The sequence below is a fragment of the Perognathus longimembris genome, chromosome 5 (genome assembly GCF_023159225.1).
Source record: "Perognathus longimembris pacificus isolate PPM17 chromosome 5, ASM2315922v1, whole genome shotgun sequence".
Taxonomy (NCBI): Eukaryota; Metazoa; Chordata; class Mammalia; order Rodentia; family Heteromyidae; genus Perognathus; species Perognathus longimembris.
The window spans coordinates 1,274,889-1,412,176 of NC_063165.1; the positions used below are offsets into that span (position 1 = coordinate 1,274,889).

At 59.3% G+C, this 137,288-nt stretch overlaps 4 protein-coding genes and 2 long non-coding RNA genes across 9 annotated transcripts; 4 read left to right on the top strand and 2 right to left on the bottom strand.

Annotated features, from left to right (window-relative positions):
• The first annotated feature begins 10,755 nt into the window (after nt 1-10,755).
• Nucleotides 10,756-39,374, top strand: Itgb2 (integrin subunit beta 2). Of its 2 annotated transcripts, XM_048346095.1 has the most exons (17): nt 10,756-10,921; nt 18,087-18,147; nt 18,508-18,596; nt 18,985-19,165; nt 21,277-21,447; nt 22,386-22,627; nt 25,037-25,192; nt 26,460-26,555; nt 30,307-30,396; nt 30,954-31,094; nt 32,123-32,310; nt 33,407-33,651; nt 34,051-34,270; nt 35,893-36,084; nt 36,421-36,431; nt 38,796-38,962; nt 39,241-39,374. In XM_048346095.1, exons 1-17 carry the CDS (start codon nt 10,910-10,912, stop codon nt 39,301-39,303), a joined length of 2,325 nt encoding a protein of 774 aa, XP_048202052.1. In that variant the 5' UTR covers nt 10,756-10,909; the 3' UTR covers nt 39,304-39,374. The 2 variants fall into 2 exon arrangements, with proteins under 2 accessions (XP_048202052.1, XP_048202051.1); XM_048346094.1 differs by lacking the exon at nt 36,421-36,431 and having other exon boundaries at nt 35,893-36,095.
• On the top strand, nt 36,178-63,316 carry LOC125351391 (PTTG1 interacting protein). 2 transcript variants are annotated; one of them, XM_048346098.1, is made up of 7 exons: nt 36,178-36,182; nt 49,386-49,502; nt 53,696-53,748; nt 54,266-54,374; nt 56,766-56,937; nt 58,165-58,211; nt 61,596-63,316. In XM_048346098.1, the coding sequence occupies exons 2-7, from the start codon at nt 49,388-49,390 to the stop codon at nt 61,631-61,633; spliced, it is 534 nt and encodes a 177-aa protein (XP_048202055.1). In that variant the 5' UTR covers nt 36,178-36,182; nt 49,386-49,387; the 3' UTR covers nt 61,634-63,316. The 2 variants fall into 2 exon arrangements, with proteins under 2 accessions (XP_048202055.1, XP_048202053.1); XM_048346096.1 differs by lacking the exon at nt 36,178-36,182 and having other exon boundaries at nt 49,331-49,502.
• Nucleotides 39,497-39,897, bottom strand: LOC125351392. The gene is made up of 3 exons (XR_007210942.1): nt 39,824-39,897; nt 39,637-39,792; nt 39,497-39,570 (listed from the first exon to the last, which is right to left on the bottom strand). It is a non-coding gene; the product is annotated as an uncharacterized LOC125351392 (long non-coding RNA).
• A 16,097-nt stretch (nt 63,317-79,413) lies between the features above and the next one.
• Sumo3 (small ubiquitin like modifier 3) lies at nt 79,414-94,780 on the top strand. 2 transcript variants are annotated; one of them, XM_048346142.1, is made up of 5 exons: nt 79,414-79,568; nt 82,150-82,278; nt 85,730-85,801; nt 88,026-88,159; nt 94,754-94,780. In XM_048346142.1, coding segments are annotated over exons 1-5 (357 nt in total). In that variant the 5' UTR covers nt 79,414-79,547; the 3' UTR covers nt 94,755-94,780. The 2 variants fall into 2 exon arrangements, with proteins under 2 accessions (XP_048202099.1, XP_048202098.1); XM_048346141.1 differs by lacking the exon at nt 94,754-94,780 and having other exon boundaries at nt 88,026-88,428.
• Nucleotides 90,355-107,997, top strand: Ube2g2 (ubiquitin conjugating enzyme E2 G2). Its single transcript, XM_048346109.1, has 6 exons — nt 90,355-90,458; nt 97,279-97,314; nt 97,406-97,451; nt 103,154-103,272; nt 104,433-104,573; nt 106,044-107,997. The coding sequence occupies exons 1-6, from the start codon at nt 90,416-90,418 to the stop codon at nt 106,154-106,156; spliced, it is 498 nt and encodes a 165-aa protein (XP_048202066.1). The 5' UTR covers nt 90,355-90,415; the 3' UTR covers nt 106,157-107,997.
• LOC125351409 lies at nt 100,333-117,704 on the bottom strand. Its single transcript, XR_007210943.1, has 3 exons — nt 117,693-117,704; nt 105,996-105,999; nt 100,333-100,566 (listed from the first exon to the last, which is right to left on the bottom strand). It is a non-coding gene; the product is annotated as an uncharacterized LOC125351409 (long non-coding RNA).
• Nucleotides 117,705-137,288: the final 19,584 nt, after the last annotated feature.

Here is a 137,288-nt window from a genome sequence, read left to right on the forward strand (position 1 = left end):
TTTGGAGATCCAGGCTCCTCCTTGTAGCCAGAGCCCCCAGCCCGGGGGCACAGCCGGCCCCAGCCAGTGCCTGCGGATGGGGAGATGGGCAGGCCCTAAGTCCAGCCATCCCGGCTTTTGCACTCTGCCTGGTTCTGCTGGGCCACTGGGATGGCTTCCCAGTGCTCGCAAAGTCTGGTGCACCCAGCTGAGCCTTTGTCTGCACATGGGGACAGGCTTCCTGCCGAGTCCCCTGGGTCCCTGAAACCTGGACTGATGAGCATGGGGTCTTAGAGGGTTGGGGGGGGGGAATGACTGACTGACCGTCTTGGGGCCACCTTGGCCCCAGCGACCTGCAGGCTCTGGCTTGGCTCAGAGGAGCCTGGGGTTTAGGGCTGGGAGTGTGGCCTAGTGGTAGAGTGCTTGCCTCATATACATGAAGTTCTGGGTTTGATTCCTCAGCACTACCTAGCCTTGAGCAAAAAGAAGCCAGAGACAGTGCTCAGGCCCTGAGTTCAAGCCCCAGGACTGGCGAAAAAGAAGACTTGGGTTTCTTCTCTGCTGTTTAAGGTCTGTGCTTCTACAGTTGCGTGTCTGCACCTCACCTCACTCTGGATTCCTGAGTCTGCAGCTGTCCCTCCACACCCCAGAGCAGCAGCCCTGGAGTGTGGTCTGCTTGTCTGTCCTCACTTGGGGTGCCCTGGGAAGCTTAAACGCCAGTTAGGGGCAGGGAAGTTCCTATTTTTTAAGCCCATGGGTAAACATGATGTCTAACTCATGTAGGGTGACTCAGAGGAAATGAGGGGCCGTGGGAGGAAAGGAGTTGGGGAAGAGGTGGCCAGCTTGTAATTTTGACACAGATAGTGGCCCTGGTAGCTTTGCTTTCAGCTTTTCTTCTCTCCTTTGCAAAATCCTTCTGAATTAGACACTGGGCCTCGGGTCCTTTGGTGTATGTTTGGGGTCTTGTGACCTTCATTTATGATAGCATCCTTCTTTGGGGCGAAGGGGCAGTACTCGGGTTTGAACTCGGCTTTGGGCTTGCTAAGGTAGGTGCCCTACCACATGAGCCATTCCGCCAGCCCCCAATCACATCCTTACCTGTGAATGAGTGCATGACGGTCAGGGACAATTTAGAAAATACAGCCAAGTCGTCATCTCTCTGGTGCCATTGGCAGAACAGCAGCCAGTACAGTGAGAGCCCAGGGTCTCACTTGGAATGTCCCCCTGACCTGTCCCTGCAGGTAAAGGACATGACTGGAAGGAAGCCTATCTGTGTCGGGACAGTGCAGATGACTTGTTCTTTCAGGCTCAAAAGCTAAAAAGTAGAGGCAGAAAATTCAATGTGAAGAAACATCTTTGTAAGTCCAGAAAAGATCCTCTACTCAAGAAACAAAACAAAACACAGACATTTTATTAATTGATCGTGGCCGAACTGGGGAATGAACACAGGGCCTCAATGCGTGCCAAGCAGATGCCCCACTGCCTGAGCTGCTCCACCAGTGCGTGCCAAGCAGATGCTCCGCTGCCTGAGCTGCTCCACCAGACCCTTCTGTGTTCCTTTCAAGGTAGCGTCTCACTCTGTGTCTGTGCACACCCGGACTGTGATCCTCTGATTTGGGTTTCCATTTGTCACTGGAATGACTGGCATGTGCCACTGTGCCCCCCACCCCCCAACCTTGGGATGCTCAGCCACCCAACTGTTTGTTGAGATGGAGCCTCTTGAACTTCTATTCTGGGTGGGCCTCAAAGCACAATTCTCCAATCTTCACTTCTTTTTTTTTTTTTTTTTTTTGGCCAGTCCTGGGCCTTGGACTCAGGGCCTGAGCACTGTCCCTGGCTTCTTTTTGCTAAAGGCTAGCACTCTGCCACTTGAGCCACAGCGCCGCTTCTGGCCGTTCTCTGTATATGTGGTGCTGGGGAATCGAACCTAGGGCCTCGTGTATCCGAGGCAGGCACTCTTGCCACTAGGCTATATCCCCAGCCCCCAGTCTTCACTTCTCAGGTAGCCAGGACGACAGGCTTGAGCCACCATACCTGGCCTCAGGTGTTTGTAGTGGGAGTGCAACCCAGGGCCTCACACGTGCCAGGCAAGTGGTCTACCGCTGAGCTGTGTCCCTGCTCGTCTTCTGTCTACATCTTCTACGTCTTCTGTGCACTTTTGGTGCACCAGGGCTTTTGCAGGGCCCTGCTACCAGACCTTGTAACACTGGGTGGGGGAAGGTTAGGGGAAGGAGATGGTTTCACCTCTGCTTGAGGCCTACATCAGATCCCAAGAATATGCTGCTGCTGACTCTGCCTCCGTGCCCTTCACTGGGCAGAGAAGAACTTGAGAAGCACCTGTGGAAACTGAGTCACGGCAAGTCCAGGCTTCCAGTGAGCACTGAGTCCTGGCCATGCCGTGAAGTAGCTCTGTGAGGACATTGCTGGGAGCCACACCTTGAATAAGAAACAGTAGGAGAAATGACACCGGGCGCTGGTGGCTCATGCCTGTAATCCAAGCTACTCGGGGGCTGAGATCGTGGTTAGAAGCCATCCTTGGCAGAAAGGTCCCCTTGAATCTCATCTCCCATTAACCACCAAACACTGGGAGTGGCTCAAGTGGTAGAGTGCTAGCCTTGAGCACAAAGAGGCTCAAAGACGGCACCCAGACCCCGAGTTTAGGCCCCACAACTGACAAAGAACAAAAAGAAGTGATGTGTTTTGAGGGCAAGCAGCGGCCATGAGTCTTGGTGGGGCCTGGGTTGAGAGTTAGGAGCCTACGACATATCAGCATGGCCTTCATGATGGGGAGAAGTCAGATCTGAGGGGTGGGAGGGCATCTGATCTTCCGAGGAGGGTGCTCGCCCCCTTTCCCCTGAGTGCACAGCTACATTACAGTTTGGGTTTAATCCTTCCGTTAGTCTAAGTGTGAAAATGCCATTCAGCACTGAACAAAATGGACCGACCTTGACTATCCGCCCTCCCTTGTATGGCTTTCTGGTTTCCTTCCAGTTGATAGTTGCTCAGCCTTTCCCTGGCCCAATCTCTTAAGAGAGCCGAGCCTTCCCACGCTGGCGCAGTTCTATGAAAGGCTTCTTAGAACATTTCTCTACGTAGTCCAAGCTGCCCGTCCTCTGTCTTGAGGGGGCTGGAAAGTGAGTTTTACCTGGTAGCCCCTGTGAAGGCCAAGGTCCTGCACCTCTTGGGATTCCCGGACATGGGTCTCAGTAGTGCTTCAAGCAGACAGAATTCAGGCTCCTTGGTCACCCCTCCCCCCCACACACACCAGAGGGGGAAGCCACAAAGAGGAAGGCCGTGCAGAAAGGAGCTGGGGCTGGGAGAGGAGCTGGGCTGTGAGAGCACGGGCAGAGGCCAGGACTGCGAGGGCAGGGAACAGCCCCACCCTCCCCCTCTTCCCTTTAGCCTTTGCTGGACAGGCTGCCCTGAACCCCCGGGGACTGGAATCCGGTACCCTGTTTCTGTGGTTTGAGGGACCAAGTGAGAAAGGAACATGACACTTGCCCATTCGTTTCCTGTGCCGCCCTATCGGGCCTCCCTCCTCTCACTCCTCCCCGCCAGCTCCTCCTCCTGTCCTGCCATAACTCAGGGGCAGCGCCAAGTCCACTGCTGCACAAGGAAGTCACTGGGGGAAGAGTCAGAAAGAAAGGAGGGGTGAAGACGGGGCAGGGCAGGGCAGGGCAGCAGGCCCCCGAAGGGCGCCTACCTGAGCGGGAGGCGGCAGGGAGGCGGCAGGGAGGCGGCAGGGAGGTGGCAGGGAGAGCGGAGGTGCACGGCCAGAGTCCCAGGGCCGGGAAGCCCTACTGAGTCCTCCCCCAAGGAGGAGAGGAATGGCCCTTGCTGCCCTCCAGCCCCACCACAGAGGCCACAGACCACGCTGACCCGGCGCCCATCCCTCCCTGGCCCTCGGGTGCTCCAGCTTCCCCTGTGCCAGACCAAGTGCCACCACTGCCCTGCTCAAGTTCTCCATCACTGAAATCTCCCTTGACCTTCGAACCTTGCTCACATGGGGTCTCCTGCATGGAAGCTTCCAGAATCCCAAGGAGCACCTGCCTGTGCTGTCCCACTGTGTGTTAGGAGCGGGGGGGAGGGGGAAGTGGAGGTGGCACAGGCTGGCACATGGGTGCAAATATGAGGAGGACTCTCCCTTTCCTGCTCCCCTGCTGTGGCTCTGTCCACGAGGCCTGGGGGGATCTTTGGGGGATCCCCTCCCCTCTCGTTCTGCCTGCATCACTGCCCACTCCTGACCCCCTCCCTGTTCCAGAAAGCCAGCTGTGTGCCCTGCACAACAGAGGAGCCCCTCCGACAACCCAAGGTGTGACAAGAGGGGCTGCAAGTGAAAGCAGGAGATGTTTCTAGAACTCTGCTCCAGCCCTGCTCACTCACTCCTGGTTTAGATGCCGGCTCTGCCGGGGCGGCTGGGAAGTCCAGAGAGGAGGAGTCGTGGCCTCGCTCACAACACTGTGGGCAGAAAGCACCACTCTGCTATTAGATCACCTCCCCAGGCGTAGACCAACATGGCCCAAAACACTGGGCTGGCGGGGGCTGGGGGCGGCCCCCGTGCGGTCTTCTCTGACTACCACTTCCCTGTCATGAAGCAAGTGGCCAGGCAGCTCCCCGCCTCCTGCTCCCCCACACTTGGGCTTTCCGCTCTGTGGTCACACCGGTGTGTAGGTCAAGTCCTCCCTAACTATCACACAAAAGGCACACGCAACCTCAGCCTCACGGGGCAGGAGGCACATCAGACGCTGAGGTAAGACAAGTACTGGGGGTAGGCACGAGGGAGGGGGGCCATGCTGGAGCCACCCATCCTGGTGGCCAAGTCTTCAAGGGGAGCCCCAAGCCCTTAGTTGCACCCTGCACTTCCCAGCCACTCTTGATCTGCCACGGGACCCCGCCTGCGGGCCCCGCCCTTGCAACTCCCTCTGCCCACAGCCCAGGGCAGATCCATACTTCCTGAGTGGAGCAGCATTTCTAGTCCTGCTGCTGGATTCTGGCTTTGCCTCCCGCACAGCCCTGAACCACCTACCCGGTCTCCAGACGCAGGGGGTGCGCCCATCTGTCGATGAGCCATGGGATGCTTGCCACCCCGGGGCTGCCTACCCTTGGCAAGACTTTGCTTGGGCATCTGCACAGCCATATTCCTTTCTTCTTCATTTGTTTAGGGGACATATTCTGCCCTGTCCTTCCTGTATTATCACGTTTGAAGTAGGTGCATTTCAAACTCTTAAATACAGAAGGTCATTTCTCCTGCCCAGATCGACTTTGAAATCAGTGTACTAAGCCCCTCTGCCCCTCGTGCGTTAGCCGTGAAGGACTGGCGCTGGGACCACTGCTTAGATTCTGTCTCCCGCCTTCTTGCCGGGTTTCCTGTGTCCTGCTGTCTGGATGCTTGCAGTGTGGAATTTCAGCACACCCGGTGGCCCCACTCCAGGTCAGCGTGGCCCCTGGGTGGCTGCTCCTCAGATCCTGATGCACGTGCTAAGTTAGGTGCTCACTGTCTACTGAAATCCAGCAGTTTCCCACTTGGGGTGAAAGCAGAGAAACCATTTTTGTCCAAGACCAGCACTCAAACTCAGTATCTGATGCTTTCACTACTTGGCTGGTGCTGTACCACTGGAACCACACTTCCAACCCTGATTTTAAAACATTTTTAATGATCTCTAGTTGTACAAAGAGGTTACATCCAACTTTTCCTGATTTTTTCAATACTGGGAATTGAACCCAGGGCCTCACTAAGCAACAAGGCAACCACTGAACTACACAACCTCTGCGTCCCAGAGGCACCGTGTGACTCACCGGGCGCCTGCTGCCTCCCCTGGGTGGCGTTTCAGCCCCAGCAAGACCCTGGGAGCCCCACCAGGCAAGGCTGCTTTTCAGAGCTGCTTTCAGGGCTTTCTGTCTTTGGTTTTCAGTGGCTTAAGTATGGCAGGTATCAATAAGCTGCATCTCCTTGAGTCTATTCCTTTCCAGTTTCATCTGGTTTCCTTATCTGTGAATTTATAATTTTGTCATTCTTTTTTAGTGTACGTGCACACATGTGTGAACTTATGCCGGTACTGAGGCTTGAGGCTCAGGGCCTCGTGCTCTTAGCATTTTTACTCAAGGCTGGCACTGTACCACTTGAGCCACACCTCCACCTCCAGCTTTTTGCCAGTTCGTCAGAGATAAGAATCTCACGACTTTTCTGCCTGGGCTGGCTTTGAACCTCGATCTTCAGCTTCCAGCCCAGCTGCGATTGTTAAGTGTGAGCCACTGTGACCAACTTCCGTCATTAACTCAAATACTTGTTTTTCTGGCCCTACATCTTATTCTCTCCGGGACTCCAGGGACACACGTCCCACCCCACCCCCACCCCCACCCTCAGCCCCACCCCCACCCCGCGTAATACTGGCAGTAAGCAGTCCACTGTCCCTGAGGCTCTGCTCTTCACCTCTGTCACTTTTCCTGCCATTCCTGTTGAGTGATTGCCAGTGGTCATCAAACTCACTCTTTCCTGTCTTTGCCACTCTAGTTAGCCCATTCAGTGACAGTGTATCTCTCTCTCTCTGTCTCTATGTATATATATACATATATATATTAGCTGTTCAGTATTCTTTGTAGCTTTTCTGTCTCTGCTGTGAGTTTTTGCTTTTGTATCTGTCTTTGCTTCATAGGGTGTGTGCATAGTCACTGCTTGAGATAGCTATGATTCTTTCAGGGAGTTAGCTGCATTTTCTGAGTCCCTGGGAGTTTCTTAGTTGTTGTTGCTGGAGCACTTTTCAGTATTTTAGAAGAGTTTTTAGTAAGACTCTAGGTCCTAGTAAAGTCCTCTGTGTGACCTTGATGGTCCTGTTTCTGCCTATGATTAGGTTCCGAGTGGCCCTTCGGGGCTTTGGTTCTAGGCCACTTTTCGAATCTCTGCAAGGCACTTGAACACGCCTCACTTCTGTCCCTCAGGGCCCGAGTGTGATGCGGCCCACCCCAGGGCAGATGCTCTTGCAGTCATTTCCACCCACGCCTGGCCCAGGAGTGAGTCTTGAACATTTCACAAGCCTCCTTATTGGCTTAGCCTGGGCCCTCTGGCTTCTGGGGCCCTTCTCCTTTGTCCTCTGCCTACACAGCAGGGTCCAGCCTGATACTAGTTCTATTTTTGTGAAGTGTTCTCTAACACATAGGCATATTTCCTATTGCTTGTTTTCAGCCTTCAATGATGTTTTTAACAGTTTATCTTTCACACTTTTTCAGTGGTTTATCTTTCACACTTTGTCAGTGTTTTGGGTTTTTTTCCCCCCAGTGGTGATGAAATATGCATGATATAAAACCTGCTGTCTTGAGTTTAACTGCACAGACCAGGGGCATTAAGTTCAGGCTCAGTTACTGCAACCATGGCCACTGTCTACCTCCAAAACTTCATGTTGTAAACTGAAACCCTACCCCCACTGAACAAAGCTTCAGTTTGTTTTTTAATCTTTATTACAGAAAAGTTCACACGTATATTAAAGGAGAGAAGAGGTTTATGAACCCCCAGGGCCCGGCGCCATCTCTCACGGTCAGTCAGTCTTGCTTCAGCTGTATTTCTACCAGTCACCACCTGTCTAGCCTCACCTCTTGATATTTGGAAGAAAAGCTGAAATGTCCCATCATACCATCTGTAAGTATTTCAACATGGAACTCTAAAAGGTGGGGCTCTTGTTCATAACAAACAATATGATCACAGCTAAAAAGGGAAGTTTTTAATGTGCGGTTCATGCATTGTTACTCTTGATATCATTCATTTTTATTTACTTTTTTTGTTGGTCCTGGGGCTTGAACTCCGGGCCTGGATGCTGTCCCTGAGCTCTTCAGCTCAGGGCTAGTGCTCTACTACTTGACCCACAGGGCCACCTCTGGTTTTCTGGTGGTTAATTGGAGATGAGTCTTGTGGACTTTCCTTCCCCGGGTTGGCTTTGAACCACGATCCTCAGACCTCAGCCTCCCAAGTAGCTAGGATGACAGGCATGGGCCACCGGCACCCGGCCTTTTTATCTCTTAAATCTCTGGGCCCAGCTGGACATCTCGCCTTCACACCTCCCCCTTTCATTTGGTGACATGAGATCTTAGAACTCAGGGCCTCCCACTTGTTTAGCCTGCTTTCTCCACTGGTGCTCTACCACTTGAACCACACCTCCAACCCAGCTTCCTGCTGGTAAATTAGCAATAGAGTCTTGTGAACTTTTTTTTTTTTTTTTGCTCATGATCCTTCAAATCTCAGACCCCTGAGCAGCTGAGATCACAGCCTGAATCATGCCCTTTAAATCTGGAAATTTGTTATTTGAGTTGTGGGATTTTCTCCAACCCAGAGTTTACTTATTTGGTCATTTGGAATACTGCTCCCCAGTCCCTTGTTTTTCCTACACACTGACAGTTAATAACCACTATTTCTACAGTTAAGAATCATTATTTTTATTAGGCTGCCATCCTTTTATTTCATGGGGACCGCTTCACTAGAAACCTGTGCACAGACCTGGTGTGTTCCTGTGCTGTCAGTGTCCACGGGCGGCAGCAACACAGCCCAGCAGAGATCAAGAGCACTTTTTAGAGAGAATAAAGGAGTTCATTGCCAGTGACCCAAACCAGGCTAGGGCCAGAAAGAAGTTTGGATCTCAAGGTAGGGGAAACCCTGAGTTTTATTCAAGCTGGGTGACACACACGGACACACACACACACACGGGCCATTAATTAAAGAGGCAAAGGTCAGGTGGGGATGACATCAACTCCAGGTCAGGTGTGTCATTTCCAAGTTACCTTTTGGGCTTCCTGTGATGGGTTCAGACAGCCCCGCCTGGTCCGGGGAAGCCCACGTTCCAGTGGACAGCCTCACCTATCCACAGTCAGGAAAAATGGCCTTGCCCAAGGACGCAGTTCCTAGAGAGGGGTGGCTCTGTCTACTTCACCCGTCTGCAGCCCAGTGCGGGGGTGGGGTGGGGTGAGGGGGTAGAGGCCTTCTCACTCGGTCCTTCCCTCTTCCTTGCTTTCTACAAGGCCTCTTGACAGACACTTCGACTTGGAACTCGTTTTGCCCCTTTCCTGGGATGTTTGGCGTATTCCCCGAGGTCTTCTTCACGCCCGGCCAGCCCAGGCCCGCTCCCACCTTTTGCTTCAGATCGCTCCTATTTTGCCGTTGTTGGGAAAAGCCGGTCATTGTGGACTCGGCCTTCTGCCGTCTGCTCGCCGGCCGGGCCGCACCCTCGCCCGCACCATTTCGGAGCGCGCAGCCCTGCGCCTGCCCTCCCTCGGCCCCCACCCCGGGGCGGGCACGCGCGAGACTGGGCTGCTCCGCCAGCGCTCTGCCACCCGAGCCACGCCTCGGGCCTGGGTGTGGGGCTTCACCGGGGCCACCGCCCACCCTCTTCCCCACACCCGCCCCGCCTTCGGGCACCTGGGCTCCTCCTCGTCCTCAGCAGGTCCTTCCCTAGCGCGCTTCTGCCTCCCCTGTCCCCGCCGCGGGCTCCCAAGCCCGGCCTCCCAAGCCCGGCCTCCAGGTCAGCCTGGCTTCACAGCAACCAACCTGGCTGCTTCCAGTCCATGCGCTCGCTCCCGACGCTGTTCACCTGCCCACTTCCGGCGCTGCCCACGCGCTCGCTCCCGACGCTGTTCACCTGCCCACTTCCGGCGCTGCCCACGCGCTCGCTCCCGACGCTGTTCACCTGCCCACTTCCGGCGCTGCCCACGCGCTCGCTCCCGACGCTGTTCACCTGCCCACTTCCGGCGCTGCCCACGCGCTCGCTCCCGACGCTGTTCACCTGCCCACTTCCGGCGCTGCCCACGCGCTCGCTCCCGACGCTGTTCACCTGCCCACTTCCGGCGCTGCCCACGCGCTCGCTCCCGACGCTGTTCACCTGCCCACTTCCGGCGCTGCCCACGCGCTCGCTCCCGACGCTGTTCACCTGCCCACTTCCGGCGCTGCCCACGCGCTCGCTCCCGACGCTGTTCACCTGCCCACTTCCGGCGCTGCCCACGCGCTCGCTCCCGACGCTGTTCACCTGCCCACTTCCGGCGCTGCCCACGCGCTCGCTCCCGACGCTGTTCACCTGCCCACTTCCGGCGCTGCCCACGCGCTCGCTCCCGACGCTGTTCACCTGCCCACTTCCGGCGCTGCCCACGCGCTCGCTCCCGACGCTGTTCACCTGCCCACTTCCGGTGCTGCCCACGCGCTCGCTCCCGACGCTGTTCACCTGCCCACTTCCGGCGCTGCCCACGTGCTCGCTCCGACGCTCTTCACTTCCGGCGCTGTCCACACACTCGCTCCCGACGCTCTTCACCTGCCCACTTCCGGCGCTGCCCACGTGCTCGCTCCGACGCTCTTCACTTCCGGCGCTGTCCACACGCTCGCTCCCGACATGGTCACCTGCCCACTTCCGGCGCTGCCCACGTGCTCGCTCAGTGACGTCCACGTGCAGGCTCCCAGCGCCGCTCTGGCCTGCGGCTCTGCGATCAGCGCCCACCTGCAGCCTGGAGCCTCTGGAGAAGCATGGGCCCGCGGTCTGAGAGAGCTCCTGCAGCTGTGCGGCGCTCCCCGCAGCCCGCCCTGGGCGGGGAGAGCCGGTGTCACCGGACGGCCGTCTAGAAGTTGCCACTCCATCTCTCGCTCTCCTGCTTCACACGGTGGAAGCGGTCGCGGCGGCAGGCCCCACCCCTCGGCGGCAGGCCCCTCCCCTCGGCGGCAGCCCCCGCCCTCCTGCGGCAGGCCCCGCCCCCCGGCGGGGCTTCTCTACAACCTGCCTCCGGGGCCAGGAGCAGAGGGGTTGGGCGAGACTCGCCTATGGGGCAACCAGATGCTTGTCACCACTTCCTCTGAGGAGCTGACTGAACAGGAAGCATCCGGCTCATCTGTGTCTTCAAGAGGAGACCACAGAGCCTGCTGGGAGCAGGCACAGCCCCTGTCAGCCCGGCCTGACACCGAGGCTCCGAGATGCCGAGTCGGGTGAGTACAGGTCCCCACGTCCACGACGGCTCTCACCGGGGTCCCCTCAGCCCCGGGCGTCCCCCACGGAGTCGGCCCCGGAGTGGGCCTTGGTGGCCCCCCCCCCCCCCGTGTCCCCAGCAGCGCCCGTCCGTCAGAAAAGGTTCAGCCCAGACCCTCCCTCACCTACCGAGACTCCGTGAGGAGAGGCGCTGGAAGAGCCTCCCAGAGCCGGGCATCTGTGGAAAGGGGCCCGAGCCCCCCGCCTCCGTGGCGCTGCATGGGGCCCGGGGCGGGGAGGGGGCCGCTCTGGTCGGGGATGAGGGCGGTGGGGGCCCTGGGCACGCTGCCGGTGAAGGAAAGGTGCAGGGAGGCCTGCCTGCCGTGGAGGGCGGTTGGCCGTGAGCGGGGCGGCTGGTCCCGCTCGGGAGGGAAGAGGATGAGCAGGGCTGGGGGGGATGCAGAGGGGTGGATTGTGGCGTGGCTGCTTTGTAGTGGAGCCACTGGAGACCTTTGCACCTCCCGAAGGGACCGTCTCCCATGTGCCCCAGCCTCTGCTGGCTCCAGGACTTGTGCCACCCGGCCCCTGGGCCCAGCGTGGCCGCACATCCAGTCAAAGAGCTCCAAGGCCACAGGACGAATGGTTTCAGAGCCCAGGCCTCCGGAGGGTGCTGGGCACCCCTTGCTCAGCTCAGCAGGTGGAGTCCTGCTCCCAGCAGGGCGTGCCGAGGCCGATTGGTGGAGGTGCCCAGGACGAGCTTGCAGGGTCAGGCCACCGTGGCCTCTTCCCCAGTGGGAGGGCCACAGATGGGGATGGAAAAACCCAGCTTCCTGCCCCCACCCCCTCACCCCCAGTCTTGTTCAGCCAAGCATTCGGCAGCACCCTGCCTCTGGGCAGCCTAGCGCAGGAGCCCTGGGTGAGAACTCTCCCCCCCCCACCTCCCCAGGAGGCTGCACACTGCCTGCTGCTCACTGGGAGTACGAGGGAGACATATGCAAAAGGCCTCTGGCCTCTCGGGGACGCACCGCGCCCCCCCCCCCCATCCATGCAATGGGAGGGTGAGCTGGTCAGCCGTGGGAACTCCATTCGCCTCTGAAATCAAACATAGCTCTTACTCACTTCCTTTGAAGGGACAGTTGGAGACCCCACAGGGGACCACGCTTCCACTTGGGGGCGGGGGGGGCTCTGCAGGTGACAGGCTTAGGGGAGTGTTCGCCTGTGTTCTCAGAACGTCCTCATTGGACAGGGACGGCGTCCAGTCTCCCAGTGGTCAGTCAGAGCAGCCTCTTGGTGAAGAAGCAGGCCCCAGAGAGGTGAGGACGGAGGCCAGGCCAGACCCCAGAGATAACTTGGTGTGGCCCTCGCAGACCTCTGCCCTGCTCAGGCTTCCTCCTCCGAGGACCAGGGGGTCTGGGTTGCCCATCCACACAGTGGTCAAGGCAACAGGAACCAAGTCAGAGTTCCAAGAGACTTGGCTTCCGCATGAGCCCAGGCCTGAGAGAGGAACCACATGAGATCCAGGGAGGGGGCACCCACGGCTGCAGAAACACACAGCAGCTTGGGTGGAAGTCACGGCTCTCCCCCCATCTCTGTCCATAGTGCTGTTCTTTAGCCCTTAGCCTGCCCTCCGAAGCGGAGCCTCATCCCGGGTCTGTGTAGTCAAACCCGCTCGAGGCGTGCCCCTCACTGACAGGGGCAAGACAAGCTGTGTTGGTCAGAGCTACTGGCTTAGATGGTGATCTCTGGAAACACCTGCACAGTGACGCCCAACTTCAGGGATATTTGAGCCATTACCAGGACATTATGGCCCAGTCACACTGAAATGAAATTTACCATTACACGACAAGGGGAGAAACAGCGGTAGGAGTGACTGTCCAGACTCCCCAGACAGCAGGGCGGAAGTGTGAGCACCTTGGAGCTGACAGTGGCCTGACATGAGCCCCAGGGCCTGCTCTGTCCTGGCTGTGCACAATGGGCATTGGGCCGAGTATCTCAGGCCTGGCCCCTAGCAGAACAGGGCGCAAGAATGGCCCACAGAGAGGACCCAAGGCAAAGGGTGGCCACGATGCCCAGCCCTGCCTCTGCGGGACCCCTGCCCACTGCCAGGAACCACCTTGACCCCCGTGCTGTGTGGCCTGGGCCTTCGTCACAGCAGCTCATGACTAGAAGCTAGGTGGGGACAGGGCAGGGTTGGGGTCTGGGCTGCTCAGGCAGGCTAACCAGAGGTCTTCTGCTTTTGTGAATGATCTGTTCTGACAGTGGCCTTTTCTCAGTGACGGTTACCCTTTTTTTTTTTTTTTTTTTTTGGCAGTACTAGGGTTTGAACTCCAGACCTTGCACTTGACAGGCAGGTACTCTACCACTTAAGCAATGTCCTAGCCCTTTGGTTTTTGTTCTTTTTCTAATAACGTTTTTTGTCTAGGGCTGTTCTGGACTTCGGCCTCCCTGTCCATCCATGCCTTCTTTGTAGCTGGGTACATGCTACCGTACCCAGCTTGTTGGTGAAGATGAGGGTCTTGCCCTTTTTGCTCTAGCTGTCCTCAAGTGGGTACCTCCTGATCTCGGCCTCCTGAGTAACTGGGATGGCAGGGGTGAGCCGCTGCCCTTGGCTGGAACTTGTTCTTTTTAGCCTCCTTTCTTGGTGTTTTCCCCTTCGTTTTTACACTCAGATTTCCCTGCTCTGAGAAACATTGTCTCCTATTTCTTGGTTTTATGTGCTGAAATTACATTCATACAACTCATTGGTGCAGAGTGAAAGCCCTGCGGGCTGGGCTTTGAGGCTCCACCGGGAGGTCTTGCGGGGCCACCCCTGTGCCGCACGCCGGTGTGGAGGGTGTCACTTCCCCTTGGACGTGACAGTGGTTCTGGGAGTGTTTCCAAATTCACCTTGAAGGAAGCGTTTAGTTCCATCGGTCAGGCACTGTGACCCTTGAAACCTTCAGTGCCTCAAGGACACTTGGGAAAGTTCGCTCTTGTGCGGTCAAGCGTTTTCCTGAGTCACCTTGCTCCCCCTGGTTCTTTTCTGTATGTGTCAGGCTGAGATGGCTGCATCCGAGGCCGCTTTGACCCTCGTCACAGCCGTTTGCTTCCTCTTCTCCCCTCCTCCAGGCCTCTGTCACCCTCTCATAGCCGTTCGCTTTCCCTACCTGAGGCTCGCTTTGGAGGCGGGTTTGCTTCCTCTTCTCCCCCCCTCCAGTGCCGGTGCCATCGTCCCCTGCTCAATCTGAGCACCTGGCCCCGGGAGCCCAGCAGCCCCCGGGCAGCACCGAGGGGGCCTCGGGCCTCCGTGCTCCGCCCCGGGGCCAGGTGGGTCCGGGCTGTGACTCAGTGCTCTGAAGATAGACTGAGGTAGAGTTTTGCAACTCTAGCACCTCGGCAAAGCCTTTGTGACAGTTCTGACCGGACGTGACTCGGGCAACTGTTATCAAGACACCTGCGTTTTACCCCCTCCTGCCGTCTCTTCTTTTTGCTTCTCTTTGCGTGTTCCCTCTTTATCTCATCTGTTACCAAGGTGGGAGGCACCCCAGCGCCTGGCGGGGGGGGGGGTGTCTCCGAGGCACAGCCAAGGGACTTGGTGCCCTTCGCTGCTTCCTGAGGGGGCACCAGCACTCCTTGCGAGGAAGGTCGGCTCGAGGGTGGCTCTCGCGGAGCGTTCAGAGGGTCAGGCCAAGGGGGCTGGGGTGGCCATTGGGGCTGAGGTCTCTAGCATCTCTACCCAAGGTGTCCACCATACACATACACATGGGTGAGGGAACCCACCCTGTCTCCACAGAGCCCCCCTGAAGCCCAGGGCCTGGAGAAGACAATGCCCATGCCGCGGGGGACAGGGGCAGGGGGGCAGGAGGGCAGGGGCAGCCATCTCCCCTGCCCAGGTCAGAGCCCGCCAGGCCAGGCCCGGCTGGGCAGAGAAGTGGCAGTCTCCCCGCCCTCGCTCTGCCCACTCTGCCAGGGTAGCCTTGGGGGGGTGGGGGATGGTGGCAGCGAGGCGCCTCCGTGGTGGCCACCTGCCCCTGCCAGGCACTGAGCACCGACCGATGTCCTCCACTCACCCAGCAGAAGGGCTTTGCTCGCCGGGGCCTCCGTGCCCAGCTCTGGGTGAAGCCCTCACCTCTGAGAGCCAGCAGCCCCTGACTGGTGGGGTGGGCGGTCACCCTCCGCTTCCCCCGCGGAGGGTCACGCTGGCTGCCAAGACCCAGCCCTGTCACAGGCCGGGGCTCTGCCTCGCCTCCGGAGCTTGGCCGTCATCCACCTGCCCTAGCGGCTCCCCAGCTGCCACCGTCTGGGCTCAGCTACAGGAGACAGGAGACAGGGGCCAGGGCGAGACTCCCAGGACGAAGCAGAGTGGCAGCACGGAGGAGGAGACGGCTGCTTGCCTCCTGCTTCCTGTGGTCGGGGCCAGCCTCTGCGCTCTGTGGGGTGATCTCGTAACCAAGCCACGCTGCCCTCCCTCTGGGGTGCAGGCAAACAGGACAGCGGTTCTGTGTCTTGCTGTGGCCTGGGGCCTCAGTTTCCCCATGAGGGAGCCCCGGTGTGTGGCTGCAGGAGAGAGCACGCAGCACAGTTGACTTTCTCTACCACACACCTGCTGTGGTGTGGCTGCTCTGGGACTGCGGCCTCCTGCTCTCCGCTCAGAGCCGCTGCGGCCTTAGAAGGGGTCTAGACTTGGAAAACCAGTGTGTGAGTCCTGAGGACAGGGCCTCTGTGTCAAATGTGGGGTCAAGAGACCCACTTGTGGCCTCCAGCACTGCAGCAGAAAGTTCCGGCGCACCCTACCGTGGTAAAAGCATCTGGGACTCCCATCACCTGCAGCTGATTCCTTCTGGAAGACCGCTTTGGATCTGCTGAAGCTAAGATTTTGGGGGGGACCTTCTGTGGTAACTTTCCCGCTCCTCTGAGTTGACTGGAGTTGACCAGCTCTATTAAGGAAATTGGAAAGCATGGGTGGCAGGCTAGAGGGTCACTCCCAGGCGATGCCTGGGGTGGAAGGTGTGTCCAAGTGTATTGGAGTGTGTGCAGGTGGATTAGGGTGTGACCTCAGAGAAGGGAGGGAGGCAATGCCTCCAGGTGTGCCGGTTACCTAGGGAACTGGATGGCGACTTAAACAGGTGAGAACACCTGCAGCCCTCCTGGGGGTGGACCTCACAGATAACCTGTTTCTTCCTGGGTGCAAGCTTAAGAGCAGCAGACCCATCAGACTGGCTCTGGTCTCATCCTTGCTCTCCCCAGCAGCCTGTGGGTGGAGTCACTTTACAGTCCAGGCAAGACTAAGCTCTCCAGAAGAGAAATCAATGATTTGATTTTCATGTACAAGAAAAAAATTAAAAAGGAGGGACTGTAATATGGAGGTGAGGTCTGGCCAGCGCCATCATTGGCTGTTGAGGGGTGTCAGATTGACTCCGTCTCAGAGTACTTAAAGAAAGCAGAAGCTGGGTCCATCTCCACTATCTCTCCTGCCCCTGAGCTTCAGAGCTGAGGGCCCTGCCCTGTCCAGGGAAGGTTCCCTTAGCTGTGATAAGATATGTAAACCGCTTGACCACCTGAGCTGCGAACGTTCAAGGATAAACCTGTGCCCTCCCATCAAGGAGCAGCCTTCCCCCGGCCCCCATGAGTAGCCGTATCCACCTGCATATGGGGACCCACCAAATCCACGGCAGTTCTAACTAGAATGATAGGTTGGTTCAAACAGATAAGATGTGGCAGGTTGTAACTCCATTGGCCACCTGTGTGTGACCTGGGATGCTCTGTGTGGGGCAGGCTTGACCGTGTGGTATTTGCCTTTATAACCTCACCCCAAGCGTGGCCTGGCTTGTGACGTCCCAGACCCCAGGTCTGGGCTGCCAGCCTGCTTTTTACCATCACAGTTTCAGCTCCCGAGTCTGAGCTGCGACCCTGGCCGGTCAGTTCGCTTTTTACTTCCCCAATAAATCCATCTTTTTACTTGAAAATAAAACAAAATAAAAAAAAGAAAAGAAAAAAGAAAGTTCCAATGCAACTTGAGTCCCTGGGATCAGGAGATGAGGCCTCAGCAGTGGTGGATTGTGGGACATGGAGTTGAGGGCTTCAGCAGTGGTGGATTATGGGATGTGGAGATGAGGCCTCAGCAATGGTGGATCATGGGACGTGGAGATAGATGGCTTCAGCAGTGGTGGATTGTGGGATGTGGAGATGAGGGCTTCAGCAGTGGTGGATCATGGGACGTGGAGATGAGAGCTTCAGCAGTGGTGGATTGTGGGATGTGGAGATGAGGGCTTCAGCAGTGGTGGATTGTGGGATATGGAGATGAGGACTTCAGCAGTGGTGGATCATGGGACGTGGAGATGAGAGCTTCAGCAGTGGTGGATTGTGGGATGTGGAGATAAGGGCTTCAGCAGTGGTGGATTGTGGGACATGGAGATGAGGACTTCAGCAGTGGTGGATTGTGGGACGTGGAGATAGATGGCTTCAGCAGTGGTGGATTATGGGATGTGGAGATGGATGGCTTCAGCAGTGGTGGATTGTGGGATATGGAGATGAGGGCTTCAGCAGTGGTGGATTATGGGTTATGGAGATGAGGGCTTCAGCAGTGGTGGATCCTGGGATATGGAGATAGATGGCTTCAGCAGTGGTGGATCCTGGGATATGGAGGTGAGGGCTTTAGCAGTGGTGGATTGTGGGACATGGAGATGAGGACTTCAGCAACATTTTTGGTGCTGGTAAACCAAAACCACCTGCCTCTTTGAACCAGAAGCCTGGAGAGTTCTCCTTCTGCCCAAACAGGAAGGACTGAGGGCTGTTTTGACAGCTCCTGGCCGTGACTGTAATCTTTCGGAGGAAGGAACAAGACACCTGAAGTGGGCAGGGTCAGGGGCCCCGTGGAGCCTCTGCGGTCTTGAATCCCGGGGAGGCCCCCACTACAGAGCCAGGGCACATGTGCCGATTTGGGGAGCAAGGACAGGACTCATAGACTCTATGCACCCAAGCTTCTCTGCGCGGCCTGGGTCCAGCACTGTGCTCAGGATGGACAGGGCCGGGCTGGGGGCTGCCGGACCCCTCAGGAACCCCCTGCCTGCTATTCCTGGCCCTGCTCCCCTCTCTCTCTGGACGGCCCCCAACACAGGGACTCGGAGTGGCAGGCCTGTGCGGGCTCCACCCAGTTCTCACACCTGCGCAGTGCAGGGCCCAGAGCGCTCTCCTTTCCCTCCGCAGGACACAGCCCGCTGCCGCCTCTTCCTGCTCCCCCTGCTGTGGCAGCTTCTGATAGGATCTGGTGAGTTCTGTGGAGCCAGCTCCGTGGGTGGGGTCCCCAGTCAGCATCCCAGAGCATCTCCATCCTTCCATACAAGTCCTGGCGGCTGAGGAAAGACCATTCCTGCAGGGGCAGATCCCACGTGTGGCCCAGTCCCTCACTTAACAGGGGGTACTTACCCCTGGGGTGTCCACTCAGCTATGTGGCGTGGCTTGAAGTCCCCTCCCAGGCCTCCTCCCCTCCCCTCTCCTTTCCTCTTCCTCCTCCTGCTGCTCTTGCCTCTCCTCCTCCTCCTTCTCCTCCCCTTCCTCTACCTGCCCTTGAGGGTGGCGAGGGTGGGGCAACCGCCCCCCTCCCTGCTCACCCTGCCCGTCTCTTCAGCCCTGTCCCAGGAATGCACCAAGTACAAGGTCAGCTCCTGCCGGGATTGTATTCAGTTGGGGCCTGGCTGTGCCTGGTGTCAGATGCTGGTAAGACGCCGGGCCCCGAGTTCAGGTCCCGCCCCGGGGCTCCTGGGGTTCCCCGGGGGCCACACGGCTGGAGAGGGTTTGCACGTGTCCCCCGGGTGGGATCAGCTCCGAGGACACAGGCCCTGCCATGGGACCCTCAAAGGCCCGGGGTGGTGCTGGTGACGTGGCTGCCCCTCGTGGACCACCCTCGGGCTGCAGACGGTGGGCTCTGAGCCCCTCCTGCTGCTGGGCAGAGGCCGTGGGGGGTGGGGGGGGGAGGGCGGGGGGAGGGGGGAGGAGGGCCGTGGTCAAGAAGGCTGCCGTCCCACCCCCCAGGGGGTTGGGTGCCGACGAGGAGGGCACAGCTGGGCCCTGCGGCCTCCTCCTGAACCCCGGCCCGCTCCCCCAGAACTTCACAGGTCGAGGGGAGCCTGACTCCATCCGCTGTGACACCCGGGCACATCTGCAGAAGAAGGGCTGCGTGGCCGATGACATCCTGGACCCCAAGAGCTTCGCCGAGTCCCAGGACACGGGGCAGCGGGGCGGCAAACAGCTGTCCCCGCCGCAAGTGACCCTGCACCTGCGGCCAGGTAGGCTTGGCGGCCCGGGGGGGGGGGGTCGGGTGGGCTCACCCCGGGATCGGGGCCGACCCCCTGGGCCCGTGTCCGGGAGAGCCAGGTAAGGCCCGAGGGCTGTGGGGACCCCGTGGCTCAAGCTGACTCCAGCAGCACCCCCTTCCTCTCCCTGTTCTTCCTGGGAAATCCCCCCTCTGTGCTGTCTGTGGCCGAGTGCCTGGCCTGTCATTTAGGCCTGTGTTTTGAGGCATGGCATTGGGAAAACACCATTCTAGTCTGCCCTCAGAAGGCCCTGTCCTCTTGACAGAAGTCCCCACACGAGCTGTGACAACTCCTGCAGCCCAGAACCTGGGGACCTTGAAACCAGGAGTGTCCAGCAGCCCTGAGACTCAGTATCTGTTTCAGAGAGCCACCCTCCCCAGTGCCGCTTGTGGGCTGGGCTGCAGGAGGGGAGAGCAGGGGGGAGGAGGAGCAGCGGGGAGGAGGAGCCGCGGTGGGGGGGGGGACAGCAGGGAGGGGGAGCAGAAGGCTCTGCTCTTGGCACCCAGTGGCTGCGGTGGTGGGGCCTCCTAGGCCACTTGAGGTCAGTGTGGCCCAGCCACATCCGGGCACATTACCATGTGGGAAGGCCGGGGGCGGCTTCAGGGAGGGGCTCAGAGGAGTCAGCTAGGAAACGGCCGTGTCAGAGCGGCTCTGGGACGCTGCCCCTTGGAGAGCCCGGGTCAGGGTTTGCTCGTTCGATGTAGGTCAGAGTAAACAAGCAAGGACATTCAAAGAGCCAACAGCAGGCAGGCGGTGCTGGGCCCGGGGGCAGCTTCGTGGGGGGGCAGAGCCTGCCCCTCCTGCCTGAGCTAGCTGGCACAGGCCCCTCTGCCCCTGACCTCACAGGGCAGACGCCATTTCTCAGCAAGGAAACGGAGTCAGCACAGTGCGGCCACACTCGGTAGGAAAGGGAGGCGGCGCTCTCTCCATGCCTCAGTTCTTTGGGGACACTTCCTCGTGACCCGAGGCCCCCCAGAGGACCCACGTCCAAGGCTCCTCCCTCAGGGTAAACGTGGGGAGATGAGGAGTGCCAACGGTCCACCACAAGGGGGCCTTTTGTCCACGGACTGAGCTGATTGCCAGTCTGCCTCGCCATCCCGTGTCCTACCCGGCCCTCTGACCATCGGGAACAGAGGGGTCAGGGAGAGTTTGGAGGCTGTAACAGGTGGGGAGCGTGCCCCAAGGCGCCTAGAACATGGCTTGGGGAGCGCTCACTCCACCTACCCCAGGAGTGCTCACTCCACCCACCACCCACCCCAGGAGAGCTCACTCCACCCACCCACCCTGGGAGTGCTCACTCCACCCACCACCCACCCTGGGAGTGCTCACTCCACCCAACCCACCCCGGGAGTGCTCTCTCCACCCACCACCCACCCCGGGAGCGCTCACTCCACCCACCCCACCCCAGGAGTGCTCACTCCACCCACCCACCCCGGGAGAGCTCACTCCACCCAACCCACCCCGGGAGTGCTCTCTCCACCCACCACCCACCCCGGGAGCGCTCACTCCACCCACCCCACCCCGGGAGTGCTCACTCCACCCACCCCACCCCGGGAGTGCTCACTCCACCCACCCACCCTGGGCAGTGCTCACTCCACCCACCCCACCCCGGGAGCGCTCACTCCACCCCACCCCACCCCGGGAGCGCTCACTCCACCCACCCCACCCCGGGAGCGCTCACTCCACCCACCCCACCCCGGGAGTGCTCACTCCACCCACCCACCCCGGGAGAGCTCACTCCACCCCACCCCGGGAGTGCTCACTCCACCCACCACCCACCCCGGGAGTGCTCACTCCACCCACCCCACCCCGGGAGAGCTCACTCCACCCACCACCCACCCCCGGGAGTGCTCACTCCACCCACCCACCCTGGGCAGTGCTCACTCCACCCACCCCACCCCGGGAGCGCTCACTCCACCCACCCCACCCTGGGAGTGCTCACTCCACCCAACCCACCCCGGGAGTGCTCTCTCCACCCACCCCACCCCGGGAGAGCTCACTCTACCCACCCCCAGGAGAGCTCACTCCACCCCCCCACGCCGCCCCCCCCCCCCCGAGTACTCACTCCACCCACCCCGCCACAGGCCAAGCGGCCGTGTTCAACGTGACCTTCCGGCGGGCCAAGGGCTACCCCATTGACCTGTACTACCTCATGGACCTCTCCTACTCCATGCTGGACGACCTCATGAACGTCAAGAAGCTGGGGGGTGACCTGCTGCGCGCCCTCAACGAGATCACGGAGTCCGGCCGCATCGGTGAGGCCCTCGGCTGCCGGTGGTTGGTTCCGCCCCGGGCCCCGCCCACCACCCTGGGCAGCCTCCTGTGCACCTCTAAACGTGTGGACCCCCACAAGTGGGCGAGGAAGGCGGGGAGTCCAGGCATGGTCACCCACCCTGAGCTGTGAGCATCACTTCGCCCCGTTTCTCTTTCCGTTTCTGATGTGCTCAAAGGAAACACTGCACACGCTGGGCTGCCCCGGAATGGGCTCTGGGGAGTGGCCGTAGCCACCTCTGCAGGCTGGGGGCCGCGGTCGGGGCCAGCAACGCGTTCACAGAGTGCAGGCTCCGGGTACGCCAGCATGGCAGGGAGGCGAGAACGAGGGAACCCCAGCTGGTGCTGCTCTCCAAACGGTGCTCTGCCTCCTTCTCTGTGTGCAGGGTCGCAGGCACACATACACATGTAATTCGCAGTCGCACATGTGTGTGCAATGCTCTCCCAGTCACATGGGTAGCTGGTTCCACCCTGGGCACACGTGTGTGCATGTGTGGCTATGATCACATGTTCAAGGCCACGTGTGTGCATGCACAGGCGGTACGCAGTCATGTCCACACGGAAGCATGGTCACGCTCAGTCCCTTGCACATGACATACGTAGGTGTAGGTGTGTGCACAGTTCACACACGCCCACATGTACAAGACCATGCATGTCCACACTGTCATGTCTACACGTGTAGACTGCATCTGTGGATACCCATGTGTGATTGATATGCCACACATACACTCCTGCTACATGCACACACGGGGGCTCAGACCTGTGCGTGATCCCATGCATGACTCGCACACGTGCACACATGCGCACTCACACGCGCCCGAGGACCCGGGCTGGCTCTCTCCCTTGTGCTCTGATGGTAAGGTCACCTGCCCCGTGTCCCTGCCGCCCCCGTCCTCCTCAGCCTTGTGCCGTGTGTCCTCAGGCTTTGGGTCCTTCGTGGATAAGACGGTGCTGCCATTTGTCAACACGCACCCCGAGAAGCTGAGGAACCCCTGTCCCAACAAGGAGAAGCAGTGCCAGGCCCCGTTCGCCTTCCGGCACGTGCTCAAGCTGACCGACAACTCCAACCAGTTCCAGACGGAGGTTGGGAAGCAGTTCATTTCTGGGAACCTGGACGCCCCTGAAGGCGGGCTGGACGCCATGATGCAAGTGGCCGCTTGCTCGGTGAGTGAGGGCTGCCCGGGTGCTCTGGCGTCCCCACACTGCTGCGCACCGGGGTGGGGGGAGGGGGGCTGCCGGCCTTGGGCCTTGCAACCACGGCAGGCGGGCACAGGGACTCCCCCCGCCTGCTCTGTCGTGGCCGCGCCTGCCAGTGTGGCCTCGAGGGCAGCACCTGCCTGCCGGCTGAAGCCCTCTGCCAGCCTCCAGGCCGAGGAGCCGGGGAGACGGGGAATAGGGACCCCTAGTCGCAGGTCTCATTGTTAACTAGTGATTCCTAGGACTCTTCTGAAGTCTAATGTCTTCTGCAAAAGGTCCATGGGAGCCAGGCCACCAGAGAGCAGGGCCTGTGGTTCCAAAGCCTTTCATCCTTCCTTGCTCCCCAGCCAGGGGTGTGGGGGCTCTGCCAAGCTTCTCCTCACCACGTCCCAAGTCCTCACCATGTCCCAAGTGAAAGCCTAGGTCCCGGCCATCCCAGAGGACCCTGCGGAGATCATCACAGGCAGGAGAAGAAGGTCCATAAGGAGGTTTATTAGTGGGTCCATAGTTCCCACGGGAGAGGGAGCTGCATGGCGTCTGCACCTTATCCAGGTGGCAGCTTCTCTCTGGGGGTAAAGGGGAAGTAGGTAGGTAGTGAGTAGGAGTGGCTCATGAGGTATGGGTGGGTCTGGGGGCTAGTGGGAGGAGCTGAGGACCTGAGGCTAGGGAAATGCTAACGCCAAGTCCTCACCACCTCCCACCTGCATCTGTCCTGGGCTGTCTTTGTAACTAACATCGATGTAACCGTGGCTTCCTGACCACACACAGCCTGGTGCGGGCCCTGGCTTGGCAGCTTCCCTGGGGCCTCTGGCACTCCGCGCTCACGTTCTGGACGTACCTTCCATTCGTGTGAGGTCACGCGCGTTTGTGAGACCCACGTCCTGCATACACGCCCTTTCCAGGGATGCTCCAGCACTGCCTGTAGGCGTCCTCAGGCTCCTCCTTTCACTTGTAGTTTTCCACACTGTGGTGGACATTTCTCAATGTGGTGATGTTTCTGCACCATGGCAGTACTTTTCTTCTCAGGGACCTATTTCTGGTCTGTAGGTGGCTAATCCAGGTCTGTAGGTAGCTAATCCAGGTCTGCAGGTGAGCTAGTCCAGGTCTGCAGGTGAGCTAGTCCAGGTCTGCAGGTGAGCTAATCCAGGTCTTGAGGTGAGCTAATCCAGTCCTGTAGGTGGCTAATCCAAGCCTACAGGTGGCTAATCCAGGTCTTGAGGTGAGCTAATCCAGTCCTGTAGGTGGCTAATCCAAGCCTGCAGGTGGCTAATCCAGGTCTTGAGGTGAGCTAATCCAGTCCTGTAGGTGGCTAATCCAAGCCTGCAGGTGGCTAATCCAGGTCTTGAGGTGAGCTAATCCAGGTCTTGAGGTGAGCTAATCCAGGCCTGCAGGTGGCTAATCCAGTCCTGTAGGTGGCTAATCCAAGCCTGCAGGTGGCTAATCCAGGTCTTGAGGTGAGCTAATCCAGGTCTTGAGGTGAGCTAATCCAAGCCTGCAGGTGGCTAATCCAGGTCTTGAGGTGAGCTAATCCAGGCCTGCAGGTGGCTAATCCAGTCCTGCAGGTGGCTAATCCAGGCCTGCAGGTGAGCTAATCCAGGCCTGCAGGTGGCTAATCCAGACCTACAGGTGAGCTAATCCAGGTCTGCAGGTGGCTAATCCAGGCCTGCAGGTGGCTAATCCAGGTCTTGAGGTGAGCTAATCCAGGTCTGTAGGTGGCTAATCCAGGCCTGCAGGTGAGCTAATCCAGGCCTGCAGGTGAGCTAATCCAGGCCTGCAGGTGAGCTAATCCAGGCCTGCAGGTGAGCTAATCCAGGCCTGTAGGTGGCTAATCCAGGCCTGCAGGTGAGCTAATCCAGGTCTTGAGGTGAGCTAATCCAGTCCTGTAGGTGAGCTAATCCAGGTCTTGAGGTGAGCTAATCCAGGTCTTGAGGTGAGCTAATCCAGTCCTGTAGGTGGCTAATCCAGGCCTGCAGGTGAGCTAATCCAGGTCTTGAGGTGAGCTAATCCAGGCCTGCAGGTGGCTAATCCAGGTCTTGAGGTGAGCTAATCCAGGCCTGCAGGTGAGCTAATCCAGGTCTTGAGGTGAGCTAATCCAGTCCTGTAGGTGGCTAATCCAGGCCTGCAGGTGAGCTAATATAGAGTCACCTCCTTTTAGACTGCGACCTGTGTTCCAGCCCTCCCCCTCCCATGGGTTAGGCTGGGGGTTGTCGGCTTGGACACTTTGTATGCTCTGTCCTGTCCCTTTCTCCCTGTCCTCCCAGCTGTGAGAACACAGGGTCGGAGCAGTGTGATGTGGGCTGCTGCTGACCAGAGGGCCCAGCTCCCAGAGGGCCCAGCGGAAGCCAAGGCTGGTAACACCCGGCCCGTTTCTTCCAGGAGGAGATCGGCTGGCGCAATGTCACGCGGCTGCTGGTGTATGCCACGGACGATGGCTTCCACTTTGCGGGCGACGGGAAGCTGGGAGCCATCCTGACCCCCAATGACGGGCGCTGCCACCTGCAGGACAACATGTACAAACGCAGCAATGAGTTTGTGAGTGCCCCTCGGGGCTCCCCTGGGGATGGGGATGGGGATGGGGACGGACGGGGCCACTGAGGAGCACAGGCGGCCTCTTAGGGCCTGCTGGAGAGCAGCAAGGGGCAGAGCGGAGAGCAGGCTCTGTACGCATGTCCCGTCCAGGTCACCTCGCCAGAGCCTAACACCTCCTTCCAACCTAAGAAACTTCCAGAAGCCCCAAGTGTGCTCAGTGTGGGTCCGGGGAACCCAGCTTCAGGCAAGGAGAGGATGGTGGGTGGGCTGAGGTGGCCCTGGGCCTGGAGTTCATGGCGGGGGTCCTGCCGTCATAACCTCCCCCTCAGGCCTGGGGCTTGTAACGTCAGCACAGGGACTGCCGCCCGCTGCCCTTCTAGACTCCATCCCGTCTCTCACACCAGGAGCCCTGGGAGGGCGGAGGCCCCAGGCTCCATCCCCAGACAGCCTCTCACTCTTCCGAGGGAATGCAGAACTGGTACAGACAGGATTCCCCACCAGGAACCCAGAACTGAGCAGTGGTGGTGGTGAGAACAGGGGATCCACCACAGACAGGCAGTGTGACACCATGTCCAAGAGACTCTGCCTTGCGAGTGTCCCCAGGATACAAGTAGACACCACTGCCACTGTGGCCAGGGCAGCATCAGAGCGGCCCCCAGGGGAGCCCAGGCATGTCCACTGCATGGGACCCTCAATATGCTGCTCTCAGGCCTCATAGTAGCGCCTCATGCCTGTAATCCTAGCTAGGTAGCTGGGATCTCAGGAAGCTGAGATCTGAAGAGGTAGTTCACAGCCAGCCCAGGCAGGGACATCTGTGAGACTCTTGTCTCCAATAAACTACAAAAAAACAACCAGAAGTGGAGCCATGGCTCAAGTGGTAGAGTACTAGGCTTGTGCAAAATAAAGGCTCAGGGACAGTGCCTAGGCCCTGAGTTCAAGCCTGGGGAGATGCATGTATATACACGCACACACACACAGATGCTGCTTTCACTCTGCCTGGCTTTAAACCAAGAGTGGTTATTTATGCTGGATTCTGTGTCACGTGGCGATACAGGATATGGTAACTGCTTGGACGGAACCAGTTTCCTGCACAACTTCGTCATGCATTTATAAACCATATTTAGAGAAGATGCCACCGTAAACCAGATGTGCAGGCCCGCGTTGCCCGCGGCTGGGGCAGGGGGCCTGGGCACTTGCTTTCTTCCACAAGGTGACTGGAAGGCTTGCTCTCCGCCCCAGGCACTGTCTGACAGGTGTCTCCTCTCTCCAGGACTACCCATCCGTGGGCCAGCTGGCACACAAACTGGCAGAAAGCAACATCCAGCCCATCTTCGCGGTGACCAAGAGGATGGTAAAAACCTACGAGGTAAGGGAGTGGGTTCCTGGGCGGCGCCGGCGCCGGGTGGGTGGGGGCGGCGGGCCGCGCCGCTGCAGGATGACAGGGCCGGCCGGGGCGTCACACTTCTGCTTCCCGTGCTGCTGCGCGGGCGTGGGCGGCCGGCCGGCCGTGGCCACCGTGCTGGACGGTGCAGAACTGGGCAGGACGGTGGTGTGGGAGGTGCCCGGGCTCTGCGCAGCACTGTGCTGGGGTGTGGAGTCCCCCAGGAATCTCCCCAGGACGGTGGTGTGGGAGGTGCCCGGGCTCTGCGCAGCGCTGTGCTCGGGTGTGGAGTCCCCCAGGAATCTCCCCAGGACGGTGGTGTGGGAGGTGCCCTCGGGAGAGGGCTCTGCGCAGCGCTGTGCTTGGGTGTGGAGTCCCCCAGGAATCTCCCCAGGACGGTGGTGTGGGAGGTGCCCGGGCTCTGCGCAGCGCTGTGCTGGGGTATGGAGTCCCCCAGGAATCTCCCCCCGTGTGAAGTCCCGGAATCGTCCTGACGTAGGCTCTGCTGGTAGCGGTTCTGTTTTTCTTCTGGAGTGTGGCAATTCTGCAGGTCTGACTTGCTCGTTTGGGGAAGCTTCCTTGTCTGTTACTCCCATAGTTTGAGTGTCGACATCTCCCACGGTGTCAGGCACGGCAGAAGAGCCCGCGTGTCGGGGCACAGTGGGGTAGAATTTGTGCAGGGGCCTCGTGGGCAGGGCCTCGCTCTGAGACCACCAGTCACTCTGCTGTGAAGCAGCCAGACGCCGTGCCTGGGGGAGGAAGCAGCCGCGCCTTCCTTTGGGACGTGGGAGTTGCGGGTGGCCACGCCTGTGGATTAACTGCGCGGCAGGGATTTGCTGAGCGGGAGGAACTCTGTGCCTTCTTCCCTGAGCCGGCTCCTTCAATGGCGGCGGCCGAGGGGGTGAGCATGAGGCCGGATGAGGGCGTACGTCGGACGAGGGAAGGTAGTGGCCGTGATTCCGTTCATAAAATGTAGTGTCACGTTCTTCAGAGCCGGCAGGTCTCTGGACAGAAACCCCAGGCCGCAGCTCTTGCGCAGCCAAACCTCCTGGGCCGTTTCTCGGCAAGCATCCCATTGCGGCCTCCAAGGGCAGTGATGGCCTCTGAGGGCAGTGATGGCCGCCTGAGAGGGCTGCGCGTCCCTGACGCGCCTAGGTGACTGTGCCTGCCGACCTCACCGCGTGGCTGCCCGTGGCTGAGTTCTCCTCACGGAGACACTGAACGGCACTCCGGGCAGAGGCCCCGCCCTGCCTGCTTCTGTCGCCACTGCTGTCCTCGTCAGCACTGAAGAGCACAAAGCCCCAATCCACCTCTCCTGGGTGGGGCCTCCGTGCGGGAGGACCCCTGCGTGCGACCCTGGGCGTGGTCTCTGGGAATGACCCCTGGGCGTGGCCCCAGGGTGTGGCCCCTGCATGTGACCTCTGGGCGTGGCCTCTGGGAATGACCCCTGGGCGTGGCCCCAGGGTGTGGCCCCTGCATGTGACCTCTGGGCGTGGCCTCTAGGAATGACCCCTGCGCGTGGCCCCAGGGTGTGGCCCCTGCGTGTGACCCCTGGGCGTGGCCTCTGGGAATAACCCCCAGGGTGTGGCCCCTGCATGTGACCTCTGGGCGTGGCCTCTGGGAATAACCCCTGGGCGTGGCCTCTGGGAATGACCCCTGGGCGTGGCCCCAGGGTGTGGCCCCTGCGTGTGGCCCCTGGGCGTGGCCTCTGGGAATGACCCCTGCGCGTGGCCCCAGGGTGTGGCCCCTGCGTGCGACCCCTGGGCGTGGCCTCTGGGAATGACCCCCAGGGTGTGGCCCCTGCATGTGACCTCTGGGCGTGGCCTCTGGGAATAACCCCTGGGCGTGGCCTCTGTGAATGACCCCCAGGGTGTGGCCCCTGCATGTGACCCCTGGGCGTGGCCTCTGGGAATGACCCCCAGGGTGTGGCCTCTGCTTGCGACCCCTGGGCGTGGCCTCTGTGTACTGGTCTCATGAGCTCCACGGAGAGGACTGGACTCCATTCTTTGGAGTCATGGTAGGCAGGCAGTGGCCTGTCCCTGGAGGGGGGAGGTGGCTCTCTTCATGGCACTCAGCCCTTGAACACAGGCTGGGCGGGTGTGGGAGGGGCTGCACTGTCTGTAATTGGGGGACTCTGGCCGGCGCACCTCTGGGGACACATCTGGGCAGCGTGACTGTCCGCTGCTGCTGGTTGTTGCAGGAGCTGTGTAACACGGTCACTGTTAAAATGCACTCAGTCATTGAAGCACACAGGACTCGCCACTTGCTGGAGGTTTTGCCACATTTTACAGATAACTGTACCCCTTGGGTTATTTCTACCTGCCAAAGCTGGAGTGGCAGGAATGCTGTTCCTGGTGAGCGAGGGCCACACTGACGTGGTGGGAATGCCATCCCCATGACGTGGTGGGAATGCCGTCCCGGTGACGTGGCGGGAATGCCGTCCCGGTGACGTGGCGGGAATGCCGTCCCCGTGACGTGGCGGGAATGCCGTCCCCGGTGACGTGGCGGGAATGCCGTCCCGGTGACCTGGTGGGAATGCCGTCCCGGTGACGTGGCGGGAATGCCGTCCCGGTGACGTGGTGGGAATGACGTCCCTGGTGACGTGGTGGGAATGCCGTCCCGGTGACGTGGCGGGAATGCCGTCCCCGTGACGTGGCGGGAAAGCCGTTCCGGTGACGTGGTGGGAATGCCGTCCCGGTGACCTGGCGGGAATGCCGTCCCCGGTGACGTGGTGGGAATGCCGTCCCGGTGACATGGTGGGAATGCCGTCCTGGTGACGTGGTGGGAATGCCGTCCCGGTGACATGGTGGGAATGCCGTCCCCCCGGTGACGTGGCGGGAATGCCGTCCTGGTGACGTGGCGGGAATGCCGTCCCGGTGACATGGCGGGAATGCCGTTCCTGGTGACCTGGTGGGAATGCCGTCCCCGGTGACGTGGTGGGAATGCCGTCCCCGGTGACGTGGCGGGAATGCCGTCCCCGGTGACGTGGTGGGAATGCCGTCCCGGTGACATGGTGGGAATGCCGTCCTGGTGACGTGGTGGGAATGCCGTCCCGGTGACATGGTGGGAATGCCGTCCCCCCGGTGACGTGGCGGGAATGCCGTCCTGGTGACGTGGCGGGAATGCCGTCCCGGTGACATGGCGGGAATGCCGTTCCTGGTGACCTGGTGGGAATGCCGTCCCCGGTGACGTGGTGGGAATGCCGTCCCCGGTGACGTGGTGGGAATGCCGTCCCCGGTGACCTGGCGGGAATGCCGTCCCCGGTGACCTGGCGGGAATGCCGTCCCCGGTGACGTGGTGGGAATGCCGTCCCGGTGACGTGGCGGGAATGCCGTCCCGGTGACGTGGCGGGAATGCCGTCCCGGTGACGTGGCGGGAATGCCGTCCCGGTGACGTGGCGGGAATGCCGTCCCGGTGACGTGGCGGGAATGCCGTCCCGGTGACGTGGTGGGAATGCCGTTCCTGGTGAGCTAGGCAAGGGTCCCCAATCAGGGACATCGCCAGCTCGGTAGTGACCCCGGGGAGCATTTACGCCAAGCAGCGGCCGCTTCCTTCCTGAGAGCCGGCTGTTGGACGCTTTGCAGCCACTGACTACGTGCTCCGTGGTGTGCTCACACTTAAGCACTAACACGCCGTCCCCTAGGCACAGGAGGCCCCTGGATGTCACAAGCCCCCCCAGGTGGGTGAAGGGGGGGGCTGGTGCTAGCTGCACCCACCTGCTCTTCTCACTCGACAGAAACTGACCGAGATCATCCCCAAGTCGGCGGTCGGGGAGCTGTCTGACGACTCCAGCAACGTGGTGCAGCTCATCAAGAACGCCTACAATGTGAGCGGCCGCCGGGCTGGCCCCCAGCCCTGCCTCCCCCTGCGGGCCAGCAGGAGGACGGGAGGGAGGGGAGTGAAGGGACGGAGGGGAGAGGGGAGAGCCTCATCTCCTCAGCCTGGTGGCCACGTCACACAAAGCAAATCTGTCCCCTCCTCCATGGCATGGGTGTGCCACCCAGCCCCCACCCCCATGCGGCCCTCCCTTGGGGCTCAGCCCACTGCGCAACAGGGAGGAGTGGGGCAGAGGCTTTGCCCTGGGGGAGGCCCCGGGATCACTGCAGAGAGGCCTGTGGGAGGGGCCGCCCCTGGCGTGCCCGCCTCCCTCCATCGCCCCACACAGCCCTGCAGGGACTCGCGGCCTCCTCCTCCTCCCTGGCTTGTGGCCCCCGGAGCTGCTCCCGGGGACCAGGGCCCTGGTGCCCGTGGGGGTGAGCCAGGCACTGCGCAGGGCCCCAGCGCCAGGGGGTGCCCGGGTGCTCTGGAGACCTCCCCAGCGTGATCCGCGTTCTGAGAGCTCTGGGGACCTCTCACCCCTACGCACGGCCCCTCTGCCTGCAGAAACTGTCCTCCCGCGTCTTCCTGGACCACAGCTCCATCCCCGACACCCTGAAGGTCACCTATGACTCCTTCTGCAGTAACGGGGTGTCTCTCACCGGCCAGCCCAGAGGAGACTGCGACGGTGTGCAGATCAACGTCCCGGTAAGCCTGACCTCCACCGTGGCCCTGGAGCCCTGACCTCCACCGTGGCCCAGGAGCCCTGACCTCCACCGTGGATTAGGAGCCCTGACCTCCACCATGGCCCAGGAGCCCTGACCTCCACCGTGGCCCTGGAGCCCTGGCCTCCACCGTGGCCCTGGAGCCCTGACCTCCACCGTGGCCCTGGAGCCCTGACCTCCACCGTGGCCCTGGAGCCCTGACCTCCACCGTGGCCCTGGAGCCCTGACCTCCACCGTGGCCCTGGAGCCCTGGCCTCCACCGTGGATTAGGAGCCCTGGCCTCCACCGTGGATTAGGAGCCCTGGCCTCCACCGTGGCCCTGGAGCCCTGGCCTCCACCGTGGCCCTGGAGCCCTGACCTCCACCGTGGCCCTGTAAGCCTGGCCTCCACCGTGGCCCTGGAGCCCTGGCCTCCACCGTGGCCCTGTAAGCCTGGCCTCCACCGTGGCCCTGGAGCCCTGGCCTCCACCGTGGCCCTGTAAGCCTGACCTCCACCGTGGCCCTGGAGCCCTGGCCTCCACCGTGGATTAGGAGCCCTGGCCTCCACCGTGGCCCTGGAGCCCTGGCCTCCACCGTGGATTAGGAGCCCTGGCCTCCACCGTGGCCCTGGAGCCCTGGCCTCCACCGTGGATTAGGAGCCCTGGCCTCCAACGTGGTTTAGGAGCCCTGGCCTCCACCGTGGTTTAGGAGCCCTGGCCTCCACCGTGGCTCTATAGGCTTGGCCTCCACCGGGGCCTGGGCTTCCAGCTGCTGGAAGGCCTGTCAGGGCTCCCTGGACTTGGCTCCACTGACAATGAGAGGAGCAGAGGATCACGTGGGAATAGCAAAAGGGTCACATCCCCGTCCAAGACCCCAGCAGTGGGCCAGCACACGGGCTCCAGACAGCCATGCTCGGGACAGCTGCCGGGCGTGCAGAGCACTGCACCTCGGTGCGTGCAGCTGCGCGGAGTGGGGGACAACACAGAGCAAGGCCTGGCTCCCCGTCCCCATTGTGTCCTGCCCTCCCCCACAGATCACCTTCCGGGTGAAGGTCACGGCCACCACGTGCCCCCAGAACCAGTCGTTTGTCATCCGGGCCCTGGGCTTCACAGACACGGTGACCGTGCAGGTCATCCCCCAGTGCCAGTGCCAGTGCCGGGACCAGAAGAAGGACCGCGGGCTCTGCGGGGGCAAGGGTTCCCTGGAGTGCGGGGCCTGCAGGTGAGGCGGGCAAGGGTCCGCACTACGAGTGGTGTCCCTAGCCCAGGTTAGGGTCCTGAGGACAGGAGGTGTCCCCAGCCCAGGGTAGGGTCCTGAGGACAGGAGGTGTCCCCAGCCCAGGGTAGGGGCCTGAGGACAGGAAGTGTCCCCACCATGGGGGAGAGTGAGGACAGGAAGTGTCCCCACCATGGGGGAGAGTGAGGACAGGAAGTGTCCCCAGCCCAGGGTAGGGTCCTGAGGACAGGAAGTGTCCCCACCCCTAGGGAGGGCCCTGAGGACAGGAAGTGTCCCCATCGCAGGATAGGGTCCTGAGGACAGGAAGTGTCCCCACCACAGGGGAGGGCCTGAGGACAGGAAATGTCCCCACCATGGGGGAGGGCCCTGAGGACAGGAAGTGTCCCCACCCCTGGGTAGGGCCTGAGGACAGGAAGTGTCCGCATCACAGGGTAGGGTCCTGAGGACAGGAAGTGTCCCCACCACAGGGGAGGGCCTGAGGACAGGAAATGTCCCCACCATGGGGGAGGGCCCTGAGGACAGGAAGTGTCCCTATCACAGGGGAGGGGCCTGAGGACAGGAAGTGTCCGCATCGCAGGGTAGGGTCCTGAGGACAGGAAGTGTCCTCAACCCTGGGTAGGGCCTGAGGACAGGAAGTGTCCCCTCCCCAGGGAAGGGCCTGAGGACAGGAAGTGTCTCCACCCCTGGGTAGGGCCTGAGGACAGGAAGTGTCCGCATTGAGGGTAGGGTCCTGAGGACAGGAAGTGTCCCCACCACGGGGGAGGGCCTGAGGACAGGAAATGTCCCCACCATGGGGGATGGCCCTGAGGACAGGAAGTGTCCCCACCACAGGGGAGGGCCTGAGGACAGGAAGTGTCCCCACCCTGGGAGAGGGCCTGAGGACAGGAAGTGTCCCCAACCCTGGGTAGGGCCTGAGGACAGGAAGTGTCCCCTCCCCAGGGAAGGGCCTGAGGACAGGAAGTGTCCCCACCACAGGGGAGGGCCCTGAGGACAGGAAGTGTCCCCACCATGGGGCAGGGCCTGAGGACAGGAAGTGTCCCCACCACGGGGCAGGGCCTAAGGACAGCCCCCCTCGTCCCAGGTGTGATGCTGGCTACATTGGGAAGAACTGCGAGTGTCAGACGCAGGGCAAGAGCAGCCAGGAGCTGGAGGGCAGCTGCCGGAATGACAACAGCTCCATCGTGTGCTCCGGGTTGGGGGACTGCATCTGTGGGCAGTGTGTGTGCCACACCAGCGACGAACCCAACAAGGAGATCTTTGGGCGGTACTGCGAGTGTGACAACGTCAACTGTGAGCGGCACAACGGCCAGCCGTGTGGTGGCCCGGGTGAGTGGGGTCCCGGCAGAACCTCCTGTCCGCATGCCTTGTCGAGGGACTGTGAGTCAGATTTGGGGCATAGATGAACGGATGGGTTCTAAGTTTCCTGGGCCGGCTGGTGTCTGCATCTGGAAGGCCAAGCCGCGTGCTGGCAGCGGGGACTTTGTTCCCTCGTGGCTCGGGAGGGCCCCACGCGCCGTGAGGTGGCTGTGGTACTTTGTGGCCACGTGGCCGGCCCGGGGCCCGGGGCCTTTGCCCAGGCACGGTTGTCCTCCCGTGCTGGTGCTGTGGACTCGGGGGAGGGGGGGCAGGCAGGGGGTGGAGGAGGGAGCAGCCGGGTGGTGCTCCGGGCCTCCCGGCGCCCTGCCCGGCAGGGAGACGAGTCCCAGGGCCTCGGCTGTCTCCCAGGGCGGGGCCTCTGCGCCTGCGGCAAGTGCCAGTGCCTGGAGGGCTTCGAGGGCTCCGCCTGCCAGTGCTCCCGGTCCACCGCGGGCTGCCTGAACGCGCGCCGCGTGGAATGCAGCGGCCGCGGCCGGTGCCGCTGCAACACGTGCGAGTGCGACATGGGCTACCAGCCGCCCCTGTGTGAGGAGTGCCCCGGCTGCTCGGCGCCCTGTGCCCGGTACCTGTGAGTGTGCCCTCCGCCCCGCCCGGCTGCCCCGGGCCCACGCGCGTGCCGGGAGTCCGGCAGCCCGGCCCGCGCCCCCCACCTCCCCTGAGCACCTCGGGACACCCCGCCCACACGCTCGCGCCCCCATCCACCGGACACCTCGGTCCCCTCCCAGAGCGAGGCCCGTGCCCCCACTCACCCAGACCACACCCCGACACACCCACGCCCCCGACACAACCACGCGCCCCGACACACCCACGCACCCCGACACACCACGTGCCCCCACTCACCCAGACCACACCCCGACACACCCACGCCCCCGACACAACCACGCGCCCCGACACACACACGTGCCCCGACACACCCACGCGCCCCGACACACCCACGTACCCCAACACGCCCACGCGCCCTGACACACCCACGTGCCCCGACACACCTACGTGCCCCCACTCACCCAGACCACACCCTGACACACCCATGCCCCCGACACACCCACGCGCCCCGACACACCCACGCGCCCCGACACACCCATGCGCCCCGACACAACCACGCGCCCGACACACCCACGTGCCCCCACTCACCCAGACCACACCCCGACACACCCACGCCCCCGACACACCCACGCGCCCCGACACACACACGCACCCCGACACATGCGCCCCGACAACCACGCGCCCTGACACACACACGTGCCCCGACACACCCACACGCCCGCACTCACCCACGCCCCCGACACAACCATGCGCCCCGACACACCCACATGCCCCCGACACGCCCACGCGCCACCACTCACCCACGCGCCCCGACACACCCATGCGCCCCAACACACCCACGCACCCCGACACACCCACACGCCCCGACACGCCCACGCCCCAACACACCCACGCGCCCCGACGCCCACGCGCCCCGACATGCCCACGCGCCCCGACACGCCCACGCGCCCCGACACACCCACGCGCCCCCACTCACCCACGCGCCCCGACACGCCCACGCACCCCGACACGCCCACGCGCCCCGACACGCCCCCGCCCCCGACACGCCCACGTGCCCCGACACGCCCACGCGCCCCGACACGCCCACGCGCCCCGACACACCCACGCGCCCCCACTCACCCACGCGCCCCGACACACCCACGCGCCCCGACAACCACACGCCCTGACACACCCACGCGCCCCGACACACCCATGCGCCCCGACACGCCCACACGCACCCCGACACGCCCACACACCCGACACGCACACGCACCCCGACACACCCACGCGCCCCGACACACCCACGCGCCCCGACACGCCCACGCGTCCCGACACGCCCACGCGCCCTGACACACCCACGCGCCCTGACACACCCATGCGCCCCGACACGCCCACGCCCCCGACACGCCCACGCACCCTGACACGCCCATGCGCCCTGACACGCCCACGCGCCCCGACACGCCCACGCGCCCCGACACACCCACGCGCCCTGACACACCCATGCACCCCGACACGCCCACGCCCCCGACACACCCATGCACCCTGACACACCCATGCGCCCTGACACGCCCACGCGCCCCGACACACGCTTGCACTCTTGCACATCTGCACGCCGTCCTGTCGGAAGCTCTTAGCACCCAGCACCCCTGCTCCCCCCCCCCCCCGCAGCCCCTGTGCCGAGTGCCTGAAGTTCGAGAAGGGCGCCTTCGAGAAGAACTGCAGCACCGCGTGTGGGGGCGTGAGGCTGCTGCCCGCCCCCGTGAGGGGCAAGCCGTGCAAGGAGCGGGGCTCGGACAACTGCTGGATCTCCTACACCCTGCGGCAGCGCGACGGGAGGGACAGCTACGACGTCTACGTGGAGGATGGCCAGGGTGAGGCGGGGCGGGGGGCGGGAGGGGGGGAGGGAGGGAGGGAGGGAGGGAGGGACAGCTACGACGTCCACGTGGAGGACGGCCAGGGTGAGGCGGGGCGGGGGGGCGGGGGGGAGGGGGGCAGGAGGGAGGGAGGGAGGGAGGGACAGCTACGACGTCTACGTGGAGGACGGCCAGGGTGAGGCTGGGAGGGGGGGAGGGGAGGGAGGGAGGGAGGGAGGGAGGGAGGGACAGCTACGACGTCTACGTGGAGGACGGCCAGGGTGAGGCTGGGCGGGGGGCGGGAGGGGGGAGGGGAGGGAGGGTGAGGGAAGCAGGGAGGGAGGGACAGCCGAGGTGAGGCTGGGCAGGCTGCAGTCTGGTCTGGTGCCGGTGGTGACGAGCCCTCCGATCCCGGGTGGGAAGGCTGCCGGGCGGGGTCTGTGTGTGGCGGTGGCCTGCTGGCCCGGCCATCTGGAGGGCAACCGCTCAGGGCAGGCTGACGGCTGAGCACCGGCCCTGCCCCTCCGGCTCTCCTCTCCTCACCCGGCCCTGCAGGGGGCAGAAGGCAGCACCCGAGAACCCCTGGCAGGCACACCTCACGCGCTGCGCACGGAGCCACAGCGCCCACTGGGGCGTCCCGACCACCCCAGACTGTGCCTGTCCCGGGGGTGCTCCGTCCTGGGGGTGCTCCGACCTGGGGGTGCTCCGTCAGGGCAGCCCGCCCCTGTCCTGGGGGTGCTCCGACCTGGGGGTGCTCCATCAGGGCAGCCCACCCCTGTCCTGGGGGTGCTCAGTCCTGGGGGTGCTCCGTCAGGGCAGCCCGCCCCTGTCCTGGGGGTGCTCAGTCCTGGGTGCTCCGTCAAGGCGGCCCACCACGGTCCTGGGGGTGCTCCGTCCTGGGGGTGCTCCGTCAGGGCAGCCCGCACCCGTCCTGGGAGCGATTGGGGTCTGTTCCATTAGTGAGTATCCAGAAGAGAAGGAACCCGCACAGGCATGTTGATAAAACCCAGCAGGCAGCAAGGGGTCGCCATCCTGCCAGGGCCCGAGGGGTTAGGGCCCCACCCCGCCCCACCGTCGCCTCCCAGGCCGGGTGGGCGTGGTCCTGTCCGCAGCCAGATGGACGGGTTTTCCCCGGGGATGGGATGGCACTGTCCTGTCCGAGGCCAGGAGGACCCCTTTCTGTCGGGGTAGCTGGGGGTTCCTCCAGTCAGGGAGGGTGGACGCTGTCCTGTTGGAGGGCAGGCAGCCCCTGTCCTGTTGGGCTGTTGGGGAGGGAAGGGCTCCTCCAGTGGGGGGCGGGCCAGCCCCTCTCCTGCTGCTGACCAGTGGGCGGGGTGTGGTGGACAGAGCACCAGGAGGGGCAGGGCGTGGCTGGAGGGCCCAGGTCCCCAGAGATGCAGGCAGAGGCTGGGGATAAGGGCGCTCAGGAAGTGGGCTGTGTGCAATGACCAAAGATGTTGGAGACGCAGACTGGGGCACAATGACTGCTGAGGGCGGGGCCTGTCCAGGGTCTTAGACAGGCAGCTCCCAGGAGACAGGCTAGGGGGCCGCTCAGGGGGTCTCGGGAAGCCGGGCTGGCAGCACCCCAGAACTCCTACCAGACTGAGCACCCTGAGCACCCTGTGCCCGCCCCTCCTCAAGAGGGTGCCCAGGCATGCCAGCGGGCTCAGACTCTCCATTGCTGCTCCTGGAGCTCGTGACGCTCTCGGTCCTGGGGCTGCAGGCTCCAGACTGTCCAAGCCACTCTGATGGACAGATGTGGGCTCACATCTGGTTTTGTGCCACGCTGGCTGTGGCCTAACCCCGATGAGGTCCATGGGCCTCCTGGAAAAGGCAAGGAAGGCTGGAGAGGGACCCTGAAAATGCTGGGGGGGTGGGGTGGGGCAACACAGAGGAGCTCCAGGGGCCAAGGGTGTCCCTGTCCGTGCTCAGGGCCTGGGGTGCGGCTCTGCAGCCGGGAGCCCCGCACTGGGGGGGTGGGGGCGGGGGGGCTGCAGCCTTCTCAGCTGCCGGAGCACAGGACTCTGGTTCCTGCTGGCTGTTACTGTTGTACCCACACAAGGCAGAACAAAGGAGTGCCACGAACGGAGAAATGTGACAGTCCCTCGCTAAAGCGAGTGGTCGGGAACAGACGCCAGCTGCACAAACGTCTCTCAACTAGGGAGGGACGCTGAGTGGGGGTTTTTAAGGCAGAAAAGCTTAATGGGCGCCAAGGAGGGTAGGTACCGATGAAGGAGACAATTGGGGCAGCAAGGAACGGGCCTGGGAGGTGTTGTGTTTTTGTGTTTTTTTCCGCCGCCAGTTGGCCCTCACAAAACTGAAGCTGTGAAAGTGGGACGGAGGGAGGCAGTGCCAGCGCCCTTCCCGCTCACTGGGGTGATGTGCTGGGACTCCCTGGGAGTCCACGAAGCGCATCGCAGGTCTGGGGACAGGCTGTGGGGGGGGGTGCTGCGCTGTGAGTCAGGCGTCTCATCCAGGCTCTGCTTGGGACGGCCTGCGGCCTGGCCTCTCCTCTGTGAACAAGGGGCCATGCGTACTGTCGTTTGGAGCCACGTGGCCTGGCCCATTTTTGGTGGGGGCCGGGTTGGGTTCTCTCGTCCACCGTGGTGGTGTGGTGGGTGGTGAACCCCGCGCCCTCCCCATGGGAATGAGGCACTGTGCAGGGTCTGCTGAAGTTTGGGGAAGGTTGACCCCTGGGGATATGTGCTTCCTACTCAGAGTGCGTGGAGGGCCCCAAAATCGCCGCCATCGTAGGGGGCACCGTGGCGGGCATCGTGTTGATCGGTCTCCTCCTGCTGGCCATCTGGAAGGCCCTGACCCACGTGAGTGACCTCCGAGAGTACAGGCGCTTTGAGAAGGAGAAGCTCAAGTCTCAGTGGAACAACGTAAGTGCTGTCCTGGGGGTCCCTGTCCTCCGCAGCCTCCCCTGGCGGGGCAGGGCGATGGCCTGTGCCGTGGCTGTCCGTGGGACCTGCCCCACGTCCGCCAGCCCATCTGAGCCTGCGCCCCGCTGCACGGGCCTCCTCACTGAGGCTTGAGCCCTGGGACAGACCGTTCTGACTCGTTCCCCAGAGCAGCGGCTGTACCCAGCTGGCAGCCTGGGAGTCCGCGAGTCAGCTCCGGAGGCCCGCCGCACTCACCAGCGTGTTCTGTTTCTTTCCAGGATAACCCCCTTTTCAAGAGTGCCACCACAACAGTCATGAACCCTAAGTTTACTGAGAACTAGAGAGCACAAATGAAGATGAGGTTACCAAGACCAGCCTTCCAGGGGCCCCAAGGCCCGCCTCCTCCATCCTGGAACCCACCAAGCCCCGCCTCCTCCATCCTGTGACCCCCCAAGCCCCGCCTCCTAAATCCTGTGACCCCCCAAGCCCCACCTCTTCCATCCTGTGACCCCCTCCAAGCCCCACCTCCTCCATCCTGTGACCCCCCAAGCCCCGCCTCCTAAATCCTGTGACCCCCCCAAGCCCCACCTTCTCCATCCTGTGACCCCCTCCAAGCCCCACCTCCTCCATCCTGTGACCCCTCCAAGCCCCGCCTCCTCTATCCTGGAACCCACCAAGCCCCGCCTCCTCCATCCTGTGACCCACCCCAAGCCCAGCTTCCTCCATCCTGTGACCCCCCAAGCCCCACCTCCTAAATCCTGTGACCCCCCCCCCAAGCCCTGCCTCCTCCATCCTGGAACCCACCAAGCCCCGCCTCCTCCATCCTGTGACTGTCAAGCCCCGCCTCCTCCATCCTGTGACCCCCCCAAGCCCCACCTCCTCCATCCTGTGACCCCCAAGCCACGCCTCTTCCATCCTGGGACCCCCCCTTAGCCCCGCCTCCTCCATTCTAGGACCCCACCAAGCCCCGCCTGCTCCATCCTGTGACCACCCAAGCCCCGCCTCCTCCATTCTGTGACCACCCAAGCCCTGCCTCCTCCATCATAGGACCCCCCAAGCCCCGCCCCCTCCATCCTGGGACTCCCCCAAGCCCCGCCTCCTCCATCCTACTACTGTGGCAGGCCTGCGGACAGTGAACCAGAACCCCCTTGCTTCTTTCTGCCTTCAAAATGATGCTGGGCCTGGTTTTTAGGTAGAGTCCTCCTCGGGCATTCCCCCCTCTGATCCCCGCAGCCTGTCATACAACTGAGAACGGGGCTCCTGAGTCCCGGGAGGCCCCATTCCCGCCTCCCTGTGCAGCCCGGAGGACACGCTCACTAAAGGGTGGCAGCTTTATTTATGTTTAAACTCCAGAGTATAAAACTACATCCCATCACTTGTACTGTGGATGAATCGTGTGTGAGCGTGTGTGTGTGTGTGTGTGTGAAACACACGGGCTGTCCACGGAAGCTGGTCTCTGCCGTGTCGTCTGGGGCAAACCCGGCGGAACTCCAAGCCCCTGCCCCCTGCAGGGCTGACGGCCGAGGGCACAGGCTGTCTGCTCTCTTCTGATAGCCTGTCAAGGAGGAACTCTCCTTCCAACCTCTGCCCCAGACCCACAGCAGCTCGCTAACTAACAGTGAAAATGACAGAAAGGGGCGTCGCGTGATCCCCAGCTGGCTGCATCTGCCGTCACGTAGGAGAGCGGGAGTCCAGCGCGTGAGAGAGCGCCTCGCGTGGTGCTCAGACGACACCCCATCCACACGAGAGGGGCTGCGTGGCGCGGCGGGTCACGCGGGGGGACGCGGCCCCAGCATGGCACGGGGCTCGGAACCAGGCCCGACACGGGGGCCGCACAAGAGAATCCGCAACGGACCACGGCGATTCACGAGGAGACGGCGTGGACGGCCACGGAAGCCTCACGCGGTGTTCCAAGCCACCAGCTGCTCATCCCGCTCTGCCCAGCCAGAAAGGACAGGCAGGAATGCTCGCTAGTTACCCTAGGCCTTGACGGAGAGAAGCGAGCGACAGTGGCTGGCCGGGGCTGTTCACAGTACCCGCGGCCACACAGGCTCCGTGCTGAGGTCCTCACGGGCGGGTGGCACAGGCGTCCTGAGGTCCTCACAGGCGGGTGGCACAGGCTCCGTCCTGAAGTCCTCACGGGCGGGTGGCACAGACTCCGTCCTGAGGTCCTGACAGGCGGGTGGCACAGGCTCCGTCCTGAGGTCCTCACGGGCGGGTGGCACAGGCGTCCTGAGGTCCTCACAGGCGGGTGGCACAGGCGTCCTGAGGTCCTCACAGGCGGGTGGCACAGGCGTCCTGAGGTCCTCACAGGTGGGTGGCACAGGCGTCCTGAGGTCCTCATGGGTGGGTGGCACAGGCGTCCTGAGGTCCTCACGGGCGGGTGGCACAGGCGTCCTGAGGTCCCCACGGGCGGGTGGCACAGGCGTCCTGAGGTCCTGATGGGCGGGTGGCACAGGCTCCGTCCTGAGGTCCCCACAGGCGGGTGGCACAGGCGTCCTGAGGTCCTGATGGGCGGGTGGCACAGGCGTCCTGAGGTCCTCACAGGCGGGTGGCACAGGCGTCCTGAGGTCCTGACGGGCGGGTGGCACAGGTGTCCTGAGGTCCTCACAGGGGGGTGGCACTGGCGTCCACACGAGGTCCTGACCTGCGCCCTCAGTGTCACAGCTCTTTTGTGGCAAGTGATCAGATCCGGGCAGCCAGCGTCTCGTACGCTGTCTCCTGTCACCTCTCACCCCTCCCCTCTGGCTGTGCGACTCACTGCTGGGTGATGCTCTCTCTGCAGCTGCCGTTCTGCCGGCCTCCTCCGGGTGATCTGCAGGGCTGCTCCAGTCCCACCCTTGTCCTGCGTCTTGCCTTGCTCCCTACCGTTCCTTCTCTTCCTCTCTTTCATTATCAGCTCTGCAGAGGTGGACAAGACCCCCCCTAGAGCAAGTTGATTTTTTTTTTTTTGCCAGTCCTAGGGCTTGAACTCATAGCCGGGGCTCTGTCCCTGAGCCTCTTCTGTGCTCAGGGCTAGCGCTCTACCCCTTGAGCCACAGCACCACTTCCGGCTTTTTCTGTTTATGTGGGGTACTGAGGAGTCGAACCCAGGGCTGCATGCGTGCTAAGCAAGCCCTCTACCGCTGAGCCCCAGCCCCCGTCCCCGCCCGGCAAGTTTGTGTTGGGACCTACTGTTGCAGCGCCAGATGGGGGACGCACGGGAAGGTGTCCGTGCCGTGGGGGGCAAGCCCCTCGTGCAAGTGAAGGGTTGAGTGTGCACCAGTCCCGGTGAGCCCTTATGCAAATGGACCGTCTCGTCACCCATCATAGGTCATGCTGGGGGACCAGGGGACGTGCCCCCCACTGGTCTGCATGGGAATGGACTCGCGGTCACGGAGCGTTTGTTGGGACCTGTCATGCCAAGAAGTCCTGGGCCAGCAAGCTGCCGCCTGGCGCGGTGCCTTCCCCGCGGAGGCCCTCAGTGTGCCTGGGAGGAAGTCAAGGCAGCTGGCACAGGAGGGAGGGCAGCCAGGCTGGTGCCAGACTCGGTCCTGTGTGCACAAGGCAGCCTGGGACAGGGAAGGGCCAATCGGGGAGCTCAATCTCCCCAGCCTCCGAGCAGAACCTTCAGACGGGTCCTAGCAGCCGAGCCGTAGCTTGAGGATGCTCAGCTAGCTCTAAGCGCGCCCGCCCCCTGCCCCAGCGCCTGGCGGAGTCCGTTCCACTGCTGCCGCCTCTGGCCGTGCTCACCCCGCAGGCTGCGGACACCCTGCTCCTTCTGTCCAGAGGGAGGCAGTGCTTCCTCAGGGCTGGGCAGCCCTGGCGCTTGTCAGATCCCACTCAGATCTGCGCTGACCGCAGCCTGTCACCCCCCCCCCCCCCCACCGCCAGCCTCAGTGCCTTCCTGCCAACAGCCTCCTATCTGCAGGCCTCTGCCCACCCTCTTCCCAAGACTCAGGCCTCTCCCCAAGCGGGGTCCCCACCACCCAGCACCCCTGAGCAGAGCACATCCTACGTACAACCATCGAAGATTAACTGCTAACCATGGCACAGACGAATACGGGTGAGCTCTGTCTGTTTCTGTCTCTGACACACACACACACACACACACACACACACACACCCTGCTCTCCTTCCTCTGAGGTCACCCTTGGGTGGCACCCACAGTCCTTCCGGTACACCAAGGGCTGTACAGACGCCGCAGGTGGACCCTGGCCCTTTCTTAGCAAACATGTACAGACTCCCACGGTGTCGCCTAGCCTCGGCCCCACGGCTCCGGCTCAGCACCTAGGTTCTGCCAAACCACAGCTGTGGAAACCCGGGGTGCCTCCTCCAGACACGAGCGAGATGCCAGTGTTCTCGTTTGCCTTGTCATTTTAAAGTCGGCCTTTCATTCCTAAGGTCAAAGTTTTGCACCAAGGACGTAAGCCAATTTAGCTATTGAGTTTATTTGAGCTAACAGTGTGTCACTGTTATCTGGTTATTATTTTTTGGTGCTGGCTACTGAATCCAGGGCCTCCCGCACGCCCTGCACTTCCTGTGCCGTACCCCTGGCCTTGTCTTGCCCATTTGCAAGCACGCCTCCCTGAGCCTGCTGCGTGTCCTGGGAGAGGGCTGGAACCCGACATCACCCTGCCCCTGCTGACCCTTCCAAGCCAGCGTGGAAACCCAGTTCTCACGGTGACATCCTGTGGCCACGGGCTGATGTCAGAAGTCATCTCACGGGGCTGGGAAGGTGGCCTAGGGGTAGCGTGCTTGCTTAGCATGCATGGAGCCCTGGGTTCGAATCCTCAGCACCACATAAACAGAAAAGCTGGAAATGGCGCTGTGGCTCAAGTGGCAGAGTGCTAGCCTTGAGCAAAAAGAAGCCAGGGACAGCGCTCAGGCCCTGAGTCCAAGCCAAAGACTAGCCAAAAAATAAAAAATAAAAAGTCATCTCAAGCACCATGCCTAGTTGAGCTAGTCCCCTCACTGGCGGAGACACGAGGAGGAGAGCATGTCTGGATTCCCCTCCAGCTCTGCTTCTTCCAGCAGCTGCACGGCCTTGAACAGCAAGGCTTTCCCAAGTGCAGGGTTCACCGAAGGCCTCGTCCCCGAGCAGCCCCCAGAGGCTGCTAGCCAGGCCCTGTGGCCTCCCTGAGCCTGAGAGCCCCGCTCCGGCCCACGCGGCAACCCGGCCCCTGGAGTCAACGGCCGTGCGGGCGGGCGGGCGGGCGGGCTGCGGGCTGCTCGGGCCGCGTTCCCACATCCCAGGGCTGGCCCCGAGCAGAGCCTCCGTCGCCCGGCCTTGCCTCTCCCACCCCACCCCTGCTGACCCCTGCCTACCCAAGGACTCCCACGGACCCCCCTCTTTGCCAGGTGGCCTCCGGGTGTCCAAAGCCCTGGGGCCCTCCCCCCGCCAGCGCCCTCTGCCCTGCCAGGGCGTCCTGTGCTGCGGCCAGGCAGGAGTGGCCTCGAGTCATTCTTTAACCCGCCAGGAACGTGCCCAGTAACGCTGGGCGCAAACCACCCGCAGGTGGCTCTGAGGTGCCCTGGGGGAGGGGTCCTGGGATCCCAGAACGCCCGGGTGTGGCCTGCCGTGCGGCTGCCTCGCCCCCCCCCCCCAGCTGGCACCCCGGTGGCAGTCGGCCGCATGTTTGAACTGTCTTCTTTTTGGAAAAGCACAGGCTTTGGGGACCACCCTGCATGCCACGGCCTCTCCAAACGTCTTCACGGCGTGGGCTTTCTGCGTCGTGCACCGTGTGGTCACGCTGAGGGGCTCGGTGCTCTGTAACAACTGCGAATGTGTCTGTACACTCCAGATAGCATTCGGTTGCATCATGCACCTCTCCCTCTTTTACAGTTCCGGGCCGATGCAAACAAGAGCTCAGGCTGTCTTATTTGTTGTTGTTGTGTTTTAAACTGAATTATTCATTTGTTTTTGTTATGCCAAGTCGCGAAACCACCGCCAAGAAGGCCACCGAGACTCAGACATTCCGAAATGCAATAGCAAGGCAAGACTTCATTCAAGCGGGGCCTCAGCTCAGGGCCTGGTCCTCCCCACCGACACAGCGGAGGTTAGGAGGCAGCCCCCAGCTGCGAATACACAGGGCTTATAAAAGGCAAAAACCACAAAGTTACAGCCATCAGGTGTTCAAGCAAGACAAAAAACAAAGTTACAGCCATCAGGTGTTCAAGCAAGACAAAAAACAAAGTTACAGCAATCAGGTGTTCAAGCAAACAAGATTAGGACACGGGTACAATTCTGATTGGCTCAGGGCTCGAGGCATTCTGGGGGCGGGTAGAGTTCTTGACCGGCTGGGCCCTAATAAGCTTGTCCTGGGTTTGCTCACAGTTTAAACAGACAACAAAACGGGGGTTGCCTGAAAATGGGATTTACTCTTCATTTGATTGACTGGCACTGAGACGTGAACTCCTCCAGGGCTTCTCTGCTCAAAGTTGGGGTTTGACCCTTGGAGCCCCAGCTCCACGTCTGGCTTTTTGCTAGTTAACTGAGGATAAAATTATCTCAGCTGGACAGTGCTCGGGCCCCGAGTTCAAGCCCCAGGACTGGCAAAACATCTCAGCTGGGTGCTGGTGGCTCATGCCTATAATCCTACCTACTCAGGAGGCTGAGATCTGCAAATCATGGTTCAAAGCCAACCCGGGCAGGAAAATCCATGAGAGACTCCAATTAGCCACCAGAAAACTGGAAGTGTGGCACTGTGGCCCAAAGTGGTAGAGCGCTAGCCTCATGTGATGGAGCTCAGGGGCGGCGCCCTGGCCCTGAGTTCCAGCCCCATACTGACAAAAAAGATAATAAAAGATCAGATTTGCCTACTCGGGCTGGTTTTGAACCCCCATCCTCAGCTCCCAGCCTCCGGAGTAGATAGGATTACAGGAAGGAGCCACCAGCCCCTGGCTCAAAGGGACGTAATGACTCTGGAGCCAGAGGGAAGGTGAAGGCTGCTTGTTCAAACACTCAGACCCCTTGGGGTCCTTGTATGGCGTGTGGAGTGCAGACTGCCCCGAGCCCTGTACCATGCGGGGGAGACCGCAGCGAACCACGGCACCTGGTTAGCCCTGTAACCATGGGGAGGAGACCGCAGCGAACCACGGCACCTGGTTAGCCCTGTACCATGCGGGGGAGACCGCAGCGAACCACGGCACCTGGTTAGCCCTGTAACCATGCGGGGAGGAGACCGCAGCGAACCACGGTACCTGGTTAGCCCTGTACCATGCGGGGAGGAGACCGCAGCGAACCACGGCACCTGGTTAGCCCTGTACCATGCGGGGAGGAGACCGCAGCGAACCACGGCACCTGGTTAGCCCTGTAACCATGCGGGGAGGAGACCGCAGCGAACCACGGCACCTGGTTAGCCCTGTGACCATGGGGAGGAGACCGCAGCGAACCACAGCACCTGGTTAGCCCTGTAACCATGCGGGGGAGACCGCAGCGAACCACGGCACCTGGTTAGCTTGGGGCTGCTCTGCGAGGCGAGGACGGGCTGAGCGCCCGCTCTGACCTCGCGTGCCTGACCGTGAGCCCTGGCGCTAGCGGTGGGGCCCAGGCCCCGGGAGTGGTGTCCGAATGGCGCCCTGTGGCCCAGCACACACCTCCTCACCCACGAGACAGCTCCAGCGTGGTGAGTGCCTCGGGCACTGCCGTGGCTCTGTGTCCCGACAGGTCGCAGCCTCCCCTGCGTCTGGCGGGGCACCGTGGCGAATGCAGCCTCACCATCTCAAGCCTCGCTCCTTCACAGGAGACGTGCCCACTTCTGCTGGACTCTGACTCTGCCGTCCTGCCGGGCCAGCCGGCAGGGAAACAGGAATCCTGACTGAGGGGCGGCGGGGATAAGGAAAAGGAAAAATAAGGCAAGAGAAAAAAGACAAGAGACAAAGATGGGGTACGGGAGGTCTGCAGCCGTAAGGTTGAACCTCAAGACTACAGCCTCGTTTATTATTAACATCCAGCTTATATGCAGTTTGGGAACCAGGGGATGGAATAGGGTTACCAAAGTTTAATAAGAAAGCTTTTAAGACCGTAAATAACAGGAGGCAATGAGACAAGACAAGGCTGAATGGTAAACATAAGCCAGGCGCCTATGGACACAGTAAAACATCTTGGTAAGTGCTGGCTGTCAATTAAGCCAAATCTTACCGCCTTCCTTGTGATAACAGCACAACCAGAGGTCAGGATGAGGTTAGCTGCTAGCTCGGCTCCCGACATGCCGTAGGTCCTTGCCAACGATGCAGGAGCACGCCAGGGCCAACAGTGCCCCCCTAACCAGAAAGTCAAGCTTTCCACGCAGCCCGGGGGAAGGGGGGGAGGTCGCTTCAGTCATCACCGCCCTCGCAAGGGCGGGAAGCACGGAGGCTTTCCACTCCACACTGCTGAACCTCAACATGCTAGGGGGAGGGAGCACAAGACGCCCATTGCCCTTCCCACCATCCCGCCATCTGGCCCCGGCCCCTGCGTTTAGACAGGCCCAGAGCAGGTGCAGGACACGACAGAATACCAGGGCCCAGAAGACCAGAAGGGCAAAGATGGCAGACATTTTTGCCCCTGGCTGGGGTGCCTAGATGCTCCCCAGTTCTTGGGTACAGCGGTGTCTAGGTGGTCAATTCTTGGGTACAATGTCCTATGTGTAAGACCTGGCCCCAGAAGAGCAGGAAGCTAGAAAAAAGTGAATTGTCAAGGGGGGAGGCGGGCAGTGAGGACCGTAAGGACCCAGTGGAGTGGCAGGAAACGGAGATCCCCCCCCCCCATAGCCCGTCCCCAAATGCAGCTGGCACGGATGACTGGGGTTGCAACCCTGTAGTGGGCAAAGCCTGCGGTGTCGCCGCTCAGTGGCGGACGATACCTCCCCGTGCTGAAGCTCCACTGCCAGACTCTGCCGCCATCTCTGAAGAATTCCATGACCAAGTCCAGGAAAACCAGAGGTGATCGTGAAGAACTGTATCCAGAAGAGAACCATCTGTCCATCTTGTGTACTGCCAGTCTTTTTTTTTTTCTTAGAATTATTTTATTTTCCCCAAGTACTCTTAAACTTTATCTTCACCAACTAACAGGCCGGGCTCGTGGAGAACAGTTCTTTCTCAGGCTGTACCCCTTTTTAGGAGACAGAATTGATCAAATAACATGGTTTCCTTCTCCCTTCTCCGGGAGTGGCTCCCTCGGTGTCACCATGGCCCTGAAGCCAGGGATTCTTGTAGCCTATGCTCTCTGATTGGTTTTCCTGTTATCATTAGGTGTCTCCCAATGTAGCATGTCATATTTGGACTGGTTGTGAATTCCTAAGCAGGTCCCTTCTGCGAATCTCCTCGGAATCACAGGAAGGTGGTGGAACCTAGGAGGGGCTGCGGTGCTCTGGGCCGAGCAACATGCCACAGGCGCTGAGACACCCGTTTCTCTGTCTGCTGGACCTTGACCTCGTCTAGGAGGCTGGTCCTAATTGACTCTTTCAATTAAGGCTGGAAGCTGCTGGCCCGGCCTCCTTCTGGGCAGTGAGGTCCCTAAGCAGGATTCAGGGCCATTCTCTTAATCCTCCGCCCAGGGAGGAAAAGGGCCTCCCAGGTTTTAGTATGGGATCCTGCCTTCAAGCCTCGCTGCCTACAAACACGGGCACCTCCGCAGGTGGGCACCCCACCCTGCACGCACCCCCAGCGGGCCCCAGGTGATGGACACCCTGCCCTGCACCCCATCCCTGCAGGCACCCCAGGGGGGCCTGCCCACCACGGGGGCCCAGGGGATGGACACCCTGCCCTGCACCCCAGCCAGCACCCCACCCCTGCACGCATCCCCAGCGGGCCCTGCCCACCACGGGGGGGGGCCAGGTGATGGACACCCCGCCCTGCTCCCCATCCCTGGCACGCCCCAGGTGACGGACACCCCGCCCGGCACCCCACCCCTGCACGCACCCCCCCCCCGCGGGCCCTGCCCACCACGGGGGGCCCAGGCGGCCGACCCAGCACACAATGGACACCGGCTCCCGCGCGGCTGGGGGAGGGGCCCGGACCCGCCCCGTCGGCCTGGGCCCGCCGGTCGTGCGGACGGCGCGGGAGGCTGAGCTCGGGGGACGGAGGTCCGAAGCCAGCCGCGCGCACCTGATCCCCAGTTACCCCCACGCAGTGCGCGAGCTGCGGCCCAGGCGGTGGAGGCCGAGTTCACGGCCCGGAGCCGGCCACGCGCGAACACGACCGGCCTCGGGCCCGCGGAACGCACGGGGGCGGCGCGCGTGCGCAGACCCGGCCGGGACGCGGGTGGGGGAGAGCACGAGCCCTCCGCCGCGCAGGCGCCGTGAGCGGCAGCCAGGCCCGGAGGCGGCCGAGGGCGGGGCGGGGCTCGCGCCTGCGCAGTCGCCCGGCCCCGCCCCCGTGCGCGTCGGGCGCCGCGGCTCCTCCCGGCTGGCGGGCGGCGGCGGCGGGCTGGGCTCGCGTCTCCGCCGCCGACGGGGTCCAGTCATGGCGCCCGGCGGGACGCGCGGCCCGACGCCCCGCTGGGGGCTGCTGCTCGGGGGCGCCTCGCTGCTCCTGCTGCTCCTTCTGGAGGCCGCCGCGCAGGACCCCGCGGGAGCCGGTGAGGCGGGCGGGCCGGGGCGGGCTCGGGCGCCCGGGGCGCGGTCACGCGGGCGGGGGGGGGGGCGGCCCGGGCGGCCTCTACCCGCGCCGGCGGGGCCCGGGAGGCCGGGGCGAGGCCGCCCCTCGGGGTTCGACCCGGTGCCCAGCGTCCCTTCGACGCCCGCGGAGTCGGTTTCCACGCCCTGCCGCCCGGGTGGGCGTCCCGCGTTCGCGGGGCCCCGTGGTGACCCGCCGAGGTGTTCCCAGAAGCGCGCGGGTCCGCCCACCCCCCCGGGCCCGGCGAAGGGGGTCGGGGGCGGGCGGGCCGAGCCGGGCAGCAGCACTTCCGGTGGGGGCTCCCGGGCGGGCGGAGCCCCCTACCTCCCCCCCGCCCCCCGGCTGGGCTCCCCGTTGGGCCTGTGGCCAGTGCCCCCCGTGTTCGCGTGGAGCGCTCACGCCTGTCGTTAGTAGAACCGCAGACAGCCCAAGGCCTGCTTCGCAGCCTTCCCGGTGAAGGTTAGGCCGGGCCCAGCCCGACGGACGGACCAGTGGTTTCCTCCACTCCGCAGCTTCCCCCCAACTCCAGCTGACCCAGCTCCTTGCGTGTCTGTCACTGGGGCACCCGCAGCCTAGCCTGCTGTCTTGCGTTGTGTAACTTGGGGGGCTGACTAGGACTGTGCAGGAGGAGTCTGGGGCTTTAACTGGGTTCTGGTGCACTGTGACTTTTCACCCAACAGTGGTGTGCCCCTGAGATACGGTGGCTCGAGGGTGTGTTTGCTGGAGTTGGTGGCAGCGGTTCCTGTTTTGGGCTTCTGAAGGGCAGCTAGGATGTCATGCACAAGAGTTCCCTCTTTGTGCCCTCTCTGAGTGGTGACTGTGGGTGGGTGGTCTCCTTAGGGAGGGGGCATTAGTGTCATTCCTGTGGCTGTTTTCTGCCCAGCGCCCTTGGGAATCTATTCTTCCCCCGAAGACGGGTGCTGTTTACAGCACTGCTGTCCTCCACATGTAGCTGGAGGTCTAAGTACTGATGTTTAAAACATTTAGTCCTTACGAGGAAGACTACACGATCCAGACTAATCCAACACACACCCCTGTTGGAAGCAGACATTGTGAGCCACAATCTGTTAAAAAGTTGTAGGGTGAAATCCCTGACATTTGGGCTCCTCCTCAGTGGTGTGTGGACTCAGACTTGGACCGGAAGCCTCATCTGGTGAAAGGCAAGTCCCCCACAGGAACCCTAAGGAGCACAGTGTGGCCAGTCCTTACAGCGCAATGTGGGTTAGAGACCGACCTGCGCTTTTCGGGCCTTCTCCCCAAGAAATGGCCCTGCACGCACACCTGTGGTGCAGGGCAGCCTCTCCTTACTTCCGATGGAGGTGGTAAGGTGACCAGAGCTTCTCTGTGAGCCTCTGCCCTCCTCTGAAACAGACAGCAGAGGTGCCGTCCAGCAGTCTCCTCACCAGCACCTGGCTGAGTACTCCCAGGTGGAGTGCTCAGAAATTCTCGGGCACATGCCTGGGGCTTGCTGGGTGACCTTCACACCTCCTCACCCATGGCAGTTTGTCCTTTCTTATTTAATCAATTACTGACCCAACTGAAACTTGGAAAGCACTCAGAAGTGAGACATGGCCTAGGGTACCCTGACAGGAGAGCTTTTGTTTTGTTCTTCCGCCTAATTTCTAAAGGAGGTGAGTCTGGAAGTTCTTTAAAAGTCAACAAATACATCAGGTGCCCTGTGGCTAAGATATAGAAAATGGTGGTTTGAGACCACTCTGGGCAGCAAAGTTTGCTAGATTTCATTTCTAAAATAATCAGCAAAGCCAGGTGCCAGTGGCTAACAGTTGTAATCCTAGCTCTTCAGGAGGCTGAGATCTGAGGATCTTGCCTAGAGCAGGAAAGTCTGTGGGACTCTTATCTCCAATAAACTACTCAGAAAAAGCTGGAGGTTGTGCTGTGGCTCAAGTGGTAGCGTGCTAGCCTTGAGCAAAAGAAGCTCAAGAGCTGCGCCCAGGCCCAGAGTTCAAGATCCAGGACCAGCAAAAAATAAATAAAATAAGCAGCAAAAAGCAGGGCTGAAAATGTGATTCAAGTAGTAGAAGGCCAGATTAGCAAGTTCTAGGCCCTGAGTTCAAACCTCAGTACCACCAAAAAAACAAACTAAACAAAATTAACAAACAGAATCTAAGGTGAAACCTCTAAGTCATAAGACTTGTAAGTCAGGACATTTATATTCAGTTCCACACTGATGAAATACAACTACATTCTTTTCTATCTACAGCACATAATTTTCTCCCATCTTGTGATGAGGTCAGAGGTCCATTGTGTGGCTCTGAGAAATGGCTTTCTGGGGAGCAGTGGCCAAAGGGCAGTGCGTTTCCTTCTTGCTACACAGGACGGTGTTTTCTGTGAGCACCACATGGAACTGAACAAACCTTCCCAAACCTGGAATTCTTTTAAAGCTGACTGCCCCAACACTAATGTTTCCTGGTACTGAAGACACGCCTTGTTCTTGGCCTGTAGAAGAGGAGGAGGAGCAGGGCTGGGCAGTCCGCCCGATTCTTTGTCCTGGCCTCTTGTTGACTCACACTGGCCAGTAATCAGGAGGCCCAGGGGCAAAAGAATTTGGGGTGTGTATCTCCAAGCTTATTTCTTTCAGTTCACACATGCAGTTATGAAAACAAAGATCCTGTACCTCATCCTCACTGGGCCACCGTCAGGACTGAGGAGAAAGAGGAGCCTCCTTTTTGTAGATAACTTCTGTAAAAGGACCGAAAGTGGGCACGCTAAGCACACTGTGTACCTCCCTCCCAAGGAGAGGAGCAGGGTGTCAGCCTCAGTATTCCGGGGAGGTTCGGGGAGCAGGATCCCAGCCGGGGAGCTGAGCGGTACCTTGAGTCCCAGAGGCCTTTTGTTGGCCAGATGCTTAGACCACACCTTCCATCTGTTACTGTAAAGGAGCTGGTGTGATCATTTTTTTTTAACTGACAAACTGTAATTGCTTGTTATTTTAGCCAAACTTAGGCGCAAGTTGCTGAGGAAGCCTTGTACTCCAAATTCTTCAGAAATGACTCCTCCCAAGATTTCGGACTTCCTTCTGCACAAGTGCCACTTAATTACCAAATTGTGCACATGGAAGATTGATAGGGTCCTTGACGGCTAGGGTTAGCATACAGCCTATACACAGACCTTACCAAACCCCTGGTGTTCAGGACCACAAAGTGCCTGGGTTGTCTCCAACCCTGGAACAGCTCCTCTGTTGTCTGTTGGAGGATCTCAATTTGGTATTGTTCTGTCTGGGTCAAGTCCTAAACCGAGTTTGTAGCAGCTCCTGAGAGCTCCCGAGCGCACAGGCTAAGGTGTTACTCAGCTCTGCCCAGGGTAGGGACAGTGCAGGAAGCCACGTCATGCATTTTGTCCCCACATTCCTTCCTAGTGTGTGACTCAGGAGACACACGCACTCTCTGGTACTGTACTGTGCCTGAGAGTAACCAGAGCCCAAGGTTTTGTTGTTCCAACAAGGAAACAAAACTTAGGGGTGCCTTTGGGTGCGTTAGTCCTGTGTGACCCCTCAGGCACCTGTCCCGGTGCAGAACCCCATTGTGGAGCAGTGGTCCGGCACCCGTCCCTTGCTCCGTGTCACCCAGCTCACCGTCCTCATGCTGGGTGGGTGAGCTCCCTTGGCACACAGTGTGTGTAGGGGTTCTCCCCACGCCCAGGTCTTCAGACTCATCCATTTGCTTTTGTCTTCATGGCTGAATAGTGTTTGGTGGTGTTTGGATGTTCACCAGCATTGTTCAGCATTGCTGTGACTTTGTCTCCCAGGAGAGCGTGCTGTTTGGGTTAATGATGGTGAAGTCACCTGGCACACCTGTTTTCAGGGAGAGCTGTTGAGTCTGGAATCTTCCTTTCTACGGGACAGCCAAGAAGTGGCGCTGTGGCTCAAAGTGGTAGAGTGTTAGCCTTGGGCTGAAGAGCTCAGGGACGGTGCCCCAGCCCAGAGTTCAAGCCCCAAGACCCACCAAGAAAAAAGAATATGGAGGAGAGCCGTAGGCTGGCTCTTCCTGAGGCCTGCAGGTAGCCGTCACCTGCCCGGATGTCGAAGCAGGCTGGCACCAGAAGTCAGAGGGCCCCAGCCCTGGCGCTGGGCGCCCCCGCTGGCTCTGGCACCTCTTTGATCCCATGCCCTTGGTGACGCCCTTGTCTCCCCTGCAGGTTGCTCTCAGAGTACTAACAGATCGTGTGAGGAGTGCCTGAAGAACGTCTCAGTAAGTAGTGCGGTAGAGAGCGTGCCTGGAGGCAGACCTGCCCCTTTGGCATCTTCACTTCATAAACACAGGCTGCCCCTGCCATCACCCCTGCTTTGGGCGGGACCCTCCCTAGAGCTAGCTGAGAAGCATCTGGTGTCCTGGACTTGCCCATGACCAGGCCTGTGCAAACTGGAGAGGTCTGTTGGGTCCATGACACCGTGTGACACCATGTGACAGAAGGACTAATGTGTGGTGGCACTTGGGGGACCTGCCACCTCTACACGGCAGTGCTATGGGGTCGGCTCCTGTTGGAGAAGCCAGGCCTCTGGCCGTGGTTGTGCTGTGGTACCTGTGATTTTTCATAGCTGCCAGGAGGCGTCCCTCAGCTCCTCCCATGGCGGTCAGCAAGGCACTGCAGCCATCTGGGACACTGGGTATGACTGAAGAGCAGCGAGGCCCTTTCCTCACTGGGGAGAGGAGTGAGCGGCAGCCAGAGGGGGAGGGTCCCCGCGTCATCTGCTCCGTTCTCTTTCAGTGTCTGTGGTGCAGTAGTACAAAGGCATGCCTGGACTACCCTGTGAGGAAGATCTTGCCGCCCGCTTCCCTTTGCAAGTTGAGTTCTGCACGATGGGGCGTTTGCTGGGGTAAGTTGTTTTCATTTACCTCGTGCAAAATCCGTGCTTTTTTGAAAGTTGTAGTTAGATGGTCAGGTGGCGTAGCATGCTGCTGTAGCTCCTGGCACTTAGCAAGAGGTCAGAAAGTGGTGATTGGCTAGAGCCCAGGCAAGTAGCCAGGCTCCACTAACCCTTCCAGCCTTTTCTGTGTATGTGGTGCTGAGGAATCAGACCCAGGGATTCATGCATGCAAGGCAAGCGCTCTGCCACTAGGCCACAGCCCCAGCCCCTCTACCTTGCCTTAGTTTGTGTGTGTGTTGCTCCCCGGAGCTCACTCTTTTGCAGATCCCTCTGTGGCTTATTCCTTCCTTAGCTATGTCCATTCTACTTCATTTCTATCTCAGAAGCCTGGTAGCATCTCTCTGAAAGGATCCCTGCTGTTGAGGCCCCAGAGAGCCCAGAGGTTTGGGGTGGTGATTGTGGGAGCACGTACCTGTGCACGTGTGCACGCCCAATTCTGCCCATCACGGGTGCTTCACACAAGGAAGCCCGTGGCCTCCATCTCCACTGTCTGCTCCCTGGAGCCTTTCCTTCCCTGTTTGCCGAGACGGCTCTGGGACTGGGAAACTGGTCGTGGAGCACTGACTCCTTTTGTTTTTGCAATTTTACACTTTTTAGACTGGGTCATAGGAAGATAGAACATATGATTAAAACCTCAAAGGCATCCGAGCAGATGTAACATCTACTTCTGATTTTAAAACGTTTGCTAAGCTAAAAAAGTCTGCTAGCCAAGTGCCATTAGCTCACACCTATAATCCTAGCTACTCAGGAAGCTGAGATCTAGAGGATAGTAGTTCAAAGTCAGCCCAGCCAGGAAATTTCACTAGACTCCATCTCCAAAGTAACTAGCAAAGAGTAGCACTGGCCTAGCAAGCATACAAAGTCTTGAGTTCAAACCCCAGTACTATTTTAAAAAAAAACAAAAACAAAAACAAAAAAAACAGACAAAAGACTGAAACACAAAAACTGCTAAATGAGTAGCTCACAAGAAGAGTATGTCAGAATCCACCAGGCTGGGGACAGGCCTCCCCCATCTGGCTCACACCTATAATCCTAGCTACTAAAGAGGCGGAGATCTGTGGATTGTGGTTCAAAGCCAGCCTGGGCAAAAGTCCATGAAACTCATTAAGTTAACCAGCCCAAATTGGAAGTGGAGCTGTGGCCCAAGTAAGTGGTAGAGCTCCAGCCTGAGCAAGAAAAACCTAAGTTCAAGCCCTACTACCGCCACCCACCCACCCCCCAAAGGGGGAAAATTCCAGTCGTATGTCATTGGTTCTTGAATGAATTCAGTTTTAACTAGGTAATTGGAACAGGTGCACAAGTAGTATAGGGAATTCCTTAGTTAGCTCTGGTTTGAACTAGCTGGTGTGATGTAAAGGGCTTTAGAGAAAGAAGAATGATCAAACTGATCATGGCTTGTATTTGTCTCTGTAGCTTGGCTCTTCCAGGAAATCTTGCCACTGAGTGGTGCTGACCAGTGGCCATTTTCGGGCCCAGAATACCCATAACTCAGAGGTGTGAAGGTGGCCCACAGTGCCTGTGGCCAGGGCTGCTTCTCTGGATTCTTGCTCGTGGGCCTCTTTTGGGCTTGGTGCCCCTCATGCCTGAACAGACTTTTCTTTCTCTGGGGAATAGGTGTGATTTTGTTGACTGGCCAGGACACTTACCTCCATTTGTTTGAGAGCCACTAAAGGCACAGTGTCTTAGTCTCAGTAGACGGTTTTGTCTTCATTTTCTTCTTTTTGGTTTCTTTTGCCTTTCCTCACCAAGTATCTTTTTATTTTTATTTATTTATTTATTTATTTATTTTGGCCAGTCCTGGGCCTTGGACTCACTGCCCCTTGGACTCACTGGGCCTTGGAGCACTGTCCCTGGCTTCCTTTTGCTCAAGGCTAGCACTCTGCCACTTGAGCCACAGCGCCACTTCTGGCCGTTTTCTGTATATGTGGTGCTGGGGAATCGAACCCAGGGCCTCATGTATACGAGGCAAGCACTCTTGCCACTAGGCTATATCCCCAGCCCCTACCAAGTATCTTTTTAATCTCAAGTAAAAAATGTCACCCTAGCTGCTAGCCTTTAGCAAAAGGAAGACGAAAGCTCAGAGACAGTGCACAGGCCCTGAGTTGAATCCCTAGGACTGGCACACGCAAAAGGCCAGCCTGTCCCTTCAGTTCACTGTTACGAATCCAGAAGTATTTGAAGTCAAACAGTGGCTTAAGGAAGCCAGTGACACCGTGGGTCTGCGCTGGTGGAGGCAGGCCCCTGGGGCCCGTGCTCCGGGATTGCTGGCAGGGGCGAGAGTGGTGCTCGTGGAGGGGTGTGGACCTGACGTGGTGCTGACTGCACACTTTGGGCTTCCAGTGAACTTTGAGGCGCTGATTATCGCCATGTCGGTGCTGGGAGGCTCCATCCTTCTTAGCATTGTTGTCTGTTGCTGGTGCTGCTGCCGCACGAAGAAAAGCCGGAAGCCAGATAAGAACGATGAACGGGCCATGAGGGAGCAAGAGGAGAGGAGGGTCCGGCAGGAGGAGAGGTGAGCTCTCTGTGATTCCTCTGGCCGGGTTCAGATCCGGAGGATGGGGGAGGTGATGCCAGGTCCTGGGAGTGAAGGCCTGGCATGGTGTCTGCGGGTTTTCTAGGCTGTGCTTAGAGAGAGAAAGTGTCAGGAGCCTTGCAAGGGGCCATGGTAGTCATCATGCCAGACTGCACCTGTGACCTCCTTTGAATGAAGGAGGCTGGAGGCTGGCAGTGCCACTTGTGGGGGGGGGGTGCGTCAGACTGCCCTTACAGCTGCCCAGGTGGCCAAGGCTTCTGATAGTCTGCCCATTCCCTCAGGAGGAGCACTGAGGTGGGGGAAGGTGCTCGGAGCTCAGTCTCGCTGGTGCCGTTACAGAGTCAGGCCAAGGCCATGCTTCTCTGGTGTGTGCCGGGACTGGGGAGGAGCCATGTCATCCCTTCCCCCCCCGCATGGGGACATGGGGACACATGCGGACACATCGCTCATGCTATCCCCTGAAATTAGGTGCTGCTAAATAGAGAGTAACAATTGCTTTTCCTAACCATCAGAACCTGCCATAGGCGTTCACTGTCCAGTGCGTCTTCCTTATGTGAAAAGACCTTTTTAAAGATTATGGTGTCAGGCATTCGACTTGTTAACATTCTGAGATAGGAATGTTACTTTGTAGTCTGGGCTGGCCTTGATCTCCTCATCCCCCTGCCTCAGCCTCCTGAGTGCTGGAGTTGCAGGTATGCACCGCCAAGCCTAAGCAAACGGATGAAAAGAAGAGAATGGTTGAGTCAGATGCTCATGCCTGTAATCCGAGCTCCTCAGGAGGCTAAGATCTGATGGTCGTGGTTCCAGGCCATCCCAGGCATTAAAGTCTGTGAGACTCTTTTCTCCAATAAACTACAAAAAACTTGGAAAAGGAGCTATGGCTCAAGTTGGCAGAGTGCTGGCCTTGAGCAAAAGCACCTCAGGGACAGTGTCCAGGCCCTGAGTTCAAGTCTCAGGACCGGCACGCGTGCATGCACATGCAAGCACAGACACAAGAATGAAGAATTAGCCTCAGGAGACTCACTTTGCTGACACTTTGTGGGTCCCGGGGTGGTGACCCCATGGTCAAGCACATCCCCACTTCACTTTTGGGAAGATGGAGGAAAGCCACCAAAGGAACCATAGCCGAAACGTGAGGAGCCCTTCTCTGAGGTGATCTTGTGTGTTGCGGCTTGATGTTACGTGATATTTCTTTATATTTTATAGGAGAGCAGAGATGAAGTTGAGACATGATGAAATCAGAAAAAAATACGGTAAGAAGCGGTTGTTTCTCTTTGATTGGTTGGGAGGATTGGCCGTGATGGGTGGCTGTGTCCTGGGGCCAGGAGCGGGCACACCCTCAGGGCCCTGGCCTCCCCACGAGAAGCCAGCTCCTGGATCTGACCAGCAGACTCCGGGGCGGCGGAGGACGTCCGCCCATGCAGTGACAGCTCAGCACATTCCTATTCAATAAGTAATGTCCCAGTTCCACCATAGGGTGAGGAATGGGCTAGTTAACCCATAGACATGATTAAACCAAATATTGTTCCCTCAGCTTCCACTTTTACAGGCTCAGATGGGCCCGGGGCTCTCTTAGGGAGTTCTGGGAAAATAAAAGCACATTCCAAGAGGTACATGAGGAGAAATCAAGAAGCACTGAGATAAGCAGTTTTGGTAACACCTCACATACCAGGAATGACTGAGCTCAGTACGTAGGAGATTCCTCCTGTTTCTTGACTGGATTCCTGTAGAAGGCCAGACATTCAGAGTCCTGCGTCTTTACTTACACCTGGGGTAAACAACCACACAACCGGGGTTTTCCCCTGGTCCACTCACATTCCAAGCGCCCAGTCAGCTCTGTAGCCAGTCACAGTCCCCAGGGCTCCCGGGTCCCACAGCCAGCCTCACGAGGCTTTGTCTCAGCAGACTTCTTATTCATGGGAAGTATGGAGATTTCTGGAAGGGCTGTCCCTATCTGCCATCCTGTTTGCCTTAAAGTAGGGTACGCTGTAGCCTCATCTCTGTGAGTGTCTTGTCTCTGTGTAGCCTTTCACCCTTGTGTGTCTCTGCCTTCTCCATGCTTTATCTTTTTTTTTTTTTTTTTGGCCAGTCCTGGGCCTTGGACTCAGGGCCTGAGCACTGTCCCTGGCTTCTTCCTGCTCAAGGCTAGCACTCTGCCACCTGAGCCACAGCGCCGCTTCTGGCCGTTTTCTGCATATGTGGTGCTGGGGAATCAAACCTAGGGCCTCGTGTATCCGAGGCAGGCACTCTTGCCACTAGGCTATATCCCCAGCCCTCTGTGCTTTATCTTGTTTGGTTTGGTTTGGAGTGGTTTCTTCAGGGGGTGAACTTGAAGGGATGCAGTGTGACCATACGTGCATGGGCAAACCTTTTGTTCTGTTGGAATGAACTGGATGCCCATGTGTAAAATAACTGATGCTCCCCGAGGCTCATGATAGTAACAAAACATTAAGCTCCACATCTGCTCCCACTTTGATTCTGAGCTTACTTTAAAGCCCATGAAGTTTGCTAGTTTTCTGCAGTAGACTTTGGGATTGCCTAGTGATGCTAGAAGCTGACCTCTCACCTGTCTTCCCATGAGGTGACAGGCCTGAGGGTGTCTACAGGTGGGAGCTACTGTACTGGCCTTAATATCAGCTCTAGGGGTGGAATCCGACTAGGGGAGTTTGGAAATTCTTCCCACAGGTGCCTGTCTTAGACTTGGGTTTGTGTGCAGTGCTGTTTTCGTGGTATGCCAGTATCTCGTTCACCAAGGGCATGATTATGTCACTGTGTGTATGAGCTTTTCCTGCTGAGAAAGAAAGTACCTCAGGTAAACTGTTGGAAGGAGGGGCAGTTGCTTCTGGCCCACAGTTGCATTGCAGAGGTTTCAGCCACACTGGCCTTGGCCGATGGCAGGCCGTCGTGGTGGAAGCGCACCTGTGCCTGCTTCCTACACCCAAGCCCCATCTCTAGTTTCCACCCCCTCCCCGTCAGGCATCAGTATAAGCCCTTAGTGGATTAATCCGCCGGCGACATCAGAGCCCTCGGGATCCAGTTACCAAGTCTCCCTCTGAATATTGCAATGGGGACCAAACCTTCCACGCAGGATTTGTGGAGGACACGATATGCAGACCGTGGCACTGATGGTCTTGGTCATCTGTGAGAAGTTGCAGCACCAGCAGAATGGGGCTGTGCTCACGGGCTGGCCCAGTTGCCTATGGTGTGGAGGCCTCGGTCTCTGGGCTGGTGATCTATCTATGTGGTCATGCCATACTGGGTTGCATGGGCTGGGCTAGACTCCAGCCTGAGTGATATCTTCCAGCCAGTGCCTGTCCCTTGCTGGCCCTTAGCTGTTGGTGTCTCCAAGGCTGCTAGATGGTCTGCCTTGTCGATGGTCCTACCTGAACTTGCTTCTTTCTTGGCTGGCCCACCATCTCCACCTCTCCCCCGTGCCGGGTGCCTTGTCCTTGCCCTGCCCATTCCCGAGGATGCCAGGGTTCTTGGGGTGTGTAGCTACTTGGTTTCCAGTAAGCTACTGCCATGGTGTCGCCCTGCCTTGTGGTCAGGACACTTTTTGTTGCCAGTCCTGGGACTGTCACTGTGCTTCTTTTTCTCGAGGCTAGCACGCCACCACTTGAACCACAGTGCCACTTCCAGCTTTGTTTATATGGTACTGAGGAACTGAACCCAGAGCGTCATGCGTGGTAGTCGAGTACCCTACTGCTAAGCTGCATTCCCAGCCCCAGCCCCAGGAGGGCACTCCTATGGCCTGCAGCCCTACCCAGCCCTCCATGGGAAGCAGCCCGTTTTCCATGAAGTTGAAGCTTTTTGACATTGACCCACGTTAATGTGAATCAACGATGAGATGAATGGATATACTTGGCCACGGTGCAGAGTACCCCCAGTGCAAGGTGGAGTCCCTCAGATTTTGTGCTGACCTCCGGCCTGGGCAGGGCTGTGGAGCAAAGTCCTCTGCCTCACTTGACCCGGCTGTGTGGCTGAGCGGGCCCTGTATTTACACTGGTGAGGGGGCGGGGTTGGTGATCCGAGAGAGAGTGAGTGTCCAGTGTGAAGAACTCCCAATCTTGGGTGCGTATACAAATTGAGTTTCATGGTTCCATTGGCATTGTATCAGGTATATTGCAACACTTGAGTTGATTTGGTGGTCTTCACTCTTTATAGTTCAACAGCAAATCTAAAGATGTTCATTGTTGGGATGGTTTTGCTTTGTTTGCTGTGTACTTTGTAGCCAGCCATTGTGGAAAAAAATACTTGCTTTAACTTTAATTTCTCTTTATCAGTAACTGTGTCTCTTAGGCCATTTTGGAATCCTTTCTGGTAAATTTTGAAATGTTTGTGTTCTTTCTTCCTTTCGTTCTTTTGAGACAGTCTTGCTCTGTCTCTAGGCTGGCCTTAAACTCATGGCCCTTCTGCTGCCTCCCGAGGGTAGGGATTATCCACCAGCAACACTCTTTCTGACTGATGTCAGCTTTAAAGCCAGCTGTATTTTACTTTAAGGTCAAGCTTAGATAGTACCCAACACGTTTAGAAGTCATTTTTCTCACAAGCTCAGTAAATCGTACTATAAAATTAGCCATCTTGTATTTGGTGAATGTGGTTTCCAGTTGAGTAAGTGAAGTTGTCATTTTTTTCAGGTCTGTTTAAAGAACAAAACCCATATGCGAAGTTTTAAAGCCACCGCCACACACTTCCTTGGGACCAGGCAGCCCCAAAGCTTCTGGGGAGAGCCTGCCCCCCAGCCCAGCCTGCAGGTGGACACCTCCAGCTGGGACAGTGGAGGCAGCCTTGAAGGACAATCTTCTCCTTCTCTGCAAGCTGTGACCTTCCCTCCCCTTCCCTCCCCTTCCCTCCTCTCCCCTCCTCTCCCTGCTGTGGCTGTAGCTTCAGACGTGAAACGCACTGAGTTTCTCTAGAGGAAATGTATTTGTTCTCCACTCAGTGTGGCTCAGGCGCGTGGGCCGCACTCCTCACACCTTGCCTGGCTCACAGCCTCAGGACCCCGCCCCCCACCCCCGCGGAGCACGGAGGCCGTCTGTCTGTCCTTTGGTCTTGGGGAAGACTGATGTGTGTGCCCGCCCATTTCTTCTCTTTCTGGTGGTCTTTGTGAGAGCATAGCGTCCCAGGACACAGTACTTCCTAGCCCATCTGTATCGGTAGCTTTGGAGATAATCAAAATCATTTTGCTCCCCTCGCAAAGTTTCACCCAGAAACTTAGATGTGAAATTTCAGGCCCTGTAAGGTGGTGATGAGACACTTTCCCGGTGGACACCCAGTTCTCAGTGTGGCTTGAAGTCTCTCTGAGGGTGGAGTGGCCGGCCACCCCTGTGTCTGCCTTGCTTCCTGTCAGGTGCATTCACGGGTGTGTGGTCCCGCGTCCTCCACAGGTCCTGGAACAGGACTCAGACTTCTCCTCCTCTGTCAGGCTGTGGAGGGGCTCATCACGAGGGGCCTGGGGGTGGCATGTCCCCTCTAGGGAGAGTGAAGGGCTTGTCGACGGCCAGGGGTGTTGGAGGCAGGTGCATGGTTGTCCAGCCCAGGCATTGTGCTCACGTTGTTCCCTGGCTACCCACCACTTCCGGCTGGGTTCCAGCCCCCCTCCCTGTCCCATGCCGTTGGCCTCTGCAAGTTGATCAGTGGGATTCCAGGTCGCTCCCAGAGCCCTCCACGGCGCACGTGGTTTTACACTCAAGACCTGTGACTTGGGTAACTGTCGTGCGCTTGCTGACGGGGAGAGCGAGGGCCACCCGGAAGTTCCTGGACACTCCACAGACATTCAGAAACAGCCTCACTTGCCAGATTGAATTAAGGAAACCTTTAGAAGGGCGGCGGGCACACTGTGGCGGCGTGCGGGGAGGCTGTCTGCTTCATCCTGTGCTACCTGTGCCTTGGTGTCACCAACGTCTGTGACTTCTTACCTCGCCCGCGTGCCTGGGGGTGGCTGCCGGCCGCCAGGCCTCCCCGCACCCCCCCCCCCCCATAGCTACCAGAGATTCTTACAGACTGGGGAAATAACCTTTAATATGTTACTTTCCTGACTTCTCGGGCATTTGATAACAATTTAAAATATCATACACATTCCAGAATATTTTATACTTTCAGAATTTGACTTTTTACAGCTTGTTGATAAACTTTGAGATAGACCTTAGCAAACTTCTATTGGCGCTGTCGTTGGTGTGAAGTCACACGATGTGTCATTTAGGTTGCTGAGTGGAAGGTAGAGGTGTTTATCTCCCACCTTGTGGAAACGCAGCAGGCAGCTGCAGGCCCTCTGCCTTCCTCCAGACCATCCCAGCAGTCACTGCGCCGGAAGGTGCCTTGCTTTTTAACCACTTTCCAATAAAAACATGTAATACTGCTCTGTGCTCCAGTGTGCTCCATCTCTGTGGTACAGGGGCCTGGGGGGGAACCAGGTGGTGCACCGCTGGGTCGCCACCATGACACGTGAGCTCTGAACACTCACAGACTGCCTGTGGCCTGCCCCTCAGTGTTGCTTACTCGGGGCTAGATGCACCTGGAGAGGGCAGTGGCCAGAGCCACCCCAGTGTGACGGGTGGCTGTTGACGGGCCCTCTACCTGCGCCCCTGTCCCTTGCTCAATCAGGAGTGCTGAGAAAGCAAGCGAATCCTCAGTGGCTCCCGGGGAACAAGCTAGAAACCTAGAAACCATTATTAATGACCCCCGCCCCCTGCTTTCAGATTCACTGATCCTGTGAGAAAATGGCACGGCAGGTCTCTGCTTATTCATCTAGTGCCTTACCTCCTGTGCACCCTAACATTCCAGCTTGGGACAGGAAAGTAGGGGGGCTTACAGTATTGTCTATCCTTCCAATGCAGGGGGGAATCCACAGTGTGCCCTGTGTCCCTCTTCCACGTGAGAGGGAATCCACAGCAAGCCCTCGAGTCCCTCTTCCATGTGACGGAATCCACAGCGTGCCCTCGTGTCCCTCTTCCATGTGACGGAATCCACAGCATGTCCTCATGTCCCTCTTCCACATGAAAGGGAATCCACAGTGAGCCCTCGAGTCCCTATTCCACGTGAGAGGGAATGCACAGCATGCCCTCCAGTCCCTCTTCCACGTGAGGGAATCCACAGCGTGCCCTCGAGTCCCTCTTCCACGTGAGGGAATCCACAGTGTGCCCTCGTGTCCTTCCACGTGAGGGAATCCACAACGTGCCCTCGAGTCCCTCTTCCACATGAGGGAATGCACAGCATGCCCTCGTGTCCCTCTTCCACGTGACAGAATCCACAGTGTGCCCTCGTGTCCCTCTTCCACGTGAGGGAATCCACAGCATGCCTTCCAGTCTCTCTTCCACGTGACAATTCACAGCATGCCCTCGAATCCCTCTTCCACGTGAGGGAATCCACACTGAGCCCTCGTGTCCCTCTTCCACGTGAGGGAATCCACAGTATGCCCTCGTGTCCCTCTTCCACATGAAATCCACAGCATGACCTCCAGTCCCTCTTCCACATGAGGGAATGCACAGCATGCCCTCGTATCCCTCTTCCACGTGAGGGAATCCACAGTGTGCCCTCGTGTCCCTCTTCCACGTGAGGGAATCCACAGTGTGCCCTCGTGTCCTTCCACGTGAGGGAATCCACAACGTGCCCTCGAGTCCCTCTTCCACATGAGGGAATGCACAGCATGCCCTCGTGTCCCTCTTCCACGTGAGGGAATCCACAGTATGCCCTCGTGTCCCTCTTCCACATGAGGAAATCCACAGCATGACCTCCAGTTCCTCTTCCACGTGACAGAATCCACAGTATGCCCTTGTGTCCCTCTTCCACGTGAAGGAATCCACAGTATGCCCTTGAGTCCCTCTTCCACGTGAGAGGGAATCCACAGTATGCCCTCGTGTCCCTCTTCCACGTGAGGGAATCCACAGCATGCCTTCCAGTCCCTCTTCCACGTGACAATTCACAGCATGCCCTCGTATCCCTCTTCCACGTGAGGGAATCCACACCGAGCCCTCGTGTCCCTCTTCCACGTGAGGGAATTCACAGCATGCCCTCGTGTCCCTCTTCCACGTGAGGAAATCCACATTATGCCCTTGAGTCCCTCTTCCACGTGAGGGAATCCACAGCATGACCTCCAGTCCCTCTTCCACGTGACAGAATCCACAGCATGACCTCCAGTCCCTCTTCCACGTGACAGAATCCACAGCATGCCCTCGAGTCCCTCTTCCACGTGAGGGAATCCACAGCATGCCCTCGTGTCCCTCTTCCACGTGACAGAATCCACAGTGTGCCTTTGAGTCCCTCTTCCACGTGACAGAATCCACGGCATGCCCTCATGTCCCTCTTCCCCATGAGGGGGAATCCACAGCGTGGACACACAGCGTGTGTGTCCTGAGTTCTGCTTTAAACTTAAGGGGGGCTCAGCAGGCGGTTTGGAGGATCTACCTCATCTCGGCTTTGCCCTCCCCCTGCCCCCCCCCATACGCTTCCTGCTCCTCCTGCCGGTGGGAGAAGCGCGCGGAGCCGAGAGTCCCGACAACTGGCGCCTGAACGTGGGACGAACGAACGCATGATGAGCGAACCTGGGGCTTAGAGGCTCCACTGCCTAGCCGAGCAATCTTTCACGGAGGCATGGGCATCCCCCCTGGGGCAAACCCACAGTCAGCCGCCGACACACTAAGGCTCATGCTCCAAAATACCGGATTGGACTTTTCAGACACTTTAAAACATGGCGCTGGCCTTTTTAGCCTGGCCGCGTGGGAGGGGGACAGCCCTCCCGCTGCTCGGGAGGAGAGGGGCACAAAGCCTCATTCCGAGGGGCCCTTAGACCTGCCTTGGCCTCATCCCCCGGATCCCGGTGGGGGAAGAGCGGGCCGCGGAGCCGAGAGCGGCGGGCGCCGTCACGCGAGCCCCCATGTCCAAGCCTGGCAGCCCCCCCCCCCCCCCCGCGACGCCCGTGGCTCAGCGAGCGGGAACCCGATGTGACACGGCGGCGGCATCGACGGCGACCGTAGAGGTGACCGAGGCGGCCGGTGCCCCTGCGCGGGGTCGGCCTCTGGGCAGCCCGAGTCGCGGCCGAGCGTAGCCCCCACGGCCCTGCCCTCTGCGACCTCGCTCGTATTACCCCCCCCCCCATGGAGAAAGCAACGGTTCCGGCGGCGGCTGAGGGAGAAGGGAGCCGCCCGGTGGCAGCGGTGAGCGGGAGCCCGACCTGACACCTGGCCTGGCGGGGACGGGCGGCAAGGCCCCTGTGTGTCCGCACACGCCGTTCTTCTGGGTTTGCCCTTGCGCCTGCTCCCTCCCCCCTGGTCTGAGGCCTGATCATTTGCTGGCCTACCTAACACGATACTGGCTGATCTGCTTTGAAAGAAAAATAACAGGGGTTTTATGTTTCTGTTATTGGGGCTCGATAAAATTTGGGAATTCGCTTAAATTCGGAGCTTTTGTTAAACAAAGGAAAGAGAGGTGTCTCGCTGTGAGCCCGAATCTGAAAATTTTTGCTTCCTAGGAAAGGTTTTGATTTTTTTCTTTTAACTGATCACGTGGTTCTAAAATTATGGGCAAAATAATATCATTTTGCCACTGGAATTCCAGAAAACTTACATGGCCAATCAAAAAACAATTTTAAGAGCGCTCAAAGCTTGTGCACAACCGTGTCTGTATGTGTGTCTGTCTGTCTGTTTGTGGGTAAGATATGTAGTTCATTGGCATAAATTAAGATTTTACTTTTCCATTTTTCTCTCCTGTGCTCTCATAAACTCTTAAGATCGAAGAATCAGAATCGTTTTTATACAAATGTGACTATTAACCTAAATTTTCCTGACCCAAAATTAACGTTTTACTTCACAGAATACAGGTTAAAAATGTGTGCTAGCTGTGTGGATTTTGTGACTAGGAAAATCCTTTTACCCTGCTTGAACCAGAAGGGCCTCAGCCTACAAAAGCCAGAGGATACTCAGAATAAGCAACCAGTGAATACTGGGAGATTCAAATAACCAGTCTGTGTAAAATTTTGCAGGCATCTCAGCAGGGGGTGACGATCTATCCAGTGGATTCCAAGAGAAGCCTCCACAGCCTTGCCCAGATCTCTCCTGCCTGACTCCATCCCACGTGGCTAATAAAGCCTGCTAATCCAGGATGGAGGACACAGCCACTGCTAAAGCTGAGACTTTTACATTATCCTGAACTTTTTCCCTCTCGATTGTCATTTATTTGTGCTTTCTTCCACCTGCCAGTAAGATCAAATGGTGTGATTTAAATTGATGGCACATAGATCTCATTCAGTCTGCTGTTCTCTGAGTGTTATGACAGAACTCTGACAAGTAGTTGCTGGTCAATTTCAACAAATTACAGATGGGACTCTGTTCCTATTGTTCTCCTTGTTGCTTTAATTGGATATAAAAAGGGCTTTTATGGCTAAAACTCCTCAGATCACAGTTCAAAGCCAGCCCGGGCAGAAAATCTCTCTAAAACTCCATCTCCCAATTAACCAGCAAAGAGCCAGACTGGAAGCTTGGCTCAAGAGAACTAGAGAAATGCTAAAAGCGGCACCGTGGCTCAAGTGGTAGAGCACTAGCCTTGAGCAGAAGTACTCAGGGACAGTGCTCAGGCCCTGAATTCAAACCCCGTAAATGCCAATGGGAACATGCCATCCCAACAACAAGCACCTAGACCCCTGGGACTCAGCCAGTCCAGGGAACAAGGATCATGGAGAGGAATAAGAGGAGAATGATGTCACATCCTAAACAGAATTGCCTTGTCTTGCCCTTTCAAAACTAATCAGAGCCAGGAGATCAAGAGGAATAGCTGTACCTACCCAATGCCCATACCTGTCCGTTTTCCTTTTCCTGCCAGTTGTATATATGTATATATATTTATTTTAGCCTCTGACTGGCTACTCCAAACCGGACCACTATCCCTAAACACTTCCTTCAGCTATCCTTCCTTCCTTGTAATTGGCCACAATTGGGTTTATGTTCTGAATGGAACTTTTCTGGCTTATGCCCAGGATATGTTCTCCTATACCATTCATCTTAACTAGCCCTGTGAACTTGTCAGTCTTTTGCCTGGCCTTTTCTCTTTTAACAAAATAACATCCCTCACTGAGGTCACCACCTGGGAACTTGCAGTTCAAGGCCATCATCCTTCTACACTGCTGTGCCCAGTGCAGATCTGGACCCTGGAGGCCCCAGCCCTAGGAGCTTCTCGATGTGCCCAAGCTATAGGAGCTGGCCAGAGGAGACCATGACACCCTCTGGCCCTAATAACTATTCTCGTAGTAATGATGAGGACTTTTACCAACCAAACTGGATGGTACCAGGAAAATCAGGGGCCCCTGACTACTTCGCCCCCTTTCAGCAGGAACTAGTTCCAAAAAACTGTCCTTCGCCCATACTCCCAGCCTGGTGCCCCCCATGTCATTAATTAAAACAAAAGGGGGGAACAGCCCCCATGACCAGTTAAGTACAGCTATGCTCACATTAAATATCTTAAATTACACAAAAAGAAATTTTAAATCCCCCCAAATTAGTGCGGGAAGGAGCCTTGTATATGCCTTTCCCGATTGGGAAATTAAGCCCAGAGCACTCGCTCTGGAGAAATGTCTTCTCCTTGTTTTCTCTAGGGAAACAGAGACTGTGGTGGATTTTTTTCCTACTCTTCCAGGGAAAAAACAGGAAGCCTGCCTGTGTACACCAGCGGTGGACCAGCGCCGGCCCTGTTTGCTTCCTGGACTCTGCTTGACATCTTTTCTGGCGTAATGTTTTGCTGTGGCGATATTGCCTGCAGCCTTACAAAAAATTGGAATGGAGTATTATTACCTTGTTGTTTCCCTTTTGTCTCTCCCCTGCTGCTAAACTTAGGGGTTCTAGTTGAAGGGAAATCGGAGTTGAGGTCTTTGACACCTTACTTCAATGTTTATGATAAAATGTTTATAAGATAGGCGTAAGGGTTTAGCACCTTGCTTCAACGCTTATGATAAAATGTTTACTAACCACATGTGTTAAGTAACCAGCGCCTTGGTTGCTGTGGACCACCAGAGTCGCCAAAGCTTCCACCTGCTTTTACCTCACCGCCAGAAGAGGGGAACGTCTGCATTATCTTGAGTGGCACAGAAATGGGCTAATAACTCGTTTCTCCGGACTGAGCCAAATGGGTGGCCCCTTCACCTACCCCCCCTTGTGGAAGAGGCCCCGCATATATCTTAGGTCAACATTTGCCTCATGCCTGCACATACCTTATGTATGCAGCACCTCCTGCTATTTAAAAACAAAACAAAAGGGGGAGATGTTGGGGCATCGGCTTGGCATTGAGGGGAGCGGTCCTGAGAGACCGCCCCCTTTCTCCCGCACTGGGGCTGCATGGCTGTTATCCACTCCTACCCCCTTCCAGGTTCAACCGGAAGAGGTGGCTAAACCAGCCCCGCCTCCCATCTGTAAGCACGTGTGCCACAATGGCGCCGGCCGAGCCCTGGGGGAGGGGGGGGACGGTCCTAGGGGACGTGACGTTAGCCTTGGAGGAGGTCCTAGGATGCCGCCTCGGACGGACAGCTCATCAGCCAATCGCTGATACCTAGTTAGGCAATCCAAGTCCCTCCCCTTCCCGCCGTCATCACTGCTATAAATGTAATTGCCCTCCCCTTTATTAAACGGAAAGCTCGCCAGACGGCTCCCCAAAATCGCCTGTGTGTCCTGAGTCCTGCTTTAAACTTAAGGGGGGCTCGCGGGCGGTTTTGCGGCTCTACCTCATCTTGGCTTTGCCCCCCCGGGATACACTTCCTGCTTCTCCTGCCGGCGGGAGAAACGAGTGGAGCTGAGTGTCCCGACATGCCCTCGAGTCCCTCTTCCACGTGAGGGAATCCACAGCGAGCCCTCGTGTCCCTCTTCCACGTCAAGGAATCCACAGCGTGCCCTTGAGTCCCTCTTCCACGTGACAGAATCCACGGCATGCCCTCGTGTCCCTCTTCCACGTGAGAGGGAATCCACAGCGAGCCCTCGAGTCCCTCTTCCACGTGAGGGAATCCACAGCGATCCCTCGTGTCCCTCTTCCACGTCAAGGAATCCACAGCATGCCCTCGTGTCCCTCTTCCACGTGAGGGAATCCACAGCGAGCCCTCGTGTCCCTCTTCCACGTGACAGAATCCACGGCATGCCCTCGTGTCCCTCTTCCACGTGAGGGAATCCACAGCGAGCCCTTGAGTCCCTCTTCCACGTGACAGAATCCACGGCATGCCCTCGTGTCCCTCTTCCACGTGAGAGGGAATCCACAGCGAGCCCTCGAGTCCCTCTTCCACATGAGGGAATCCACAATGTGCCCTTGAGTCCCTCTTCCACGTCACAGAATCCACAGCATGTGCTCGTGTCCCTCTTCCATGTGAGGGAATCCACAGCGTGCCCTCGTGTCCCTCTTCCACATCAAGGAATCCACAGCATGCCCTTGAGTCCCTCTTCCACGTGAGAGGGAATCCACAGCCAGCCCTGGTGTCCCTCTTCTACATGAGAGGAATCCACAGCATGCCCCTGGTGTCCCTCTTCCCCGTGAGGGAATCCACAGCGAGCCCTGGTGTCCCTCTTCCCCATGAGGGGGAATCCACAGTGTGTTATGGGCATTGCCTGCAGGGCTTTGTAGATGTAGGCAAAGGCCTGGCACTGACCCACACCTCCGCGCTTGTGCATTTTAATCAAATCTCTGCTCTTGTATTTAGTCTCATCTCGGTCTGTTCCTGGAGCCAGACCTTCCTGTCGGGTCTCTCTGCGGCACTCTTGGTCCCTGGCCCTGGCCTGGCAAGCCCAGTGGTGCCTTGGCCAGCAGGATGTGGTAGAAGTGAGTGCAAGGCTCTGAAAACGGAGCCTCGGGAGGCCGGCCTCTTCTGTTCCCTTAGGAAGTTTACTCTGGAGAAGCCCAGGCTGTCCTGCTGGAGGTGGTGGGCGCGGCCTGGCCGCAGCTGGCAGAGTGCCACCACTGGAGGGAGCCCCGCAAGGCCGCCAAGAGCACCCGGCAAGTCCAGGCTGAGCCGTTCACCAAGTAAGTTGGTTGTTCTAAGGCACAGCTTTTCGGTAGTTCATGGCTCGGCAACAGATGCCGGGTACTAGTCGCAGGCTGCTACTATCTGCACGAGCTGTACTAGCCAAAAAGGGCCTGAGCACTGTCCCTGAACCTCTTTTGCTCAAGGCTAACACTCTGCCATTGAACCACAGCGCCACCTCTGCCTTTTTCTGTTTCTGTGGTTGTGAGGAATTGAACGCAAGGCTTCGTGTGTGCTAGGCAAGCACTTTACCACTAAGCCACATCCCCAACCCGAATTCAAGTCTCTTGCGCTAAAGCCTCAGTACTGGCACAAATACTAACATAGAGGTATCTATAACATGAAATTGACAATCTGACAATCTTAACTTTATTTATTTATTTTTTTGTGGGGTTTTTTTTTTTTTTTTGGCCAGTTCTGGGGCTTGGACTCAGGGCCTGAGCACTGTCCCTGGCTTCTTTTTGCTCAAGGCTAGCACTCTGCCACTTGAGCCACAAAGCCACTTCTGGCCGTTTTCTGTATATGTGGTGCTGGGGAATTGAACCCAGGGCCTCATGTATACGAGGCAAGCTCTCTTGCCACTAGGCCATATCCCCAGCCCCTTAACTTTATTTTTTAGTAGCATTAAGGAACTGCAGGACCTCCTGGTTGCTAGGCAAACGCTCTACTACTAGGGCCACACTCTTAGCCACATCTCTCTCCATCTTGGTTTTTTTTGTTTTTGTTGTTGTTTTTTGTCAGTCCTGGGGCTTGAACTCTGGGCCTGGGTGCTGTCCTTGAGCCCTTCAGCTCAAGGCTAGTGCTCTACCACATTGAGCAACAGTTTTCTGGTGGTTAATCGGAGATAAGAGTCTCATGGACTTTTCTGCCAGGGCTGGCTTTGAACCGGCATCCTCAGATCTCTGCCTCCGGAGTCGCTAGGATGACAGGCGTGAGCCTCCAGCGCCCGGCCTCTCAGCCACATTTTAACAGCCATTTTTTAGGGGCACAGTTCAGGGGCATGAAGTACATTCCTATTTTTGTGCAAGTCACCACCATGGGTTTCCAGAACTTGATCATCTTGCAAACAAAACCTCTGAAGTCATGAAGCAACTGAGCTGCTGACTGCCACCCCTGGGTCTGTCTGTCTCCACCAGAGTTGCTCGCTCAAGCACACACAGACTCCTAGCTAAGCCTTTCTCTTGCCTTCTTTAAAGCATGTGGTTTCCAAGTGTATGCAACATTTCCCCAGTCTTTCAACCTGCTCTGCTTCTAGAGCTAAGATGAATCTGTTGTGGAGAGCGGGTCCTTGCGGCATGTCTGCTTTACATCGTGTTTCCTACTCTGTTTCTGTAAATGTATTTGTTTTGTTCCGTGAAGTTGTTGCACAAAGGGCTTCGATTCCATGAGTCAGGTTATGAGTACAATGCACCTTGATCACTGCCCCCCTCCCTCTTCTCCCCATCTTTCCCCATTCCATCTCTACTCTTGAGTTCACATAGTTCAATTTTTAGGTAGTGTATGCTGAATATAATGAGTGCATTTGCTCACCCTTCTTCATCCTTTTGCCACCTACTCCCAACAAAGCCCGTTTCTGCTTCCTTGTATTCATCTTATTAGGGAAGTTCCGTGTTTTTTAGGTTTTGTGTGCGTGTGAGTGGGGGTGGGGTGGGGCTTGAACTCTGGGCCTGGGCGCTGTGCCTGAGCTCTTCAGCTCAAGGCTAGCGCTCTACCACTGGAGCCACAGCCCCACTTCCGGTTTTCTGGTGGCTAACTGGAGATAAGAGTCTCATGGGTTTTCCTGCCTGGGCTGGCTTTGAACTGCAACCTTCAGCACTCAGTGTCTGCCATGGTACTTGGCTAATACATGACACTTTTAAGTTATACCAAAAACAAAATATGGTTGTATAAATCAGAATAATACATGCTGTTAACATAATAATGGTTTTCTACGTATTGGCTTCTTAGATCATGTAGGAAATAAAACGTACAGTTATAAGCCATTCTTTTTCTTTCTTTCTTTCTTTCTTTTTCTTTTGCCACTCCTCCGGCTTGAACTCTGAGCCTGGGCGCTGTCCCTGAGCTGCTTTTGCTCAAGGCTAGGGCTCTACCACTTGAGCCGCAGCACCACTTCCAGATTTTTCTGAGCAGTTTATTGGAGATAAGTCTCACGGACTTTTCTGCCGGGGCTGACTTCAAACTATCGTCCTCAGATCTTAGCCTCTGGAGTAGCTAGGATGACAGGCGTGAGCCACAAGCATCTGGCTACACACATTTCTTACACGAATCAGGGCCTGAATTTCCTTGGAGTCACTGGGAATGCCCTGTCGTTTCGCTCTGAGCACACGTCTGCTGGTAAGGAGCTTCCTCGGCCTTCGTATATCTGGAATGTCTCCTCTCCCCTGGCTTCTCAAGGACCTTAGGCCACATTCCGGACTCCTGGCTGCGGTTTCCCTCTGGGCACTTTGAAGGAGTGGGCCCACTATGTCCAGGCCCTTTCAGTTTCACATGATCTTCCTGGGGCCCCCTTGTGCTGCCTTCCAAATCCCCCTTGTCTTGGTCGGCAGTTTGAGTGTGATGTATCTCCGTGTGGTTTCTCTTGAGTTCATCTTAATGGGGTCTGTTGACTTTTCTGGAAGTTTATATTCATGTCTCTCATCCAATTTGAGTTTTCAGCTATTGCTTCTTTCTGTGTTTCATTTTTATTGTCAAGGGATGGCAAGGGGTTACAGTTACCTACTGAAGGTGGTGAGCACGTCTCTTGTCACACTTGTTACCTCCTTGAGATTGTTTCTTCCAGAATCCCCTCCACTCCGCCCTCTCTGTCCCTTTGGTCTCTGGCGATGGCTGCACAGGTCCTCGTGAGGTGCCCCACAGGCCTAATACATCTGGTTCCCTTTCCCAATCTCTTTGTTTTCCTGTCCGTTTGGTTTCACGATTGTTCTTTGCCTGATCCAATCTGCCGTGAATCCCTGCCGTGAATGTTACTGCACTTTTTGGTTCCAGAATTTCTTCTTGCTTTTCATTCAGGTCTCCAGCGCTTTCTTGAAACTTTCATTTTGTTCCTGGATGTTTTCTTGTTTTTCTTCATGTTTCCTTTAGTTCTTGGAGCATCTTCAAGATGATTGTTTTAAAGTCTATTTCCGGTAGATCTGTCATCAATGATTTTTTTTTTTTTTTTGCCAGTCCTGGGGCTTGAACTCAGGGTCTGGGCATTGTCCATGAGCCTCTCTGTGCTCAAGGCTAGCACTCTACCTCTTGAGCCACAGTGCCCCTTCTGGCTTTTTCTGTTTATGTGGTACTGAGGAATCGAACCCAGGGCTTCATGCATGCTAAACAAGCACTCTACCACTAGCCACATTCCCAGCCCTGTCACCAGTGATTTTTAGGGGCCGTTCCCATCGGTTGGTTTTTCTTCAATACTTCAGACTTTCCTGTTTCTTTTGTATGCCTGATAGTAGTTTTATTTTTCTTTTTGTGGACTCCCTGCAGTCATTTTGAAAGCACCCACCCCAGAAGACCACAGGGACTCAGTCACGTACAGCACAGGACTGTACTGTCAGCAGGGCTGACAAGGCCACCTCCCTCACGTGAGAGGGAGAAATGGCGCCTGTCTGGGTTCAGGGCATCCCAATACCGTGGGGACTACAGGCTGGAGGCACTGGCCCTGCACAGCTGGTCACTGGAGCCGGCCCTAATAGGCAGGGCCGGGTTTAGGTGTAGGAGGGGAAGCTGGTGGTGGGGAGGGGGGGGGGAGAGTTGTCTTTTCTTTGTGGAGGGCAGGGTGGAGTTCCGGTCTGAGGGGGAGGGCTGTCCACTGATGCAGCTGGGGCTGGAGATACACACTGAGGGCCTAGGATGGAGACTGTCAAGCCCCAAATGGAAGAGGACATGCTAACACGTTTAAACCCCGTTCCCCTTTTAATACTCCTCTTGTGTCTTTCGGGAATGTCATCTCTCTCTGGTTTTCAACAGTTAAAGGATGCTGTTCTCTATGTGGCTTTGTGTTTACTGAGCTCCTTATGTCTGTAAATTGATCTTTTCTCACCAAATTTATGTCTTAATATATTTTTAGTCACCAGCTTTTTGTGTGTATGCAGGTTCCAGGGCTTGAACTCAGGCCCTGGGCAACTGTCCCTGAGCTTTTTTGCTCAGGGCTAGTACTCTGCCACTTGAGCCACAGCTCTACTTCAGGCTTTTGGTGGTTAGCAGGAGATAAGATTCTCATGGGCTTTCCTGCCCAGGCTGGCTTTGAATTGTGATCCTCAGATCTCAGCCTCCTGAGTGGCTAAGTTTACAGGCATGAACTACTGGTGCCCAGGCCCAGTTAGTTTTTTTGTTGTTGGCCATGGGGCTTGAACTCAGGACTTGGGCAACTGTACTTAGCTCTTCTGCTAGCACTCTACCACCTTGAGACACAGCATCACTCCTGGTTTTCTGGTGGTTAATTGGAGATCAGAGTCACACGGACTTTCCTGTCTGGCCTGGCTTTGAACTGTGATCCTCAGATCTCTGCCTCCTGAGTAGCTAGGATTATAGGCGTGAGCCACCAGGGACAGCTCTAATCCCTTTCTTATAAGATAGATCTATCCCATGTGCATCCATATGCTTTTCTTTTTTCTTTTTTTTTTTTTTTTTTGGCCAGTCATGGAGCTTGAACCTAGGGCCTGAGCACTGTTCCTGAGCTTCTTTTGCTCAAGGCTAGCGCTCTACCACTTGATCCACAGCACCACTTCCAATTTTCTGGCGGTTAATTGGAGATGAGGGCTGGCTTTGAACTGCAATCCTCAGATCTCAGGTTCCTGAGTAGCTAGGATGACAGGCTGGTGAGTCACTAGTGCTCAGCCCAATATACATTTTTGACAACTTACACAAGCCCTCACTGACTGTGCCCCCGTCGATTCTTTAACAAACATGTTCAGGGGCTGGGAATGTGGCTTCGATTCCCCAGCACCACATAAGCAGAAAAAGCCAGAAGTGGCGCTGTGGCTCAAGTGGCAGAGTGCTAGCCTTGAGCAAAAGGAAGCCAGGGACGGTGCTCAGGCCCTGAGTTCAAGACCCAGGACTGGCAAAAAACAAACAAAAAAAACCCCACAACCAAAATCAAGTTGAAAGCCACTGGGCTGGATGAGGGCTGTCCAGGGGGCTGCTGGGCTGTGACCTCACTCCAGGCATCTGGGGCTCCTGGGTAGGGGCTGACAGCTGTCAACTAGGACGTTAAACCATCCAGCCCCCACTGTCTTAGCTCATTTAAAGGGAAAGGCACATTGAAAGAGGCTTACAGTGAAGGCTTGTCATGAACAATGATTAGCAGTATTTCACAGTGCGGTAGCCATGTATAACTCACGTCTGTGTCGGGCTGGGCATATGGCCTAGTGGCAAGAGTGCTTGCGTCCTATACATGAAGCCCTGGGTTCGATTCCCCAGCACCACATATACAGAAAATGGCCAGAAGTGGTGCTGTGGCTCAAGTGGCAGAGCACTAGCCTTGAGCAAAAAGGAAGCCAGCGAAAGTGCTCAGGCCCTGAGTCCAAGGCCCAGGACTGGCCAAAACAAAAACAAACAAACTCACGTCTGTGTCCTGAGAACAGGTGGGTCCAATAGCAGGCCTTCCTTGTTACTCCACTGGGTCTTTTCTTATGCTAGGATCTCACTCAGTAATCTGCTAGGTTTCACTGGGTTTTTCTTTGTTGGCTGGAGTGTCTGGAGGACCACACTGAGCTTCCTCCATCCTGTCTACCACCCGTCTCTGCTTTACTTTTGGAAGGTTTTGCTGGTGTATATTCTTTTACCATGTCTCTTCTCAGCTCTGGCTTGTTTCCTGTCTGGCAGCAGGTGTGCGGTCCCCCTCACCCCTGGGCTTCTCTATGTGATGTGTCCTTTCCTTCTCTATCTACCTGACATGTGGGTGGGTCTTTGCTATTTGTAATCTTGGCTTCTGCAATTTGGATATGATGTGCTTCTTTTAGTCTTTCCTTGGGCTTTCTAAGTTTTGGTCTGTACTGGGATATCTTTCACTGTTTTAGAAAATTCTTGGCCACTATTTTCTCCAAATATTTCTTCTGCCCATTTCTTTTTTCTCCTGCTATTCCAGTTACACATAGGTAAGATTTTATTAATAATTTCTGTGCCAGTATTGAGGCTTGAACTCAGGGCCTGGTACTCCTACTTGGCTTTCATTTTATTTTTTGCCAGTCCTGGGCCTTGAACTCAGGGCCTGAGCACTGTCCCTGGCTTCTTTTTTGCTCAAGGCTAGCGCTCTGCCACTTGAGCCGCAGCGCCCCTTCTGGCCGCTGGTGCTGGGGAAGTAAACCCAGGGCTTCATGTATTCAAGGCAAGCACTCTTGCCACTAGGCCATATTCCCAGCCCTCCTACTTGGCTTTTTCTGCTGGAGGCTGGTGCTTTACCACTTGAGCCATGCTTTTATTTCTCGTTTCTTTTTGCTGGTTAACTGTAAATAAGTCTTGTGGGTTTTTCTTCCCGGTTGTCTTTGAACCTCTAGCTCGGGATCTTACCCTCTTGAGTAGCTAGGATTATAGATGCGAGTCACCACGGCCCAGCTTTAGCTTTTTTTTTTTAAAAACACAACACAGTCTTTTTTTGCCAGGCTGGCCTGAACCTTGATGCTCTGGATTATGCGTCCCATGAAGCCGATGACACATGTGTACCACGGTCCAGCTTTTAAAAAATTGAGATGGTAGTTCTCCCAAACATTTTTCCCAGGCTGACCTTTAACACGTGGCCCTCCTGATCTCAGAGGGCCTAGCGGTTAATGTCATGCATTCTTGTTTTGTGGCCCTGCGGGCTTGGATTCTGTCTTCCACCCGCACTCAGTTGTCTTGATCAAGGCCGGCACTCTACAACTTGAGCCACATCTCTCCTCATGTCATTTTAGATTCGTGGTCTCTTGAAGCTGATGGCGCAGAGCGGCCTCTGAATCACCCTCAGCCCGACCCCTCCTCCCTGCCCGTGTCTACCGTGGCAGGGGAAAGTTCTGGGCTCCTGACTTCCGGGGCAGGCTCTAGCTGAGGTCACTCGTGACTCACATTTCAAACACTGGGCCCTGGCTGGGATAGAAGGTTGATTCTGACCCTGCTTTCCTGGAGAAGCCACCAGTCTTCCCAGAGAAGGCGTGTGGGTGGCATGGCGTCCTGGGGCCCTGGCTTGGCAGTGTCAGCAGGACGGAGTGCCACCTGTTGGCCCTTCTTTGGGATGGGAATGGCTTGACACTGGGGTCTGCATTCAGTCGCCATTCCTTCTTAGTTGCTGGCGGCTGCCGAGACCCCGCCTTGGGGCTGGGCGGCTGCTGGGCCCTCCGCAGCACGGCTCGTGGGGCATTCCAGGTGGGTGTCAGGCCTGCTTGCCCCATTGCCTCTGAGGATGCTGGCATACAGACAGGGAATGCCATCCCAGGACTCAGAGGTGCTGAGACACACTACCATACAGGGTGGAGTGTGTGTGTGTGTGTGTGTGTGTGTGTGTACCGGGGCATCACCTCAGGTCCTGGCTCCTGTCTCAGCCTTTTTTTCTTTTGGTCGGTCCTGGGGCTTGAACTCTGGGCCTGGGCGCTGTCCCTGAGCTCTTCAGTTCAAGGCTAGCTCTACCACGGGAGCCACAGCGTCACTTCCGGTGTTCTGGTGGTTCACTGGAGTCTCCCGGCCTTGCCTGCCAGGGCTGGCTTTGAACCCGCGTCCTCCGGTCTCAGCCTCTGGAGCAGCTGGGATCCCAGGTTGCGTGGCACCTTTCTGCCCACGGCTGGCACCCACCCACCTGAGCTACAGCTCCACTTCCCGCTGTTTGCTTGTTAGCTGGAGGTCAGGCTCTCCTACGTTCCCGCCTGGGCTGGCTTCAAATGGTGATGCGGGGCTCCCAGCCTCCTCCCCGCCTTTCCCCGCCACCCAGGCCTGCTCTGGATTCGCGGGCAGACGCGGGGCGCGGGCCTGCCGCCCGCCCTCCAACCCCAGGGGAGCCCGCTGGCCTGGCGGGGGCCTGGCGGGGGCCTGGCGGGGCCCCGGCCCTGGCTCGGCTCGGGGGCAGTGGGTCTGCGTGAGGATGGGCCCCGGCGGGTCGGCGGGCGCCTCCTGGGGCTGCCCCTCCCCAGGCGCCCGGCCTCCGCTCTGGGGGTACAAAGCCCCCAAAGTAGGGGCGCAGGAGGGAGTGCACCTCGCCCCGCCGGGGGCCCCCCGAGGCCGGGGGTCCCGCGGCCCGGCTCCCCCCACCCCCCACCCCCACCCCCGGCACGCCGGGGCCTCGCACGGGCCTGGGCTCGGTACACCCCGCCAAGAGTGGCCCGGAGCGGCGGGCGGCCCCGGGCCCGGGGACCACGAGGCCCCGGCGCCGGCCGCGGCTTGGCCCGCGCGCCCCCGCCCCGCGCGCCCCCGCGGGCCCGCCCCGTGACGCAGTCCCAACCGCCGGGAGTCGGGGCCGGCCGGCGCGCGCCCGGCGCCGGGGACGCGCGCGCCGTGCACGCGCAGCGCCACGTGACCGCCCTCTGCCAACGGGCGCGCAGGGATGTGGGGATAAAGCGCGGCCCCGCGAACAGTTGCGGCGGGGCGGAGAGCGTGACTCGTCCGCTCCGGCGCCGCTGGTTCCCGCCGCGCGTCTCGCCGCCGCCAGCGCCGCGCAGCCATGTCCGAGGAGAAGCCCAAGGTAAGCCCGGCCCCGCCCGGGGCCCACCACGGGCTCGCCGGGCGCCGGCTCCGCGCCGGGGCGAGGCGCCGCCGGGACCGCGCCGGGGCCGACGAGGCGCCCTCCCCCCACCCGACGCCCGCGCCCCTCCCCCGCCCGGCGAGGCCCCGCCCCGCCGCCCCGCGCCGCCGGGCTCCGCCCCCGGACCGCATCAAGCTCCGCCCCCGGCCGGGCCCCGCCCCCTCCGGGCCCCGCCCCCGGACCGCCCCCAGCCCCGCCCCCAGCCGGGCCCCCGCCCCCGGACCGCCTCCAATCTCCGCCCTGCTGCGCGCCGGGGCGCCTCGCTGGGCCGGCGGCTCGCGGTCCTCCTCCCCGGTGCTCCCAGAGCCCGCAGGACCCTCGGGGGCCCGAGTGCGGCCCTCTGGTCCCTGGGAAGCCCAGGCCGCCCACTCCCGGTTAACCTGCCCTCCCTCGGGCGGGCCCGTCCCCCCCTGGGCCCGGGGCTAGCGAGGCTGCCCGGGGGGCCCGCGGGGCCGGACGCGGTTCCCTGCTACAGCACGCGCGCTGTGTTTCTCCAAAAGTTGCCCCCGAAACCTGGAGAGCTGCGGAGGCCTGGGGCGGTCCGACGAGCAGGGCGTGGGGGGCCCCAGCGTGGGTGAAACCTTAGGGCCGCCGCGTGCAGGAAAGGCGCTCGGGGTCCAGGAGCCTGCCCCGGGTGGCCCGGCCGCCTGCTGGGCAAGTAGCTGGCAAGGCTCTCGGCCCCTGAGCCTCTAACTGGTTTCTTTTCTGAGATAGTAGCTTAGGCTGGCCTTGAACCCATGGTCTACCTGCTTCAGGCCGTCAAGTGTTGGGATTACAGATGTGGGCCATCATGTCCAGCAACTCATATTGTTTTTAGGTCTTTATTTTTTATTAAGCTGCTAGGTTTACATTATTAGAGATTCACCGGGGTTGAAGCGTTTCCACCATCACCCTTCCCCCCCTTTTTTTTTCTGCCAGTCCTGGGCCTTGGACTCAGGGTCTGAGCACTGTCCCTGGCTTCCTTTTGCTCAAGGCTAGCACTCTGCCACTTGAGCCACAGCGCTGCTTCTGGCCATTTTCTATATATGTGGTGCTGGGGAATCGAACCCAGGGCCTCATGTATACGAGGCAAGCACTCTACCACTAGGCCATATTCCCACCTCATCCCCCCCCCCTTTTTTTGTGCCACTCCTAGGACTTGACTCCCAGCCTGCTGTCCTTGAACAATTTATTTATTTTTTTTGGCCAGTCCTGGAGCTTGGATTCAGGGCCTGGGCACTGTCCCTGGCTTCTTTTTGCTCAAGGCTAGCACTCTGCCACTTGAGCCACAGCGCCACTTCTGGCCTTTTTCTATATATGTGGTGCTGAATCGAACCCAGGGCTTCATGTATACGAGACTTTATCACTAGGCCATATTCCAAGCCCAAACAAAATTTTTTGCTCAAGGCTAGTTCCCTGACATTTGAGCCACAGTCCTATTCCCAACTTTTTTGGTGGTGGTGGTGGTGGTCACAGGGCTTGAACTCAGAGCCAATTTTTTTTTTTTGGCCAGTCCTGGGGAATCGAACCCAGGGCCTCATGTATACAAGGCAAGCACTCTTGCCACTAGGCCATATCCCCAGCCCAGAGCCAACTTTTTTGTTAATTGGAGATGAGTCGATAGATTTTTCTGCCTGGACTGGCTTTAACTGTGATCTTCAGAGCTCAGCCTCCTGAGTAGCTAGGATTACAGGCGTGGGCCACCAGTCCTAAGCAGCATTCAGCTCTTGAAGCAGAGAGAGGGACCTTGGCCTGGTCCATGGCTGCCTGTGGGTTGGCCTCTGCCCTGGTGTTTCTGCTTGCTTCATGTTTGGGTGCCTGTGTTTTGAACACACCACATCGCCTTCATAAAGAATGGCCCTTAGTCTCTGAGGGGAGAAGGAATGCCCGGAGATGCATCTCCTTCCTGAATGTGACTCTGGCTCTGGAGATGTCTGCGCTCTTCACTGGTGTTGGGACTGGCATTGCTGGAGCTCACACTCTAGAGCAGAGTCCCCCCCCCCCCCCCCCCCGCTGGCACCCTCGGGGCAGGGCTGGCCGGCGTGTGTGGACACTGTCCTGCCGCACGCAGGCCTCCTCTGGGAACAGGTCCTCGGGAGGGCCCGCATTCCCTTGCCGCGGGGTGAGGAGCGGGGTGAGGAGCGCGGCCCGCTCCCTGGCGCCCGGCCGTCGGCTTGCAGGCTGCTGCTCTCTGGCAGTGTTTGGCTGTTTTCTTTTTCCTGGTATTTTTTTCCAGCCGTATGTAACCTGTGAGTGTGTCTTTTTACTAGCCCCTTGAGTAGTTCTGAGCAGGGTTTCCTTTGAATCGACAGCCTGTGAGGACTCTGGCTTTGCGAAGCGTGTCCTCACATGGAGGCCTAACAAGTGGAAGTTAAAAATAAGCTCTAAAAATAAAAGTCACATGAGCCACTCTGAATTGCAGGAGAATTAGGTTGGTTTTAATGACTTTTAAGAAGAAGAGAAAAAGCCCACAGCCATCCATTACCTCAGCTTTCCCTTTAGCGCCGAGGTTATTTTGAGGCCGGTTTCCTGTGTGTTGCAGGAGGGAGTGAAGACGGAGAATGACCACATCAACCTGAAGGTGGCTGGGCAGGATGGTTCTGTGGTGCAGTTCAAGATCAAGAGGCACACCCCCCTGAGCAAGCTGATGAAGGCCTACTGTGAGAGGCAGGTGCGTGCGGCTGCTGACCCCCGGCCCGGCGTGCTCCAGGGCCCTGGGGTGCCTCGGCCCTTCTTCCTGGATCCAGACGGGATACAGCACACTGTGGCTGTTTGTACACTTTCCCTGCCCTTCCCGAGGTGTTGCTGATTGTACCCCCTGATGTCCATTATGTTTTATCTATAGCTAGAAGTGTGGCTCAAGCAGTAGAGCACCCGCCGTGTAGTGTAAAGCCCTTTGTTCAAACCCCAGTACTGTCGAAGAGCAAACAGCATAAGGAACAAGATTCTTCTTGTGTCTCTGGAAACACACAGGAGGCTCTTGGGTGTGGTTATGCTCAGGTGTGAGCTGTTTTCCTGACAAGACACTGATTTATTGATTTATTTTTGCCAGTCCTGGGGCTTGGACTCTGGGCCTGAGCACTGTCCCTGGCTTCCTTTTGCTCCAGGCTAGCACTCTACCTCTTGACCCACAGCGCCACTTCCAGCTTTTTCTGTGTGTATGGTTCTGAGGAATCGAACCCAGGACTTCATGTATGCTAGGCAAGCACTCTACCACTAAGCCACATTCCCAGCCCCAAGATACCTTTTTAAATTGTGAGTAGTCTATAAAATGTTTACACACCTTCCTCTTCTCCTCCCCACTTTTCAAGCCCTGGTCCTGTGGGCCAGTCTCCCTCCTGGGCTCTGACCTTAGGGGGTTCACTGCCTGTGAGAGGTGGGATGGAGCCTCCCACACTGCCCTCCACGCCCTGCCCAGGCCCAGCGCGGAGCCAGCCGTGGGCTGTGCTGTCACCAGGACTGCACCGGGGTGCCGCGTGGCTTTCTCCCAGTTTGGTGATGTTTGTTCCTGGGTGCTCGTGGTTGTGTCGTCCCTGGGTGGACGGTGGTGCTGAGGAGCCCCACCCCACACCCAGGCACACAGAGCCCCTCCCAGAGCCTCGGCCTAACCCAGCTGACTCAGGTCACCTGAGAGTCGAGGCTGGCTGCACCTCACAACCCCCTTGTCCTCCTGCATCTTTGCAGGTTCATCTTCCCCCCTGGCGTGGGGCAAAGCCTCTCACATCTTGTCAGGAAGGACGGGACAGTCTGAACAGGACTTTTGCTTTCTGTAAACGTAGATAGTTGGCTGCTGGAACATTCTGAGCTGACCCCCTTCTTTTTTGGGGGGGTCTGCGCTGTGGTCTTTGCCCTGGAGTGATGGGAGAGTGCACTGGCATGCCGGCTCTGTCCTTGGTGTCATTTGATTGTCCTCTAGACGTTGTAGACTCATTTCCGGTTTGGATTTCAGGCCAGGTGCTCTGGGGTAGTAACTCCTTTCTCAGGGTTTCCCCCTGGAAACATGGTTCTGTTAATCCCTAATCATCTGTCCTTAGCCCCCATCCTTCATTTGGAATTCTGATCCTCTAGTCAGTTATCTTCCATGCTTGCATTTTTTGTGTCGGTGTGTGTGTGCCAGTCCTGAGGCTTGAACTCAGGGCCTGGCACTGTCCCTGGCTTCTTTGTACTCAAAGCTAGCGCTCTACCTCTTGAGCCACAGCACCACTTAGGCTTTTTCTGAGTAATTTATTGGAGCGTCTCATAGACTTTCCTACCGGGCTGGCTTTGAACAGCGATCCTCAAGTCTCAGCCTCCTGAGTAGCTAGGAGTACAGGGGTCAGCCACCCATCCTGGGACAATTATTACCCTTTTTTATGTTGGTGTATTGTTGCTATTGGCTCTATTGGTCCCTTATTGAGGACTTTTTCTAAGCTTTATACTTTCTTTAATAGTGGTACTGGGTTGAATTCAGGATCTCATACGTGTGAGGCAGACACATAGCTATTCTTATTTCTGTTATGTTTTTTTAATTCCCCAGACTCATTGGTTCTTCCCTGATCTTTCTCTGTTAGTAGCATCCTACTGTTTTCTGGGTTTAGTATTGCTTTTTAATTTCCTAAGAGCATTAAGCACATGGATGTATGCATGTTTTCACTGCCTTTTCTCCTTCCTTTCTCATCTCCTCGTTTCTTTTTTTTTTTGGCCAGTCCTGGGCCTTGGACTCAGGGCCTGAGCACTGTCCCTGGCTTCTTCCCGCTCAAGGCTAGCACTCCGCCACTTGAGCCACAGCGCCGCTTCTGGCCGTTTTCTGTATATGTGGTGCTGGGGAATCGAACCTAGGGCCTCGTGTATCCGAGGCAGGCACTCTTGCCACTAGGCTATATCCCCAGCCCTCTCCTCGTTTCTTATCTCCTTCTTTAGCACGGTCTTACGTATTTGAGTGTTGCCTTAATGCCCTCTAATCCTGGGTTTCTGTTTATATTTAAGGATAAAGCCACAAACTGTCTGTTGAGTGTGTGTGTGTGTGTGTGTGTGTGTGTGTGTGTGTGTCAGTGTCAGGCAGCGTGTATCTACACGTGGCTGGCTGGGGGTTGTGGCTCTGTGGGGCCCAGAGGTTATAGTCTAAGGCTCATTAAATTTCCCAGGAGTGAAGTGGTGCTATGGCTCAAGTGGTAGAGCACTAGTGTTGAGGTGAAGAGCTCAAGGACAGCACCCAGGCCCAGAGTTCAAGCCCCACGGCAGACAAAAACAAAAAAACAAAACAAAACATTTCCCAGGAGTGGACACCTCCAGCTCTTGAACGCTCAGCTGGGAAAGGAGAGGCCACTTGGTGGGCTGGGGTCTGGGGAAGGAGGGGCCTTGGTGGGCTGGGGTCTGGGGAAGGAGGGGCCTTGGTGGGCTGGGTCTGGGGAAGGAGGGGCCTTGGTGGGCTGGGTCTGGGGTCTGGGGAAGGAGGGGCCTTGGTGGGCTGGGTCTGGGGTCTGGGGAAGGAGGGGCCTTGGTGGGCTGGGTCTGGGGAGGCTGAGGTTCTCGCCTTTACTTGGGGCTCTGGGCATTTGGAGTCTCCGGAAAGAACTTGCCTGGATTGCCGCTGTGGCCGCGGGCGGCCGTGGGGTGTGAGTTGGAGGTGAAGTTGGGGCTCTGTGCCGTGCCCCTTACTCAGTGGCCCAGGTGTCCTCGGTCTTCCTCCTGGGGTCCTGTGCCTGTGGTCCTCGGGTCTCCACAGGGAGGCCAGAGCCTCACGTCTGCCCTCCCTGCGCGGAGGCTCGGCGCCTTCCCGCCCCTCGTCATGCCCGGGGCTTCCTGAGGGGCTGCGGGTTCAGGCCTGCCCTTGTCCAGGAAAGCAAACTGTCGACCAGCAGAGTGGCTCTGTGCCCCGGGACCCTCGGCCCTCCTTCCTGAACAGTCCCCTCCGCCAACTGACCCGCGTGGCGGCAGACAGGCCTGCTTGACTTCCGGAAGAAGTGGGGGGGCGGGATCAGGGCCGATCAGGCCTGGGGTGCGGCGTTGGAAAAGTGGATCAGGCCCTGGGCCGCCCACCGGACCGTGAGGGAGTACAGGTGACAGTGGTACCTAAGTGACCGGCTTCCTGAGTTCAGCGGTGCCATCTGGAATATCTCACTCTCATTGCCTTTTCTTTCCAGGGCTTGTCAATGAGGCAGATTCGATTCAGATTTGACGGGCAACCAATTAACGAAACAGACACTCCTGCGCAGGTACGCGGCGGGGCGGGCCGGCTCACGACGGCGGGAGGGACGTCTCCTTACCCAGTTTAACCACTAGACGCTCATCGTTTTCATTTTGAGGCCAAGCTTTTTAAAAGAGAGAATGGGGGCCCAGGCCTCGCTGGGGCCGTGCACAGCCCCCACAGGGCGTCTGCACGCTCGTCCGCACACCTAGTCTGCACTGTGACACGGGGCGTCTGCACGCTCGTCCGCACACCTAGTCTGCACTGTGACACGGGGCGTCCACGCTCGTCCGCACGCTTAGTCTGCACTGTGACACAGGGCATCTGCATGCTCGTCTGCACGCTTAGTCTGCACTGTGACACGGGGCGTCTGCACGCTCGTCCGCACACCTAGTCTGCACTGTGATACGGGGCGTCCACGCTTGTCCGCACACCTAGTCTGCACTGTGATACGGGGCGTCTGCACGCTCGTCCGCACGCTTAGTCTGCACTGTGACACGGGGCGTCCACGCTCGTCCGCACGCTTAGTCTGCACTGTGACACGGGGCGTCCACGCTCGTCCGCACGCTTAGTCTGCACTGTGACACGGGGCGTCTGCACGCTCGTCCGCACGCTTAGTCTGCACTTTGTCACGGGGCGTCTGCACGCTCGTCCGCACGCTTAGTCTGCACTTTCAGTCCAGTGGTAGCTGGACTCTTACTCCCCGCAATACTTTGCACAAGTGTTGCGGCTGGCTGGGTGCTGTCACTCAAAATCCCTGCACGTCCGCACATCAGCGTGCCGGGGGCAGACGCAGGCCAGGGCCACGCGTGCTTGCGTCACGGCGCCGCCTGCCCGCCGCCGGCGCGGAGCCTCCCCCCAGCGAGAGCCTCGGAACTTAGGTTCAAGTGGAGATTCTGTCATTGTCAACTGGTGGCCTTGTGTTTTCACTCAGACTCTTGGCTTTCAGCTTGCTTTTCTATAAAATGGAGAAAATATCTCTTGTTTTTTCTTTCTCTCTTACAAGTGTTAATCAACTGGAATGTCTTTTTTGGTTTTTTTTTTTCCCAGTCCTGGGCCTTGAACTCAGGGCCTGAGCACTGTCCCTGGCTTCTTTTTGCTCAAGGCTAGCACTCTGCCACTTGAGCCACAGCTCCACTTCTGGCTCTTTCTGTGTATGTGGTGCTGAGGAATCGAACCCACGGCTTCATGCATGTGAGGCAGGCACTCTACCACTAGGCCATATTCCCAGCCCAACTGGAATGGTTTATGTGGAAATATTTTTAATAAAATACCATCTTAAATGTTGAAAATACTTTTTAAATAATACCCCATTTTAGCTACTTTTGGATATCACGCACAAAGTGTAGGGCTCCGGAGGGTTCCTGAAGGGGCAGGCTGGGGGTGGGGGCAGGTAGTGTGGGGCAGGCTGGGGGGGGCAGGTAGTGTGGGGCAGGCTGGGGGGGGGCAGGCAGCGTGGGACAGGCAGCGTGGGGCGGGTGGGGGGGCAGGCCAGGCGGGTGGGCAGCGTGGGGCGGGCTGGGGGGGCAGACTAGGGGGGAGGCAGCGTGGGGCGGGCTGGGGGGGCAAACTAGGGAGGAGGCAGCGTGGGGCGGGCTGAGGGGGACAGGCAGTGTGGGGTGGGCTGGGGGGCAGGCAGTGTGGGGCGGGCTGGGGGAGTGGGCAGCGTGGGGCAGGCTGGGGGCGACAGGGCTCAAGCCTAAAGCCGGGCGCAGGCTGTCCAGCGCAGTAGGAGGCGCCGCCTAGGAGGGAGGGTGGGCTGTAGCCAGTCATTGGCCTGTGAGAATATTCTAGACAGGTTGCTGCTGCTGGCCCCACGGGTGTGGAGCTGCAGAAGCCCTCTTTTGTCCTGAGAACAGGAAAGGTCAGAAGGACACTGGGGCCTGCTGTCAGGAGAGAAGCGAGTAGGGCTGGGGAGGGGAAGGGCCTGAAGTGGGCCCCTTATTTCCGGCTCCTTTGCGGCCTGCTGGTGCTGCAGGCGAGTCCGTGCGTGGCTCCGCGGCCCCGCCTGAGGCCCCTCCCGTCTGTGAGCTAATGACGTGGGCTTTCTATTCATGTGAATGTTGGGAGCTCTGTTCACAGCATGAGGTAGGCGAGTATTTTGCCCCACAGGACATGTTTCCATGCATGCTACACGGGTGGCCAGGCAGGCCCCCGGCAGCAGGAGAGGAAGCCACGCGGGGAGATGGGGCTGGCGCGTCTCCCCTGTCTTACACTTCCCGTTCTCCTCCTCTGGCCTGCTGCCGCCCCAGCTTGAGATGGAGGACGAGGACACCATCGACGTGTTCCAGCAGCAGACCGGGGGCGCTGCCTCCCGAGGGACCGGCTTCCTCTTCACGCCTGCTGCCACGCCTCCCGTCGTCCCCGCGTGTGCTGCGGAATGGTGAGCGCTGCCCTGCGTCGGCGGAGTCAAGGACAGTCATGGAAGCGGTTCTCCGGAGCGCGCCGAGCACACCCAGAACTCTCTGCGGGGATGCAGGACATCGGATTGCTTTCATTGTTTAGCCGAAATGAGTTCAGGTTTTGGGGTTGGTTTTTGTTTTTCCTTTTTTTCTTTCTCTCAGATGTTTTTCTCCCCAGCTTGGGGCTGAGTGCTGGCTCCCAGTCTGAGGCCAGCGCCCTGCATTGTCCCCTCGGCCTGGCCCAGTGTCGGGGAAGGGGACGGAGCGCCACTGACAGCACACAGGACGATAAGATGTGAGCTCTGTCGAGACACGGTCAAGGCGAAGGGAAAATGCTCGTTCTTAAGAGATAAAAAGCTAACAGCCTTTGAGTAACGAGGCCCTGAGCGCCCCCATACCACCCTCTCCTCAGCATCTGCTAGCGGCACAGGGGCAAAGATGGGCACAACCCAGTCTCCCCCCTTTTTGTAACATGGGAAGAAGTAATTGCATTTCTCATTTGGTAATTATATGTGGCCACAGATTTCTTTTAGTATTTGCTTCTGATGAGTAATTATGGTCTATAAAAAAAATATTATCCCTGAATTTGCAGTTAGGGTATTGTGTAAAGTGGAACCCAAAGTGTGGTCTCGGTTGTAAAGCCCACAGAAAAGTGACTTGGAGAGTTCTCATGGATTTGTTGCTCTACCACCTCCAAATATGTAGTGAGGTTATGCATTAGTATGGTGACGTCAGTTTTGTGAAATATTTTGGATCTGTACCAATTTAAATGTTCATAGTTCTGCCTGTTGTCCTTCCAGAAGGATCCATTGCTGCTTCATGGCCATTCTCTGCCTTTTATAGTCACCTGACGATGACCCATCATCTTTTGCTTGCTTGAAATCTTGCGGAAAATGTTGGTTTCCTGTTTTGTTGAGGAGGTTTGGGTGGGGTGTTGTTGGCTCTATTGTGTTTATTCACCAGTTTGTACATTATTTGTTCTCCTTTACTACTGTAAACAGTAAATATAGTTTGGTATTCTGTCTCTTGGCTTCTACTCAGTGCTGCGCTGAAGGCTGGGGCATGCATGTCACACTCAGTGTTTGTACGCTCATCCACTACAGTCCCCAAAGCTGGTCAGGAGATCTGCCGCGCTCCGCCCCGCCTCCCTGCGCCCCACCAGGGCCCCCTCGGAGCCCTCCCGCCGCCTCCCGGCTCGAATCTCTGTGCGATGAACGGATGCCAAACTTCTTCTCTCCCTGGGTTTCCTGGTCAGAATGAGCCTGAGCCCGGCAGTGTCCTCATTATTTAACCGTGTGACAAAATCAGGGTCAAAAATCATCTCGGTACCGTATGGAGTCCGTGGGCTAAGCGAGCGCGAGGTGCTGAGAGGCCACGGCGGGGAGCCTGCGGATTCGGGATCAGTGCCGAGAAGGCCCTGGTGCGGCCTCCGGGGGCGGGGGGGGGGGGGGGAGGGTGCCGGTGGGGGGGGTGCCGGTGGGGAGGGTGCCGGTGGGGAGGGTGCCGGTGGTAGACCGCGCCCGCAGGTCGCCGGAAGGCTGGCTTTCATCTCACAAGTGCTGGGCATTTGGACGGCTGTAGACACTGGCTCCAAGTATCAAGTTACGTAAACCCCGCGAGCTCTTGCGGCTCTGCTCCGTGGGGGCCGCGGGAGGACACGGCCGCGTCCCCTCCGGGGCGGGCCGGGCGGCCTCAGGCCTTGGGGATCCGGGTGGCGGGCGCGCGGGCATCGGGCAAGGCCTGGCAGTTCTGCCCCGCCTCCCCCCCCCCCCCCGGGCCTCAGCGTCTTCACGGCGGGGGACTGAGGGCCCCGGGGCGGGGGGCGGGGGCCGTGGGTCCCGGCCCGCCTGGCCTCGCGGCTTCCGGCCGGCTGACGAGCTCTTCGGCCCAGGCTGGCCTCGAACCGCGACCAGACCCAGCTCCCGCGGGCGGCCGGGGGCGGGGCGGGGCGGGGCCGCGCACTCCCGCGCACTCCCGCGCGCTCCCGCGCACCGCCGCGGCGGCCTCGGGGACGTTCCGGGCCTTGGCGGCGCCACCGCGCTCCGGGCCCGCGTCTGACGGGGCGACGCCCTGGGGCCCGGGCCGGCTCGGGGACCCCGAGCTCCGGGGGCGCCGGGCCGCGCCCTCCCTCCGCCGCGCCACGTCGCCCGCGCGTCCCCGCCGCGCCCCGGAAGCACTTCCCGGCGCCGCCGCGACCCGGAAGCGGTGGTCCTCGGCGGCGGCGGCGGCGGCGGCGGGACATGGCGGGCACGGCGCTCAAGAGGCTGATGGCCGAGTACAAGCGTGAGTCCGGGGCCGCGCGGGCGGGCGGGCGGGCGGGCGGGCGGGCGGAGCTCGCGGGCCGGCTCGGGCCGGGGACAGCGCGCGGCCGCTGCCTACGCGCCTCGGAGGCGGGCGCGGCTCGGGCTGCGGGGAGCGGGGAGCGGGGCCCGAGGGCGGGGGACGGGGCGACGGGGCGTCGGGGCCCCGAGGGCGGGGGGCGGGGGACGACGGGGCCCCGAGGGCGGGGGGCGGGGGACGACGGGGCCCCGAGGGCGGGGGGCGGGGGACGACGGGGCCCCGAGGGCGGGGGGCGGCCGGGGCTCCGGGTCTCGGCGCGCGGAGGCGGTCCTCCCGCCTGCCCCGCGGGCCGTTGGGCCGGCCGGCCCGGGGGAGGCAGCGCCGCGCGCTCGGAGGACGCGGAGGACGCGGAGGACGCGGAGGACGCGGGGGACGGGCCCCGGGAGCCGGGCTTGCGGGCGCCCCCGCAGGGACGGGAGCGAGCGCCTTGGGGTGAGGACCCCGCCGCCGTGCGTGTGTTTAAAACAGTTGCCTCAGCCGAGGTCCCGGCCCCGTCCCCGACGGACCCCAGCCGTTCAAGACTGCTGCTCCTTACCGTCGAGGTGCCGACGGGGTGACAGGTGCCCCAGTCGGGCAAGGAGCGCGGCGCTTTTCTGGACCGTGTTACCTCTTCCTCTGCGTCTCCCAGCTTTTCCTTCCTGTCCCCACGGGGTTTTTGTTCATTTTCCACATTGTGTCCGGTACCATTGCATCGTCCTTGGGTCTCATAGTGTGTGGATGCCGAGAGACCCGCGTAGTTTACTGTGTCCTGGTGTATGTCAGACCAAGCTTTTGCATGTGAGAGAAAACGTGCGGGTTGCCTCTCTGAGCTTGGCTTACCTCACTTAGCATGGTTTGTTCTAGGTCCATCCATTTCCCTGCAGATGACATATTCCAATAGCTGTATAAAACTCCATTGTGTATAGGTACCACATTTTTCAGACCCATTGTTCTGTTTTAGGTCATCTGGCTGTTTCCATAACTTGGCTGTTGTGAATAGTGCAGCAATGAACATGGATGTGCAGGTGTCTTTTTTTAAATTAAATTTTATTTTATTTTTTGCTAGTCCTGGGACTTGAACTCAGGGCCTGAGCACTGTCCCTGAGCTTCTTTTGCTCAAGGCTAGCACTCTACCACTTGAGCCACAGCGCCACTTCAGCTTTTTCTGTGTATGTGGTGCTGAGGAATCGAACCCAGGGCTCCATGCATGCTAGGCAAGCACTCTACCCCCTAAGCCACGTTCTCAGCCCTGTGCAAGTGTCTTTATGGTATCCTGGCTTGTGATGTTGTAGGTAGATGCCAAGGAGTGGTGTGGCTGGGTTGTAGGGAAGATGTACATTTAGTTTTTTTAGGAGCATCCAGACTGCTCTGACAAAATTCTTGATTCCACCCAATACTGTCCTCCGTTATTTCCACCAGTTTAATTTGCAACAGTAAAACCTAAATATTAATTTTCAAAGTGGAGCCACAGTGGATTGTGTGTTTTTAAGTGCTACTGTCTGAGACTTAGCAACATACAGAAGGCAGAAGCCTCCACCGTGTCTCCCCAGAACCCAAGGCCCCCCTTCCTCACTCTAGGACTACTAGAGTAGGTAGGTAAGTTACCAAACAGCCAACTTGAAGGGGGGACATTCTGAATTAAACAAGTGGAACCGTGACCACAGGATGCCCAGAAGCAGTTGAAGAGTGAGGAGCTCAAAGAGGTTGGATGTATGAGGAGGCTCAACTTGCAAGGCCGGCAGTACAAGTAGCAGACTCCAAGCTGACAGCTGCTTGGAACCTAGAGCCTCAGGCTTACAACTTGGAATGGAGTTGTGTCAACAACCTGAATAAACAAACTTAGGCTGCAGCCTTGGTCTTGAGACCCTAAGCAAAGAACCAGCTGGCTGGTGCTGTGCCCCATTTCTGACACCTGCAAACTGTGATGTCATCAATGAGTATTGTTCTAAGACTACTGTGTCATGATAGAAAGTGAATATAGCAGAAGAAGTAAAAAGGATGGTGGGAGTAGTCAGAAGCTTATGTATACGAAAAATGAGTACCAAAAAATGAGTGCAGTACTGGAATTTCTTTCTCTGTGTCCTGGTAGTGTGACGATGTTCCCTTTGGTGTTGCTTGTCTCTTGCCTCTTAGCATCAGTTATGTCTGTCCTCGGTGGACTCCATAGGAGAAGACTCGTGTGTCTTTGCTGTGGCCTGAGGCAGGCATGGGGAGGGGTCCCGGGGCTCCTGTCACAGAGGGCGCCTCCCAGCAGGGAGGTGATCCTCTCCCGCTTCCGGAGGCAGAAGCCAGGGCGCGCAGGCTGGAGCGCAGGCTGGGCCCCCAGGGCTCGGCCCCCTCTACCCAGCCTCTGACATGGCGTCCCTGGTGTTCCTTGGCTTGTGGTCGGTGACTGCAGTTTCTGTGGCCCTTTTCCCTCCCTCCACCTTCTTGTGTTGGTGTTCAAGTTTCCCGCTTTAAAGATGCCAAAGTATGACATTATTATTAAACCTTGCGTTTGCAAAGACTCCATTTTCTAGTAAGGCTAAGTACAGAAACTTTGTCAAGTTGAAGTCTGTGGAGACACTGTTTACCGGTGTACTATGTCATAAGAACTCTCGCTTACATGTCTTCACGGGGACTGTCCCCGCGGGGCCTGATGGCGGATTCTTCCAGTCAAGAGGGTTGCAGTCCCAGGACCCTTGACCTCTCACTTAGATCTCCATCCCCGGTCACACCGCACACGGCTTCAGCATTGGCCAAAGCCACGCCGCCCCCGACTTTGATTCCTGCCTGGCTGTCCTGCACCTGTCACAGGTTGTCCCATCTTGAGTGGTCCAAGGCAGATCCAGCTTCTCAGCTCAGGACAGATGGCTGATGGGTCCCGGATGCCCCGCCTGGCGTCCCTCTGCCCTGTGGCCTCGCTGGACTGGGTGGCCCTGCCTCCTTGTCTGGACTCAGGGGAACACCACCTCTCTGTGTCCTTGTGGTCATCATTCCTGTCATTCCTCCCTTTTAGTGTTCAAAGTTTTGTTGTGTGTATAAAAGGTGTGTGTCCAGACTAAACAATAGAATGAACATCTGTGCTGGCGCTCGGCTACTGTAACAGAACACTTGAGGTAATCAACTTAAAGAGACAAGGTGTATTTTGGCTCACAGTTTTGGAGGTTTCTGCCCATGGTCAGTTGGAGCCATTGCTTTTGGGCCCGTGGTGAGTTAGTCCATCCTGGTGGGAGCAGGAGGTCGAACAGTGCTGCTCACCTCATGGCCAGAATGTGGCAGTGAGAGAGGAAGGTCTGAGTCCCAGCAGACCTCCCCACCAACTGCTCTCACAGGGTCCTCCTCCTGTCCTCCCTCTCCAAATCTGCCCATCACCCAAGGCCCTGGAGCCTCCAGACAGATCAGCTGAAGCCTTTGTGTAAGTAGACAGCGTCAGGTGCTTTGTGAGAGGAACAGAAAGCCTCCCACCCGTGAAGTCAAGCAGAAGCAGTGTCATAGAAATCTGGTTTCCTCCTCCTACCACTAGAATTTGGCAACACTGAATGTTGCATGCCTCATTGGTCTTGCACACCTAAGTAGCACATGGTCTGCTTCTGCTTGCTTGTGAACTTAATAGACGTTATCTGCTGTATTTTTCCACAGTGCATCTCTTGCTCAGCACTGTTGCTGAGATTTATTTCTTTTGAAGCGGATACCTGCTTCATGTCATTTCCTTGAGTGAATTCCTTTTTGTGAATATGCAGAAAGCCACCCACTCATTATTGCTGATCATCTAGGGTACTCAAAGTCTCTAGTTTTTCTAAGTACTGCTGCTGTGGATATTCTTGAGATCACTGGAGACACACGTGCCCTGGAGTGTAATTCAGGCCTGAGAATTCACCAGCTTTGCTAGAGCTTCTCACAAGCTGGTTAGCTGTGTCCCTACCTTGGTTGGCTAGCAGCTAGGTGAGTGAGTTTTTCATTTTAACCAGTCTGCTGGAGGAACGTGGCATCTAACAAGATGATCATGAAGAGGTGGACCCTGTTGTGTTCATGTACATTGAGCCATTTGAGTCCTTCCTTGGTGAACCGTCTGCCTGTTTCTCTGGCCAGTTGTATGTGGGCTTGTGGGTCTTTCCTTATGGACTGTAGGAGTTCTTTCTGTCGCTGAAGCGGGGTGGATTCGTTTGTCTCTGCTTGTGCTCTTCCCAGCACTCTGAGAAGAGCACCGCGTGTTTCTCTGGAAGCACCCTTTCCCCTTCCCTTGCATGAACACCCGGATCACATTTAGTGTGAACAGAAGCTCCCCGCCCCGCCCTCACTGGCAGGGCGCAGAGCGCGGGGTTTCCCGTCGCCTCTCTGACTCGCTGCTGCCGCGTGTGCTGCCAGCTTTGCCATTTTCGGCCGGTCTTTAGGGTATCTCACTGCATGCAGTGCTCTCGTGACAGTGATGGTGGGCATCACTTCAAATTTACTTGCCATCATGGTTTTTATTTTTGGTCCTAGGATTTGAACTTGTCCCTTGCTAGGCAGGCTTTCTATCACTTGAGTCACACCTTTAGCTTAGTCATGTCTTTAATTACTGTGACAAGTACCGGAGAGAGCCAAGTCAAAAGATGTTGATGCCTTGAGTTGCAACCCCTTTATACAACTACTTGGAGGTAAACATTTTTAAAAGGAGCCTAAGCAGTTTCAGTCCACAGCCATCCGTCTGCTACCTCCTGCCACAGGGGAGGTGGCAGCGCCACGGTGCAGGGGCAGTGACAGACCCCACGAGCCAGGGGCAAGAGGCCCTGCCCAGCCCCACCCCTCCCTCCTCTGACCTGCTCCCCTCAGCTCAGCCCCTCCTCAGACAGTGCCAAGCCTTGTACACACAGGTCGGGGCCCATGTGGGACACACAAACCAAACCCCTGGTTTTGTCCCCCACCCCAACACTTCTTTGCTTTTGTTTTCCTTCTGTGTGGGTTCTGGGGCTTGAACTCTGGGCTTGGACTCTGTCCCGAGCTTTTTTACTCAAGTCCACGCTCTGCCACTTGAGCCACAGCTCCACTTCTGGCTTTTTGGTGGTTAATTGGAAATAAGAGTCTCATAGCATTTTCTTGCAAGGCTGGTTTCAAACCTCGATCCTCAGATCTCAGCCTCCTGAGTGGACAGTATTGAGCCACAAGTGCCCAGCTTAATCATGCCTTTTTTTTGGAAAAAAATTTTATTATTATAATAAATGTGATGTAAAGAGGGGTTACAGTCACATAAGTCAGGTAATGAGTACATTTCTTTTTGGACAGTAATCGCCCCATCCCTTGTGCTCTCCAAGTTTTTCCCTCCCATTCCCACCCCCAAATTGCATAGTTCATTTTCAGCAGTGTCTAGTGAGTACCACTGCTGCATTTCTTCACCCTTTGTCCCTCTACAGTTGTGCCTTTTTAAAAGCAAACTCACTTCAATGAAATCTGGTACATTGACTTTTAAAATATTTCTTGCTTTTGTGTTTGTTTAAGAAATTATGGCCATGAGTTCAGTAAGGTTATCTCTTTTTTTTTTTTTTTTTTTTGCCAGTCCTGGGGCTTGGACTCAGGGCCTGAGCACCGTCCCTGGCTTCTTTTTGCTCAAGGCTAGCACTCTGCCACTTGAGCCACAGCACCACTTCTGGCCATTTCCTGTATATGGTGCTGGGGAATCGAACCGAGGGCTTTGTGTATACAAGTTAAGCACTCTTGCCACTAGGCCATATTCCCAACCCCACTAAGGTTATCTCTTATTTTTTCTTCTAGGTGTTTTATAGTTTTAGATCAGGAACCTATATTAAAGTTTCGGATAGTGTGTGAGGTGAAGGTCAAGGCGTTTGACATATTTGCAGATGTTTGGTGTCTGTGTCAGCTTGCTAAGACTACTGGCCCAAATGGCTTAAGCAACATAAACGTGCTTTTTCACAGTCCTGAAGGCAGGAAGCCCCAGGTGAAGGAGGGAGACGAGACCAGGGCCAGTCTTTCTCCCTGGCTTCTCTCTCTGTGTCTAAGGGTAGCAGTCACATCAAGTCAGTCCAATCCGGAGGCCTCAGTTAAGTTGCCCTTTTCCACTTTATGTTTTTCTGTCAGCTCTAGCTGTCCTCAAACTCAGAACCCTCCTGCCTCTGACTCCGTAGCTTAGGATTACAAGTATAACGCAAAATAATAATTTTAAAACAAATTAACATTCTCAAGGAATCTGTCAATGAACAGTCTTTTGCAAGGTTTCTGATATGGTTCCTATGGGTTTCTCTTTTGAACCTTGCTCTGATCTGTAAACCATCCTTCACTGCCCTTTTCTGAGGACCTCCAGTGACCAGCAGATGGTGCTGGCGGGTAACGAAGCAGGAGAGCTTGGGTTTCTAGAGTGGGGGTGTGGAGCTGTGGAGTTCAGATGGTCCCCTCCCTCTCCCCTCAGGAGATTTCAGACCATCTCTCACTCCCCCTAGGAGATTTCAGGGACTCCCCTCCTTCCCAGGAGATTTCAGGGGCCCCTCCCTCTCCACCAGGAGATTTTAGGGCCCCCCTCTCTTCCTGGGCTGTTGAGTGCAGCTTTGAGCATGAACTAGAACTGGTGTAGAGGAAAGGGCAGGGGAAGAGGCTCAGTGCACTGAGTCTCCTCAGAACATCTCTAGGTTAAGGGAGAGCGTGCGGGTCTCCTCAGCACCCCAGGAGCATTGATTTGGGGCAAACAGAACTGTCCAGTTCTAAGCCCGAGACCTTGCTTCTGACTCATATAGCTTGTATCCTTTGTAAGGTGCTGGTTAGAGTGACCGGACCCCCTTGTTTACATGGTAACTGTTCTGTTTTGCCTTCATAGAGTTGACGCTGAATCCTCCGGAAGGAATTGTGGCAGGTAAGGGACTCTGGTGGCTTCTTTGGGATCTTCTTACTGTCAGATTTGCCTTCAGAGTTAAGGTGTTCCTATTTATTTTCTTTTCCTGCAGGCCCCATGAATGAAGAGAATTTTTTTGAGTGGGAGGCGTTGATCATGTAAGTTAATCACACATGGCACTGGTGTTGAGCCATTCACTGGAGGTCAGCCCAAGAACCCCACTGGACAGTGAGGCCGCGCTGAAGCCTGGCTGGGCCAGCAGCAGCATCTTGGTGCCTTGGGCTCTCATCCAGGCTGCTAATCTGAAGGCAGAAAACAGCAGTGTGGATCCAAAGAAATGACCATGTTTTCTGAGTAAGATTTAGTTGTAAGTACTTGTATGTTAGGAGAGTTTCAAGGTGGCCATTTTTTAATATGTGGTTCTGTGAGGAAGGAAATGAAGTGCTTATTTTTCACTAATCTTTCCCTGAAATCAGCACAGAAAACTGACCCAAAAGATGTGAAGTTCCTGCTGGTCTGGGGGAACGTCAACTCTGCAGCTGACTCTAGCCCGTCCTCTGGTCCCATCCATCTCTGACCTGGTCTGCTGGGACCCACACATAATGGATGGTTATGCCATGATGGTGTACTGATAGGCTGAGGGTGCTGTCCCATTACCTCCCACTGGGAGATGGAGCCAGGCCGGTCTTCCGACCCCATGCTGGGTCCCAGGGTATCTGTTATAGGGCCACCTGTGATGGAGAAACTGGTTCCCCGTCCCGTGTCAGCACCCAGCCCCAGAGCTCAAGCCCTAGGACCAGCCAAAGAAAAGGAGTCTCACGGACTTTCTTACCCAGGCTGGCTTTGAACCATGATCCTCAGATCTCAGCCTCCCGAGTTGCTAGGCTTTTCTAAACCTCACGTGAGGAATTTCTTGGCATTTTTTTGAAAAACGATGAGTAAAAAGTGAAAAATAAAAATCATGCAGAGAAATCACTGGGGTCTCCTCTCATGGTAATTTGTCAGACCCTAATTCCTTGGGCTGTGGCACATGATTTTGCTTGTACGTCTGTTGTGTGTCTGATGTGGTACAGCGTGACCCTTGGTGACCCCTGAGACCTGAGGTGTACTGCATGCCGTAAAGATTCGATCTCTTTCTCTCGGTGCATCCCTAACATACAACTGCACTAATTGTGTGTCAGGCACGGTGAGAGCTGGACAGCAGCTGACAGCTCCTAGTAAAATGGGGCAGTTATTTGAAACGTGTGTGTTTTTGGAGTTTTGCTCATAGTATTATCTCTTCGTCTGAAGCCACAGGTCTGGGGGGACAGGACAGGTACTGTGTCCCTCACTGAGGCAGTGTGGGATGGCGGGTGGCGTCGGCGCCGTCCTGCTGGGCTGTGGTGGGGCCTTGCTTGTCAGCAGCACGGTGATCCTGCTGCTTCTTGCAGTCCTGGGATGGAACTTGGGAATGCTAGCAAGCCTTCCACCCTCGAGCCCTATCCCAGCGCCTTTTCCTGTGGAAGAGGCAGGGATCCCGTGTGTGTCTCGCCTGCCGGGACACATCTGTGCCCTGCCGTAAGCGTGTGCCGGGTGCCAGGGTCAGGGTGTCTGACAGACTTGGCCTGGTGCTGCCTCCCCCTCTTCCGGGATGGATGCGTTTGGAAGCTTCTTGAGGAACAGCTGAGCCCTCCAGTGTGGTTTTCAGACAGTTGTTTGTTGTGAAAAATCTGTTAGAGTAACTATTACTAATTTTGGATAAGCAGCATAAAATTAAACCAATATTTTGAAAACCTGTCTTAAAAAGTAATTGGAGCTGTTTTAGGGAGAGCACGTTTGTGTTTGAATAAGGCTTTTGCGTTAGAGTGGAATTCCCCCGTTTCAAGATCTAGTGACTTTGTGGGTTTTGGTCCTGTTCCAGACCCTTCACAAACAAGAGGCCGTTTACAAATGTACTTAAAACATTGACTAGGGAATTAACTGTCCTCCGGCGGAGCTGTCTCACCCTGCTGCTTGGCAGGCAGCTGGCTGGGCTTGCCCCTCATGGGCTGGGAGGCCTCTTTGCTCTCTCATCTCCCTTGTCTCCCGGCCCGTGTTCCCCCCCCCCCCCCCGCTAGCACCGGCCTTGCCTCAGGGAGGATTTGCTGCTGGCTTCTGGCCTGGGGCCCGTGTGGGCTGCTGTGCAGCCCTGATTTGGAGGTCCAGGCAGTAAGGCAACAGGCCTTGTGTCCACAGCTTCCATCGCTGTGGCCAGTAGCTGAGAAGACAGCTTGAGAGGAGGGGAGAGTTTGGCCTCTGGTTCCAGAGCTTTCAGCCTGTGATTACGGGGGTCCCATTGTGTCTGGGTCTGAGAAAAGGCCGAGCATCCTGGGGCCGGAGCCTGGGGCCAGGGAGGTTGCTCACCTCCGAAGGCGAGGGGAAGATCTGGCACCTGACATGCTCCTTCAGGTAGTAGCCCGCAGGGACAGGCTTTCTCCTCCTCATCCACCATTCCGCTTTGAACTCCACTCCACAGGCTGCTGGCCTCGTACCCAAACCACGGCATGGGCGAGTCCAGAGCTGTGTCTGGGGAGGGAGGACAGGCAGCTTCGTCTGTGTGTCCTCTGCGGGGCAGTGCCTACGTCCCGAGCAGAGGCCCCTGGTGGTTTCTCACGAGCCCCCGCCGCCTGGCTCCTGTAACCCTGCAGGGCAGCAGGCGGAGACCCACGGAGGGAGGCCGGGGGCTGGCGCGGGCCCCTGGCACTGACTACAGTTGCCACTGTTGCGTGGAGTGCACTCACGGCCACCATCCATCACACCTGTGTGGGACATGGTGTGCGCTGCGACACCTTTCTCAGAGTAGCGGAGCAGCTGCCGCACCCCTGCCCACCATGGGGTCATGGATGGCCCGACACTCAGGCCGACCCCAGTACTCACCACGCCACCCTACCCCCCTCCTCCATCCCTTGTAGCTGGGGTGTCTTGGAAGTGGAGGGCGAGTCTCTGGGTGGAGTTGGAGCTGCCCCGTGTGTTCTCCGCTGTGATGCTCGCGGGTGTCTCGGGCTGGCTCAGGAGGACTCAGAAGTGACTTTGCTATGTAGAAATGCCTCGCGCCGCCTGTCTCGTCCCCAACCTCATAGCTCTGAACTCATCGACTCTGAAAGGCAGGAAGCCGTGTAGGCTTCAGAATAATGTCTTTGCTTTGCACAAATCTGTTGTGCTTCCTTGCTTGTGTGGACGATCTCTGAGGGGAGAGGGGGTCCAGATGTGCAGCAGGACAGCTTACCCACAAGCCCGTGGGCTCTGCCTCCCCCGCTCCGCGGCCCTTCCCACAGCCAGCTGGCGTGCCGCCGCACACGAGCCCACCTGCACACCTGTCCAAGCATGGGGCACTCTGGAAAAGCAAAAGGAATCCCGATTCAAGCCAGCGTTGAGCTGGAACATTCACAAGCGCCTTTGATACTGCACGTGGAGGCGTTCTTTAGGAAGTGTTTGGTCATGCTTTTGCAAATATGAATAACTCAGTGATAATTTCCTTTTTCATTTAAAGAAAGCCCCATTATCCACTGCCTTACGTTTGAAACTGCGACCCCCCTCTGTACATCACTTTGACGATAAATAAGTATTCAGAAAAAAAAAAGAAAGCCCCATCCTGAGAAAGACCTGTTATCAAAGTTGAGTTCTTTTCCAAAGACACGCCAGGCTGGCCTGGAGGTGCGGGAAGCCCGGCGGGGCAGGCGCGCCCGACCCACGAGCACCGCTAGGGAAGGTGCTGTCTGCGTTTGTCTGACCTCGTGGCTCGGACTGCGTCGTCCCGACACCTCCTCTCTGGAGCCTCGTGCGGGGACTGGGCTGCTGTGGGATGAGAAGGGGGCCCCGGGCCAGCGCGGCTCCCGGCAGCCCTCCCTCTGCCTGGCAACAGGCCGCCGCCGCGTGCCGTGCCGTGCCGGTAGCTTCTTCACAGGCCCTGCCCTGGTGGCATGCCAGAGCTCCAGGGGGCTGTCATGCCGTCCTGTCATCTCCACACAAAGGAGCCATTCACCCTCGCTCCCCAGGAAGTGTGGGACGGTGTTCAGAGTCGAGGTTTGTCACTTAGGTTGAACAAACTTGGCTTTATAGAGCAGCCCTGACAGTGGCGGGAATCAAACCTCACTCGTTTCTTTTTCCTAATTATGGAAACAAAGTACTGCTTCTGTTACTTTGCCGATAACATATTAGGAATAGCACTGAACCAAAATGATGTCATTAAAACTTTATAAACCGGTTTGTACTTTGAGCATAGTTCTCCTATTGCTGCTTCTGTAACGGGGACAGATAGGTGCCCCTGGGGCGGCTTTCCTTTCTGGGGTGGGGGGTCTCAGCCTTGTTCCTGTCCCCAGTTGCCTGACCGTGAGTCTCCTCATGAGCAGCTGGGATGGCAGGCGTGTGCCCCACAATGAGTTGGGGTGGAATTCTTGAATCTTTGGGGGTCTGGCTTCAAACTACTGTCCTCCCAGCCAAGAAGCTAGGGGTACGGTACCATGCACTGGCACCTAGCTAGAAACAGCATTCATTCATTCTCTCCCCCCCATTCTCCTTCCCTCCCTCCCCTCCCCCCGCCGTGCTAGTACTGGGGTTTGAACTTACGGCCCCACACTCTGCTTTTTAATGGCTGGTGTTCTGCTTGAGGCATATACTTCCAGTTCCAGCTTTTTGCTAGTTAATTGGAAATAAGAGTCTCTTGGATTTGTCTGCCCAGTTTGGCTTCAAACTTTGATTCTGAGGCTGGGAATATGGCCTAGTGGTAGAGTGCTTGCCTTGTATACATGAAGCCCTGGGTTCGATTCCTCAGCACCACATATATAGAAAAAGCCGGAAGAGTGGCTCTGTGGCTCATGTGGTAGAGTGCTAGCCTTGAGCACAAAGAAGCCAGGAACAGTGCTCAGGCCCTGAGTTCAAGGCCCCAGGACTGGCAAAAAATAAAAAAAAATAAAATTTGATCCCCTGATTTGTAGTGGCTAGGACTACTGTTGTATTTGGTAACTTTTCACGTGGGTTATGTTGGATTCACACTGGAGGCATTTATGATGTTAGCAGTCCTATCTGTGAGAGCCTGGAGGCCTCTGGGATGCTCTGTCTTAGAGGAAGGCAAAGCTGTTTTTTTTTTTTTGGCCAGTCCTGGGCCTTGGACTCAGGGCCTGAACACTGTCCCTGGCTTCTTCCCGCTCAAGGCTAGCACTCTGCCACTTGAGCCACAGCGCCGCTTCTGGCCGTTTTCTGTATATGTGGTGCTGGGGAATCGAACCTAGGGCCTCGTGTATCCGAGGCAGGCACTCTTGCCACTAGGCTATATCCCCAGCCCGCAAAGCTGTTTTTAAAAATACATCTACAAGCTTAGTGAGATACTCTGCCTGCCCCCGCAGCCTCAGCCCTTCCCCAGGGGTGCATCTGCTGGTGCCCCTGCCTCCTAGGTGAGCCCCTCCCCCTAGCTGCTCCCTCTTGGTCAGCACTGTAGTTCTGCTTGCTTGAGTTCACGGTGTGGGGGGGGGGGGGCACGCCAGTCTCCTGGGAGGGAAGACTAGGGCTGGTCCATGGTCGGATGCCAGTCTCCTCAGTGGGATTCCCAAGGGTGGACCTGGTCCTTCCTGCAGCTCCCGACCGCTACTTGAGATCTTTGTCAAATTTGAGGACTTCGGAATAGGAGTGCGGCTTTTGGAGCCTTGGCGGGCTGCTGCCTTTACTGAGGCAGGAAACACCTGTGCTTCAGTCTTGGTGTTGAGCCTAAGATTTAAAGGAGCAGGCAGGGGAGGAGACATTGTTTCCATTCAGAAAAGTAGCAGCTCCTTATTCTATCTGTACAGTGGTGGTGTCGGGGCTGGGCAGTACACTTGGAAGCTCTCTCTGTGGATTTCCCTTGCTCCAGGGGCCCTGAAGACACCTGCTTTGAGTTTGGAGTTTTTCCTGCCATCCTGAGTTTCCCACTGGACTATCCGCTGAGTCCTCCCAAGATGAGGTTCACCTGTGAGATGTTCCACCCCAACAGTGAGTCATCGCGCGGTTCTGCTCTTGTGCGTGAGACGGGGCCCTGCTCTGTAGGGCTGGGGCACAGGGTCCCGTTTGCCGAGGCCCTTGTAGGAGAGGGATGCTGAAGGCAGGACCGGGCCGGTTAGATGTCTTACCCAGGAAGCCATGGGTATCCGGTGAGTGTGTGTGTGAGGGAGCGTGTGCCTCAGTGGTCCCGGGAGGGCCACTCTGGTGTGGTGCGGAACCGCTGCAGGAAGCGGGTGTGGGAGCTGGACACGGGTTTAGGAAGTACAGCCACGGGCGGCGTAGTGGAGGGAAGGGTGGCGTCCCACTGGGAGGCGGCCGTCAACACCTCGGCCCGAGCTCTCGGCAGGGAGGGCGGCTCGGGGACTCCACGTGCCGGGACAGTCGGGGCAGCCTGGCACAGGATGTGTCCACCTTGAGCCAGGATTGGTGGCAGGTTCCTGGGTGACCAAGAACGGGGTCACTGGGAAATGGGGTAAATACTAAAGAAAAATGAGACTACTGACATCTCTAGATTCTCCTGCAATTCTAAATTGTAACTCACAGTTACGCAGAGTCATTGTAACCTCAGGGGTTCTATCCTTCCACACCTCAGTCCACGGGGAGAGAGAGAGAGAGAGAGAGAGAGAGAGAGAGAGAGAGAGAGAGTGTGTGTGTGTGTGTGTGTGTGTGTGTGTGTGTGTGTGTGCAGGCTGAACCTCCTGTTCAGTTCTGGGGATGACGATGCCAGGCTGCCCCTGATTGAAGGGTGAGAGTGCTTGCTGACGGGGAGGGTCAGACGTGCGTCCGCGCAGACTCAGGGCCCCGTGCAGTGCTGGGGCGGAGTTGTCTGCTAGGGTGGAGGCCGTCCCAGTTGCCTTCGTCCTCGCCATGTGAGCATCTGCCTTATGCAGTTGGGTTCAGGATTCTCCGGCGTGTTAGGAACGTTCTGAGAGGTGTGCCGAGTAATCCTGGTACTTGCCAGGTCGCCTTTGGTTCACTCCTCTGGAGGTGATGCTTTCAAGACCCCCCTGGGCGGGTGAGTCCTGTCACAGTGGCGGCGTGAGGGTGCCCCGTGCCGGCTCCACGCACGGTGCGTGGGCCAAGAGCCCCCTCCAGTGCCGGGCCACCCTGGGCGGCCACCTGGGCTCAGCTGCCGCCTCCGACCTTGGCAGTTTACCCCGATGGGAGAGTCTGCATCTCCATCCTGCACGCGCCCGGCGACGACCCCATGGGCTACGAGAGCAGCGCGGAGCGGTGGAGCCCCGTGCAGAGCGTGGAGAAGATCCTGCTGTCGGTGGTGAGCATGCTGGCAGGTAAGCCACGGGTCCCCGCTCCTCCCACGCCCCGCGCCGCTCTTCCTTCCCCGGGACGCCCTCCTGACAGCTCCTTTTGCTTTTTTGTAATTAGTCTGTGCACAGTATTTTTTGTTTGTTGTCAGTTGGGGGGCTTGAACCCCGGGCCTGGGCACTGTCTCTGAGCTCCTCAGCTGAGGGCTAGTGCTCTACCACTTGAGCCACAGTGTCACTTCCTGTATTTGTTTTTTAACACAATTTTATTAAGGTGTTGTATGGAGGCATTTCCATTCCCTGGGTCAGGCAATAAGTACGTTGTTTTTGACACGATCATCCCTTCCTTCGCTCTCCCCCAGTTTCCCCTCCCACAAGTTGCACAGTTCATTTCACGTTACCTGTGTGCACTTTTCCAAGCATAATTAAGTGTCCTTTGATAACGTCCGTGTGCAGGAGAGCCGTGGCGTGGAGCGTGTGGCCGGCCACGATTGGTCGTTGTGTCTGCAGGCATCTTCACTCCATTGGCTTTTGCTGTGGGTGACACCCTCTATTGGGGGCAGAAAGCTCATGAAAAGAGTCCCCAGCTGTGAGGCCCCCATATCCTCAGGGACTCGGCAGATTCACAGCTGCTGTCTGCGTGGTGCGTTTGATGTGAGGTGATGCACAGGCTCTGGCCCCAGAAGGCAGAGGGGACGGCAGAGGAAGGGCAGGCATTTGGATGAGAGCTGGGCCTGGAAGGAGGCAGCTGAGTTGGTTTGTGCCGAGGTGGTGGGAGGAGTCTGACCTGAGCCCTGGAGCTCGGTGAGTGCTCCCTCGGCTGAGAGAGTTAGGGAGGTGCAGAGCTCATGTGCAGCGTGCCGTGTGTGTGTGTGGGGGGGGGGGGGAGGTGTGGAGGTTGTGCATGGCAGGCCGTGTGTGTATGTGGGAGGAGGTGCAGAGCTTGTGAACAGCACTTGTGGGCAGCGGGCCGTGTGTGTGTGCGCACGGAGGTGTGGAGCTTGTGCACGGCAGGCCGTGTGTGTGTGGGGGGGGAGGTGTGGAGCTTGTGCACAGCAGGCCGTGGGCGGTGGGGAGGTGCAGAGTTTGTGGGCAGCAGGCTGTGTTTTGGGGGGCACAGAGCATGGCTGGACCCAGTGGCTTTGTGTGCCCCCAGCTAAGGAAGAGGAGAGATGGAGTTGAGGACATGGAGGTTCAGGTTCTCACAGTGTCACTGGGTGTGTGACTTGTTCCTCTTTGAGTACTAGGCAGTCCCCAGAGTAGAAAGAGAAGAATTTGGGGGACCCAGGTCACTGGCAGGACTAACTACTGGTCTGAGAGGGGACCTTTGTCGTTCTGGTTCTAGACCTTACCTTCTCCCTTGTGTTTGAAGTCCCCTTCTCCCCCAGGACTCCCCAAGAGCCCCTTACACCCCCCCACCCTTTCCCAATGAGGCGGAGGCCCTTCCACGCAGCTCGTACTCGGAACCCTGTGCGTGGATCTTCCCTTCTCTTTTAGAGCCCAACGACGAGAGTGGAGCTAACGTGGATGCTTCCAAAATGTGGCGGGATGACCGGGAGCAGTTTTACAGGATTGCCAAACAGATCGTACAGAAGTCTCTGGGGCTCTGAGACACGTGGGGCCCCACGCACGTGCAGACACGCAGGCCCCGTGGCACCGTCCGGCGCTCTGCTCCGGAACCGCGCTGGCTCCCCAGACAGGCAGCCCTCGCTTCCTCCCCCTCCCCGCCCGGCTTCTCCACTGCAGGGCGACTTGTGTACATCATGACACGCAGCCTGCTGCTCTCCCACAGTGTTCCTCCTTGAGGGCTTGGGGAGGTCACCCAGGCCGCCATCGCTACCTCTCCCGGCCCGCCCGCAGGGTGGCCGGCTCCCGGCTCCCTCCGCGGCTTGGCGCTGTGCCCCGCGGCTCCTCCGCCCTGGAGCTCTGAGAGCCTCATCTTCAGGTCACGTGCTAAAGAGAGACACGCTCCTTTCAGGATTCCTTGCAGCAGGCAGGGCTGTGGGCTCTGTGGGCCCCCGTTGTCCCCTCTGGGGTCCCCTGTGCCCCCACGAAGCCTTTCTCCTTTGGTGTTTTACACGCAGAGCTTGTTCACAGCCCGGTTAGAGTGCTGTGTGGATTGCACACCATCACTGAGTATTTTCGACTCGTGAGAGATGGGGTGGAAGGCTGTGGGTGGCCACCGACCGAGACGGAAGCTTCTCCAGGCTGCGTGTGCGGAGCTCGCAGACCCGAGGCGCTGCACCCTGCGCTGCACACGGGGGAGCCGTGGGCCCCGTCACCCCTCCTGCCGTGGGCGGGACCCGGTAAGGAAGTGGCCGGGGCCCTGCGCCCCACCCAGGCCAGGGGAGCACCTTCGGTGGCCTGGGACGTGGGTGGACGGCGCCAGCCGCAGACCAGGCCGAGCAGCAGCAGATCTGCTCGGTCCCTCCCACGCACATGATGTGAAATGGTATTTCTTTATTTTTAAAATAAGGCACAGTCTGAGACCGGCAGTAAGCTTTCCTCCACAGAATCCTTTCTCCCTGTGTCCCGTGAGTCCCCTTGTATACCAAAACCTCACGATTTGTGGTGTTAATCCTTGGTTCGGGGCTCCATAGTCAGCCTCTCAGAAGACAAGTTGAGTGTGGCTTACGTTTGGAAGGGCAGAGAGCAAAGATGTTGAACCAGAATAGTATTTGCAGACACAAACAAGATGCCCCTCTGGAAAGTAGAAGAGCAACCGGCAGTGCTCCCGTGTGCAGGCCTCCACCTCCGTGGCAGTGCTCCCGTGTGCGGGCTCCACCTCCGTGGCAGTGCTCCCGTGTGTGGGCCTCCACCTCCGTGGCAGTGCTCCCGTGTGCGGGCTCCACCTCCGTGGCAGTGCTCCCGTGTGTGGGTCTCCACCTCCGTGGCAGTGCTCCCGTGTGTGGGTCTCCACCTCCGTGGCAGTGCTCCTGTGTGTGGGTCTCCACCTCCGTGGCAGTGCTCCCGTGTGCGGGCTCCACCTCCGTGGCAGTGCTCCCGTGTGTGGGTCTCCACCTCCGTGGTAGCGGTCCCATGTGTGGGTCTCCACCTCCGTGGCAGCGCTTCCGTGTGCGGGCCTCCACCTCCGTGGCAGCGCTTCCGTGTGAGGGTCTCCACCTCCGTGGCAGCGCTTCCGTGTGCGGGCCTCCACCTCCGTGGCAGCGCTTCCGTGTGAGGGTCTCCACCTCCGTGGCAGCGGCCCCATGTGCGGGCCTCCCATGGCACGTGATCCCTGTAGGTCTCCCTCTCTGGCAGTGGCTGCCCACAGCACACGTGATCCCCGTGGGCCTCCGCTGAGGTTGAGGGAGTGAGGCCGTCTCCACACACCCAAGCGTTTTTATTCGTTTGCATTTATTAAATTTAAAGAGAAAGTCCTATTGCACCTCTCTTCTACAGTGGAAGTGAACTACTGTATCAAAAAATAAAGTTGTGTATTTCCCCTCTGCAGGGTTTTTGTTGTGTGTGTTCATCTAATTGTGCAGCACCCGAGGGCGCCCGGGCGTCCGCCCCGCCCCGCCCCGCCCCCTCTCTGGTCCCCGGGACTCGGGTGTCTTGGTTTCGGAGGCTGGGTTGCGTGTGGAGGTCTGCGTGGCTGCCGACACGGATGAGTTGCGCAGTTTCGGGCTGCGGATGTGGGAGCAGTCAGGCTCCAGGCCTTGTCGCCGTGGATGCTGGCGGAGGTCGGAGGTCAGCTCCCACGGCGGCCCGGCGGTCTCTGCTCGGTGGCCGTTCCAGGCCACGAGTGTACGGTGTGAGCCGGCCCGGTGGCCCCGGCTTTTCCCACCGTGTGTCGTAGCTGGGAGTGAGAGCCTGGGGTTCCCCGGCACGTGGGGGTCAGCAGCCGCAGCCCAGCTCGTGCCCCTCCCTTGCCGGGTACCCCGGGAGCCCAGCCTTCCACCGGGTGGAGGGGGTAAGTGTGGGAAGACACACCACACCGCCCCCTGGGGCCGCCCCGGCCCTGCCCACCGCAGCGCGCCTCGCGACCCGGCACGGGGCACCTGCGTCCAGCCCGACCGCCCGCTGCCCTCCTGCGGCCTGGGGGGGTGCTGCACCCAGACTGCCCAGAGTCCAGAATCTTCTTTCCTTCCGGAGGCCCTGCTGCTCAGGGGAAGAAGGGGGGTGGAAGGACAGGTACGGGTGTGGCCCTGCCACAGAGAAGGGGTTGAGCCGGCCTCTGGTCCCTGTGCTGCTAGCCGGGGCCCGGCCTGGCCCGCCCGGCAGCCTCTGACCTGAGACGGGCATGGAGAGCGGTACCCAGCTTCAGAGTGCTGGCGAGGAGGAGGGCACGAGCAGCAGCCCCGCCCGCACCCCCGGACGAGCCCTCAACGGTGCTGTGCCCTGGCTGGCACCCCTCGGGTCCATGCACCCCGCCCGCACCCCCAGATGAGCCCTCAACAGTGCTGTGCCCTGGGTGGCACCCCTCGGGTCCATGCACCCCGCCCGCACCCCCGGACGAGCCCTCAACGGTGCTGTGCCCTGGGTGGCACCCCTCGGGGGGTCCATGCACCCCGCCCCACCCCCAGACGAGCCCTCAACAGTGCTGTGCCCTGGGTGGCACCCCTCGGGTCCATGCACCCCGCCCGCACCCCCGGACGAGCCCTCAGCGGTGCTGTGCCCCTGGGTGGTGCCCCTCGGGTCCATGCACCCCGCCCCACCCCCAGACGAGCCCTCAACGGTGCTGTGCCCTGGCTGGCACCCCTTGGGTCCATGCACCCCGCCCGCACCCCCGGAGGAGCCCTCAGCGGTGCTGTGCCCCTGGGTGGCACCCCTCGGGTCCATGCACCCCGCCCGCACCCCCAGACGAGCCCTCAACGGTGCTGTGCCCTGGCTGGCACCCCTCGGGTCCATGCACCCCGCCCGCACCCCCGGAGGAGCCCTCAGCGGTGCTCTGCCCTGGGTGGCACCCCTCGGGTCCATGCACCCCGCCCGCACCCCCGGAGGAGCCCTCAGCGGTGCTCTGCCCTGGGTGGCACCCCTCGGGTCCATGCACCCCTGGAGGAGCCCTCAGCGGTGCTCTGCCCTGGGTGGCGCCCCTCGGGTCCATGCACCCTGCCCGCACCCCCGGACGAGCCCTCAGCGGTGCTCTGCCCTGGGTGGCACCCCTCGGGTCCATGCACCCCTGGAGGAGCCCTCAGCGGTGCCCTGCCCTGGGTGGCGCCCCTCGGGGCGTCCATGCACCCCCAGAGGAGCCCTCAGCGGTGCCCTGCCCTGGGTGGCGCCCCTCGGGGCGTCCATGCACCCCCAGAGGAGCCCTCAGCAGTGCTGTGCCCCTGGGTGGCGCCCCTCGGGACGTCCATGCACCCCCGGAGGAGCCCTCAGCGGTGCCCTGCCCTGGGTAGCGCCCCTCGGGGCGTCCATGCACCCCCGGAGGAGCCCTCAGCGGTGCCCTGCCCTGGGTGGCGCCCCTCGGGGCGTCCATGCACCCCCGGAGGAGCCCTCAGCGGTGCCCTGCCCTGGGTGGCGCCCCTCGGGGCGTCCATGCACCCCCAGAGGAGCCCTCAGCAGTGCTGTGCCCCTGGGTGGCGCCCCTCGGGACACGTGGAGCAGGCCACAGCCCCCAGTGCCACCCCACCCAGATGTGCGCACAAGTCTCTCGTCCCCATGTCGCTCTGCCTGGGGGTGGCCCAGGTTCCACACCCGGAGGCCGTGGACGGCACCCACTGAGGCTGGGCGGGGTCGGGGGGTGGAGCAGCTGTGGGGAGCGGCCGTGCAGCTGCTTTGAAGTGGGGTGCGTGTGTGCATTTGTGTGCCTTCTGCTTCCTGGCAGAGGCGCTGATGTTGGAAGGGGTTCAGGTGGAAGCCAGGCGTGTAGGACCGCCCCTCTGCTGGCCTTGGAACAGTGCAGCCAGGAGCAGAGCCGGCTCGGGCTCCACACGGCTTCTCCCGCTTGGACCAGCTCCCACCCGTGACACCGAGGCCTGGGCAGGGCCGCAGCACCGCACGAGCGCCCGACCCCGGCCCTGCCCGGCCCGGCCCTCCCGGCTTCCCAGCACGGAGCGAGTGCTGGTGTGCAGTTGTCAACGCGTGTGCTGTGAGGCTCAGATGGGGCCGGGGCAGGCTCCACGGGGTCCCTCAGTGCACCTGCCCCTGGCCCTGGCACACAGGGGGCCGGGGCAGGCTCCACGGGGTCCCTCAGGGCACCCGCCCCCTGGCCCTGGCACACGGGGCCGGGGCAGGCTCCACGGGGTCCCTCAGTGCACCCGCCCCCTGGCCCTGGCACACGGGGCCGGGGCAGGCTCCACGGGGTCCCTCAGGGCACCCGCCCCCTGGCCCTGGCACACAGGGGGCCGGGGCAGGCTCCACGGGGTCCCTCAGGGCACCCGCCCCCTGGCCCTGGCACACGGGGTCCCTCAGGGCACCCGCCCCCGGCCCTGGCACACAGGGGGCCGGGGCAGGCTCCACGGGGTCCCTCAGGGCACCCGCCCCCTGGCCCTGGCACACGGGGTCCCTCAGTGCACCCGCCCCCGGCCCTGGCACACAGGGGGGCCGGGGCAGGCTCCACGGGGTCCCTCAGGGCACCCGCCCCCTGGCCCTGGCACACGGGGTCCCTCAGTGCACCCGCCCCCGGCCCTGGCACACAGGGGGGCCGGGGCAGGCTCCACGGGGTCCCTCAGGGCACCCGCCCCCTGGCCCTAGCACACAGGGGGCCGGGGCAGGCTCCACGGGGTCCCTCAGGGCACCCGCCCCCTGGCCCTGGCACACAGGGGGCCGGGGCAGGCTCCACGGGGTCCCTCAGGGCACCCGCCCCCGGCCCTGGCACACAGGCCCTGGAAAGAGTCGGAGCCCAAGGAAAACGTGGGCAGGGGCAGCTTGATCTTCCTGACGGTTTTTGGTGTTTTGTTTGCCAATCCTGGGAGGTGAACTCAGGACCCTAGGCACTGTCCCTGAGCTGCTTTAGCAAGCACTCGACCACTTGAGCCACAGCACCACTTCCGGCATTTTCTGTGTATGTGGCAATGAGGAATTGAACCCAGGGCTTCATGCACGCTAGACAAGCACCCTACCGCTAAGCCACCTTCCCAGCCTCTGACAATGTTTGACCAGCGGTTGGTTGAATCCAAGCATGGATACGGAGCATGGGCTTTGTGGGCTTTGTATACATGTGTGCACACTCATGCCCATGTGTATGATATGCGTGGCACCTACCCACTTGCACACACACACACAAGTATATGCACATGCACCTCCAGCTGCACTTGGTCCCTGGTTTCGTGTCCACGCTCATGAATGAATTGAGTCTTTGATGCCACATCTTGTCTGCTTTTGGTATGAGGGCTAGGTGGGCCTTGGGTCATTAGTGTTCCCTTTTTTGAGGCCGTGTATTGCTATGTAGCGCAGGTTGATTTTGAAAGCCCTTATCCTCTTGCCTGCCACCTTTCACCCAGGCTCACCTCCATCCATGGCTACTTTAATTGCAGGTCACCCCGACACTTTGCTGTTTGTGTTTTAGGACATGGTGCTTCTGCACACTCGGTAGAACCCGCCAGCCAAGTCCAAGGTGCATGCTGCTCTCAGGAGAAAAGCTCGGAACCTCTGCACCCTCTAGACGATGGTTATTTTTCTTTTCTGTTACCGTATGTTATACCAAATAAAGGATTTATTAGACCATTTTCATCTGTGTACATAATATGCTCTGACTGTGTTCATCCTACCCTCTTTCCTTTTCCTTTTTTTCCCCTCCAGCACTGGGACTTGAACAGCAGGCTCTTTACCGGAGACCCATCCCCAGTCTCTTTTTACCTCATTGTTATTACAGAGGTGATGTACAGAGAGGGGTTACGCTTACACGAGGTGGGTAGAGAGCCTTTCCTTTCACTCAGCGTTACCTGTCCCCTCGCTCTCTCCCATTCCCTCCCTCCCGTCTCCACCTGCGAGCCGTAGAGATCACTGTCCTCAATGTTCAGTGTGCTCCACTGCTGCACGCGTTCACCCTGTGTCCTGGACTTCTGTGCCCGCCCCCCCCGCCCCTCCCCTCCCCTCCTGCAGATCCACAGGTGCACACACCACAGATACGGTAAAGAGCACAGAGTCATCAGAAGAGGAGTCTTTTGTTTGCATATCTTAGGAGTCTTTATATATATGTACATGAAGAGGTGCTTGGCATTGCACCTTTGTACTTTTCTTTTTTAAAGATGGGAATTGTGGACTGAGGTCCTTTCTTTAGAAACGTGCCTCTATGCTTGGTTTATGCTCTTACCTTGGTTGGCCTCGGATTGCAATCCTCTCAACCTCTGCCTCCCACGTAGCTGGCTTGTTGCCATCTCTTTTTCCATTCCCTTCTCTCTGGTCCTAGTTATAGGACCCTATTTGAGGTGAATCACATTTAGGCCGTGTGTATTTGGGGTCTTGTGTTTCTATAGATGTGTGTATGTATGTATACATTTTAAAGTCCAGTCTGGCAACCTGTCTTTCCAGAAGTGTGACTTTGGATATTAGTCACAGTTGCAATTTCCTCTTTGCTTTCTGTTTGTCCCTGCTGGATCTTGTGACTCTTTTTGTCTCTTACAGGTTATTTGGGTTTTATTTTGACTTTTCTCTTGAGCTTACTAGCTCCTTGGCAGTCTCAGAGGTGCAGGAAGGCCACCACCACCACCACCACCACCACCAAAGATTCATGTCCATTTCCTGGGGTTTGCTTCAATAAATACTACTTTACACTTTCAGAGAAGTTGGGCCTTTGTATTTCTCTCCTAAGAGTATCCTAACCTGACTGTTGTGTGGATGGCTGGAGTTCTGTATACCCATATTTGAGATCTAGCTCCCACATTGAAAGAAAAACACGCCGTATGTCTCTCTGAGCTTGGCTCGCCTCACCTAACAAGATCAGCTCTAGGTCCATGCATTTTCCTGCACATGACATCATGTTATTCTTCCTAATGGATGACTAAGATTCCATTGTGTATAGGGGCCGCATAGTTTGGATCCACTCCTCTATTGTAGAGCATCTGGACTGTTCTATGACTTGGTTTCTGTGAGTAGTGCGGCAGTGAACGTGGGTGTGCAAGTGTCTTTCCAGGCACCTGGCTCGTGGTGTTCTGGGCAGGTGCCCAGGAGTGGTTAGGGCGGGGTTCCCGGAGCCCTGGGTTGAGTTTCTTGAGGAGCCTCCAGACTGTCCGGAGCGGCTGTACGAGTTTATATTCCCACCGGCAGCGCAGTGGGGCTCCTTTTTTCCACGTCCCCACCAGCATGTGGCGGTGTTTGAATCCTTGGTGGTGGCCAAGCTAACTGGAGCGAGACGGAATCCCAGAGTTGTTCTGATTTGCGCTTCCTTCATGGCCGGGTGTCCTGAGCATTTCCTCTCGAGTCTCTGCCGTTTTTTTTCTCCTGAGACGTCTCTCCTTAGTTCCTTTGCCCATTTAGTGATTGGTTTGTTTGTTTGGGAGGGCTTAGTTTCTTGAGCTCCTCATATATTTCGGATATTAGGCCTTTGTCGGATGTACTGTTGGTAAAGATCTAGTCTGTTGACTGTCTTCCTACTTTAGTAACTATGCCCTTCACTGTGCAGAAACTTATTTTGATATAATCCCATTTGTCAAGTGTCTGGAAATGGTTTTTTGTTTGTTTTTGTTGCCAGTCCTGGGGCTTGCACTCAGGGCCTGAGCACTGTCCCCGGCTTCTTTTTGCTCAAGGCTAGCACTCTGCCACTTGAGCCACAGCGCCACTTCCAGCTTTTTCTATATATGTGGTGCTGAGGAATCGAACCCAGGGCTTCATGTATCCGAGGCGAACACTTTACCACTAGGCCATATTCCCAGCCCTGGAAATGTTTTTAAAAGCACTGAGTGAGAGTGCTAGTTTCAGACCAAAGCTGTGCCCTGCCTGCAGCTTCAGGCCTGTGCTATGTGGAGACTCACACTGTGATGGGGGTCTTGGAAGCAGAGCTGACGCCATCTTGATTGGGGAAACATGGTAGCAATTGTCAAAATGAAGTTAAATATTAGGTCAACATGACCGCAAGATTCTGCTTCTGTAAATGGCTTAACTCATTTGATGCTTGCTCTACCCCTGCGTCAACCCCCTACATCTGTGCTACGCTTTTACCTTTGTAAACCCCAGCTCCAGGACTGTTAGGGGTCACAGTTTCAGCGCCCGAGTCTGTGCTGCGTCCCTGGCCGGTCAGTTCGCTTTTTGCTTCCCCAGTCAATCCATCTTTTTGTTGAGACTGTCTGAGCGGTGGACTCCTGGAGGGACGGGGAATCCCCTCCCTCGACCCCCGGAACAGCTGGCATATGGGCGTGTGGATGGTTTGAAGTGGGTCTTCGCTTGCTAGGCAGGGGCACTACCCGCTAGGACCCCCCAGCTCCCCTCTGGGCCCTCTGTGAGCCTGAGACTAGCCCACACAGACAGGAGTCCTCCTGCTTGCCCTTTGAGCACGCACACGTGGCTGCCTTCTGTGCGGCCACCGGCACATGGCAGCCGTGGAGGCCAGCCCCTCGGGACCGCATGACCTGGGGACGGGGACTGGGAGGGAGGGAGGGGGCACAGGGGAAGTGGGGCGCCCCCCATTTCTTGGTCCTGGCTCTGCCTCTGCCTGGCCCTTGGGTTGGACCGGGCCCTGCACAGGGCTTTCTCTTAACTCATTTCCACAGCAGTGCGAATGCGGCCTCCGTGGTGGGCGTCCCCAAGCCCAGCCCGGGCCAGCCATCGTGCCCACTGGCCGGGACTGGCGGGGCTGGGGTGGGCTCAGGCTGCCGTGGGCAGCACCGCAATGCAGCGGAGTGTTTGGCAACTGTTCGTTCTGTCTCGGCCCGTCCCTGTCCTGTCACAGAAGGCCACCGACTGGCCAAGAGCAGACGAGTCCTGTGCGTCCCACGGTCTGGAGGCTGTGAAGTTCAAGGTCGCGGCATCAGGTTGTCTGGTGAGGCAGGATACTGGGGGGGGGGAAGGGGGCAGGACGGGGGGGGGTGGGAGGACTGGGGGAAGCAGAGGTGGCCTGGCTTAGTGCCGGGGAGGGAGCTCCCTGGAGCCCTCTGCACCCCGGCACGGTGACCCCCCGTCCCCCCGGCACCATTCATTCCAGCAGGCTCTGCTCCCTCCACGGAAGTGAGGTATGGGGGCCACGCTCACCCTCGTTCCCCTCAGCCGGCCCCGCCCGCCCCTGCCCCTGCCCCTAACGAAACCACACTTGCTGCCTGGCAGGGGTGCGTGTGTGTGCACGTGTGTGTGACCACACCAATCCTTTCCTTTGTGTGCAGGAGCTGGCGACCTCTCTCTCCACCTGGGACCGGTGTGAGGCGCAAAGGGCCGGCATCGTGGGTGCCGCCGGGCGGGGAGGGCTGGGGAGGGCAGGCCGCGTTCTCATGAGGCGGGGGCTTCCGGGGGACAGAGGGGGGGACAGACCCGACGGGGCTGGGGGGAAGAGGCTGGGGGGGCTCAGCTGCAGTGACGGGGCCGAGCCACAGTCCAGCCAGGCTTCTCCAGGCAGAGGCCCCGTCCCCCCCCCAGCCGTGCCCAGCCCGGCCCCGCTGGCAGCGGCACCATCAGATAGCGCTCCCTCACCCAGCAGCGCTGCGAGTTCGCGGACCCGCTTCAAGTCGTTTCCTGTACCCTCAAGACAAAGATTAAAAAGTAATTAACCTAAATTTAGCCTGATTGTCATAAATAAATTAGCCACATGAATCACCTGTGGTCTGCCAGCCTACACACGCTTGGCTACCAGGTGAACGTCCCCGGGGCCTGCTGCCGTCCCCGCCCTGCGGGGTGGGGGAGGGGGGGCTGCGATCCCCACTCAGCCGCGGGGGAGGGGGGACCCTCTGACCTACGGGGGGGCTGCGGTCCCCACTCAGCCGCGGGGGAGGGGGGAACCCTCTGACCTACGGGGGGGGGCTGTGGTCCCCACTCAGGGCCGCGGGGGAGGGGGGACCCTCTGACCTACGGGGGGGGGCTGCGGGCCCCACTCAGCCGCGGGGGAGGGGGGACCCTCTGACCTACGGGGGGGGGGCTGCGGTCCCCACTCAGCCGCGGGGGAGGGGGGAACCCTCTGACCTACAGGGGCCTGTGGTCCCCACTCAGGGCCGCGGGGGAGGGGGGAACCCTCTGACCTACGGGGGGGCTGCGGTCCCCACTCAGCCGCGGGGGAGGGGGGAACCCTCTGACCTACGGGGGGGGGCTGTGGTCCCCACTCAGGGCCGCGGGGGAGGGGGGAACCCTCTGACCTACGGGGGGGGCTGTGGTCCCCACTCAGGGCCGCGGGGGAGGGGGGAACCCTCTGACCTACGGGGGGGGCTGCAATCCCCACTCAGGGCCGCGGGGGAGGGGGGCTGCGATCCCCACTCAGGGCCGCGGGGGAGGGGGGAACCCTCTGACATGTGAGGGGGGCTGTGGTCTCCACTCAGAGCCATGGGGGGGAGGGAACCCTCTGACCTGCGGGGGGCTGTGGTCCCCACTCAGCCGTGGGGGAGGGGACCCTCTGACATGTGGGGGGGGCTGCGGTCCCCACACTCAGAGCCCCTGGGGGCCCCTCTGACCCGCCCTTCTCTTTGCGAAGCCCCCAGGCCCCCTCTCCCGGCGGGGGACCCGGGCTCCCCAGCGTCTCTGTGGCTGAGGCCGGCGCTGGGCCCTCCTCCTGCGCCACGCCAGGCGCCATGGTGAGCCGCCAGCTGCCATGCGGTGGGGTCCTGCTGCCCCCGCCCCGCCCCCTGCTGCCCCGCGCCCCGCCCCCTGCTGCCCCGCGCCCCGCCCCCTGCTGCCCCGCGCCCCGTCCCCTGCTGCCCCGCCCCCTGCTGCCCCGCCCCCTGCTGCCCCGCCCCCTGCTGCCCCGCGCCCCGCCCCCTGCTGCCCCGCCCCCTGCTGCCCCGCCCCCTGCTGCCCCGCGCCCCGCCCCCTGCTGCCCCGCCCCCTGCTGCCCCGCGCCCCGCCCCCTGCTGCCCCGCCCCCTGCTGTCCCGCGCCCCGCCCCCTGCTGCCCCGCCCCCTGCTGCCCCGCGCCCCGCCCCCTGCTGCCCCGCCCCCTGCTGCCCCGCGCCCCGCCCCCTGCTGCCCCGCGCCCCGCCCCCTGCTGCCCCGCGCCCCGCCCCCTGCTGCCCCGCGCCCCGCCCCCTGCTGCCCCGCGCCCCGCCCCCTGCTGCCCCGCCCCCTGCTGCCCCGCGCCCCGCCCCCTGCTGCCCCGCCCCCCTGCGCCCCGCCCCCCTGCGCCCCCCACCCAGGCGTCCGGCTCAGGTCGGCCGGGACCCCCACCCCAGGCCCAGGCTGAGCCTCGCCCGGCCGGCCGGCCCTGGCTGGCGTCCACCCCGGGCGGCGTCCCTGGCTCCCTGTGAATCCTCGGCCACACACACAGGCACAGCCGCCCTGGCCCCCGGACGCGGCCCCTTCCGCGAGCCGCGCGGGCGGCGGGGGCCCGGGGCCCCGCAGGGAGGCCTGCTGGGCCGGTGGATGGGGACCCGGACGCCCCGCAGCCGTGGCGAGGGGCGGGGGGGGGGAAGGGGCCGCACCCTCCGGCCACAGCCGGGCCCCCCGTGGCCGCCCAAGGGCTGAGCTGTGTCCTTCGGCCACGCGCACGTTCCCGTGGCCTCGCCGTTGAGCTCCCCGCCTGGCTCGTGGTGCTGTCCAGGCTGCCGAGTGCTCTGCGGGAGGGAATCCCAGCCGGTGTGTCCCCCCTCCCCCTCCCCCTCCCTCCATCCCCCCAAAGTCTGTTGACCCTCCCAGTGACCTTGGTGTTCCCCACTTTTTCCTCTGTAGTTTCCATTCCTTTTTATCTCTCCTGTGTCCTTCTGGATCTATTTAATTCTCTTCTATTCCCCAGCTTGCAGATTCCCTTTCGGGCTGGGACCTCAACCTCTCAAGTCCCGGTGGTAGCAGAATCGTGAGGAGGGCCGGGCCGGGGCCTCTGTGCGTGGGCTCCTGGCGTGGTGGGGGGGACCTCATAGGTGGGGCGAGGCAGGAAGGTCCCGGGCTGTCGTGAGAGACTGGAACCACGCAGCAGGGCAAGGGGTGTGGACAGGCCCCCCCACGCTGGAAAGCCAAGACAGCAGATTCTACCCGCGGACCCCAGAATGAGGCAGGCGTGCTGGTGAGGAGCACGGGTCCCGGCCTCCACATTTGTCCAGCCGCGCTGTTGTGAGCCTCCGAGTGGGAGCCTGGCAGCGCCGGTGGAATCTCAGCGGCATGATATCTGTGTGGGGTTTGAAACATGGCTTTCGCCTTTCACAGTTTCTTCCCTATTTCTTGCTGGAAAGGTCCAGCTTTCCCAGGCCCCCCGCCTCTGTGTCCGGTCGCTCCAGGGTCTCGAGGCTGCCTCTCTTCCCTGTGGCGGGCTGGCTGGTGTGTGCTCCGTGGCCGGGCGTCTTTGTGGGTCTGGGTGCCGGGTGTCTTTGTTTGAAGGTTGGTTAAAAATAACTGGAGGCTGAGGATGACGGTAGGCCCTTCAAGACGGGACTTGTAGACGTGGCAGAGACCGGGGCTTGGGGATGGCTTCAGGGAATGTCTGTGCCACCTTTCGTGGCAGCGGCGGGGCAGGCTTGCGGCCCTGCCTCTGCCCTCCGACGGCCCTGCGGGGCCTGGTGCCCAGCAGAGGTGCGGCCAGTGCTGCCTCCTCGTCTCCAGACCTCCGGGGGGCGGGGGGACTCGGGGTGCGAGGTCCCCCCCGGCAGGAGTGGCCCTGTCCAGGGCTCCAGGGCTCTTGGCTCAGTCACGACCGCCAGCTTGCTACTGTTGTGACCCCGCGAAGGACACGTACAGCCTCTTGTTGTGGCTCGGCAAGCAGCCCGCAGCCTCGTCGGCGTCTCCTCGGGAACGGGGCTGTGACTCCTCGCGCTGCCTCTTGCTTTCACTCCACACCGCGTTGCTTTACGTCTAGAGGTGGCTTTTCACTAGCGTAGCGATGTGGATATGCTTTTCATGCACTTTTTATTTGTTGTCAGTCCCGGGGCTTGAACCCGGGGCCTGGGCGCTGCCCCTGAGCTTTTTGGCTCCAGGCTAGCGCTCTACCACTTTGAGAGCCACAGCGCCTCTTCCTGTTTTCTGGTGGTCATTTGGACTTTTCTGCCCGGCCGGCTCTGATCCACGACCCTCAGATCTCAGTCTCTCGAGTAGCTAGGATTGCAGGCGTGAGCCCGGTGCCCTCCCTGCACAGACGGCTTGTACAGCACATTCTGTTCTCATCGAGCCACGGTGGTCCGCCCCGGCCCTCTGGGAGCCCCTGCGCCCGAGCTGCGGTAGAGTGAGGTATACCGAGGCATCCTCGAGCCGGTGCCCTCCCCGCGCACCCAGGACGGCCACCCGGGAGCCCTGGGCCCGGGGTGCGGCTCCCCGCTGCGTTCTGCTTTCATGTTTTATGGGCAGAGAGTCAGGTCGAGACCAGCTGCCTGTACCTCATTAGCCCCGGCGCCCTGACGTCACCCGGGTTACACACTCGAGCCTGGGCGTCACACTCGGAAGGCGTCCAGTTTCTTCCCCTTCAGCCACCTGGAGCTGCGATCGCGCACAGATCTGGGAGATGTTATCTGCGGTTCAAAGCAGGGGCCTCCTGCATTCACGACCCACGGGAGGTGACTCACAGGGCCTCGGATCCAACGAGGCTGCTGCCCTCGCCGCTCAGGCACACGCGCGCGCGCACACACGGAGACATGCATGCACACACGCAGACACATGCACATCTATGGATGTGTGCCTAGCACGTGATGAAAGCCTATAAACATGCACACAATACCATGCAGACACGCATGTACACACACACACACACACCATGCCAGCCTCCATGTGGCTTCCTTTTGCTCAAGGCGAGCACTCTACTTCTTGAGCCACAGCACCACTTCTGGCTTTTTCTGTATATGTGGTGCTGAGGAATCGAACCTAGGGCTTCACGTATGTATGGGAGGCGAGCTCTCTACCACTAGGCCACCTTCCCAGCCCTGACCCTCACCTCTTAATGTCACATGCTGTCAGCCAATTATCCCGCTTTCTTTCCCTTCCTCCCTTCCCCCCTTGGTTCCTTTCGCTCACTCGGTGCTGACCAGGTGACGGGCTTTGTGCTGGAGCTGCCTGACACCCCGCAGCCGTGGCGAGGGGCGGGCGGGGGAAGGGGCCGCACCCTCCGGCCACAGCCGGGCCGAGCAAGCAGTACAGAAGCAAGGCGTTTGCAGTTAGGCTGGCAGGACGTTAACGTTTAACGCTATTACCCTGCTTTCCAGGTCGGCATCTAATCACGAGCGTACACTTAGGGAACTTTGTGTTATTCTACGAGCGTTATTAAACTCATTTTACAGCTTAACTCCACTCTTCCTGAACACCACGATGGACTGGATTGCTCCTTTTGTTTTCTAAATATCACAAGGAACAGGGATGCTCTTCTTGCAACCTTTGTTCTTTTGAGCTATCAGGGACGTGCTGACTGATCCAACTGCCAATTTTTCTTCCCTTAATTTGAGAAGGGGTCTCACACTAAGTCGAGCTGCTTTCTGCTTACCGGGGGCGGCTCTGCTTCTTTAGCTAGGACTAAGGGTGAATTGTCTTGGTCTGGATGCCTCACTACCTGAAAAATAACGAAAGCCAAGGGTACTAGGGCTGGGTACTGGTGGCTCACCCCGTAGCCCCAGCTACTCAGAAGGCTGAGGTCTGAGGATTGCGCGTCAAAGCCAGCCCGGGCAGGAAGGCCGGTGAGACGCTGATCTCTAATTAACTGCTGGAGAGCCGGAGTGGAGCTGTGATTGGAAAGGTAGCATGCTCGTTTGGGCCAGGGCCAGGGCCCAGGCCCTGTGTTCAAGGCACTGGGGCCTGGCTCAGGTGGCAGAGAACCTGCCATGGGCTCAGTGCGAGGCCTATAGTCCAAAACCCCAGTGCTGCCGAAAAGAAAAAGAGAAAAGCCCACGTGGGCGGGAGGTACAAGCAGTAGGCGTCCTCTGGTGATGTGTGGGAAGCAGGGCCTTCCAGGGCCTCGTGGGTCTGCCACCCCGGCGCCCATGCACTCGCCCAGGTGCGGAGGGAGGGAGAGGCTTCTGCCCAGGGGCGGGGCGGGGCTTTCTGCCCCATCCCTGGGCGCGGGGAGTCTAGACTTGGAGGACTCAGCTGCAGGTGGAGGGTGGGTTTGCTCCTGGCTGAATGACGTGGCGCGGGGAGGCGAGTCTGTGCGTGGGCAGACCGGGGAGGCTGGCGGTGCCCGCTGGCGGGCAGGGGTGCGGGTGTCAGCTGGCGGGCCGGGGTGCGGGTGTTGGGGTGAAGCCAGCCCACCGTGGCCCACAGGGAAGCGGCAGCCGCAGTTGTCTGCAGACCCCTGTGTGAGGTGTTTTGTTTATCATAAGCGAATGTTGACGACTGTTGTCAGGTTGATCATGTGATTTCTGTTCTTGGCCCTGTTAAGGGATGCATGACTTGTACTGATTTACATAGGTTGACAAAAGCTCTGAAGAAACTAAGGATAAAGGGAACATGCCTGAACTTAACAAAGGTGGCATACGACAAACCCACAGCCAACATCGCCTAAGTGGGGAAGAAGCCCCAGGCGAGCCCAGGCCCAGGAAGATCCGTGGCCAAAGTCCATCAGGCCTCCAGAGACGAGCACCAAGGCCCCTCGCTCGCCCGTAAAAGAGAAGAAGAGGGAAAACTACCCACGCATCCGGCGAAGCAGGCATTGCCTTCATTCCAAAACCAGACACACATGCAACATAAAAAGGGAATTATAGACGGATTGCATTGTTGAATATCGATGCAAAAATTCTTAGTAAAAAAGCCTTGCAAACTGAATTCAATAATATGGCAGAAAGGTCCCACAACACGAGCAAGTTGATTTCACCCCAGGGGTGCAAGTACTAGAATTCCTAGCCAGAGCAATAAGACAGGAGGACAACATAAAAGGGGTTCCAACAGGGAAAGAAGAAAGGAAGTCATTCCTGCTTGCTGACGACAGGATCTTGTGCTTAACAGACACCGCAGGTTGCACCAAAACATTCTAGAACAGATAAGTACTTTTGCAAAGCCAGGATACAGAATCGATACCTGTAAATCAGTAGCTTTTTCTGTACGCCAAACGGTGAACGGGGTGAGAAAGAAATTAGGAAAACAGTTTCATTCACAGTAGCTTCAAAATCAACACAATACCCAGGTATTAAGAGAACAAGTGGGGCTGGGGATATGGCCTAGTGGCAAGAGTGCCTGCCTTGTATACATGAGGCCCTGGGTTCGATTCCCCAGCACCACATATATAGAAAACGGCCAGAAGCGGCGCTGCGGCTCAAGTGGCAAAGTGCTAGCCTTGAGCAAAAAGAAGCCAGGGACAGTGCTCAGGTCCTGAGTTCAAGCCCCAGGACTGGCCAAAAAAAAAAAAGAGAACAAGTAACCCAATGCGCACATGGGCAGGTGAGTGGAACCAGTGTTCCTGCAGAAGAAACTCAAGTGCCCGACAGAAGCACGAAGAGGGATCTGTGCTCGTATCCATCAGGAAATGCGAATACCAACCACAGTAGGACCCCATCTTACCACAGGCAGAACAGCGGCCATCAGAGAAACACATGCTGGCAAGGATGGGGGGAGAGGGGGGAGGGCTACCCCTGCACACTGCCGGTGAGCGTGCCAGGAAGACACCCATGTGTCTGTGCCCCCGCAGTCCTGTTCACAGTGGCCAAACGGTGGTGTCCCCGGGGACGCTCAGTGCCCGACGGGTGGATGATGTGTGTGCTGGGTACACACGTTGGGACATACACGTATGTGTATGTGCCCAGTGTGTGTACACATGTATACACACCCTGTGGAACATTACGCAACCAGAGAGACAAATGACACCTTGCTTCTTGCAGGAAAATGCATGCAATTGAAAGATATCCTATCTAGCAAGACAAACCAAGCTCAAAAAACAAACTACCCCATGTTTTCACTTAGATGTGGAAGCTTCACCTTATCTATTCATGGATATACAGATACATGTGCATATTCATAGATGCACACATAGACCCACGTATACATAATTATAGACATGGATAAGCACACCTTATGTCTAAGGGCCTATTCAGGAGAAGAGGAAGGGGGAAGGGAAAGAGAAAGAGGGGGGCATAATTTTGAAACACGCACAACTCCATGTGAAAATAGCAGAATGAGCCTCAATGAGGGCTACTAATCCATGGAATGGGGACAGGAAAAGAGGAATAGGCTGCGTGTGGGGAGAGGAGAGGAGAGGTGAAAGAAGATGCAGGCCGCCAAACTAGGGGGTTTGCAACCGCAAAAATAGAACAAGGAGACCTAGTGAGATTGTTTTGGGGAGGGGGAGGGGGAGGTGGAGGGGGAGGGATGGGGGTGGATTGTGAATGTGTGAGCTTTTCCCGCGTGAGCCATTGCGCATCCCTGACCCCTGCCCGAGCTCTTCCTCCCGGGAAGCGAGTGTCCCTGTGGGGGCGCGGGCTTCCCCTCTGCCCGCAGCCGCGCGGGCGGCCTCTCCCCTGCCCCCAAGTGAAGGCCTGGCGGGCGAGGACGGCCGGCCGGCGGGGAGGCCCTTCTGCGGATGCCCGTTGCCGTCCCCGGGCCCCGAAAGCGCCTTCCTGCCCGACGGTCTCCCACGGACCCGCGCACGGGACGGAATGAGGAGCGGACGGCTTGGGGGGAAGCCGGGCCTGGGCTGACCGCGCCGGGGGAACCGGAAGCGACCTTTGACCCAGCACCGAGCATTGGCCCCTGCGGGCGGTCCGGTCACCGAGGGGAGAGGCCCCGGGGGACAGCGCCAGCCTGCGGCACCCCAGCCCCCGAGAGGTCCCCCCTCTGAAGGGCCTGGCGAACCAGGGGGCGGGGGCGGGGGACCCTCTGCCCCTTGCCCCCAGGATGCTGCGAGTGTCCCTCCTCTTCACTGCAGCGTAGGGAAGAACCATCCTTTTAGGCCCGTGGGCCGGGTCCAGCCTGGGAGGGGGGCGGCCTGGACAGCCTGGGGCGGGGCAGGGGGGCGGGCTGGACGGCCTGGGGCGGGGCAGGGGGGCGGGCTGGACGGCTTGGGGCGGGGCAGGGGGGCAGGGCAGGGGGGGGGGCCTGGACGGCCTGGGGCGGGGCAGGGGGGCGGCCTGGATGGCTTGGGGCGGGGCCGTGGGGCAGCGTGGGCGGCTTGGGGCGGGGCAGTGGGGCGGCCTGGACGGCCTGGGGCGGGGCCGTGGGGGCAGGGCAGTGGGGCGGGCTGGACGGCTTGGGGCAGGGCAGTGGGGCGGGCTGGACGGCTTGGGGCGGGGCAGGGGGGCGGGCTGGACGGCTTGGGGCGGGGCAGGGGGGCGGGCTGGACGGCTTGGGGCGGGGCAGGGGGGCGGCCTGGACGGCTTGGGGCGGGGCAGGGGGGCGGCCTGGACGGCTTGGGGCGGGGCAGGGGGGCAGGGCAGGGGGGCGGGCTGGACGGCTTGGGGCGGGGCAGGGGGGCGGCCTGGACGGCTTGGGGCGGGGCAGGGGGGCAGGGCAGGGAGGCGGGCTGGACGGCTTGGGGCAGGGCAGGGGGGCGGCCTGGACGGCTTGGGGCGGGGCAGGGGGGCAGGGCAGGGGGGCGGGCTGGACGGCTTGGGGCGGGGGCCGTGGGGGCAGGGCAGTGGGGCGGCCTGGACGGCCTGGGGCGGGGCCGTGGGGGGAGGGCAGGGGGGCGGCCTGGACGGCCTGGGGCGGGGCCGTGGGGGCAGGGCAGGGGGGCGGGCTGGACGGCCTGGGGCGGGGCAGGGGGGCGGCCTGGGGCGGGGCAGGGGGGCAGGGCAGGGGGGCGGGCTGGACGGCCTGGGGCGGGGCAGGGGCCGGCCTGGGGCGGGGCAGGGGGGCAGGGCAGGGGGGCGGGCTGGACGGCCTGGGGCGGGGCAGGGGGGCGGCCTGGGGCGGGGCAGGGGGGCGGCCTGGACGGCCTGGGGCGGGGCAGGGGGGCAGGGCAGGGGGGCGGGCTGGACGGCCTGGGGCGGGGCAGGGGGGCGGCCTGGGGCGGGGCAGGGGGGCGGCCTGGACGGCCTGGGGCGGGGCAGGGGGGCAGGGCAGGGGGGCGGCCTGGACGGCCTGGGGCGGGGCAGGGGGCGGCCTGGACGGCCTGGGGCGGGGCAGGGGGGCAGGGCAGGGGGGGCGGGCTGGACGGCCTGGGGCGGGGCAGGGGGGCGGCCTGGGGCGGGGCAGGGGGGCGGCCTGGACGGCCTGGGGCGGGGCAGGGGGCGGCCTGGACGGCCTGGGGCGGGGCAGGGGGGCGGCCCGGCCGGACTCCTCCCAGAGGTGACCTCCACCTAGGCCGCTCACGCCCGTGTGACTTGCCTGTGGTCTGTCACCTGCATCGAGCCGCCTGACGGCCCGGGAGCCAGGCTGCGCCGGGACGCGGGCCCCGGTCCGGTGCGCCCGAGCCTGGCTCCTGGAGCGGGAAGGAGAGGGCGCCGGGACGCGGGCGCACGGCCGTGTTGAGCCCGCCTTCCTGAAGAGCCGTGGGCCGCCCCTGCCCGGGGGCGAGGCGTCTGAGCCTCCCGGGCTCGTCCTGCTGCCCCTGGGGTGGCTCCCGAGGCCCCCCGTGCCCCGGCCGGCGTGGCGGCTGGAGGCTCTGCCCGCCCCGTCAGCGGCTCTCCGGGGCCCTGGCCGGGGCCCCCTCCTCGCTCCGGCCCCTCGCTCTCCTTTGCCTCCAGGTCCACGGCCTCCTGCACTGGACCCACGCTGGACCCGGCCGCACAGGTGACCAGGAGCAGGGACGCGCTTGCGGGAGGCGTTCCGTGACACGGCTCGACGTCTGTGCGCTGGCAATCTGGAGATGGAAGTCATGCCTGTCACCAAAGGCCTGGGCCGTCCTGTGGGGGACCCCCAGATGACGGTGACCTGGGGTCCTAGGGAGGCCCAGGCCGGGGGGCGGGGGCTGGGGTCCTAGGGAGGCAATAGGCCCTGGGGGGGGGCTGGGCTCCTAGGGAGGCAATAGGCCCTGGGGGGGGGCTGGGGTCCTAGGGAGGCAATAGGCCCTGGGGGGGGGCTGGGGTCCTAGGGAGGCAATAGGCCCTGGGGGGGGGGGGCTGGGGTCCTAGGGAGGCCCAGGCCTGGGGGGGGGGCTGGGGTCCTAGGGAGGCCCAGGCCTGGGGGGGGGTTGGGGTCCTAGGGAGGCCCAGGCCCCGGGGGGGGGGGCTGGGGTCCTAGGGAGGCCCAGGCCCGGGGGGGGGCGTGAGTGGGATTCCTGGCCTTAGAGAAGGAGCTCCGAGAGGAGCCGGGGCCCCCGGCGGAGGCTGCACAGGCCCCCCGGGCGGGCAGCAGGCCCCATCCCTCCCGGGGCCGCCCCGGAGCACGATCCTGGCACTCAGGGCCCCCGACCACGCTGGCGTGTTGTTAGAGCAGCCTGAACCCAGAGGACGGGCGCCAAGAAGTGGGGGCAGCGCGCACCCACCGCGCACGGGAGTGGTTCTAAAACGGACCCGTGAGGAGACGCTGGATGGGTTTGCACACCGGGAAGAGCCCTGCGGCCTGCGGAGAGCCTCGTGCCGGGCCTGGGGGCCCCGGAGGAGGGCGGGTGGGAGGAGGGCGGGTGGGAGGAGGCCTGCCCCTGGGAGGAGGCCAGCAGAGCGAGGCCGGCCAGGCGTGCCCAGGCGTGCGCAGGCGTGCCGTGTGGCCGTGTGGGCGGCGAGTGTGGACAGCAGGGAGGCCGTCCCCTCCCAGGTGGCGGCCGGTGCTCTGGGCGCGGCGGACCTGGGGATGAGCGTGGCTGTTGGCGGGAGAGCGGGAGAGGCTCCTTCCCTTCCCGGTCCACGCGCGGTGCAGAGCGCAGTGCAGGGCCTCCTGACCAGCGCCGCCCCTCCCCTAGCCCGGCCCTCCCCCCCGGCCCCCAGCTTCGCTCCGCTCACCTGCCTCCTGCCCTGACCCTCCTCCCCCACCCCAACCCCAGCCACTTTCCATTTATGCTGATCCCAGGAGTTAGGACCCTGTGCCCCTCCCCCTCCCCCGCAGCCCACCCCTCAGCCTGTGCCCCTCCCCCTCCCCCGCAGCCCACCCCTCAGCCTGTGCCCCTCCCCCTCCCCCACAGCCCACCCCTCAGGAAAGTTCACAAGTCTCTTAAATCCACTAAACTACCAGAAATCCAGAAGCAGAGCTGTGGCTCAAGTGGTGGAGCGCGTGCCTGGAACAGAAAGAAGGTCGAGCAGCGTCTAGGCCCTGAGTTCAAGCCCCAGAACTGACATAAAAAACAGAACAAGAACCTACGGGGAATAGGCGTGTCTGTTCCGAGTTCATGTGTGAGATGGCACGTGTGTGCGTGTTATGCGAGTTGACATATGTTTTAAGCAATGTATCAATATATAAGTGCATGTGGGTGTAGATAGATATAAATTATGGCTCCAATGCACTGTTACTCGGTGGTTGTCTTTGACAGTGGGATTATAGTTACTTTTCAGTTCCTTCTTCTTGTCGTTAGTACGAGAGGAGGTTTCAACAATGGCCCTTTTATTACTTGTACGACGAGAAGGATGAAGTTGTTTGTCAAAGCCGGTGTGTGTCCAGGTGATGTCATGTATTTGCCGGCAGTCACGGTCGGGAACCGTGACAGGCCCCTGCCCAGGCGTCAGGCTCCCCGCTCTGCCCGTCCGTCAGCGGGGAGGAGGCCGGGCCCGTGGCGGCCTCTCCGCCGTGGTTAGCGTCACAGCCACACGACCCGGTGGGAGCGCAGTCCGAGCCACCAACACGGAGTGACGTGGCGGAGGGTGCTTCGTACGCGCGCCCCCAAGCGCCCTCTGCCTCGATCCCACGGTGACCTGGTGTGGGGTGTCTCGAAGGCAGGCCCCGGGGGCCCCCAGTCTGGCTCTCCGGCTGCCCCCTCTCTGGGGCGGCTCAGTGAAGACGCACGGTTCGTCTTCCCGGGGCCGATTGGATTCCTGACCCTGAATCCAGGGCCGACACCAGGACGTGCCGGCCCACCCCGCTTGCATCCCGACGGAGGATCCGCGCAGCTGGCTCTGGTGACGGACGCCGGAGGCGGAGTGCCCTCCGCTCGGGTGCTCGAGTCCCGGCTCTGTGGCTCACACGGAGCCGCGGTGGCTGAGCTCGGGGCCTCGCGCAGCGTGAGCCCCCGCACCGGCCCACCCTGTGCCGGTTCCGTTGGGGAGGGAGTCTCGTGAACGTTCCTGCACAGACGAGCCTTGGTTTGCAGTCCTCCAGATCTCGGCCTCCTGAGTGGCGAGGATGACAGGTGTGAGCTCTCAGGTCTCAGCGAGGACAGGTCTTTCTAGCGCCGACCCCGGTGGCGTGGGATGGGGGACCCTGACGCAACATGATTGCGTGCCTTGCTTTCCACGCCAGGAGTGGGGCTCGAGCCCGGGGCTCGGTCTGTGCCGCCGCGTGCAAACCGTTCCGTGGACGCATGTGAAGGCAGAATGGACAGTGTCCAGGCAGGGGCTGTCCACGCGGGCTCCCGGCCGACCCCCGCCCCGCGGCGGCGCTGGCTTTTGCTCTGTTGCTGATCCTTGGGCCTCGGGAGGGAGCGGTGTTCCCTCCAGTTGGCTTTGTTGGGGTCTGAGTCATGGCTGGTGGGTGTCATGCTGTCCCCTGTGTACACAGCTGGTGGGTGTCACGCTGTCCCCTGTGTACACAGCTGGTGGGTGTCAGCGCTGTCCCCTGCGTGTCCAGCTGGTGAGTGTCAGCACTGTCCCCTGTGTACACAGCTGGTGGGTGTCAGCTCTGTCCCCTGCGTGTCCAGCTGGTGAGTGTCAGCGCTGTCCCCTGGGTACACAGCTGGTGGGTGTCAGCGCTGTCCCCTGTGTACACAGCTGGTGGGTGTCACGCTGTCCCCTGTGTACACAGCTGGTGGGTGTCAGCGCTGTCCCCTGCATGTCCAGCTGGTGGGTGTCAGTGCTGTCCCCTGCGTGTCCAGCTGGTGAGTGTCAGCGCTGTCCCCTGTGTACACAGCTGGTGGGTGTCACGCTGTCCCCTGTGTACACAGCTGGTGGGTGTCAGCGCTGTCCCCTGCATGTCCAGCTGGTGGGTGTCAGTGCTGTCCCCTGCGTGTCCAGCTGGTGGGTGTCACGCTGTCCCCTGGGTACACAGCTGGTGGGTGTCACGCTGTCCCCTGTGTACACAGCTGGTGGGTGTCAGCGCTGTCCCCTGTGTACACAGCTGGTGGGTGTCACGCTGTCCCCTGTGTACACAGCTGGTGGGTGTCAGCGCTGTCCCCTGCATGTCCAGCTGGTGGGTGTCAGTGCTGTCCCCTGTGTACACAGCTGGTGGGTGTCAGCGCTGTCCCCTGTGTACACAGCTGGTGAGTGTCACGCTGTCCCCTGTGTGTCCAGCTGGTGGGTGTCAGCGCTGTCCCCTGTGTACACAGCTGGTGGGTGTCACGCTGTCCCCTGCGTGTCCAGCTGGTGGGTGTCAGCGCTGTCCCCTGTGTGTCCAGCTGGTGGGTGTCACGCTGTCCCCTGGGTACACAGCTGGTGGGTGTCAGCGCTGTCCCCTGTGTACACAGCTGGTGGGTGTCAGCGCTGTCCCCTGTGTGTCCAGCTGGTGGGTGTCATGCTGTCCCCTGTGTACACAGCTGGTGAGTGTCACGCTGTCCCCTGTGTACACAGCTGGTGGGTGTCACGCTGTCCCCTGCGTGTCCAGCTGGTGGGTGTCAGCGCTGTCCCCTGTGTACACAGCTGGTGAGTGTCAGCGCTGTCCCCTGTGTACACAGCTGGTGGGTGTCACGCTGTCCCCTGTGTACACAGCTGGTAGGTGTCAGCGCTGTCCCCTGTGTGTCCAGCTGGTGGGTGTCAGCGCTGTCCCCCTGTGTACACAGCTGGTGGTGTCAGCGCTGTCCCCTGTGTACACAGCTGGTGGGTGTCAGCGCTGTCCCCTGTGTACACAGATGGTGGGTGTCAGCGCTGTCCCCTGTGTACACAGCTGGTGGGTGTCAGCACTGTCCCCTGCGTGTCCAGCTGGTGGGTGTCAGCACTGTCCCCTGCGTGTCCAGCTGGTGTGTGTCAGCTCTGTCCCCTGTGTACACAGCTAGTGGGTGTCAGCTCTGTCCCCTGTGTACACAGCTGGTGGGTGTCAGCGCTGTCTCCTGCGTGTCCAGCTGGTCGGTGTCACGCTGTCCCCTGTGTACCCAGCTGGTGGGTGTCAGCGCTGTCCCCTGTGTACACAGCTGGTGGGTGTCAGCACTGTCCCCTGTGTACACAGCTGGTGGGTGTCAGCTCTGTCCCCTGTGTACACAGCTTGTGTGTGTCAGCTCTGTCCCCTGTGTACACAGCTGGTGGGTGTCAGCGCTGTCCCCTGCGTGTCCAGCTGGTGGGTGTCACGCTGTCCCCTGTGTACACAGCTGGTGGGTGTCAGCTTTGTCCCCTGCGTGTCCAGCTGGTGGGTGTCAGCTCTGTCCCCTGTGTACACAGCTGGTGGGTGTCAGCTTTGTCCCCTGCGTGTCCAGCTGGTGGGTGTCAGCACTGTCCCCTGTGTGTCCAGCTGGTGGGTGTCACGCTGTCCCCTGTGTGTCCAGCTGGTGGGTGTCAGCTTTGTCCCCTGCGTGTCCAGCTGGTGGGTGTCAGCACTGTCCCCTGCGTGTCCAGCTGGTGGGTGTCAGCACTGTCCCCTGTGTGTCCAGCTGGTGGCCACAGGGAGGCCCTGGCCATCCTCTCCCTCTCTGTCCTGTGTCCCCACCCTGCTGGCTACCTTCTCCAGCCACTGCCCTTGTGGCTTCTCCTGATCTCCTTCTGGAATGATCTCTCCTGTTCTCCCTCTGACATTTTGTCAGCCCTGGGTGTTGAACCCAGGGCCTTGGCCTGTCCCTGAGCTTCTTTGTGCTCCAGGCTGGTGCTCTAACCACTTGAGACACAGCACCATTTCCAGCTTTTTCTGAGTAGTTTATTGGAGATAGGAGTCTCATGGACTTTCCTGGTGGGCTGGCTTTGAACCTCGATCCTCAGATCTCCACCTCCTGAGTAGCTGGGATTATAGGCGTGAGCCACCAGCACCCAGGCTGTTTTATTAGATTTAAGAAATAGTCTAGCACACTGAAAGGAGAGTGGCTTTGAAAATGTCTTCAGGCTGTGCACCAGGACGGGGCCAGTAGGGCCGAAGCACTGTGCTGTGACTTCAGCCTGAGTCCACCGCTCTCTGCGGTGGTCAGCTCATGCCTGGGGCCTTCTGGAAACTTCTCCCAGGCGGGGGGCGGGAGGCGGGGGGTCACCCTCTTTAGTGGCTTCCACTTTGGCAGCAACAGTGGGGTTCCCTATCAGCATCCAGCGCAGCCTGCTCTCAGCCATGGCCGGTTCAGGCTCCGCCTACCCGAGTCGGGAGTGGACGGACCGGGCTCCCTGCGCCGGGCTCTCTGTGCCGGGCTCCCTGCGATTCCCCGTGCCCCGTCGCCCCGTACCTGCGCCCGGCCCAGAGGCCGGGTGTGTCCTGCAGGCGGAGGACCAGGGACGCGCCCGCCTAGCCGGGCTTCTCCTGCCTCCACAACCGCCTCCCAGGGGCCTTTGTTCCTGCTGCCCCAGCCCGGGAGTCCTCCCCAGGCACGGAGTCCTCCTGTGCCTCCCCCCATGGCTGCCCGCGGCGCCGCTAATTACAGCCTGGCAGCCTCCTCCTCCCCACTTGCCTTTGAAGTGGGAAGTGGGTGCCGGGCCCCAGGGCCCACCCCGCACCCCGTCATTGCCGATCCCCTGCAGGCAGGGCGGCTGCCGCCTTTGCAGCAGTTGGGGAAATTACAGTGTGGCAGTGGCGGGCGCTCCTGCCTCCGCGGCCGGGTTCTGCGCGCAATCAGCGAGGACTCTGAAGAACACGGCGTGTGTGGCGAGGGCAGCCTGGCCGGAGGTGGGGGCCAGGTGCCCCCAAAAGGAGCGAACGACACATGGGGGGGCCCGGGTAGGGCAGGACGTGGGGCTGCCGCCCGTGTGGGGGCCGGGGACTGCTTGGGGGGTCAGAAAGTCAAAAGGAACAGGAGGGTGCTGCCCTCCCACTGCCCGTGACACGGAGGCGGAGGCACGGAGGAGGAGACACGGAAGAGGTGACACGGAGGAGGTGACACGGAGGAGGAGACACGAAGGCAGAGACACGGAGGCAGAGACACGGCGGCGGAGACATCGAAGAGGTGACACGGAGGAGGTGACACGGAGGAGGAGACATAGAGGAGGAGACATGGAAGCAGAGACACGGAGGCGGAGACACGGAAGAGGTGACACGGAGGAGGTTACACAGAGGAGGAGACATGGAGGAGGAGACACGGAGGCGGAGACACAGAGGCGGAGACATGGAGGAGGTGACATGGAGGAGGTGACATGGAGGTGACACAGGAGGTGACACAGAGGCGGAGACATGGAGGAGGAGACACGGAGGCTGAGACATGGAGGAGGAGACATGGAGGTGGTGACATGGAGGCGGTGACACGGAGGCGGAGACACGGAGGAGGTGACATGGAGGTGACACAGATGAGGGGAGGCGGAGACATGGAGACGGAGACACAGAGGAGGTGACACGGAGGCGGTGGCATGGAGGTGACATGGAGGAGGTGACACGGAGGCAGTGACACAGAGGAGGTGACACGGAGGCGGAGACACGGAGGCAGTGACACAGAGGAGGTGACACGGAGGCGGAGACATAGAGGCGGAGACACGGAGGTGGAGACACGGATGTGGTCACACAGAGGCGGGTACTGCCGTCCCACCCCCATCCACGGCTGCTCTCTGCACAGATGGTGCCCTGGGAGCCAATGAAGCTGAGCCCAGGATCTGGGAGGAAAAATAGTCCCCCCCCCCGCCACTGCCAGGAAAATGACGCCTCTGGGCACAGAGAGTGTCTGCCAAGGACAGCGTCTATCACGAGTGGACAGCCACCTGCCCGGAGCCCGGGGCCCGGCCCAGGCTTTGTTTCTTATTTTAAAATCTTATTTCTTCATCTTCAAGCGATTGTGCAAGGGCGTTACAATTTAACATGTCCACCTACCCTTCTTTATTTGCTAGTCCCGGGGCTTGAACTCTGGGCTTGGGCACTCTCCTTTTGCTCAACCACGCTGAGCCCCAGAGCCGCTTCCAGCGTTTTCTATGAGTCACTGGAGGCGAGTCTTGCAGACTTTCCCGCCTGGGCTGCCCTTTCGCACCGTGACCCTCAGAACCCAGCCTCGTGAGTGGGTAAGATGACAGGCGCAGCCACCGGTGCCCGGCTGCTATTTTCCAAAAGAGTTGTTTAAACATTTATACCACAAGGATCCACATTTAATAAGCTGACCCCCCTTGACCTCCCTGGGACCAGCTGGTAGAACAGCGCGACAGCGGGAGTGACTCCGTACGCAGGGCTCAGGTCAAGGGCGCTCTGCCCGAGGTGGATTCGTGTGCAACCCCAGCCTTCCTTGTTCGTGCGCTATCTTTCTACCTTTGCTGTAGAGTTTCTTGCTCTCATCTTCAGTATGTCGTAAAGCTTTTTATTTGGGTGGGGGGGCACCTCATGAACTCAGTGCCTAAGGGCAGTGGAGACTTCCTGCTCTAACACATGAGCGTGCAGACTCACACTCAGGCTGCAGCGTTGGCGTCTGGAATCCCAAGTATGCACAAGTGTTTTCACAAGTCCAGTCGGGGTCCAGGCTCTCATGCACCTCCCACAGATCTGCACCCTAACCCTGGTGTGCAGGCAGCCCCACCTGTGTGTAACCACACCAGCACCCCAGGCGGGAAAGCATGGGTGTACACGTGTGTGCTCGGCACACACGTGCACACGGGTGCACATATGCACACACGGGCAGAGCACACTGCACAGACAACCTCACACTCCCCGGAAGCAAGCGTCTTCTGGCAGGAATGCCCGCCCACGTACCCTCTCCCCTCAGTCACAACCCTGCCAGGCTGGCCACGGCTGGCGGTCGGCACCGGAGAGACCCTCCTGCGGAGGCAGACCTGTGATCCGTGTCCCCAGCCACCCTCCCACCAGCCAGATGCTTACTCTGCCCCGCGCACTGCCACTGGGCCCTGCAGCGCACACGTCCCGGGAAGGACCGCACCCAGGGCACACGCTCGGGTGGGACGTTCTGAAAACTCCTCACGCAGTCACGACTCCGGCTGCAGTGGGGTTGGGGTGGACCACGGATGCAGCCACCGCAGACCACGGATGCAGCCACAGACCACGGCCATGAGCACAGGCCACAGATGCAGCCACAGACCATGGACACAACCACAGACCACAGATGCAGCCACAGACCACAGGCCGTGAACACAGGCCACAGATGCAGCCACAGACCACAGGCCGTGAACACAGACCACAGATGCAGCCACAGACCACAGGCCGTGAACACAGGCCACAGATGCAGCCACAGACCACAGGCCGTGAACACAGACCACAGATGCAGCCACAGACCACAGGCCGTGAACACAGACCACAGATGCAGCCACAGACCACGGGCCGTGAACACAGACCACAGATGCAGCCACAGACCACGGGCCGTGAACACAGACCACAGATGCAGCCACAGACCACGGGCCATGAACACAGGCCACAGATGCAGCCACAGACCACAGGCTGTGAACACAGACCACAGATACAACCACAGACTGCAGGGCATGAACACAGACCACAGATGCAGCCACAGACCACAGGCCGTGAACACAGACCACAGACACAGTGACAGACCATGGACACAACCACAGACCACAGGCTGTGAACACAGATGCAGCCACAGACCACAGGCCGTGAACACAGACCACAGTTGCAGCCACAACCATGGATGTGGCCACAGACCACGGGTCATGGACACAGCCATGGACCAGGGATAGAGCCCTGCCTTTCCCTGGGCTGCTGTCCCCTCCCTGCTCAGGGCCCGTGTGGGACAAGCTCTTGAGGCCGGAAGTCCAGGGCCAAGGGGCTGGCGGGGCTGGCTTCCGGAGAGGCCGCTCTTCCTGAGTTGTGGACTCCTCTCTCCTAGCTTTTCCTCCGTGTTGTGTTTCCGGGGTCAGGCTGTGACAGGCGTCTAGTCGGGGGTCTGTGCTTCAGTGATGAGGTGTGAAAGCAAGTCAGTTATCTTTACCACTGGGGCTTGAACTCAGGGCCTGGGCACCGTCCCTTAGCTTTGTTCTCAAGGCTGGTGCTCTACCACTTGAATAACAGCTCCACTTCTGGCTTTTTGATGGTTAATTGGCGATAAGAGTCTCACAGGCTTTCCTGCCAGGCCGGCTTTGAACTGTGATCCTCAGATCTGTCTCCTGACTAGCTGGGGTTACAGGTGTGAGCCGCCAGCCCCTGGCCACAGCTCGCGTGATGTTGAAATCCCTTTATCTGGCTAAAACATCCCTTTATCTGGCTAAAGCCTTCTGCCTTGTCCTCCAGCATCCTTGTTCTCATATTTCATAGCATGGACTTCCGGGCTCAAAGCGGCGCTGAAAATGGCCATCTGAACAGAGATTCCGTCTCCTGCTCCTGAGTGGCCAGGAAGACTTTCTGTGGTTAAGATGTCCACCGTTCTCACGTGATTCCATGACTGTGGCCACCCAGTGGGCATTCCAGTGTGTGCTTATCTGTTTGATTTTGGTTTGAGGTGTGACCCTGGGTCCCCCATCCCTGTCTCCTCTCTTTCTCTTCCCCAGAGACCTCTCCACTTGTCACCCTCCCCGCAGCTGTGCTCTCAGTCACCCACGCCCACCAGAGCTGGGAGCACGACATGCGTCACCATACCTGGCCTAATTGTTGCGATGGGGTCGCCCGGGTGCTTTGTGGAGGCTGGCCTGGAACCCACAACCCTGAGGTCTCTGTGGGTAAGCGGGTTCCTTAGAGAGAGGTGTGGGATCCCCTTTCTCGCAGAGCCAAGGCACAGGGCCTGCCTGTCGGGGTCTTTAGCCACCCACCCCCCCGTGCTCCCCGGCCCGCGGGAGAGACGGGGAAAGCATGCCCTGAGTGGACGAGCCAAGAAAGGAAAGGGCCGGCAGACCAACTGCACCCAGCCCTCCCTCACCAGAGGACAATCAGACGGCCTGGGAGTCAAGTCAAAGCAAGATCTCGTTTATTGAGGAAGTACGTGCCACTAATATAAGGCGCAGGAGCCAATCAGGTCTAAGATCAGCAGGAAGGGGAGGGATGAGCTGTCCATCAAGGGCGGAAGAGCCGGGGCGTCACAGCCCACAGCACTGCCTCCGGGTTATCACCAAAGACATGCGTAGCAGCTGCGCGTTGTTGTGAGGCGCCGCCATCTTAGCCACACGTGGCCCCAAGACTGAGAAACAGGCGGGGCAGCTAGTTGACTTCCAGGTGTGCCCCACACCTGCCTTGAGAGACGCTGCTTTGGTTCGCGTGGGGCCCCCGTGTTGGGTCAAACACAGTAAAAGGAGAAATTTCCCCAAGGAAACATCATTTTGATCAAATCAAGGCATTAAAACATGATGCGCTTTCGCCGAATCACACAGGACAGGGGCCGGGGCAGCCGGTGGTGGGGGGAGCGTGGCGGCGTGTGAGATGCTGTCTGTGGTCCATGCAGGTGCAGGTGCCCCCTCCCGCCTGGCCCACCTGGCCCGCCTGGCTGCCCTATTCTGTCCACGGGGCCGCTGCTGGGCGGGGCGGGCCGGGGACCTCGCTGCTTGGGCTGTGACGTGGGCTGTCTCCACTGCCCAGGTGGCGGGGCGCGGGGCGGGGGAAGGGCCTGGGTCACGGCCTCGTCAGCGTGGATGCCAGGCTTCTGTCCCATGCCTGGTACCCGCCGAGACCCAGTCCAGTGAGGCGGAGGGGAGGGGGGCTGATCAGGCCCCACCTGTGAGGGTGGGTGAGAAGTGAGGGCCTCCCGGTTACCTCTGGAGACGGCAGGCTTATAACCTTCATAACCACGCGTGAACTCCACAGTGCTGTCCGCGTGGATGGGTGGGGAGAGGAGAGGGAGCCAGAGGGAGAGAGGTGAGCGGAGCAGCTTCAAGTTCTGCCCAAAGGGCCTCCAGGG

Coding starts and splice junctions, on each gene's coding strand:
- Itgb2 (XM_048346094.1), top strand. Junction 18,148..18,507: donor GCAGCTTCTGATAGGATCTG/GTGAGTTCTGTG, acceptor CCGTCTCTTCAG/CCCTGTCCCAGGAATGCACC. Junction 19,166..21,276: donor GACCCTGCACCTGCGGCCAG/GTAGGCTTGGCG, acceptor ACCCCGCCACAG/GCCAAGCGGCCGTGTTCAAC.
- Ube2g2 (XM_048346109.1), top strand. CDS start 90,416: ATGGCGGGCACGGCGCTCAAGAGGCTGATGGCCGAGTACAAGC. Junction 103,273..104,432: donor TGAGATGTTCCACCCCAACA/GTGAGTCATCGC, acceptor CGACCTTGGCAG/TTTACCCCGATGGGAGAGTC. Junction 104,574..106,043: donor GGTGGTGAGCATGCTGGCAG/GTAAGCCACGGG, acceptor CTTCTCTTTTAG/AGCCCAACGACGAGAGTGGA.
- Sumo3 (XM_048346142.1), top strand. CDS start 79,548: ATGTCCGAGGAGAAGCCCAAG. Junction 82,279..85,729: donor AGGCCTACTGTGAGAGGCAG/GTGCGTGCGGCT, acceptor TTTTCTTTCCAG/GGCTTGTCAATGAGGCAGAT. Junction 85,802..88,025: donor AAACAGACACTCCTGCGCAG/GTACGCGGCGGG, acceptor CTGCCGCCCCAG/CTTGAGATGGAGGACGAGGA.
- LOC125351391 (XM_048346098.1), top strand. CDS start 49,388: ATGGCGCCCGGCGGGACGCGCGGCCCGACGCCCCGCTGGGGGCTGCTG. Junction 54,375..56,765: donor ACGATGGGGCGTTTGCTGGG/GTAAGTTGTTTT, acceptor TTGGGCTTCCAG/TGAACTTTGAGGCGCTGATT. Junction 56,938..58,164: donor AGGGTCCGGCAGGAGGAGAG/GTGAGCTCTCTG, acceptor TATATTTTATAG/GAGAGCAGAGATGAAGTTGA.